Below are 106,796 nucleotides of genomic sequence, written 5' to 3' on the forward strand. Positions count from 1 at the left end.
GGTGCAAACTATGCAGCAGGAGAGCTTAGGTAGGGTCAGGAAAGCCTGAAGGCGCTCAGCGCTGAGGGGCCATTAGAGGACAGAAGGCCCCTCTTCCCTCTCTCCTTTCTTCGCTCTTCCCTCTCCCCTTTCTCCCCCTCTTCCATTCTCCCATTCTCCCCACTTCTACTTCTGCTTTCATTCTCTTACTGTAAGATCTTTGCCTCCTTGGGAAGAGGATTTCTCTCTCCTGAGGAAGAATTCCCCCTGCACATGTAACCAAGACCCTGAATAAAGCCTAACCCTTGTTCGACACTGGAAAGTCTCTCATACGTTTATCCGGTTTGGCCAGCCAAAGACCTGCGATAGGTAAGGTAAGACTCGGGTAGCCCTCAGGCCTCTAGGCCTGGCAGTTGGCGCATTCCAAACAGGGACAAGCGCAAATATCCTAGGTGGTTGGGACACCCGGAAGGGGCTGTGAAAGACACGAGTCCCAAATCCTAGATTCGGAAGGAGAGAAAGAGTGAGTAGCTTCCCACACCCATGGGAAAAGGGCAGGGATGGGGAATCAATTGCCAGTAATAAAGCCAGAGGAACAGGAGGTCTGGGCTAAGATACTTTACAGGGAATGCAGGGAGGCGGGGGTCACTATAGATTAAACGACCTCCGAGAATTTTGTAAAAGGATTTGGAAGGTCTCTCCCTGGCTCGAGCACACAGGAATATCAAGAGAAAGATGGGGAGCGGTTGGAGAACAAATGACCGCTTATGAACAACAATGCCCCGGGGAGCTGGAGGATTTAGATTTCCTGATATTCGGTGTGATTAAAAGCCTTCTGGAAGGCCCGGAGAGACCAGGGCGGGATTGGAATGAGAGTGGAAGCAGAGAGAGGGGAGGGGAGAACCCTGGCAAGCAGAAAGTTAAGGAGTGTAGAGAAAAAATAGGTTCGGAGCTCCATCTAGCAGATGGGAAAGGTGAAGCCGGAGAGCATATACCGTGTCTTCCCTCTGCGCCTCCTTATAGCACGCTCCATACTGGAGCGGATAGGACCTGCCTTAGTGGTCGCTCAGTACCCCGGCACTGGAAGCTCAAAGAAAGCCAGAGACCAGTGTGGGGAACAGGAGGGTGCCAAAATACCTTAGAGACAATGCACCCAGTAAAGTGGGAGGCAGAGGATCGCCAAGGGACCGTATGGCCGTTGGTGATTCCAGGACTTAGTTTTAACATCTGGGGCAGAGACATCATGAGCCGCCTGGGGATGAGGCTATCAAATTTTTAGTAAGGGCCATTGCAGTTGCACTGGAGTCCCCACCCTTGAATTGGAAGTCGGACACCCCGATTTGGGTGGAGCAATGGCCCCTGACTCCAGAAAAACTCCAGGCACTACAAATACTGGTTAAGGAGCAATTAGCACCCTGGAATGCTCCTGTGTTTGTTATAAAGAAAAAATCCGTAAAATTCAGGTTCCTTAGAGATGTTAATCAAGCATTAGAGAGCCCTAGGCAGCAATACCAAAGTAAACAGCCAGTATGCATCCTTATCAACTTCACCATAAAGGCGATCCTCACTAAACAAAAAAGGGGAAGAGGTCGCCTAACACAATCAGAGCTTGATACAGCTGTATATACACACAATTTTTTGCATATCTCAAAAAACTCACATACTACTCCAGCTATGAGACATTTTGTGACTATTCCACGACAACCCCGCAAGGAAAGTAATACCCAGGCTGGAAATAAGGAAACATGGGCCATGATAAAGGATATGGCCTCAGGGAAATGGCAAGGTCCGTATAAGATACTAATATGGGGTCCAGGGTATGTTTGTGTCTCCACAGGAAAAGGAGACATGTGGATTCCCATTAGAAGGATCCGTAGGTGGAAACCGGTGTCGGAGACGACGGAGACGCCGGAAGCGAGAGCCCGGAGACCCCGGAGAAGGACCATGCACCACCTGAGTCTGCTGCTGACAGCTTTGACCCTGCTGCCCAGAGAGGAAGCAGCACTCATCCCAACCACTGACATTGCTGCCCACTCCATCTAGGCATCTCCTTTCAGAGGCTGAAGGAGGACTTTGGCATCACAAACCCAGGACACACGGGGGTGACCAACTTTTCGTCTGAATACCACAGGCTTGGCCGTTGAGATCCATTTGCATGACTGAGGGGGTGGTGAAGTGTAAGGCGCCAGCACTGAGCTACTTCTCTTAGAATATGCTTTGCAATTAGTGATTGCCCTTCCTCTTGCTGTAACTCAGCCATTTAGCTTCATCTTTGTTTTGTTGGATGCCTCTCTTTGTCAGTTGTGCTAGCTGCAGATTTCTGTGTAAATGAAGTTCTTGTTGTGGGGTACTCATATGCTAAAGGCCTCCCTGACCCACTCAGCCTCCAGCCGCTGTTTGCTCTAGAGCCATGTCCGCTCTGCGCAAAACAAAAAAGGGGAGATGTTGGGGGTGTAAGCTCAGTGCCATGTGGACAGTCTTGGGCGGGTAAAGGTGAGGACTTCTAAACCTTAGAGTTCTCATGAGGCCCCCCAGGGAACAGCAGGGAATTGAGGTGTGAGACCGAGCTATCTCATGCATTTCCGCCTCTTCCCGTGGGAAAAATGCTGGGAGAGAGCATCCCTGCCCTCGAGACTGGCCCGGGTCTGAGCACACCTATTGTTGTCTAACAGGCACGGTATTCAGGTGCAAACTATGCAGCAGGAGAGCTTAAGTAGGGTCAGGAAAGCCTGAAGGCGCTCTTAGCGCTGAGGGGCCATTAGAGGACAGAAGGCCCCTCTTCCCTCTCTCCTCTCTTCTCTCTTCCCTCTCCCCTCTCTCCTCTCTCCCCCTCTTCCATTCTCCCATTCTCCCATTCTCCCACTTCCAATCTCTTACTGTAAGATCTTTGCCTCCTTGGGAGATTTCTCTCTCTCCTAAGGAAGAATTCCCCCTGCACATGTAACCAAGACCCTGAATAAAGCCTAACCCTTGTTCGACTCTGGAAAGTCTTTTCTCTCATACGTTTATCCGGTTTGGCCAGCCGAAGACCTGCGATAGGTAAGGTAAGACTCGGGTAGCCCTCAGGCCTCTAGGCCTGGCAACCCAGATGGCCAGATCTTCATCAGAAAAATGGCTATCTCTTCCCTACCTTTGTGATGTTGAGGATCAAGGCTTGACATTCAATCAGATGGAATTTCGTCTTCCACTTGGCCTCACGCTCCAACTTGTCAAGATCTCCGTGTCCTGCCTTGTGAGCTTGTCCACCATCCCTCCAAACTCATACAGCAGATCTGGGGTCCTTTGGAGACTGGATGTCATTAACTTCTCACTATCAGTTTTCAAATCTGTAAAATGTGTCTGATGTTGTAGGCAAGCAGCCTGATGGAGCTGGGAGGGCACTGGACAGGAAGCTGATTATTTCTAAGCGCAAACAAGTGCTGTATGTCTTTGGAGATGCTGTATGGGGGCCCCTTTGTGGTCCCCACTTGTGAACAAGCACAGATGTCCTCTGTCTGCCATCAGGAGGACAAGCCTAGTTGGCTGCGGGCCGTCGACCCAGGGAGGTGCTAAAGGAGCAAGACTTGCCCCCAGGCTTCTCCTCCCTGATGCTCTTGAGGTGTAAGAATGATTTTCTGAACTCTGAGTGAGTTTGTGGGGAGGAGGGGCTTGCTCTTTCCCTACCAGGCTGCAAGCCAAAAGCTCATGGCCTCCTCAGCAAGTCCACTCCAAGGACGGAGCTGCAGCCTAAGTATAAGATGTTCCGTCCCTACCATATTCCAGATCAGCCGAGGGACCTTGGCTGTGAGGTGGGAAAACATCAGCTGAGTGTGGTTCTCCCCAGGCTCCTGTGCCACAGCTTCTCTTCTGTAAAGCGCGTGGAGCAGACTGGGGATGTGACCAGAAGGAACTGGCAGCTTCAGGTTCCCGTGGCTGACCCTGCTTCAACTACTGCCTGGATCACTGACCCCAAACCTCCCTTCTTGGAGAGGATTTCACCCAAAGTAGAGCACTGGTTGAGGAGCTGGAAGACGTGGATTCAAATCCTGGCTACCATTTACTGCCTAGGCCTGGGCTGCAGTTTCCTCATCTGTAATACAAGGGAACGGCTCTGATTCTAACTGACATTTGATATTCAGTAGCTTTCCAGTTGTGTCCGACTCTGTGTGACCCCATCTGGGTTTGTTCGTTTGTTTTTGCAAAGATACTAAACTAGTTGACCATTTCTTTCTCCAACTCATTTTATAGATGAGGAAACTGAGGCAGACAGGGTTAAGTGACTTGCCCAGAATCGCACAGCTGGTAAGTGTCTTTGGCCAGATCTGATCTCAGGAAGATGAGTCTTCCTGACTCCAGACCCAGTGCTCTGTTCACTTTGCCACAGCTGCCCCACTTATACACTGCTGTACTAGTAAAAGTCTACTGACTGTTCCTGAGTCAGGGGCTACTCCATCCAGGAAGCTGCCCCATTAGGGAAAGGCATCTTTTCAGGAGTATTTGGGCAGTCAAAAGGTAAGGGCTGGGTTGCTTTGGGACATGGATAGAGATAGCTTTTCCTCTGTGAGGTGGCTGACCACCCATGAAAACGTGTGTTCTCTACTGACCCAACAGCCCCTGGGGCACAGTTTGGGACAGTGGACCCCAGTCATACGTCCGGAGCCTCTGGTGCTCTAAAAATGGAGTCAGGTGACAGTGGTCTTCTGGTAGCCTCATGGTTCCTTGTGTGTGCAGTGATGGCTTGGCAGGAGAGCAGAGAAGTGACCTAAGGGCTCTGAGCTTCTGGCTTCCAGAAGGACCCTCTTTCTAAGGAAGCAGGTATTTCTGATCTTTGAGTCCTGCCCTCCCAGGGTGTCACTGATGGATGGGGCCCCATCGGGGCAGGGTAATCTGAAAGGCTGCCACCGTCTTCGAACACCTAGACCTGTCCCAGTGGCTGGACTTTCTACTTTAAATCTTGAGTGTGTATGATTGCATGTTCACACACACACACACACACACACACACACACACACACACACACACACACACTAAATCCCAGAGCACTTACCCAACTGCCTTGTTGGCTTCTGGTTTCCACTCAATTTGAGATACCAAAGGACTGTTTCATGTAAAAATGGCCATGATGAAAGGCAAAAATGGTAGGGACTTCACAGAAGCAGGAGAGATTAAGAAAAGGTGGCAAGAATACACAAAAGAACCATACCAGAAAGATCATGGGTATTTCACCAATAACCCAATGATGAGGTGACTGATCTACAGCCAGACATCCTGGAGAAGGAAGCCAAGTGGGCCTCAGGAAGCATGGCTAACAATAAGGCTGGGGGATCAAAGTCCAGCTGAGCTCTTTAAAACCCAAAAGGTTTTACGTTACAAGGCTGCACTTGGGGCAGCTGGGTGGCACAGTGAATAGAGTCCCAGCCCTGAAGTCAGGAGGACCTGAATCTGGCCTCAGACACTTGACACTTGCTAGCTGTGTGACCTTAGGCAAGTCACTTAATCCCAATTGCCTTGCCTTCCCTACTTCAAGATAAAATGCTGCAGATTTGGAAAACTCAACAGTAGCCACTGGATTGGAAAAGATCGGATCCTAGTCCTAAAGAAGGACAATGCCAAAGAATGCTCAAATTACTGAACAGTCTTGTTCATCTCCCAGGTCAGCAAGGTTCTGCTTAAGATTCTGCAAGCTAGGCTCCAGCAATGTGTGAACTGAGAATTACTCGAAGAGCAGAACGGTTTTCAAAGAAGCAGAGGAACTAGAGACCAAATTGCCAACATTCTCTGGATTATGGAGAAAGCAAAGGAGTTCTAGAAAAGAACATCTACTTCTGCTTCATTCACTACACTAAAGCCTTTTGTGGATCACAACAAAAATGTGGCAAGTCCTCACAGAGATGGGAGCACCAGATCGTTTTGTCTTCTGAGGATCCTGTATTTGGGTCAAGAAGCAACCGTTAGAACCAAACATGGAACACCTGATAGGTTTAAGATTGGAAAAAAGAGTATGACAAGGCTGTATATTGTCATGTTATTTATTTAACTTACATGCAAAGTACATCATGTGAAATGCCAGGCTGGAGAAGTCAAAAGTTAGAAGTAAGGTTGCTGGGAGAAATATCAGCAGTCTCAGATGTATAGTTGATACCACTGATGGTAGCAAGTCAAGAAGAATTAAGAAGCCTCTTGATAACAGTAAAAGAGGAGAGAGTAAAAGCTGACTTAAAGCTCTCCATAAAAATAAAACTAAGATCTTGGCATCTGGCCCCATCACTTCCTGGCAAATAGAGGGAGAAGGAATGGAAGCTGTGTCAGATTTTGTATCCTTGGCCTCAAAGATCATTGCAGGACGGTGACTGCAGCTGTGAGATTACAAGGTGCTTCCTTGGAAGGAAAGCTATGACAAACGTGGTCTGCAGACTAAGAAGCAGAGATGCCACCTTGCTGCCAGAGGTCCATAGAGTCAAAGCTGGGGGTTTTCCACTATCAACGTATGGCCGAGAGTTGGACTCTAAGGAAAGCTGGGCACCTCTGAATTGATGCTTTTGAATTGTGGTGCTGGAGATTTTGGAGAGTCCCTTGGACAACGGGGGTGAAATTAGTCAGTAGTTATAAAGAAATTAATACAGGCCATTCACTGGAGAATCAAACACTGAAGCTGAAGTTTAAATACTTTGTGCACATAACGAGAAGATGGAACTCACTGGAAAAGACTCTCATGTTGGGAAGTATTGAAGGCCAAAGGAAGAGGGGACAGCAGAGGTGGAGAGGTAGTGTTATGGAAACAAGGAACAACAACGATCCAATCAGAGCCCCTGGAGACCAGTATGCATGGGGAGGAATTCCTGGTTAGCACCTCCCTCAGAATTGCTCCTTGGTTCCCTAACTCAACCAAGTGGAGTCTTGCCCCACCCTCACCCCTTTCTCATTTTTGGGAGTCAGACTGTGGACATATCTTTGGAGACCCCTGGGAATGAGGAAGCCTGATTGAACTTGTGAGAGGGAGGCCATGAATCTGATACCAGGTAAATGTGGAATCTCCAGTGTTTTCACAAGTTTAGTGGGTGGACAGTGAGGTCAAGGGGTAGCTGGAGCTTGTCCCCTGAAAAGAGAAGACTTGTTGCTGCCTAGACCTCCCTCTCCATCCATCCTCTTGTCCTTTCCTGAACTTTGCCCTAGATGGGACCAGAGAGAGAAAAAGGTGGGGGTGGGGTGGGGAGAGAAAGTGAAGGAAGGGGGAAAGAGGAAGGGGAGGGGAGCAGAGGAACCTTTGAAATCACAGGATTGGTCATTAGTTCAGGTGATTGTCCATCAAGTTAGACTGGGCCCAAGTCCAGTCCTACTCTAACCTTGGACCATTAGCAGGGCTCTTGGGGTCCACTACCACCAGCTATTCACCTCATGCTATAAAGCAGGTCACCAGGTCCTTGCCTTGAACCTCTGCTTTGAGGACTCCCATTTCTACATTTCATATGCATGACCACAGTAGATCTTCATAACACCTAGCAAGATACTTGCAGTGGGTAGAGCATTGGGTTCAGTCAGGAAGACCTGGGTTCAAATTCCAGATCAGGCACTTAATAGCTGTGACCTTGTTTTCCTCATCTTACTGTTGTTTTATAACAGCCCTGTGAAGTAGGGAGTACAAAGGAGACCAATTATATTGAAATAGTTATCAAAATATGAAGAGAAAAAAGCCAAGTTGGAGGGCCCCAAATTAAGAGCCTCTGCTCCAGCCAAGCTCATGCCCCCAGGGTATAATCCCTTCCTCTTGCCTTCAGCTCTGGCTTTGCTACAAACCTACTGCACTCTCCTCCCTCCTCCCCAGATCTTTCCAACTCCTCCCCCAGGTAAATGTATCTACAACTCAGCTGGAAGGTCGTTTTTGTACCCAGATCTAGAGGATAGTGGATGGGCCAGAATGAGGCTTCCATAGGCCCAAAAACTAGACCAAGTGGCTTGAGCAGGACAGACAATCTAAGAAAGTTTCAGATGTGGGTGAGTCTTCGCAGGCAAGTGGGGCATCAGGCTTATGCTCAGCCACAGAGGAAGTGGAGGGCCCAGCATGTCAGTTAGGCACTAGGAGTCCCTAGGGTGGTGGGTAGGAAAGGAGGGGAATTAGACAAAAGTGGATCCAGTAAGGCTAGGCACAATCCAGGGTTATGGGAGGGAGCCCCAGTGCCTCTGGAAAGTCACCTTGATGGAGGGCCTCAGGGAGGTCTTGGTGGCTTTTTTCCCCCTGCATCCCCTAGGGAGTTTCTCCCAGGGAGTCACATCTTCGGCTTCCCTCCAGTCTGACTCTCCATTGTTGGAACTAGCTCTCCCTAGAATCCCTAGGCTCTCTTCTCTGCTGTCAGGGGCCATGCTCCTTGGAAACACTTTGCTGCTTCTCTCAGCCTGTCTCCAGATCTATCTCTGCCCTCCACTGGATATACAAAACTCCCTAGCTTTGGGGACCTGTAAAGCGAAAATCCCCTGGCCCAGGTGGCTGGGAGAGGGAGAAAGAAGAACTGAGAGGCAGCGTGGTAGCAGATCTGGATTCGAGGCTGTGGCTACTCCCAGCTGTGACCCTGGGCAAACCCTTTAATCACTGAGGTCTCTGGGCAGTCGGCCTACAGTCAGAGCCCAGCCCCATCCCGCCCCTCTTTCTCCTTTCTTTGATTAACGGCGAGAAAGGGAGACGGGGAGGCAAGGAGACCAACTGATCGAAGACCACCCCCGTCGCCCCCTTCCCCAGCCAACAAAGGAATCGGTAGGAAGGACGCTCAACGGCCCCACCCCCACCCGCCCTGGGTGCGCAGCAGGTATCAGTGCAGGTGCGGGTGAGGGTGGCACAGCTGCGGCAGACCCATCCCTGGGGCGGGCGTGGCCGGGAGGGCCCGGGGTCTGCCTTGGGCTCGGAGAGGCAGCTCCCTGGGTTCCAGTCTCTCGGACTCCGTCTTTTTGAAGCGTCTTTCAGCTTGACTTCGATTTTCCTCTATGAACCAATTTTCCCCTAACCCCGAGTTCTAGACCCAGGCCTGCTCCCCCGCCCTGCTTCCCGGCCCGGCTGCAGGGAGGGCGAGATCCGACCGCGGATCGCGAGGCTCGGAATTGCCGGACCGCGGTGATTCAGCGCGCGGGGCTTCGGCAGGGAGTAGTTCTCCTTGGTGGCGGATTCCTCTTAAGCCCGGGACGCTCTTCTGCAAGGCCTCTCCCCTCCCTCCTTTGCCCCAGGGTGATTGACAGCCAGGTGCTTGAAAAGACCCAGCTCCTCCCTAACCCTGTTGGTGGTAAGCAAAACAGGTCCTCCCTGTAAGAGAGTAAACGAAGCTTCCCGCACAATGGGTGGCATCTCCTAGTGCCCAGCACACACCCGTCTACATCTCCTAGCGCCCACCACACACCTGTCTATTAACACAGCCTTGTACCGCAGGCATCTATCGGAATTCACCCGGGGTGACAACCTGCCCAGCTAGGGCCTGATGGTTGGCAGCCTTAGGAATGTATCAGCTGTATTTGGGCTGTTGTTGAGGCCTGTCCAACCCTTTGTGACCCCATCTGGGGTTTTCTTGGCAGAGATACTGGAGTGCTTTGCCATTTCCTTCTCCAGCTCATTCTACGGATGAGGAAACTGAGGCAGACAAGGTTAAGCGACTTGCCCAGAGCCACCCAGCTAGTAAGTGCGAGTCCAGATTTGAATTCAGGAAGATGAGTCTTCCTGACTGCAGGCCTGGCACTGTGCCACATAGCTGTGACTTGGGTGTGAACAGAAAGGGAGGGAGGTAAGGCCAGGCTTCCTGCTCCTGCTTCACCCCAGAAAAGGATGTAACTGGCAGCTACCAACTTCCTTGGTTACCTCAGAGCCATTCGAGGGAGCCCAGTAGGGACCCTTTAAGAGTTCCTGCTCCTGAGGAGAGGGTCTGACTTGATCTGCCACCACCCCCACTATCACTTGGGCTCTTCTCTGCCCTTTCTGGCATCCTGGGAGCAGCTGGAGCCACTTGGAGAATGGGTGACTTCCATTGTTTGTCAGGCCTTCCACACTGACCATGTGCATTACTTATTTCCCAGCATGCTTGCCATTAGCTTGGGATGCTCAGGAGCTGAGAGGGGGAAAGTCACCCTAGGAAGGAGGGATTCCTATCAAGTCCCAAACAAGTCCCCCTGTGATTACGATTCCCTGGGGGTGACCTACAGGGCTGGAGCCCAAGGATCTGGGGACTGAGGGCTTGGCCACTAGGAGCTGGGAGTGGGGCTGACCAGGTTCAAGCCATTTTAAAGGTGAGTGCCAACCAATCATTAATCCCCTTCTCTGTGCCAGTCCTATGTTAAGTGCAAAGCTGTGCCTGCCCTCAGGAAGTTTCCATTCTTTGTCAGAGATAACATACACACAAACATATAAACACATGTATGTATGTATGTACACAGACAGGTACCAAACATCCCAAATGCACATCAGCTGCCTGTGTGACCCTGGACAAGCTGGACCACCTCTCCCCCACCTCGCCTAGTACCTTCCAGAGCAGATCCATGATCTCTGTCTCTCTGGTCTTACTGAACCAGTCTCTATAGCTAGAACTCCCCAAGCCCCATCTTCCTCAAACTTCCTCAAGGTAAAAGCTTCCCCAAGTGGAGTGAATGGGTGGCCTCTTCAGGGTGAGCTTTTCCTCCCCAGAGGGCTTCAAGGGGGGCACTACAGGACCCCTTCGAGGAGATTGGAGGAGTCCGTCCTAGATCTCAAATTCTGTGACTCAGTGTGAGTGGAGACAGCTTAGGCCTGCTCTCAAATATTTGAAAGGCTCTCACAAGGAAGAGGGGGTAGATCTGTTCTGCATGGCCCATGTGGCCAAGCAGTGATCCTAGTGCAGGGTTGGGCTGGACAGTCAACAGTCAATAGACCTTAATGAAGCACCTACTATGTGCCAGGAACAGGAAAGGTCAAACAGCTAGGAATACAAATAAGAAAATACAAAAATACAAATAAGACAGTCCCTGTCCTCAAGGAGCTTACCAGGTAGTGAGAGAAGATGGGACACAAAAGGAGGGTGAGAGGGAGAGGGGGACAGGGAGGGGCAGCGGCCAGTTTGCTCCATTCTGAGCCCAAAGAAAGGAAGGCTTTGGCTGCCAGGCAGAGGTAACTGAGCTCCCTTCTTCATCAGAAAAGCTGGGGCCTGGGATTCTGGGGGCCCTTGGGCTCCACCCCTGACACTCCCAGTTCCACGGTTTTATTACAATGTGCATGCTAAAGGAGCTAGCCTTCTTTTCCTCCAACTCTGGCCACATCCTCCCATTTCTTTCCTATTTGGAAATTTAGCCTGGTAGATTTAAACCTGAAGAGACTTTGGAGGACTTCTTGACTTCCCAGTCCCCCTCCATTAACAACTTTCTTTATTGGGGGGGAAGGGAGAGGCAATGACTTGCCTAGGGCCATGCAATGCAGCTAGTAAGTGTCTGAGACTGGATTTGAACTCAGATCCTCCTGACTCCAGGGTTGGTGCTGTACCCACTGCGGTATCACCTACCTATCCAGTCCTCTCAGTTTATAAATGAGGAAACAGAGCCCCACAGAGAAGAAAGACCTTGCCCAGGGTCCCAGGGACAGAACCAGGCTCAAACCCAGGTCCCATTTCCAAGTTCAGGACTCAGTCCATGCCTTACTGCAGTGGATTTAAATACCTTCCTTGAAATGAGCCACTTTACCATCCTGGTTGTCTGAATGGAAAGCAGGGCCATGGTGATAGTTCTCCTCCACTCCCCCCTTCAATAAAGCCACTGACTCCTGTAATGTAACAGAGCCTAGATGGAGAAAACCATGCACTAGGGAGACCAGTCAGGCTCCCAGAGCCAGGCGGGGGGGAGGGGGTGGGGGGGTGCAAGGGAGGGGGTAGAGGATGGCGGGCTCGGGACAGCACAGAGGACTTTTGGACCAGCTTTCCCGAACACATCATTATCCAGAATCTGTGGACATCCTCACTGAAGATGGGACTTTCCCACCAGCCCTCAAGGCTGCTCTGAACAGCTACTGACTGACCCTCAGCCTGGGGAGGCTCCCGGATTGGCCAGGCACATCTTCCGTCCCTGTATTTCTGAGTCTGTTATCCCAAAGGGGGCCAGTCACTTCATGCCATTGCCTTGGCTCCTCTAAAGCCAGCTCTCAGTTACGGCTCCCTCTTTCTGTGAAGATGAAGGGACTTTTCTGCCTAAGGCCATAGACCCAGCCACCCACAGTCCTGCCTTCACCAATTTTATAGACAGGTTCTGATTCCATTTATAGAGAGAGAACTGTAGCCTTAGGGGCCCACTACAGGGCTCTAATTATTCCTCCCAGTTATCCTGTTTACATATTAACCTGGGTCATATAAACTCTCCTGTGACTCAGTATCCTGACTTGTAAAAAGGTCTCCATGTAAGGTCAGTCATGTGAGTCTGGCAGCCCCTCCCTCCAGGTATTGGCTTGATGAGGAAGTCAGCTCCAGGAAGCAACTGGGAACCTATTGTCCCTCTCCTGGGATAATGGGTCTGGGGGTAGGGGAGGAGCAGAATCTGGGCTGAGATGGGCCATTCTTAGCCAAGTCCTGATCTGTGTAAGTGATGTGTGCCCTCATAGGAGAGACTCCATAAGGAGCCCCGGTCCTAACCTCCTCCCACTGCCTGCCCTCGGTGCCCCAGACCAACCCCTCCATAAGCCTTGGTAGTGACCAGGAGGTGCCATCCAGCCCCCTTGGAGGCTGGAGGCTCATTGCTCCTCCCAGGTCAGCGGACGCTGCTTTGGCAGGATTGGTGTGAGGTCAGGCTTTGAGTCTTTGGACCTGGAGGAGCGTGACTGAGCTGGGACCCTGTCTCTCTGGGCCTGCCTCAGTTTCTTCATCTAACCTCTCCTCCAGCTCCTTGAGTGCAGTCTCTGAATCACCTGCCCTCTGATCTTCGCAAGGATGTGGGCCTGTGAGGGTTAGGAAATGGCCACATCCGCTGTTAGGTTCATTTTACAGAGCAGGAAACTGAGGCCTGGAGAAGATCAACTGCTTGTCCAAGGTTGCACAGCTACTATCAGAGGCAGAGTCTGATGCCAAGAGCACTTCTCTTCCCCAAATGTTGCAATTCCTGATGGGCATGAGAGTCAGAAGGGGCAAGTAATGGGGTGGCAGGAGGGGGCAGGGGCGGCCTTCTCTCTGGCTGTCTCTTCTTGGGGCCTCGGAGGCCATGGACAGCATGGGACATTTGGCAGCTGGTCCTGGGATAGGAAAAGTCATTGGACCTGTACTTGGACGGGCCTGTGCTGGCAGGCACATGCCATAGCGGCCACTTGCTATGGTGGTCACACACTGTGGCACCCATGCAGCAGCTAAGCCTGCTCCTTGGTGAGCCTGGGCTCACCACCCATTTGGCTACTGTTCAGATGGCTCTCTGAGGTCTGTAAAGCACTTTACAAACATTACAGAATCTGGGCCTCCCAGTGACCCAAACGGCATTATTGTCCTCATTTTATAAGTAAGGAAGCTGAGGTGAAAGGGTCCGCAGGCAGGCCTTTTACTAGCTTTCCTGTTCACTGTACCAACCAACTGCCCCTTGTGAGTACTCCTGGGATAGAGGGGGGCCAAAGTGCAGAAATCCTTCTGTCTAAGGCAGTGGGGAGAGCCCTGGGCCTGGAGTCAGGAAGACCTGAGTTCAAATCTCACCACATACACCTACTAGTGGTGCGGCCCTGGGCACATCGCTTCCCCTCTATCTCAGCTTCCTTCTCTATACAATGGGGTGATAGCAGTGCCTGCCTGGCAGGGTGAAGAGCATAGTGCTGAAGCTTTTAGCAGAGGCTTGCACCTAGTAGGCACTTACCAAATGTTTCCCTCCTCCACACTGGGCTGAGCTCCCAAGGAAAGGCTCTGACCTGCAAGATTCCCCAAGTCACCCCAAGCTCCTGTCTGACTGCCCTGAGGCAGTGCCCCAGCCCGGCCCCAGTGACATTAGGACAGTCCTGAGGGGACTCTTCCAAGCACAGCGATGAGCATCCACTGCCCCCTCCTGCACTCAGCTTCCCCATTTAGGGGCGTGGCCTGGTCCCTCGCACAAGGGTTGGCCTGGGCTGCCTGGAGGACTCCAGCCCAAAGGCGGGTAGGATCTGGCTGATGTCCCTGCTCCTGCCCTCACCCCTGAACCTTCTCTCCAGCTTCCAAGTCAGCTCCTGCGCCCGCTGTCATTATTCCTCTCAGCCCCAACCACTCATGTCTTCCTGATGGACCTTCTGGGGGTTCTTTCTCCATGAGTTAGAGTTAGGGCCTGATCAGCCCTAAGACACGGGCGTTCTTCACCGAATCTCTTCTCGAGTCTCCTCCCACCTGGTCATCTCTGTGCTGAGACCCCATCCTTAGAGGCCCAAACACGTGGACAGAACCAGGCCTTGAGGGTGGAGAGATCCCAGCTTGACACTGCCACCACCTGGTTACCGACCCTCCATGAGCCTCAGTGATTTTATCTGTAACTGAGATCAGGTAGCCAAAGCACTATGTGCCCATGACGGGGATGAAGTTGTGACCTTTCCAGATGTGAGCAGAGCTCTCAAACTGTGTCCCTAGCAGCCTGCAGCCCAGGTCCCTTTTCCCACCCACTCCCAGCTCAGCTGCTCATGGAAAACCCTGAACTGGGAGAACCAGGGCTGGCTCATGAGGGCCTGCCCACCAGGTCTGCTGGTGGGGGTCCCAAGGCTGCCCAGGTTCTGTCTGAGATCTCAAGGGGCTGCAGATGGCAAGAGCTGAGGTGGAGGAGAGTCTTGGTGGCCTTGGTGGCCAGGACTGGAACTGCTCCCTTCTTCCTCCTCTCACTGTTCCCCACCCCATCACTCCTCTCCCCAGTGGCCATCTCCCTAACCCTGTACCCTCTTTTGTGGTCTCCCTCTCCCTACCCTTGCTCACCCCACTACCTCCCCCTTCATCTAACTGCATCAAGACCCAGCCTTGTTCTGGGTTGGTGCTAACCCTTTCCCCCCACACACACCCCTGCTCCAGCCCACCTCACCAGGATTCCTGCCCCGCCTTCCCGGTACAGCTGCCTCCACGTGAGCACTCTCTCCCAGGGACAAGGGCAGAGCCCTAGCGGGCAGAGACAGCCATTGGGGGCAAAGCCAGACTGGCAGGCCCCTACCCAAACTTTGCCTCTCACTCCAGGCTTAGGGCCCCAAGCTCTCTGTCTACTTCTGTCCCAACATTCAGCAGCTCCCTGTGCCCTCTTCTCGCCTGGATTTTCCATCCATCAGCCGGGGATTATCGAGTCCCATAAAAGGCTGGATGACTCAGAGCTCAGATGATTTGCAGTGAAGAATTACTGTTTGCAAATCCTAATTGCCATCCCGTGGCATCTTTCAGCAGAAGGATGTGGGCACCTGCCGGGCCAACTTTCCTACCAGGGAGTTCTTGGGAGGCAGAAGGTGTGCCCAACATTCTCTTCTCTGAGCCAGTCACAATAGACTGCCTGGAGGAGAAGTAAGTGCTTCCCACACTTCCCGTTATAGCTGCCTCCTTCCCTTGGTTCTGGCCTCTGTCTGCCTGCAAGCTTGGTCACTGAGGAGAATGGGTTAGGTGACTTGAGGGAAATCTCATGGACAAAGTGCTGGGTGATGGAGGAGAGAGTGGCGAGAGACCAACATCAGACAAGATTTGTGTGACCCTGGGCTAGTCACTTAACCTCTGCTGCTCTCCATCCATCTTCCTTCTTTTGCCAATTGAGTTAGGCTAGTTTTCAAGGTGTTAATTTCTTCAACATTTTTTTGGGTCTCCCTTAGCAGGGAGCTGATCTGCTGTTCATGCTTTGACTTCATATCTCTCATTTCTCTTCCCAGCTTTTCCTCCACCTCTCTAACTTGGTTTTCAAAATTCTTTTTGAGCTCTTCCATGGCCTGAGCCCATTGGGTGGGCTGGGACACAGAAGCCTTGACTTCTGTGTCTTTGCCTGATGGTAAGCATTGTTCTTCCTCATCAGAAAGGAAGGGAGGAAATGCCTGTTCGCCAAGAAAGTAACCTTCTATAGTCTTATTTCTTTTCCCTTTTCTGGGCATTTTCCCAGCCAGTGACTTGACCTCTGAATATTCTCCTCACACCCACCTCACCTCCTGATCCTCCCAGCCCGTGTTTGTGGTCTGAGATTCAAATGCTGCTTCCAGCCTCAGGGCTTTTGGCGGGGTCAGGGCTGCTATTCAGTATGAGATTATGTTCTGGTGCTGAGGTCGGGGCAGGGCCACCTCTCAGGCTCAGTTCCCTCAGGGGGTTTATGCACAGACCTTCCGCAATGGATTCAGGCTCCCGCCCGCTTGGGGAGCCCCTGTCTGCAGCCGCCTCTCAGCTTCTACCTCCCGGGGGGGCCTGAATTATGGGGGCACCCCACTCCCCTCTCGACCCGCCAAAGAGACTCTCTCACCCACCCCTGTCACCTGTGGGTGGAGGGACTTGTGCGGCCGCTGGAGATCCCGTCCCTGAAGCCTGCTCGGATCTGTTTCTCTCGGTGCCGCAGCCGTGGCCGCAGCAGGTCTGGGCTGGGCTTTGTGTCTGCAGCGCGACGGACCTTTTGCGAGAGGTTTGCAGATCCCTCTGGGGGTGGAGGGACCCACGTGGCCGCTGGAGATCCTGTCTGTGAAGCCTGCTCGGATCTTTTCCTCTCGGTGCCGCGGCCGCGGCAGGGCTGCACTCAGCTCCTAGTCCCGGCGCCCAGTCCGCAGCGCGAAGGACCCCCCCCCCGCGAGAGGTTTGCAGGTCTCTCTGGAACAGAAATCTCCCTCGCTCCAATGTTCCGTGGCCTCTGGGTGCGGAATTCGCCGTGAGTTACTTCCCTGTAGCCATTCTATGGGTTGTGGGTTCAGAGCTATGTGTATGTGCGTCTTTCTACTCCGCCATCTTGGCTCCGCCCCCGGGACAACTTCTTATGGACAGCTGAGACTACAGGATGATGGCCATGGTCACTTGTATGGGAAGGCCAAAGAAGCCAGGCTGGAAGTCAGCTTCTGCCCTAGCTCCTTAGGTTGGCCAGGCCCAGTTCCTTGGCATGGCCTGTGGCTGATGCCAGACTTAGGCTGATGGCTAAGTCATCAGTCAGCACAGAGCCCAGCCTGCTCACGGGTCATGATGCAGCCTGCCAGGGGTGGAGAGTAGCTGCAGAGTCCAGAAGACCTGCAGACCCATCTTCCCTCTGGCACCCTCAGGCTTTGCCTGGCTTTGCTCACCTGTAAAATGAGACCAGGACACCTGAGCTCCCATCCCTCAAGAGCTGTGAGGATCAAGTTCACAAAACTGGGGACCAGAGATGTCCCTCAGAGCTCCCAGAGTGTGACAGGACCTTCCCCAAGTGAACTGCCCTCCTCCCAGTTCCCAGAAAAGCCCTTGCAGAAGACTTGGGCCCTGGTGGGGCAGCGAAGGGGGCCAGGCTGTCCCAGGACTAAATCAGCCCATGAATTCAGCAGACTCGTCTGTACCTTGAGATGTCCTCTCACAGAAGAAGAGCAAAGTCTCATCTGAGCATCCTTCTGGCACCTCTGGATAGAGGAAAGCCATGAGCCTAATGAGTTATTTCAGATTCTCCAGGAATCAGCATTTAAACCTCTGCTGTGTGTTTGTGCTCAGCCTCTTGAGATTGAGTGAGGCCCCTTCCCGGGGGACCTTGTGGCCATCCTTCCCCAAGTCAGAGACCCAGCAGGGAGAGGCAGAAGCCTCAAACAGGAACTCTGTCACCTGCTGGGTGCCACCTGGTCCCAGGTCACTGATGGGCTTAGAGGTGCCTGGGAGGTTGGGTTGACAGGCACATGGGGTAATGACAGCTCAGGCCATGGCTGGGAGCCATGTCAGGGACTGATGAGTAAACAGGTTTGTGGAAAGGACTAGAGTGGGGCTTTTGCCTCACCAGTTCCATGATGGCCCCGTTGACCAGCACAGCAGGGGAGCAGGGGACATGGCTCCAGGGCCTCATTCACTAGTACCTCAGACTCTACTGGAAAAGCCTCAGGAGCAGAGTATGGTCTTCTCTCTGCCTCCTCCAGCAGGGAGTGATGTGAGGGACCACAGGCCCAGGCAAGAAGGCCACTAGGTATTAGACCCAGCTCATAGAGGTGTTGACCACCATGGGCAGAAGTGAGAAAGGACAAGAAAAACAGCTTTAGTAGCAAGATGTCAGGGTGAGTCTGCTTTCAACCATGTGGAGATCAGGGCACCAATGAAGAGGCATCAGGAGGAAAGATCCTGCTAGCCCCTGAGAGTATAGGCTTGGAGCATGAGAGAGGGAGACCAGGAATCACCTGCAGCTGAAAGAGGCAGTCAAGGGAGACAAGAACGGAGCCCAGGCTGAAGGTTATCCCTCATGGAGACCCCTCCGTGTGCAGGAGAGGGAGAGAGGGCCAGACCAGGAGACAGAGTGCCAGGCTGTCCCCTGCAACCCCAGAGCCCTGGCCTCTGGCCCTTTCTGCACACAGGGGACCCTGCCCACCTCCCCACTTCTTCCTCTCCTTCTTCAAAGATGTTTTCCTCAAATTTCAGTGGATCCAATCAGACCAAAAGTGCTGGCTAAATTAAGTTGATGACTAAGTGTTTTCAATTGCCAGTGTTCAGCAGGGTGGAGCACACACAGCCTCTGGAGTCAAATCAATTCATGAAACTACAATGAACCCAGTTATAATTATACGTCCTATTGAAATGTGAACAATTCTGCATATAGTTACAGTTATCAGGGGCTAGGATGAGAAGCAGTGTGACACAGGGGCATGGTGTTTTTATTTTCAAAGTTTTCATTTTCGTTTATTTATTTTTAATTATTTTTTTAGAGTTCTAAGTTCTCTCCCTCCAGCCTCTCTCCTACTCACTGAGAAAGCAAGCTCTGTGATATCAATTACACATGTGAATTCACGCCAAATATTTCCACGTTGGCCATGCTGCAAAAACAAACCAAAAGCAAGAAAAACAGAGGCAGCAGAAAAAGTAGGCTTCCATCGGCTCTCTCCCTGCCTGTGGAGAACTTGCATGGGTCCCTCAGAATGTTCTCCTCATGGTACTCTTTAGAGCACCTGGGGTTCTCCCAGGTGGTCATCACACAACACGGCTCTTCCAATGTACAATGTTCTCCCGATTCTGTTCACTTCGCTCATCATCTGTTCGTTTAAGTCTTTCCAGGTGTTTCTGAAATCATCCTGCCCTTCATTTCTTACAGCGCAAGAGCATTCCATCACAATCATGCAGTGCAGCTTGTTCAGCCATTCCCACACTACTGCGCATCCCCTCAATGTCCAGTTCTTTGCCACCAAAAAAAGAGCTGCTATGAATATTTTTGTACAAATAAATTTCCTCTTTTCTTTAATTTCTGTGGGATACAGACCTAGCAGTGTTGTTGCTGGGTCAAAGGAGTATGTACAGTTTCATGACTCCTTGGGCATAGTTTCAAATTGTTCTCCAGAATGGTTGGAACCGTTCACAACTCCACCAACAATGCAGTGTCCCTATTTTTTCCACATCTCCTTCAGCATTTGTCACTTTTCTTTTCTGTCACACTAAACAATTTGATAGACTTGCGGGAATACCTCACAGTTGTTTTAATTTGTATTTCTCTAATCAATAATGATTTAGAGCATTTTTTTCATGTGATGGTTGATGGAATTGAGTTCTTCTGAAAACTGCTGGTTCATACCTTTGACCATTTATCAACTGGGGAGTGGCTCTTATTTTTTATATATTTGACTCAATTCTCTGTATGTTTTAGAAATGAGGTCTTTATTAGAGAAAATCGCTATAAAAAGTTTCCTCAATTTTTGTGCTTTCCTTCTAATTTTGGCTGCATTGGTTTTGTTTGTGCAAAACCTTTTAAATTTCATGTAATCAAAATTGTTCATTACGCTTAGCATAATTCTCTTTATCTCTTGTTTGGTCACAAACTCTTCCTTTATCCATAGGTAAATTTTTCCATGGTCCCCTAATTTGCTTATGATATCACTGTTTATGTCCAAATTATGTATCCGTTTTGACCTTACCTTGATATATAGTGTGAGATGTTGTTCTATGCCTGATTTCTGCCAAATGACTTTCCAATTTTCCTAGCCATTTTTTTTCAAAGGGTGAGTTCTTGCCCCAAAAGATTGGATCTTTGGGTTTATCAAACACTAGAATGCTATGGTCATTACTACCTGTATCGTGCACCTGACATATTCCACTGATCCACCACTCTGTTTCTCAGCCAGTGTCAGATTGTTCTGATGATTTTTGCTTTGTAACAGTTTGAAATCTGCTTCTCTTTGGCCGCCTTCCTTCACATTTTCCCCCATTGATTTCCTTGGTATTCTTGCATTCCTGTTCTTCCAGATGAATTTTGTTTTTATTTTTTTCTAGTTCTATAAAGTAATTCTTTGGTCCTTTAACTGTTATGACACTGCATAAGTCAATTAAATTAGGTAGAATTGTCATTTTTATTATATTAGCCATGAGCAATTAATATTTATCTAATTGTTAGATCTGTGTTTATTTATGTGAAAAACGATAATTTTGCTCATACAATCCCTGAGTTTGGGCAAATAGATTCAAATATCGAATGTGGTCTGCAGTTATTTTAAATGGAATTTCTCTTTCTATCTCTTCCTGCTGGGTTTTGTTGGTAATATGTGAAAATGTTGATGACTTGGGTGGGTTTATTTTAGATCCTGCAACTTTGCTAAAGTTACTAAGGTTGTTGCATTGTTTCAACTGTAATCTCTTTCTGATCAGTTTTTCAATCCAACTGTCTCTGGGCAGAGGCTACAGTCATCTCTGGGCAGAGGCTATGGTCATCTCTGCCACCTCCAAGCCCCATCATGGGTGTGGCTGCTATGTGTGCTTCAGGCAGGCACCACCTTAGCATCAAGGATCTCTTCTGCTAAGGTGTCTTAGGCTGGAAGGATTTGAAGGCTAATTTTAAAGTTGTTTGGAGAGAAATGGGGAGAGTTGAGCTATAAAACTTCCTCTATCCTGCCATCTTGGGCACAGTCAGGAAAGCATGGATTCAATTGCCCAGTGGTGCTGGGTAAGTCAGGTAACTCTCTAAGACCATGACTTGGGTGGAGTGATCCGGGTTTTGCTGCAGGGCAATTGTCTTTGGAAGAGTTTTCCTCTTTTTCTGGTAACCCACTGACTCTCCACCAAGTTTTCATTATAACCAGGTATTGGGAATGTAACTTCCAACTGGCAATCTTCCTCCATTGTGCCCCTCCCTAGAAACCACCCCATTCTTCCTTTACTCCAGGGTCACAAGATCAAGCCAGAAGGGGAGGCAGAACTTTCCCTCAGGCATCACTGTGTCTAGTCTCCTTTCCATGAAAGTTAGCCATGGGAGATGGTTGTCCTGGAGCCAGGATCCCTGGGCCTTCCCTCCCTTGGAGGGATTCCTCCCCTGGACCAGCTACATCCTGCCCATGCTTCTTCTCTCAGAGGTAGCTTCTACCCTTGCCCTCCTCTTCCCAGCCATTGTAACACTTGAACCTCTGCTTATCTAAGCTAGCCTTCTCCACATAAGTGAGCCAGGCCCCTCAGGAAAGGTATAATAAGGTGGAGTTTTGACTGCAGAATGGGTGAAATGACCTCCAGGCTCACTCAGATGTAATCCAACTGCTCTGACTGGCTTCAGGTGAAGGTTTTGGGGGGAAAGGCAGGAGGAGGAGGACCCAGAGAACAGAGTGTGTGAAAGGCAGGGTTCTTCACCTGGGATAGAGTCATATAGTGTGCTGCTGAAGTCATTAGAAATGATCTGCTATGGAATGTGGAAGGGTTTGGGGAGGGGAGAGCTATGGGGAGTGAGAGCTCTACTGGTGAGGGAGGGTCTTTGGGGGAAGGGAGACCCCTTGGAGGAAGGGGAGCTCCGTTGGGGAAAGAGAACACACTGGGGGCTTGGGTGGAGGAGGGTGGGGCCTTTGCCCTCTAGAGACTCTCCAGGCTGCTTGCCAAGGTGGGGAAGGCTCCTATCTCCTCCAGGCAGAGTGTCCCCTGGACACAACTGGAGTCTCCCCCAGCCTTGGAGCCCTCCCCTCAGTAGCTGTGATTTGTGGGAGCTAAATAAAAGTCACAGTGGCCATGGTTGGTGGTGGACTGGGGCTCCCCTGCTCTTCATTTATCGTCCCCCGGAGGACACAGCACACAGGTTATAAAGTGCTGAACCCTACGGACATCAACCTGTGGTGTCATTGTTCAGTCATTCAATCATGTCTGACTTGGTGCCCCTGTGGAACAAAGCATACCAATGCTCTCCGTGGAAACGGTTGTCTTGGCAAAGATTCTGGAATGGTTTGCCATTTCCTTTTCCAGCTCATTTTACTGATGAGGACATCGAGACAGGCAGGGCTGAAGTGACTTGCCCAGGGTCACCCAGCTAGTAAGTGTCTGAGGCTGGATTTGTATTCAGGTCTTCCTGACTCCAGGCCCAGCGCTCTGTGCACTATGGTGCCTCTAGCTGCCCCGGACATCAGAGGCTGTTGTTCTTATCAATTAGCCACAGGGTGGCTTTGAGATCTGGCCTGGGACCTCACACACCCACCCCCTTCCAAACTAACTTCCCAGCCACAGCGCTCCCTGCAAGGGACCCAGTGGTCGCGTCCAGCGCTGTGCTCAGCCTTCCCTCTACCTGGCCTCCCGTGGCTTTCAGCACCACGGCGCTGTCTCTTTCCTGAAGTTTTTGTTCGCACCTAGGGTCCTGCGCTGAACAACAGACAGGGCTCCCTTCCACCCGTCTGTCTGCTCCTTTTCCGGGCTTTGCCGTCTCATCGTCCACAGCACTCCCCCTCCCTGTGCCTACCTCCGGCCTAGGAATCCCTGCCCTCCCCTCCCCTCCCCCCCCGCCTCCCCTCCCTTCCCCTTGCCTTCCCCTCCTCTTCCCCTATCTCCCCTCCCTTCCCCTTGCCTTCCCCTCCCCTCCTCTCAAAGTGTGTTATTTCTCCATGTAAGCCGGTCAATTCTCGCTCGCTTTTTTTCTGAAGCCACTGAGAATTATTCTCCCTGAATAACGACTTGTTCAGTGACTTCTAAGGACCGTGATTGTCCAAACTGCTGATCGCTGTCGTTGGAGCGTGCAGCCATTTGCTAGACATTAGTTCACATTCCGAAGAGCACATGATGCTCTCAGCCCTTGGGCTGAGACAGATTTTTCTCTAGGAAAAGAGAGCCAGGGGGCATGACGGGGCCCTTGTTTCAGGCACCCTGGGGAGTGCTGGCCAAAAGGATCTTGGGAATTCCCATCTGAGCCAGGGGAGCAGATGTCAGCAAGCCCTGGAAACCAACAGTCCCTGCCCCGCTCGACCCAGCCTTTTCTGTCTCCCCAGAGCGGTGAATGCTTCTCTGTGGGCATAGGAGCACAAAGCCTGGCATTGCACTGAGATGGGACGGGTAGCTGACTGGAGGCTGCCCAGGTGATCATGGGTGGGGGAGATGGTGCAGGTCTGGGTTGCCATGCAGGCAGCCTTGGGAGGGAGTCACTGCCAAGATCAGACTACAGAGCCTAAGAAAACACAGTCATGGTCTCAGAGAACGAAGGTAACAGTGAGAAAAGCACAGGCACGGGGATCCCAAGGCCTCACTCTACAACCAGCTCAGCCACTTGCACCTGGGGGAAATTGGCAGAGCCTCTGGAGCTCTGACAGTGGCCCTGGCTAAGAAATCAGGGACTGCAACTGAGCCCAACAGTGAAAGCCTCCCATTGCCAGGAGGAAGCCTGATCTGGCCAGCTGTGGACTCTGGCTCCATCATCACTTTCTGGGTCCCCTGCTTCTGCCATGACTTTGCTATTCCCCCCTCCCCCCCACCCTCAGATGTCCACCACCTCCCCATGGTAGCATCACTAATGTTATAATGATCAGTAGTAGTAGCCAGTACTTATATAATATGATTTGCATAATATAATAATTCATATAATTATATAATGCTAATTCAGTAGTGCTCCTACAGTGACCTGTCCCAGTTCCTATAGCCTGAAGTGTCTGGGGCAGCACTGGAACTCGGGTCCTCTTGAATCCAAGTCCTGCATTCTAGGTGCCGTGGTGCCACCTTGCTGCCAAGGTAGAGGCAGGGGATGGATGACCACTAATGATGTTCACACCACAGTCCTGGTCTCTGACTTCCTTGTTTTCCCTCTGACTCATGTACAAAGGGCTGCAATTGCCATCAGTGGAATGAGCATCCCTAGTGAGGACATCCACAGTCATCAAAGGTTCATGAAGTGGATTTGCATTAAATACAAACTGCTGACATTTGAGGGCTGACATTGTTTTCTGTGGGTGGCTCCCTTTCTGGGCCTCAGTTTCCTGACCTATAAAATTAGAGTGTCTGGACAAGGCTTGCTGCAAGATCCCTTTCTGAGCCAGCTGGCTGTAAGTCTGTGGATTTCTGCCTCTTTCCCCACAAAAGACTGTACAGTGTTCAGTGTTGAGCTCCCCTCCCTCCATGACAGTTGGCCAGTCTACTTCCAAGAAGGAGCTCCAAACCCCCGGTTCCAAGGTCCTGTAACCAATGCTCTGCCGACACACTTGAATATGTGTGCAGACCCTCTGACCCCCAAGTGCCGACACACTTGAATATGTGTGCAGACCCTCTGACCCCCAAGACAGATTGGGACCCATCCCTCCAGGCCCTCTCAGACAAGCAGTTCTGGTCCAGGGTCCACCATTGATCTTTCAAGGAGAAGCCATCCCATGGGTACATTCTGTGGGCACCCATACTATACTTGAGTGTGTCAATTCCCTGAGCATTAATTAAACCCTACTGAATGCTCTGTGCTGTGCTAGGCTATGGGAACACAATGACAAGAAGGGAGTTCATAAGTGCTGGCATTAGTCATGGCCAAGGAATATGTATTTAATGTTCACACACAGGAGTCCACAGCAGGTGCTGAAGCAAAGGAGACCTTTAGGAGCATGGCCAGTGGGAATCTGTCATCCTGGTTAGTGAAAATCTTGCACGAATTAAATTGGGGCTTGTTGGTCTGAGGAATGCTCCTCCCCCAAAAAATGTCTGCCCTCGATTTTAGGGAAGGACGTGTCTGCTCCAGGCGCTGGCAGCGTACTATGCCCGTCCCTGCTTTCTCCAGAGCCAGGGGCCCTGGTTCAGGTACTCGGGTGAAGTCTCCCCTGAATTCAGAGCCAGAAGATGAGTTTGGGAGAGATGGGGTGACATCTTGGGACCATGCTCACTGACAGAGTTCAGGCTCCCTCCCTCTCCACCCCACCTCCATCTAAATGCCAAAGGGAGAGAGAACCAAGTGTGTCTTTTTCCCCCTGCATCTGTCTTCCCAACCCAATGGTCCAATTCAGAGTATGTTGGTCTTTCAGAATTACACCTCATCCAGTTTTATGTAACCTTCAACAACGTCCCCACAGGCGACGCCATGATGGGTACACACACACACACACACACACACACACACACACACACACACACACTCACAGAGCTTGGTTTCTTTCTTGTCAAAATAAGACAGAGTCTGGTCCAAGTGAATCTTTCTTTGGCCAAGGCTAATCTTCTTTGACCCCACAGCCATCTGTGGCTGCCTGCTGTCTCTGCTTGGCCACATTCTGACTATTAACAATCCCTCCTCTCTAAACAGAGAGAGACTCCTGGCTGGAGTGAGAAGTGGAATGGGGAGGGGGAGGAATCAGGACAGGGTTCCTGGGACCCTCAATTTGTGCCGTTAGACAGGATTTCGAAGAGCTTGTACCCACATGCCAAGAGAGGCATTCATCAGCTCAGCATGCGGGTGATATGGACGAAGCAAGCAGGCAGATGTGCAGGAAGGAGAAATACAGTGTTCTCTGGTGTGTATGGGGGGGGTGGGGGTGGCGCGGGATGACCCATCTCCTCTACGTCCTCATCACAAGCCTCCTCACCACTCCTAAGAAGCCTTCTCTGGCAGAGCGCTGGAAAGAAAGAAGGGTTCAAACACTTGTCAAGTGCCGCCAGGTGCCAGGCCCTGGGGCTAAGAGCTGTTAATGGCTCTTATCTCATTTGAACTCACAACACTCCTGGGAGAGAGAGGCTATTATTATCCCCACTTTACATTTGAGGAAACTGAGGAAGGAAGAAGTTAAGGGATTGGCAGAGGGTCACACAAGCTGATAAGAGTCTGGGGTTCGATCTGAACAAACTGAATCCAAGTCTGGAGGACTGGGCTACATACAGAGAGATCACAGGGGAAGTTCAGTTATCAATGTGGGGAGGAGGAGGGATGGAGGAGGAGGAGGGGAGATCCCATTTCCAGAATGCTCCCATGGCACTTTGGGCATCCAGCGCCCATGTAATGTGGGCTTCTTTCTGTCTCCCACCTGAGGGACTGGGCACCAGTGATTGGGCACCCTGGGGTGGGGTCCAGAGAAACAAGAGTCAGGGATGGGCAGAGTCCAGAATCCTCTTGACCAAACAAGACCATCCTGGTTATGAGTGGGCCAAGGGCTCCAGGCTCCCTGCCAGGGTTGTCTGTTTCCCAGGCTGGAGCAGAGTGGGCAGAGACCCAGGGATACTCACCATTCATCCCTGGACGCAGGCTTTGCGACACTCCTGTTCACTGTTGAACCGGTTACTGGTGCCACCACAGCCGCTGTACCAGAAGCGGGCACACGCATCCACCTCCTTATCATAGTACCACCGGACCACATACACTCCACAGTCTCCAGGTCTCAGGGCCTCCAGACATCGAGGAGCTAGGAGGGCCCAAAAATGCAGCGAGTTAATTTGAGTTTCCTCTATAGACCAGGGAATGGAGGCAGGTCATGGTCCGTGTTCTCAGGAAGACTATGAGAGGAAGCAACCCGGCCCTTATAAGGTGTTTGAAGGGTTGAACACAGAGATGGGACACTTGGTAAGTGCACAATAAGCCCCAAGTGGGTCAATTCCTTTGTTAGCTTAGCATGGGCCAGGAGGGCTTCACACACACACGAAGGGCATGGGAACATGCCCTGGGTTTGAGTCTGGTCCCAGTGTTTGTTTGCTAGCTGTGTGACCTGGGTAAGTCACCCCACTTCTCCATGGCTCTGTAAGGAATGCCAATTAATTATACTATTTGCACTCTCTGCCTCACAGGTGTGAATAAGGAAAGCCCTTACTTAGATCACTAGAGAGGTAGAGAAAACACTGAGTAAGCTCTTCCCAAGGGCCAAGGCATTATCTTGGGACTGGGGTCCAGGAGGTTGTTAAGAAATGAGGGGGCAAGGAAACAACCATTTATCAAGCACCTACTATGGGCCACAGTGCTGTGCACTTTGCAATATCATCTCATGGGAACCCTACCACATCCCTGGGAAGGTGTGTCCTTATTACTCCTATGGACAGTTGAAGAAACAGAGTCAGATAGAGATGACATGACTTGCTCAGAGTCATGCAGCTGTTGAGTATCTGAAGCAAGATTTGAACTCAGGTCTTCTTAATTCCAGGCCCAGTGCTCCCATTGTGTCATCTAGCTGGGGCCAGAGTTAAGAGTCTGGGAGGGTTAAGGATCCAATAGGGTCCAACAGAGATAGCTTTCTTCAGTTGAGTACAAAGGGTGGGATGTCTGGGAAAGACACTTTGGCACAATGCCAGCAGTGCCCAGGCGGGCAGGCTCCTCACCCTGCTCTCACCTGGCTCTGACTTCTGCTGAGTCTCTATACCTGGGAGGGCTTTTCCTTTCACATAAATGGGAGTCAGTATTGAGTCAATGTTCTGCAGAGGGAAATCTGTCAAAGAGAGTTCTTAATGCATTAGGGTCTAGTGAAGTGACAAGCATCTGTGGGCCATTGGTGATTGTGGTGGGGCTGCTGTCCTCCCACTACAATTTATTCATGTGTTAGAATCAAGGGTTCAATTTTGTAGTGCAGGGATTTGTCACCTATTAGTGAGGAGCCAGCCTCCAATGCCCCCAGACCTCCCCTCTGCATTGTTCTCACTCCTCCAACCTGAAGACCAACACAATCTTCTAACAATGGGAGCTGTCCCAAGGGGACAGAGGGGCTGCCTGAGGACTCCTGGGGGGCCCTCCCCAGGGACTCTCAGAGAGGCTGGATACCCTTCTGATGGGAATGATGTTCACACGGGGGCTGGACTAGGTGGGCTCTGAGAGATTCTGGGGTTCCAGGAACCAGTTGGCAAGTCTCTTAATCTCTTGGGCCCAACCCAAGCTCCAGCCCATGACATTTAGAAGCCAGAAGATGGCTGCCTGCTCATCCCACCAAAGAAGAGAGATGAATGTGCTACTTCTCCTTCCAATCTTGTTCTGAATCAGAGGACTTAAAAGGATAGCAGGTCTAGACCACTATTGTTGGTTTTACAGATGAGAAAAGGGAGCATCCCAAGATCATCCAGTCCCTCACCTCGGTGTACAGTCTCAGTGGTAGGCGTGACAAGAACATGTTGAAGGGAGCTAGTGTCCTCATCCCATGTGCCGCTGCCAGTCAAGGGGCTGAGGGGCTGTCTGTGACTCACAGGCACATTGCTCGTTGTTATAGTGAAGACTCCACTCCTGGGAGATGGGGAAAGTCCAGGTCCTTCATCCTGGGCTCCTAGAGTACTGAGCTACAGGAAAACTGAATCAGTCCCGGATGCTCCTCGATGCTTCTGTCCTCGGCACCTCCCTGTGCCCCCATTAATCAATGACCACTTATAGGCATCTACTTTGGGCCAGCCCAATGCTATGGCAGCTAGCAGGGTAGAGATGGCAAAGGAGGGCCTCCTCTTAAGAGGTGCACCCAAAGACCCTGAGGCGCCAGCTCTCCAAGCCCCACCTCCAGTCACAAACACTTCCCCAGGAGACAGGATTACAAGAATACAAGACAGAAAGAAGGCAGAGGGTCTTTTTTACTCAGGAGTCATCCTTTGCTCAGCATCCTCCCCTGAACCCCATTTTCAAAGAGTCGTTGTGACTGGCCAATCCTACTTCCACAACAGCCTTCACCAGCCCTACTGCAGACCTGGCCTCCACAGACCTCCTCCAGAGATGTCGAGGGGGGCCTCCCTCCCACTAACAGCAACATGAGCTGCCACCCAGCAGGCAGGTAGACCCAAGAGCCCAGGCTATAGCGGGGCTCGTCTAGACCACCAGCCTAACCCCCACAATCATCATCTAGGGCCGTGATCCATCCAGCTGAGGCAGTAAAGGCCCTGAACGAGAGGCAGGAGGCAGCAAGTTCCAGGCAAGGAAGCACTGGATGTAGTATAGGCGTCTGGCTGAGCTGGTCCAGCCTCTATTGACCTTTGCACTGGGGAGAATGTGGGCCATGGCTGTTCCATGCTATCTCTTCCTATAGGCAGCACTATCATGGGGCCTGGCACACAGCTGGTGCTGAATTAATGCTTCCCATCATCTGTCATCTCAAGGTCTGCCAGCAGACACCCCTCAGTCCTGAGGATAACCTCAGGAGAGCTCATCTTTCAGGCAGAGAGTCAATCAGGAGACAAACCAGCATTTCTTAAGCTCTTGCTGTTTACTAGGCACTATGCTAAGCCTTAGGGATACAAAGAAAGGCAAATCCACAGTCTCTGCTCTCAAGGAACTCCCATTTTCACGGAGAAGACACAGACAGACAGACGGTAACTTTGGAAGAGAAGTCAGGAGGGAGCAGGGAGCGGCCAGCCTTTGAAGAAGGTGAGATTAGGAAACGCCACCACCTGGGAGCTACACAGATCTAGCAACAGCACCTCCCATTCATTTCTCCCAGAGGGGGACATTGAGACCAGGAAGTTAAATGACTTGCCTGGGGTCACCCAGCAGCAACAGAGCAGCATCTGGCTTCCCTTAGCCTGGAAGGCTGGCTCCGCTCTCCAGGGGGAAAGGGACTGACTTACCGACTTGGCGCTGTCCAGCTCCACCTCAGCAGTGGGGGTGTTCACAGTCCCCCTTAGCTTAGTCCCAAATCCAGGGTGGAGAACCGAGGAGCCAAGAATTTGGTCAAGGTAAGAGTTAAAGTCCTCACAGATTTTTTGGAACAGTTTATTCTCCAGGGCTGCCAAGAGAAACAGGAGACCTGAGACGCAGGCTGACCCACCCATCTTCCTCCTCAGTCTTCCAGGCCAAGTGTCTCAGATGAGTGAAGAAGCAGGGAGTGGAAGTTCCTCCCAAATGGCCCCACCGATCAAGAAGTCTCCTCCCCACGCAGCAGCGTCTCTTGGTCCAGGAGGGTTTTCGGAATGCCTGTTCTGGTGGCTGAGGGCTCTAACTGGCCACACCCTGTGTCTCCTAGGCCCTGAGCATCCACAGTCCCCACCATCCCTGACCTTTGTTCAGGATGAAATCTTGAGGACCCTTGTCCTTAGGGATGTGAGATATTCTGTTCTCTGTGTTTTAGTATAACAAGTGCCCTTTGTAACCTAATGTTGTTTATTCTAGGCATTTAAAAATGGGATTTTATTTATAGCAGCTCTTTTCTGGGGGCAAAGAATTAGAAATTGAGGGGATGCCCATCCATTGAGGAATGGCTGACCAAGTTGTGATATGTGATTATGAAGGAATACCATGGTACTATAAGAAATGACGAGCAAGATGCTGTCCAAAAAACCTGAAAAGACTTGTATGAGCTGATGCAAAGTGAAATGTACTGTGTAAGAAGTAACAGCAGTATCATGTGAAGGTCAGTTGGGAATCACAACTATTCTCATCAATACAGTGATCCAAGACAATGCTGAAGGATTTAGGATAAACTGCTGCCCATCCCCAGACAAAGAACGAATGGATTCTGAATGCAGGTTGAAGCAGACTTTCTTTTTTTACTTTCTTTGTTTTTCTTGGGGTTTGTTGGGTTTTTTTTGTCTATGTTTTCTTTCACAACATGACTGCTATGGAAGTGTTTTGCATGACTACACATGTATAACCTATATCAAATTGCTTGCCTTCTCAATGGGAGGGTGGGGAGGGAGATAGGGAGAGAATTTGGCACTCAAAGTTTTAAAAAATGAATGTTAAATGTTGTTCTTACATGTAATTGGGAGAAAATAAAATACTAAATAGGAAAAAAAAGAGATTTTGAGAAGGGGTTGTCCATAGGCATAACCAGACTGCCCAATGGACCAATGACATAGAAAACATGAGGAACCCATGGCTTTGGTTAGGCTGGGACAAATCAGTAAGGCTTGGGAGGAAATGGTCATGGCAGGGGGGTTGATGTGTGTGTGGCAGAGGGGAGGGGAGGGTGCCAAGGGAAAAGGGAGGGTTCAAGCCTTGGACCACTGCTGAGGGAAGACAGCACAGAGCAGGATCACAGCATGGGCCCCATGGGGGTGAGGAATAGAGCCGAAAACAGCCTCACCTGAATAGATTATTGAATAAAACACACTTGATGTTCAGCCTACAAGGGGGCCCCCTACCCAGCTGGCAGCTCAGTGGATGGAGCGCCAACCCTGGAGTCAGGAAGGCCTGAGTTCAAATCTAGTCTCAGACATGTCCTGGCTGTATGACCCTCTGTTTACCTCCATTTTCTCAACTGTAAAATGGAGATATAATAGTACCAACCTCCCAGGGTTGTTGTGAGGACCAGACTCTGAGGCTAGAGAAGGCCTTCGATGCCCAGGCAGGAGAAGGAACTTTCTTACCCAAGGTCACATCCCCAGCTAGGAGCAAAGCTGGCCCCAGAACCACCATGAACTTTCTTTGTGGCTTCACTCCAGCCCTGGCCTCAAGAAGCATCCATCATCCCAGGACCTTTCCAGGTCATCAGCAGCAGACTATGACTGTGGATTCTTCTTGGTTCCCTCCTCTTAGAGTATGGGTGGTATGGGTAACATATGCCTCATAAAGACCAGAGCTGGCCCAAAGGCAACTCCTCTAGTACCACCTGACCTCACCTGACCTCACTGGCCTCACCTGACCTCACCAGGACTCACCTCATAGGCAGACATCCAGGAGAGAGCCTCCTGTCTGATTCTAGGATGGGAAGACAGCTAGGAAGTATGGCTTTTGTCTTCCAGAGTGGGTGGCTCAGTCTGCCATCTGGGCATGGTCGGTGGGGAGGGCACACTTTGAGGTGAGTGGCTGGTGTGGGTGGGTGAGTCGAGCCTCAGATCTTTGTCCCTGTGGTTTCCCCAGAGATCACTGTGGCTTTGGGATCTTTTGTGGTCTTCCACACTTCCTGTCTCCCAGGTGTACAGGGAGTCTGTGTGCTGCAGTGGAAGTCAGGAGACCTGACCCCGAGGCGGATGCTGGCTGTGTGACCTTGGCTGAGACCCTGCCCCTCAGTGCTGCCTCAGAGAGGTCCCTCCTGCCCCCAGCTCTGATGCTCTGTAACTCTAGCAGGGTTTGCCAGCTCACTGGCCGAAACAGTCCTTGCCCTTTGGAAGCACTGCCTGCTTCCTACTGGGCACGCATGGCCAGCTTGCTCCAGGGTGGCACTGGCATCATGTTTCCCCTGCTGGTTCAACAGGCCCCAGGAATGAGGGAAGAAGAACCTTGTCAGCTCTCCCAGGGGTTGGCAACAGCCCAAGCTAAGCTAGCTAGAGGTGCCTCTAATGTGCCTACACTGATGACAGGTTGGCAAAGGGGCTGCAGAGTTTAATTACACCCTTGAGCTATGTGGCCAAAGATAGGGAAAGGCTTCAAGTCTGGCAGCCTTGAGCATGGATCTTGCACAGGCTGGGGGAGGGCCCTGGTTCTGCTTGGCACCAGAGGCCAGGGCTAGGAGCTGAGAAGCATGGTACAAGGTGGCAGCATCAGCTCCTTTCAAAGCAAAGTGGAATTGGCTGTGCTTGAAGGTAATGAGTTCCCCATCTCTGGGAGTCTTTTGAAAATGGTTCCATGGCAAGCACTTAGTAGGTGCCTACCGTATACCAGGCCTTGTGCTGGATACTGGGGACCCAAAGGCAAGAGCTAAGCAGTGTTTACCCCAGCTTTCCTAACTCCCTCCCAGGGAGGGAGCTCTTTGGGATCCTGGGAGCCTCCCTGGTGACACAGGTTTGGGTTCCCCCTTACCTGGGAGGGTCAGGAAGTCATCAATCTGGTAGACGTGCTCACTGTCAGGGTCTGTAGCGATCAGGTCCATTTCTAGCCGGAAGACCTCAAAGTTGGGGTCACTCTCCTTCCCTACACCAATTACAAAGACTTCCACGCCAGAGGCGTTGGCTGTCTTCACCACCTGCTCCAGGTTCATCTCGTCTCGAGTATCTGCCTGCCCGTCAGTGATGACCAAGGCCACCTTCCTCACTGCGGACCTGGTAGACTGGAACATGGCATTGGCAGCGTGCAGCGCCGAGGCCGTGTAGGTGCCTTCACCCAGGTACTGCATGGTGTCCACAGTGCTCTGTAGGCGGTCCTTGCCCGAGAAGTGCCTGAGCTCGGCCACTACCTCCACTTTGTGGCTGTAGTTGATGAGGCCCATGCGGGCGCTGGCGTGCTCCACAGCCACACGGTCAACTAGCTTCTTGACAAAGTCTTTGATGATTTGGAAGTTCTCAGGCCCCACGCTCTCAGAGCTGTCAATCACGAACACCAGCTCCAGGGGGCTCTCTTTGCACTTGGCCCCACAGCCTGAAAGACCAGAACGGCACAGGTGAGTCTCCTGGGTGACTGGGAGAGAGAACCTTCAGGACCCCAAGACCTGGGAGTCCTGAGCCCCTCCTTGCCCTCCCCTGGATGCTGCCTGACCCGTGCTTCTCTGAGAGGCCGTGGATGAGGACCGCAGGGCAGGAGAGTGAAAGGGGGGTGCCACAACAAAGGATGTGGGGCAAGTCCCAGGCTGCTCCCTGTCCACCCCCCAACACTGGCCAGGCTCAGCCTCGAGCTGGTCTGTCCCTGAGATGTCTGGGTGTCCCAAGCTCAGGGCCCAGCCCGAAGGCAGTCTTCTGGGCCAGGGAGGCTTCTAGCCACACTGTTGTTAATAATAAGAACAGCCTGATTATATGATGCTCCAGGCATGTGCTGAGCCCTTCTGCAATTCTGATCCTCGCAGCCTGGGAGGGAAGGGTTATTATCTCCATTTTATGAGAAGGAAATGGAAGCAGACAAGGGTTAAGTGCCTTGCTCAGGGTCACACAGCTAGTAACTGTCTGAGGCTGGATTTGAACTCAGGTCTTCCTGAGGCCAGGCCTAGTCGCTATTTCACCAGCAGCTGCTCCTGTGAACGTTTAAAGGTGAGTTCTCTCTTATTCCCCAGTTCGAATCTTACCACATATTTCAATAATCAGTTTGATAATTTCTTCTCTCTGGAAGAAAAGAAAAAGAAAGAGTGCATTTGTTCAAATGTAGACCCAGCTCAGCTAGCAGCTGTTACTACCAACACGGAACTGAGTGACTTGTACACGGATGTGCAGGCACATGTATGTTGTGTGCTGTGTATGCCTGCACACATGTATTGCATTGCAAGTACACAGGCGCCCTGGCAATCACACCACATCCTGAACCCTCCACAGCCCTGCCCCCTAGTCCCGGGGGCTGTTCTCACACAACTTCATCTGACAGCCCCTTGCCTCTGTGGACTTTGACGCCCTCCCCAGGCTTCCACAGCTCCCAGGCTGCTGTGCGAGGGTGGGGGGCCCTGTGTTGTTCTCTGGGCCAGGCTTGGCCCCTCAAGTCCCCCTGCTTAGTCATACCTGGGAATGTCTTAGCTGTTGACTGCCCCCCCACCAGGATCCTTGGAAGGTGGGGAGAACAGTCCTCTACCTTGTTCCAGCCAGAGCACTAGGCCCCAGTCATGCCTGGAACCAGGAAGCTGTTCCCCAGGGATAACGATGTCAGACCTCCTTAGAAAGGGGGATACCCTGGAGACAAATCGCAGTCACTGGTGCAGAGAGGGCAGCCAGGCTGGGATGGGCACAGGAGAATGCATGTGGGGTGCAGCTGGGGAATTGGAAACCCAGCTCAGGGCTTTATTATTTCTCCTCATGGTAACTGCTCAACAGCTTTTCTAGGTGGCTGAAGGCCTTCAAGCAACATCAGCGCCCAGAGGACCCATCGTCCTGTCAAAGCTCATTGTGTTAAGGGGGTTCAGGGTGGAGCTGTGTAAGAGCAGGTCCACAGGCTGGTGAAGAGAATGACCACAGATACTCACACTGAGCCCAAGGTCCCCTTTGGGTCCTGGCAGCCCCTGCAGAGCAGGAAGAGAGTGGCCATGAGCACATACACACTGCGCTTTTTCCTTAGGAAGCAGGAATGAGAGGTCGCCCAAACCGACTTGCCTGTCCTCCTGGGGCTCCAGGCTCGCCAATCTCTCCCTTGTCTCCTTTCTTTCCCATGTCCCCTGGGCTGCCAGGCTCACCCTGATAAACACAGCAGAGACCCAACATTCAGGGTAGGACAAGGACCTGCCAATCCTGACAAAAGCAACCCTAACACCAGAGTCCCAGCAGGCAGCCTCTCGAGCCGAGGTCCTCGTTCATGTGGGCAAGGCAACACCACACTGGGATGGCTTGTTTCCCCTTCTCAGGTGCCCACATCAGCTTTCAGGATGAATCCTAGATATGGCAGCTGGGGCACCCATGCATGAAACAGTATCTCTGAGGTGCCCTGGCCCAGGGCCTGACCTGTGGTCAGGAGACTTGATCTCATGGTACCAGGAAGGTCCTGTCTCCTGTCCAGACAGGAACGTGGGCCTCTCTGTCTGTGTGTGTCTCTCTCTATGTCTGTCTCTATCTCTCCCTGCTACCCCATCTCTGTCTGTCTGTCTTCCTCTCTGTCTCCCTAACCCCCATCTTCTCTGTCTCTCTGTCTCCCTCTCTCTGTCTCTCTGACCCCCCATCTCTCTGTGTCTCTGGCTCCCTCCCTCCCTCCTCCCATTCCCCTCTTTCCCTGCTTCTGACATGGAAGGGCAGAATGGAGTTTAGAAGGAGCTTTGACAGGGAGGCATCTCTGGGCCTGAGAGCTTTTCTAAAATGTGAAGAAAAAAAGAGGAGGAAAAGAAATCTGGATCCAGTGACTGGCACTTACCTTTCGGCCGGGCAGGCCGAGGCCCAAGCTGCCCTTCTGCCCCTGAGGGCCTTGGGGGCCCTGCTCCCCCTGCAACAGGAAGAAGGAGTGTTCTTACATTCTCTGAAGAGGTGAGCAGATCTTCCTGGGCATCTCCGCATCTCTCCATGTGTAATTCAGTAGATCCCCCATGTGATCCAGCAAATCTCCATGTGCGCTAGCAGACCCACCTGTGGATCCCAGCAGTTTCCCCCCTGTCTCCAACAGATCCTCCCTCTGCGCCCCAGCAGGTCCCCATGTGCCTGACAGACTCACCTGCGCCCATCCCTCCCTAAGGCTCAGGAAGACTCACTCCCACCCCTTACCGTATCCCCAAGGGCCCAGCCCTCCAAACCTGGGCCCAGGCAACCCTGGCCTCAGTTCCCTCATCTGTGAGATGGAGGGCCTGGGCAGATACACAGCTGGAAGGGACCTCAGAGGCCACAAAGGCCAATTGCTCATTTTACCAGTGAGAAAATTGAGACAGCTGGCCCAGAGTCACAAACTGAGTAGGCTTCTGAGGTAGGATTTGGCCCCTGCGCTCCCACCTCCCAGTCTGGGACACCAGCCACTCCACTCTGTCTCTAAAGCCCAGACCCTGGGAGCTCATGACAGTATAAGGAGGGGGGCCAGCAGGCCAGGACCTGCCATCCCCAGGAATGGCAGGTGGTTGTGTCTTGAGGAGCGTGGTCATCTTTCTCATGGGGAGAGGATGCCAGGGAAGCTTCAGGAAGGACGGGGGCCTTGGGAGATACACGGAGGAAGAGCTTTCAGTCTACACATATGGCCTGACCCCCAGAGCTGGGAGCTGGTCGCCATTTTGGAAGCCAGTGTGTCCGGACCAAGGGGCTCAAGCAGAGAAGATGAGGGAGAAGGCCAGGGCAGGACCAGGGACCGGCCAAGGAGTCTTGACTTTGCCTTAGGAACAATGGGCAGGGGAGGCCAGTGAAGGTTCCTGAGTATGAGGTGTGTGGCAGCCACGACTGAGGGGCTTCATTTCATGGGGGCCCGGGAATCAAGGAATGAGGAGGTCGAAAGTCAGGGAAGAACCTGAGGGAGGTGAGAGCCAGCCCTGCCACCACTTAAGGTGAGGCCAAGGGCAGAGGAAGCTCTGCCAGTAGGTGACAGAGAGGGCAGGGAGAGGGCTGACCTGTGGGAAAGCCAGGTCTGAGGAAGGAGGGAGGGGCTAAGGAGCCAATGAGATAACCACTAGTCACTTAGCAGTCAGTACAGTATAAATGTTAGTGAGGATGAGAGTGTGAAGGGGGGAAGGATGATGTCAGCCCTAGAGGCTAAGGAAGAACCAAGACTGTAGAGTCACAGAAAGGTTTGTGAGCATCAGGGAGAGCTCAGCATGAGGACCACCGACTGGGCGTATGGAGAAAGTGGGGGCAGGTCAGAAAGGAGACCACAAGGTCCAAGGGAAAAGAAAGCCCGAACCATCAACAAGGCAGTCAATCAACAAGCATTTATAGATCTGGTATAGATCTGCCTGGATACCACGCACTGTGCCAAGTAAGCCCTGAGAGCAAAGGAAAGCCCAAACGGAACCACTACCTACATGCAACAGAAGAGCTCTGGAGCCACGCATGACCACAGCCATGCTTGTCCCACTGGGTAGCTCCCTGAATCAGAGTGTGATCCTCTGTCTGTCTTTCCATCTGTCTGTCTCTCCATCTCTCTCTCCTTCTATCTGGTTCTCCATCTCTCTGTCTGTGTGGCTCTCCATCTGTCTCGCCGTCTGTCTCTCTGTCTGGCTTGCACATAGTAGGTGCTTAATAAATACTCGTTGACTATATTATCCATTGAATAATTCATGATGTTCTAGTCTGTGCCATGGAACTTTGCATTTTTACTTAAAGGTTTTTTTGTTTGTCTTTCCCTGGTTTTAACCCTTCTTCACTCTGATAAATCTGAATTCTCCAAAGACCTGGGTGTTTTGCATACCTTTGCCCTGTGAGACCTTCACTGGGTCTTGCTTATGGTAATTTCTCTGTCAGTATTTGCTAAACTGACTTAGACTTTTAAAAAGTCAGGTCGTTCAGCCTGGGGGCCGTTAGAAGCATTTCTCTCATTAAACATTTCATTTAAATGTTTCCAGGCTAGGTATGTGATCATCAGGACACGAACAACTGCCTTCAGATGCTCCCCATAAAACGGGAGCCACTGTGTGGTCTGTCACCACTGCTGGGGTTCTAGAGGCCTCAGTGACTGAAAAGGCCCCAGACACTGAGATCAGCGGGTGGGAGGAGACGTGAGGAGGCCATCTGAGGCTGATTCCAAGGCAGGCCTCCTTAGCATGAGCTCAGACGGCCAGGACACACATGGGGCAGCAACCTGGAACCACTGACAAGCTTTGGATTGGGCCTTTTCCTAAGCAGCTTGTATCCCACCCAAAGCTGGTGCTTCCTTTACAAGCCAGGTTGCTGCTAAGGGCCCTGCAGCCCCCCACCCCTTTGAGGCCTGGGAAAGTACCCAGGCAAGAGGCATGCCCAGCTCACTCACCTTTACACCTTGTGTGCCATAGCCTGGGGGGCCTGGAGGCCCTGGCAGACCTTTCTGCCCAAGGGCACCCTGTTAGAGAGAAAGAGTAAGAGATCAACAAACAACTGGCTTCTGACCCCCTCCCCCCAACACTATCCTTGGCTCTGATCAGGACAAGTCAAGGAACGCTGGGAAGGAAGCAGTCTCACCCTTTGCAGAGTGAGACACTGGAATCAGGACTCTCCCATTCTCCCCTTCCCCAAAAGGGCCAGCTCTCAGGAAAGAGTTATTCACGCTAAAGTACAATGGACTGATAAGGCTGAACTGGGCAGGGGGTGGGATTTCTATTTTAACAGGAGACTCACCCTCCATATCCCTTCCCCCACAACACTCGCACACGGGAAGAGCCACCAGCCCATGCTATTGAACAATCTGGTGAAGGGGCTAGGGATGTTTAGCCTGGAAAAGGGAAGGCTGAGGTAGAGGCTTGGTGGCTGCCTTTAAGCACTTGAAGACCTGTCACGGGGAGGAGCAGGGGAGACCAGTCCTGAGGGCTGTGGATAGGCAGAGGGGCAGGCTTGACCTGAATGTCAGAGAAAATGCAGCCAGATCACTGAATCTCTGGGGGAGAAGGGACCTTCAAGGCCTCCTCAGGCCCTCAAGGCTTTCAACAACAGGCTGCACATCCATCCTCTCCTGGACGGGGAGCTCACCACCACCCCTAGAGGCAGCTGTGAGGGGTAGCCCTCACTGTGCACCAAGCTCCCCTTTGTCTGGATGGTCTTACCACAGTGTGTGTTCTTGACCTGTGAGGCTACTTGGATACACACACATGCACACACACATGCACACAGGCACACACATATCCTCACACCTTTTCTTGTTCTGCTTCTTTGGAATAAGAACACCCCCCACGCCCTGCAGCTATTTGGCTTTGAGGGTAGTGGGGTGGGGGAAGGAGGGAAGTCTCTGTGGATATCTGGCTAACTGAAGTCCCCCAGCGTGGCTGCGCTGGACTCAGGAACTGTTTCCTACAACAAGCTGAATAAAGCCTGATCCTGTTGGGCTTCAGTTTGGTGAATAAAGAGCTGAGGAAAGAGAAGAGAGCTCCTCTACCCTCTCCTGTGTCTCTATCCCCTTCCCCTGCTTTCCTCTCCTCTGTCTGTCTGTCTCTGTCTCTCTCTGTCTCTGTCTCTCTCTGTCTCTGTCTCTCTCTGCTTCTCTTTCCTCTCCTGTGTCTCTCTGTCTCTGTCTCTCTCTGTCTCTGTCTCTCTCTGCTTCTCTTTCCTCTCCTGTGTCTCTCTGTCTCTGTCTCTCTCTATCTCTCTTACCTCTTTCTCTGCCCTCATTTCTCTTTGTGTCTCTTTCTCCATCTGTCTCTTGTCTCTTTCTAGGTCTCTGTTTCTTTCTCTGTATCTCTGTCTCCCCCTTCACCCCCATCTGTCTGTCTGTCCCCTCCCCTTATCCCTGGTTGGCTGGGGGTGGGGACTGGAAAACTGACCAGCTCTGGGGCCAGTGGGATAGGCTCACTACCCTGGCCTTTCCCAGGAGCCAGCTGGGCTGAGTGTCTCTGGCCCCTCCCCAGGAGAGGCCAACGCTGGGCATGTCTGGCAGCCCACAAGGCCCTTTCCTCCTTCTGCTTCTTCCAGGGGCCCTCAGGGGTTGCCTTAGAAACCAAATCCAGCCAATGAAGGCGGCATTTTGAGGCTTCTTCGCCACTGCAACCAATTTACTCAAAGGGGCCTGGACTCACTGGGGTCTCTGTATCAATTCACTAAATCTCCTGGGGTGGGGGTGGGGGGCAGTCAGGGGGAGGATCTCCAAGTCCACTTTCTCCAAGAATTAACAAAGACCCAAGGCTGGAGTCAAGTGTTCTGGGGAATGTCCAAACTACTCTTCCTTGGTCAGGGTCAGGACCCACTGATTTGCAGACAGTGCCTAGATGGCCCAGAGGCTGACCTTCGGTCCTTGACTTCCTATGCCCCGAGGTCCAGCGGGTCCAGGAGGGCCTCTCACACCAGGTTCTCCCTGAAAAGACACCCAGTACAGAGAGATGTTTGGGTCTCTCTTGACAAAGTCACCGAGTTTATATCATAACACTTCAGGCCAAAAGACATTTTTAAGCCCTCAGGCTGAGATTGGGTCCAGCTTTGAGGCCCACCCCAGGCCAGTGACCCGAACCCTGGGCTTGATTACATCTCTGTACATTACATTATACATCTCTGTCTCCATGACCGATCCAAGCAGCCACCCCTAATACGGTTGCACAACATCCTTGTCACTTTGACACCATCCAAACAAAGCAGGGCCTGAGCTGGGCCAAGGTAAACAAGTCTGTTGTGGTTGCTGTTGTTACAGGTTCATGCCATATTTGGGGAAAGAAAGCACTTTTTAGATCCCATCTTAGATGCACTCTCTGCATCCCCTTCCTCAGCCTCCCCCAAGGACTGCCCTGCAGCACTAGGTGGACAGCCTCCCTGGGATGAGGGGTGGTCAGGGGGGGGAGGCAATGTGGAAGACATCAGGCTGGGAGGCAAGCCTCCTTCTGTGTTTTCTCAGAGGAGTGTTGCAGGTTGGACCATGGGCAACAGGCAGTAGGAAGGAGGGGTAAGTGGAGGCAGGCTGCTCCATCATACACCCTCCCCTCTGATCCTAGCCTGAAATGAGGATGAGCTGGAGCATCAGATGGACATTTTTCTTGGGCTCTTTACCTTCTCTAACTGCCTCCCCCTTGACCAGCCCCATCATGTTTGACAGACTCCTGGGCTTGTTCAGAAAGCGCTCTGGCATGACAAGATTGTGGAGCCACCATTGCCCAATGGAAGCATGGACCAGAGCAACCATGACATCATAGGACTCAAATCTTGTCCCCAGCACACCAGACAGGTGAGGCTGGGCATTGGCTGACCAGGAATCACAAATGGAGAGCTAGGAGGGAACTGACTCACTTCACAGATGAGGAGGCTGAAACCCAGACTGGTGGATGGAGGTGTCCAAGATTACACAGATAGTCAGCAGCAAATAAAAGATTGGAACCCATGGCCTTGGACTCCAAAGCCAGGACTCTCTCCTGTAGCAGAGCACCAGGTTTGTCCCTTACTAGTCAAGCCAAGGTCATGCAATGATCAGGTTCCTTCTGGGTGTCAGGCATCGCACTAAGTACAAGGGCTCAAAGAAAGGCAAAAGTGGTGCCAGCTCTCAGAAAGCTTCCAGTCTAGTGGAGGAGGCAGCAAGCAAAAGACCATACCAACTTGCTGCCAGCAAGTCAGCCCAGAGACCATCCCAGGGGGAAAGCACCAGGATTGGAGGCTCTGGGAAGCTAGGAAGGGGACAGGAGAAGGGAGGTCCCATGTTGGCAGACATCTTGCTGTCAGCTAGTCACTTCTTCTCAAACTGTTTTCCAGGTCAGTTGTCTTTTATAAGAAGCCCCTTTCATTTTTTCTTCATTTTTTTTTTGTCAATCTTTTGACTTCCATGGGGGCTGGTGGTGTCACCTTGAAGAGAGCGCCAGCCCTGGATTCAGGAAGACCTGAGTTCAAATGTGGCCTCAGATGCTCACTAACTCTGTGTCCCTGAGTAAGGCCCTCACTTGTGTTTGTCTCAGTTTCCTCAGCTGTAACAATTGTAAAGAATTTGGCATAGTGCTGGGAACTGCATAAAAGTCATTCTTATTACTGTTATCTTGATTCAATTTTCATATTTCCTGAGGTCCGATGGAGCCATTCTCCATCTGGTCCATTGCTAAGGTTTAGAGTGTCTGCCAAGCTGTCAATTCTCATTTCCTGTTCTCATTTCGTTGATAACACTGTTTAGACTCTTAAAAAATCTGCTGCATCATTTCTTCTAGAAATCTAAATTCATCTCATCAGTTAACTCTTTTTCTTTGAGGCTTTGCGATCACCATCTTAGAGGTATTGTCTTCTTCAGGTTTGTGCCTTGGGCATCTCTGACACCATAATAACAACTTCGTTTGTCAGATCGGGACTTTGTGCCAGGGCCAGGCTCTACACACTTCCGCTGGGATTTTCACAGCCCTGGCTCATCTTTCAGGAATCATTTCCTGTGCTCTTCTGGGCTTCTGAGGGCTGGTATGGGCAAGGCGGCTGCAAACTTTCAACACCCCCTCAGCAGTCTGACCAAGAGCAGTCTGATTCTGCCCTCTTGGACTTTTCAGGCCCCAGGCCTTCATTTGGGAACAACCAAAACAACTGTGCAGAGATGCCCCAGGTTCAGCTCCAGCCGCCTCAGCTTCTGTCTGAGAACTGGGAGGATTTGTAGGTCTAGAGTGTCTGAGCAACCTGCTCACCCCTAGTATACACCCAGGAACTGAGTCTTGGGACCATTATGGAGTCAGAGAAATGGTATCTCCCCTGTTGGTCTACCCTGGTTCTGAGCCAAGCCTGAAACTGGAGCTCCACCCTGGGGCAAGGATGTGAGCATCACAGCCCTGTCCTGGAGCTGGAGGCTAAATCCTGGATGCCCACTTGGGGTCACAGTGGCATCACCATGGCCCTGAGCCAGCTGCACCAAGAGAATGTAGGTCCTTGAAGGCAGGAACTGGTTCATTTTCATCTTCATATTTCCAATGGTGTCTCAAAAGTGGTTTTTCTGGCTTGAATTGACTTGAATCAGCAGTAAGGTCCAATCACAGGCAATATCCAGAGATGAAAGAGGTCTCATCCTACTGAGCAGGCTCCCTTTGGGTCCTCTGAATGGGTTGCACCCTGCTCCAGTGGATGGAGCACCTATCTACTGCATTTGATGCCCCCAGACCAGGAACATTACCTCTCTCTGCCGGATGGACAGATGGGCAGCATCACTTCAAACAGAGGAGTGGACATCCCTCTTGCAACTTACTGTTGGAATCCACGTAGAATTCCTGCCATGTTTCTTGTGTGAATCAGGCCTCTGTTTTTCCACTCCTGTTAGTTTGTGCACATATAGACAGCCTTGAAAACAGCGGAGCCCGTTCACAAGCTGAAGCATGTTCAGAATAATGGTGCTCGAAGTCACATCCCACTGGCTTGCATTCTAGTGGATGACTATGGGCCATACTGCTAAACAAATAAACCATGCATCTCTACACTGGTCAAATGTTTGAGCCATCTGGGTTTTCTCTTCATTCTCTTTCCTTTGGAATTTATAATTTTTGCTGAAATTTTAATTTTTTTGAAGTGTAAAATAGTAACTGGAAAGGAAGACCCCGACCAGAGGTTTGATGGACCTAAACCTAGCAGACATTGTGGAAAGGCAGTGTGTGGCCACACCATCGGGCGCAGGGTTCACTCTCATTGCCTGTTCCCCAGGCTGGGCCTGTATCTGCTTCGGTGTCTGTTCCTGCGTCTGTATCTGGGTTTCTCTTGAGTAACTCTGGCCGTATCTTTTGAAATCTCAAACAGAGGCATCTGGGTTAAAAAAAGAGACTCCTTTTTCCAAGCCTGGTTAAAAGTGTGTCCTTTTCTTGAAGCCAGGACTGTCCTAAAGAATCTGGGGTGAAAGCCTCCTTCTCCCATAGTTGTATCCATTGGTTCTGCTAAATTGGTTGTCTTTCTTATGAGAGGGTTCATTCACTGGGAAAAGGCATGCTGGGAATGATTGGTGTTTAAAAAGAGGAATCAATAAAAAATATTTTAAAAGTTCTTTGCTAGAATGAAAGGTTGAATAAGTGACTCATCTTTCAGGCTCAGTTTCTCCATCTGCAAAGTTGAGGGAATTGAATAGATGATGCCACAGGTCCTTTCAGGTCCAGACGTGGATGACAGATAATCAAAGGCAGTTTAGATACCTAGGGGTGGGGCGGGGGAGGGGAGAGGTGCCAGAACTGGACACCTACTGAACAACAAGCAGCTCTTCCTCCAGCCCCCAGCACCCGCAAAGAAGTTGTCCGGACAGATAAGTGCCCAAGTGACCCGAATGGCTGAAGGCAAAAAGCACGCCCTGGGGCACCAGTAGCTCAGCTCCCCTTCCAGACCCGCGTCAGGACCAACCCCATCCTGCGCCCGCTACCAACTCTGCCCACGGATCTACAGCTATGCCGGAGGGTGCGCGCCAATGGGGGATGCGCAGCAGTTTTCACAGCCCAGGAATTTCTAGCCTGGAAACTAAACAGGGATTAATCCGTATTTGACGCGTTTTAATTGGAAGGCAATTTGCAGCTCTCCCCCAGGGTCTCGCTGTTTGGGTACAAAAAGAAACCCAACAAAAACTGATCCCTGGAACTGAGCCTAGTGCTTGGCTGAGGGGCAGGCAAGGTGCCTGCCTTCTCAGCTACGAAGGGCTCTGGACTTGTACAGCTGCTGCTACTGGACTATTTGCAATCAGCCCTGGAGAGCTCCACTTCTTTGGCCACCTTGCCCCAGGCCTGAGGCTTGGCCCCACACAAACTGAGTAACCTTGAAGGAGTTCAAAAAGAATGTGATAGCTGATGGCAAGGTGCCAGTATGCTATGAGGTAGGGCCCTTGTCCCTGCAGAAGATGGCTGCAGAACTTTACTCTACCAGTACTAATACCAACATCACCAACAGTAATTCCACTACCACTTTCACCACAGTCACTGCAGCCAGTACCAAGAATTGCTCTCTTCACCTCCATCAAACAGCCCAATCACCACCACCAGCACAAGTGCAAAATCTTAACAACAACTTCGAGAGTACCAACTGGCAGTCATTCTACCCCACTCTCCAAGAGAGGAATGCAATGATGTTCAATAATGAACTCATGGCTGATGTACACTTTATCATTGGCCCTCTGGAGGCATCAAAGCGAGTTCCTGCTCATAAGTATGTGCTGGCAGTTGGCAGCTCTGTCTTCTATGCCATGTTTTATGGTGATCTTGCAGAAGTCAAATCTGAAATCCATATACCTGATGTGGAGCCCGCAGCTTTTCTCATCCTGTTAAAGGTGAAGAGCCAGACACTTTGCTGAATGCAGTTACATTATGGCAAATCATGCTAAACTAGCTGTTTCTTCAAAATTCCATATTTCTGTAAGTATATCATCTTCTCAGTCACCCAAGTTCATAATATCTAAGCATTTTCTGACCCTTTCTTATCTCTTATTCCTTATATTTAACTGGTTGCCAATTCTTGTCACTTCTACCTCCACAACATCTCTCCCTTCCCTCCTCTCTCTCCAAAATAACTCATTTTCCTGCTTCAGGCCCTCATCATCATTTGACAAAAGTATTAAAACATCTTTCTAAATTGGCAGCCTCTCCCTTTAACAATCAATCTGCTCTATAATCTAGCCTCTACAAAGCTGCCAAAATAATCTTCCAACAACTTGATCCGGTTGTAGCATTCCTCTACCCAAAAATCTTCAGTTACTCCATAGTGTTTCTAGAATAAATTAACTTCTCAGCCTGGAAAAAAAAAAAAAAAGATACCTAGGGGTGCTATCCCGCTGTCCTGTGCTCTGAAAGAGCTTCATCCTGGGGGTTTTTGAGAGGGTGACAGTGTATTTTAATGTCACCAAAGCAGTGAACAGCAGTAGGAAGCTTTGGACCCTGGTGGGCAAGTGAGACTAGGGGTGTACCTGGATTAGGTGCACCTATGAGGAGGATACCCCAGAGGAAAAGAAGCCTCCTTCCCAAAAGACGTCTGGGTCACAGATTAACCAGGAGTGTGCCAGTGGCTGCTCAGCCACCCAGTTAATGGCTTCCTCCATCAGAACATTCATGGGGATAAGCTGTGCTCCGTGGCAGCTGAGACAAGAAAATGAAGGGGGGGAGGAACTGAATGTGTCACAATTGGGATCTGAAATCGCTACAGGGCAAACTTGGGAGGTGAGCCACCAAGAGTCTGTGGGAGAGCAGGTGGCCATTCTTCACGATGGCTGTCAAGTAAGGGGAAACAGAGAGACTGGCCTTGGGGAGAAGGTGGTGGGACAGTCCCGTACAAGGGCAAGGTTCAGCAGAGGCAGAGACCACGTGCCACATGGGCACCTAGACCATCTGACCTTCTAGGACCCGAGACCCAGCCCATGGTGCGGAGCCCCTGAGGGGCGATTAGGAACAGGACCCCGGAGGGCAGACGTATGGAAACCCTGGGAATGTCATCCTACCCTGCCAGCCATGAAGCAAGAGACCTGTCAGGATCCCTGACATGGCTGGGCTGCTCCCTCCCTTACCTTTGCTCCAACATCTCCTATACCCCGTAAGCCCATGGGTCCGGGGGGTCCTGGGAGTCCTCGAGGCCCCTGATGTGAAACAAGGACAAAAAGAGTGATGTCCCCTCACACCCCATTCCTGCCTCATCTCAAGGCACCTGCCATGTGCCAGGCCCTGTGCTAAGGATTGGGGACACAGAGACAGGATCAAACTGTCCTCAGAGCAGGGTGGAGGGCATAGAGCGCTCCTCAAGAACCTAAAGAAAGGGTCAGGGGTCCCAGAAGCCTGAGAAATTCCAAGAGCTGGGCTGTTGCAGCCTGTCAATTGAATCCCAACACGAGAGACAATGATCCAGGTAACACAAGGGGTGTCCTGGGGATTCTGGAGGGCGAGCAGCAGGGGTCCTTGCGGATTCACTGACACACCCTCAGAGAGCTGGTAGGGGCCAGCCTGGGAGGGTTCCGTCCACAGTTACTGGGCCATGTCTTCTCCTTGGCTACCATGATTTCACCTCAAATGGGATTAATACGTTGACGATATTTTCCCTTTCTTCTTAGGAAAATATTTTTTATCATCTCCATTTTAATTTTTTTTAGAAAGTTGGCTACAAGCATTAAAGGGCGACCCCTAGCATGTGGGATAGATTTAATTTGGAGGATTTAAAGAGAGACATGGGCCAGAATCTCATGGCATGAGTGGCAGGGGGGCAGATGCTCCCCCAGCAGGGCTAGGACAGAGGCAGGGCTCCCTCAAGGAGCCATCCAAGGATTTAGATCCCTTTGGGCTCAGTCCATTCAGAAAGATGTGTTACCACACTTGCTCCGTTGCTTCTGCCCTGTTCCTGCTTTGCTAGGCATAAGGTCCTGTAGATCTTGAGTCACCAAGAACCCACTTCACTTCCCTCTAACCCTTCAGCTAGAGGTCCCCCCTCACCTCTCAGAATGAAAGGAAAAGGAGCATGCCAACTTACAGCCACTCCAGGATAGCCATCGCCTTTGGGGCCGGGAGCCCCCTCGGGGCCTTGAGGACCTTGGGCACCCTGGGGAGAACCCGACAGGAGACACCCAATCAGGGACAGCATCATCAATGTGACTTTAGGACAATCCTGATCTCAGAGAGTTTTGTTACATCCCACCCCCAAGAACAATGTGCAAGGAAAGGCTCTCAAGGGTCAGTCAGTGGGCCTGCTGGAGGTGACGCCAGGTCACAGATCAGCTCCTTTGGAGTCTGTGGGGCAGGAACCAGGACAAAAATGCTGCCCCAAGAGTGAAGGAGAGCAAAGGGAGTGGGCCACCAGCCCCCCAGACTTTTAATATAGTCTGGAATGGAGATATGAGAAATTCTGAGCCACTGAAGGTAGATCTTAGAAATTCTAAAATCTAGGGACTTTCAAGGGAGAGGAAAGCATGAGAAAAAGCTCTGAGGTGCTGAGCTACAGGTGGCCAGGTATTAGGCCCCTTCCAGAATTGGCCGTGCTCTGAGCTCCTACCTGGGCGCAAACGGACTCTGCCAGCTGTGCTGATACAAAAGTGTGATGGGAGGTGGGATACTGGGACAGAAGAGTCTCCAGTAAAGGGGGGACAGGGAAGTGCTGTGGCCAGACTTACCCCAAGACTCCAGTTGGGAGCCAGGCACAGAGGGGGCCAGGGAGCCCTCCTCCAATGTCTGACCAGCTGGCCCCTTTGCATTAGACATTAGGAAAGGCAGAGGAGAGGGACATTGCTGGAATGGGAGCTGGGGGAAAGGGAAGGCAAAGGGAAGCCTTTGACCATTTCATATTCTCCTTATGCAACCCTGCACACCTCACTCACCCTCTCTCAGCTTCAGCATCCCCATCTATAAAATGAGACTAATAATGGAGCCCACCTCATCAGAGGGGGCAGCTGAGGGTACCATGGGGCACAGAGCTCCAGGCCTGGAGTCAGGAGGACTCCTCTTCCTGAGTTCAAATCCAACCTCAGACACTTCCTAGCTAGGTGACCCTGGGCAAGTCACTTCACCCTGTGTGCCTCAGTTTCCTCTTCTGTAAAATGAGCTGGAGAAGGACATGGCGAAAATCCCTCCAGTATCTTTGCTGAGAACAACAGCCTCATAGAGCTGTGGAGGACCACTTAGACAACCTTAAAGTGCTCTGGGAAAGCTAATTATCATGATCAAGTGCCACCAAAGGCTCCAAGGACTGGACATTCTACTCTCTCTGTCAGCCTTGGGAGCAACAGCCGCAGCAGTGCCAGTAAAAGCAGGGAGAGCGTTGCTATACAATGCCACAATGAGTGTCCCCTCTAATTCTCACAACTCTGGGGGCATATGTTGTGCTGATGAGGCAGAGATAAGTGACTTAGCCAGGGTCACAGAGCAAGCATCTGGGGAAGCATTTGAACTCAGGCCTTCCTAACTCCTCTCTCCATTGTCCCCCCAGCACAGCATGGGGGTGAGGATGAATTTTCCTTTCATCTGACTGTCTAGACAGAAGAACCCTTCTGCACAGAACAGTGAGTCAGAAGGAGGAGGAGGGAACAGGGATGAATGGTACCTTGGGGCCTCGGATGGAAAGTCCGGGTTCTCCTTTGAAGCCTGGCCTCCCAATCTCTCCTCTGTCTCCCTGCACACACAAATACACCCCGTTATTCACCACCGGGGTATCTGGTCACCAGAGAAAATGGGCAGGGTCACATCCCCTGAGGCCATGAGCCCAGCAGGCCTGACAACAGCCTAGGAAGGCCAGGCACAAAGCAAGGGACATCTATTGATGGCCTTAGGAAAGACCAAATGGGGCTGTGGAGCAAGGCCTGAGCCAGGGACCAGGGCCTTAATGGGTGAAGTGACCAAAGCAAGCACAAGCCCTTTCTGGGCCTATTTCTCCCTGGGCAGATGGAGCTGCCCTCCCAGGCCTGACAAGCTGCCAGAGAACTGGGGCCCCTCCCTCCCACATCTGTCTTCTGTGGGCTCATAAAGATCCAGCAGACAAGCTTGGAGCATCACCTCCTGCCCCAGGGAGTAGGGAGAAAAAAATCTCCCATTTTCACAGTCTAAAATGGCCATAGCGAACTCCCAATTCCCTGACTGTCATCCCAGGGGAAGGCCGTGATACAGGTGCGATCTGGCTCATCTCTGGGTCTCCTCAGGCCAGCTGGAACCTGTGGTTGGGGGCAGCCCTTACCCAACCTCTGCCTCCCCAGTGGCTCAGACCTTCCTTCACCTCAGACAGCCAAGAGAACATCTGTACCTTTGGCCCAGGAGGTCCTTGGATTGATGCCCCAGGCATGCCGAAAGGTCCCATGGTGCCAGGTTCACCCTATGAGTGAAAAAACCAAAAGACCCTCCTTAACCCAAGTCTGAAAGGTACACCAAGGCAGAGAACACTTGAGGGTTTGAACAGGGGTAGGGAACTTATGACCTCCAGGCCACCTGTGGCTATCTAGGTCCTTGGATGCAGCCTTTTGACCTAGCCCAAGTTTTATAGAACAAACCCTTTAATGAAGGGGATTTGTTCTGTGAGGTTTGGGCTCAGTTAGAGAGCCTCCTTTGAGGACCTAGAAAGCCCCACCCTTGGTCTAGATCTAGGAAGGACCTTGAAGGACCCTCCTGATTCACTGTGCTGGGGACAAAGGAGGACTCAGTCTGTGCTGTATCAGGCTAAAGTAGCCAACTGACCGCCAGGGACACCTGAGGTGCTCCCCTCACACCCTCCCCCCTCACCTCTGCCTCCTGGAATCCACCCCTCCCCCAGGCTCAGCTCAGGATCCCCCAGCCCAGACCATAGTTTACCCCATGAAATGAAGGTCCCTGAGTGCAGGATGGTCAGCTTCTCAGTGGCCTTTGTGTCCTTCAGCGCCCAGCAGAGAGCAGTAAGCACTTCACCAGAGGGCTAGTGACCAACTGCAGATTATGTCTCCCCCTGTGCCCTGCCCAAGCCCACTGCCCTCAGCCAGGTTAGAGACTCAGGAGCTGCCACCCAGGGCTGGGCCCTCAGGGTGCTATGTGGCCGGAGGTGAGCTGCTTGGAGGCCTAGTCTCAGTTTTTTTTTCTGTCCAATAGGGCAAGCCATGTCGCTGCTATCTCCCTGGCAGGGTGTTGGGAGGGGATGCACCAGACACGCACCTTCGGACCCTGGGCACCTGCCATGCCTTTCTGTCCGGCATTGCCCTTGCTCCCTTTCTTCCCCTCGTCACCCTGAAAAACACAAGGATGAAAACTGTAAATGTCCGATGACCTAGGACACCCACGGAGAAGGGGCCTCTGCTCCAAGTCTCTCCCCCTCCACGCAGTTGTCGAAGGGCAGCGAGGTGCCGCAGTACACAGAGCCCTGCACCTAGAGTCAAGCAGACCTGAGTTCAAATCCAGCTCCAGACCCTTCCTAGCTGCATGACCCTGTGCAAGTCACTTTATCATGTTTGTCTCAGTTTTTCTTCTGTAAAGTGAGCTGAAGAAAGAAATGGCAAACACTCCAGTATCTTTGTCAAGAAAACCCCAAAGAGATCACAGAGAGTCAGACAGGACTGAGATGGCTGAATAACAACGACCATGTGACCTCCCTAATCAATGAATTACAAAGCATCCTCATCTCCAGGATTCATATACACCATCCTCTGGCATTCAAAGCCTTTCTCTACCCCCTACCTGCTACCTTTACAATCTTTTTAGTCCTTACGAGAAAAAGACAAAAAGAGAACAGAGAAAGGTAGAGAGATGGTAGATAGATAGACAGACAGACAGTCAGATAGATAGATGATAGATACATAGACAGACAACAGAGAGAGTGAGAGAGAGAAAACGGATAGATAGCTAGATGGATGGATGGATAGACATATAGATACATGGGTGGATGATATATAGACAATTGATAAAGATGCGTAGGTGGATAGATGGTGCAGACATAACCGAGATCTGCAGCGATCCTCCATCCTGGATGGTTGGAGATAAGCAGATATCTCAGGCAGGAGCTGCTGACACGGCAGTGAATGGGGACCACACCTGAGCAGGAGCAGGAGAGGTTCTGGATCGCTCTGGGACTCAGGCAGCACTTTTAACAATCCCGTTATTCCCTGGGCCCAAGGCCCATTCTTTACACCACTACCCTCGAGCAATGCTCAGGGCTGGGCAGCCCCTGCAGGACTGGGGGGCAAGTGAAGGGTGATGGCCAGGGGCATGGGAAGGTGTGATCTGTTACCTATGAAGATCCACACGTGAAGCAGGGTGAAAGCAGGGCAAGATGTCAGCAGGAAAGGTCACCCAGCCATGTCGAGAGGCAGCCCCCAGCACACTGGGAGCATTCCTGAGAAGACACTAAGGCCAGGAGAAGCAGGCCCTGGTGGGGGCGATCTGCACCAGCGAAAGGAAGGGACACAGAGGAGGTAACTGGGGCTCTTTCTGACTCCTTCTTCATCACTCCCTGTGGCTAACAAGAGGACCCTCAAATTAGCACTGAGTAGCATGCATGGCTGGGGAGGCATACCTTTGGGCCAGGCAGTCCTTTACCAGGGGCTCCTTCCGGGCCTCTCGCCCCTGGAAGTCCGGCTTCCCCCTAGAGGTAGAGAAATTGGTGTTAGTGGCTGACTCTGCTGAGTGGGGGTCCCATCACAGCCCCTACTGATGGGCAGCCTGGGCCAAGCCTTCACCCCCGGACTGAGTAGAACTGGGGAAAGTTCCCAAGTCTGGCCAAAGCGAAGTGACCAATGGCCAAGGACCAGGCAGGGTCAGGAGATCCCAGACAGCAGAGGAAGCTGTGCTGAGACCAAGGAAATGAGGACATTGGGAAATAGTCTAGGAAATCCTGAGCTTGCCCAGTGATGGCTTCCTTTACCCTCCCCCACAGGGAGGGGCCGGATCCTGGACCCTTCTTCCTTCTGCCTGTCACCCCTCCTCCTTTCACTACATTACTTCTTCCTTCCTTCCTTCCTTCCTTCCTTCCTTCCTTCCTTCCTTCCTTCCTTCCTTCCTTCCTTCCTTCCTTTCTCTCTCTCCCTCTCTCTCTCTTTCTTTCTTTCTTTCCTTATTTCCTTCCTTCCTCCTCCTCTACCTACTCCTTCCCCCATGCTACTTGAAGTCAGAGGACCTCAGTTCATGTCCCAGCTTTGCCACTTACAAATGTGACATTGGCAGAGACATTTAACCTCTTTAGGGTTCAGCCTCGTCATCTGCCAATGAGTTGAACTAAAGGCCTGTGAGGTCCCCATCAACCATAGATTTCTGAACTCCTGGGGTCACCTCCTCCACCGATCACACAACCAGGGACCCCTGCCAGACAGCACAAAAGCTCTGGCCCTTCCAGAGTGAGTCCCTATGTCATGGTCAGAGGCATGTGCATCCTCTGGTAGAGGCTCTCAGGCCTTGGCTCCCTCATGTGTCTGACACTGCAGTGTTGCCTCTTTGGAAAGTTGGGGGCACACCCCTACTCCTCGCATAGACCCTGCTGGTGCTCGCAGCTGGGCTCAGCTCATGGGGCCACCATGGTTCCAGAGCCAGAAGGGCCCTCTCTTTGGGCCTTTGGCTGGCTAATTGAGAGCCCCTGCTGGAGTTGGGGCTCCAGAGCTACTTCCCACAAACTAAGAAGAGAGTGTTACCTTCTTGCCCCCAGCTCCATCTTCTCCTGGGGATCCTGGCTGCCCTGGCAGCCCCACAGACCCTGGCTCTCCCTAGTGGACAAGAAAAGAGTTGCACCTTTAGGTCCCCAATGCCAGAGGAGACCCACTTAGCCTGGGATCCAGGGCACCCAGCATCTGCACCTCTCTCCTCCCTCAAAACCAGCCCCACCCCCCAGATCTTCAATCAAGTGCTGTCTGCCCGCTTGGAACATGGGAGAAGGAAACTTTAGGCACGAGGTGGACGAGAAGACCTCTGGGATGCCTGCCACTTTCTTGGTTCTAGATTTTGTGACCTTTGAGAAGTCTCTTGATCCCCCTTATCCTCATCTGTAAAATGGGCAGGAGCGGGGAAATGGATGTGTGGGATGATGACTATGTGTTTTCTGGTTCTAAATGTCTTCCTCATTAATAGGCAATGGAATGAAGCGGCTGGGTGGGGCAGTAGGCAGAGGGCTAGAGGCAGGGTGGAATCAAGAAAACCTGCCTTTAAATCCTGCCCTAGACACTTCTTAGCTCTGTGAACCTGGGCCTGGGAAAGTCCCTTAATCTTCTCAGGTTCAGTTTCCTCATCTATAAAGTGGAGAGATAACATCTCCTTCCTAGGACTGTTGGGAGGATTGAATGCGCTTCCATGGAAAGTGCTTTCCAAATCTGAAAGTGCTATAGAAATGTATGCTGGTATGGTAAGGCCTAGGACTCAATCCCCAATCCCAGGGGCATGAGGGACGCTCCCCTTTGGCTCCCTTTTGGTTCAGTGCCCTGCATCTGGGGGAGTGAAGGGTGACCCTTTAGGCTCTCAGTTTGGTTTAATGGGTTCATGGTCTGGCTGTGACACTCTTTAGTTGTGGGACCATGGGCACAGGATTCACCTTCTCTGAGCTGTTTCTACACCTAGAAGATGGGCTCCAGAATCTTTGCTCTGCCTCCCTCATGGTTTGGGAAGATCAGAGAAGACCAACCGAGCCCACTCTCAGTTTTCAATCAGATCCTGTCTTCCTTTTGGCCTAGGCTCAGCACCTTCCTTTCTACAAAGGTGAATCCAAATCAGCATCCTGCCATGAGATCAGCTCTATGTGCCTGGCCTGTCTCTGCCCATCAGGTTCCCATCTCCTTCCTCCCTGCCATTAGAATGGAGCAAGGTAGTTTAATGGAGGATTGAGAGGCAGAAGACCTAGACTCAGATCTCCACAGCTGTCTACTAGCTGTGTGACCTGGAGAAAGTCCCTTTCCCTACTCCAGGCCTCAGTTTCCTCCTCTGCAAAATGGGGATACTGGATTAGAAGGTCTCTAAGGTCCTCTCCATCTCAATCCTTTGAAAACGGTTATTTTCTCCTACTGTACTTTGACCTAAATCTGCATAAGTCTTATAATGCTTAAGCCAGTCAGTACCAGACTTTTGGTGACAAATAAGGCCATCTCCAGGGCCTAGTATACCTTTGGACACATTCCAGATCAAAGGAGAGAAGCTGACAGTAAGGCCATCAAGAAAGAGTGGAAACCTCTGACACTGAAGCTCTGGGATAGATCCTTGGATATTCAAATGCTGGAGGAGATGCTTTAACAGAAGTACTGGGATAGCCCCTCTGACTCAAAAGTCTTAGGATAGGCCCTTCAGACTTGAATATGAGGTTAGGCACTGACCCCAAAGTCCTGGCAGAGTCCCTGGGACACTGAAATTCCAGGATAGGCCTTGGATACTGAAATCCTGGGGAAAAGCCCAAGGCACAAAGTCTGCTTCTTCCCAGAAATATGACCAGAGCTGAGCTGGGGGACAGACCATATCACCATATCAGATCAGATTTGCTTTGAACACATAGGCAAATAGGAGTGGACTCCACTGGCACCATAAATAAATATGATGCTAGGAAGGGCTGTTGCACCTGGAGCCATGAATTGACCCCATACCAACCACACCAAGTACTCCAGTGACCACTTTGGAAGCAGGGAAGTCCACTACATACTCACCTTTGGACCCGGGACTCCAGTTCCTACTGGTCCCCGAAGCCCAGTGGGTCCAGGCTGACCCACTTCTCCCTGCAAAAGAAAGAGCAGATATATACTGAGCACTGGGAGTAAGAAATCAGACATCCCTGGGAGCTCCAGACTGCTCTGAGCATCATCTTTGTGTGTTGTCTTCATGCCTGTCATACACCTGAGACAACATTCCTGTCCCTGATCTTCTGAGGAAAGGGAAGGGGCCCCAGTGAAGGCACTCACATGTTGTAAACAAAAGGACAGTTGTGATTCCCCAGCACACAGAAGAAGAAAAGCTCTTATGTTTCTTTGCCTGTAGTCCTGGCAACAGACACTGGAGGGGACTCACTCACACCTCTCTGACAGGCTCTGTGTCTATATTACTGATCTCAGCCTGAGCTATCAGATGGCTCAGTCAGGAGGATCCCAGAGCAGAAGACAAGGAATCTTCAAGGATCCAATAAAGGCAAAGCTTCTGTGGCCCAAAGAACATTGATCACAAAGGCCAGTCTTTGGGTAGATGCCACAAGAGCTGTGTGCCTGGTTGGAGGAAGCTGCTGGTTTTAAATGGTTATTTCCTGTCTTCCCATTTGAGTGCTCATGGGCATTGGCAGCTGACCCACATTAATGACTTCAGCTAAAATCTTCTCTTGTTTTGGACCTTACCTTAGGACCAGGAGAGCCCTGGCCTGGGGGTCCTTGGGGGCCAGGTGGGCCGCTTGGACCTTGGATTCCCTTTCAAAGAAAAAGAAAAGTCTTTATATTAAGAAGAAATGAATAGGCCAGTTTTCCCTCCTGGGATGAGTGAACAAATGATCTCACAAACTTGGCTCCATCCTCCTCCTGAGGGGTCTTGGACAGTGAAGCACCTGTGAGCAGTAAGTCTGCTCCACTGTAAACAGGATGTGAGGCCAGTCAGATCTGGAAGGACAGCTGGAAGTCAGGGGCTCATACGTCTTTTCAGTCTGAAAGATTTTCTGTACAGAATCCAAAAGGGAATGAAAGTACCTGGGGCAGAGACCAAAAGATGCCAAGTGGGGCTGGCCATGTGCAGGCTACTCAAGCCAATTCAACAAGTGTTTATTGAACATTTGCTGGGTGCCAGGCTCTGTGCTACATGGTGGGGATGCAGAAACAAAACCCTGTGGGAGTGGTAAGAAGGGGACACATTGTGGGGGACACTGACATGCACTGGGCTAAGGGCTCAGCTACAGGAAAGTGAAGAGGCAGGAAAGATTCCTCAGTTGCAAAGGTGATGACTGTAACAGTATCCTCCCAGAAACAGGCAGCCTAGGAGGAGGGCTGAGGTTAGGGAGTTTAGGTGCCTGGGGGAGGGATTTGGAGATGGAGCTGTCCAGCAGGCACCTGGAGATGCAGAACCGAGCTACAGCTCAAGAGAGAGAATCATCTATAGAGAGTTCCTAACCAAACGTGTGGGAGCTTATGGAGAGATGGATAGAGACAAAGAGAGGAAGGGATGGAGAGAAAGAGGGAGGGAGGGAGGGAGAGGGAGAAGATGAGGGAAATGGAGGGAGAGAATGTCTATGTACAAGACTAGAGGGTCCAGGGAGCAAAGTGTCTATGGCCTTGGGGGCACCCCAAGTTAGGGTGCTTTATATGAATGATTGTCTTGCAAAGGAGACTGAGTTCAAAAGGCAGGAACAAAACCAAGGGAGAGCAGGGTCATGAAATCCCAGAGGAGAGAGCATGCAGAAATAAAGGGTGGTCAACAGGAAGAAGTGCCACAGAGACATCCAGATAAGTGAGGACTGAAAGAAGGCCAGTGGATTCAGCAGCCTCGGAGAGGGCAGGCTTGGTGGGGGCAGGAGCCAGACTCCAAGAGTGTGAGAAGTGGGAAAGAGGTGAGACAGTGGAGGTGATGAATGGAGGTAAGACCATGCAGAAAGCTTCTAGGAAAGGGATGAGAGGTTGTGAAAGGATGGCAGGATTCAGGGGAGATTGTTCAGTATAGAGGAGATGTGGATATGTTTGGAAGCAGCTGGGAAGGAGCCAGTGAGAAGAGGAAGCTGAAAGCTGGGGAGGAAAGGGCTGTGGTCCAGGACAAGCTGCTGGAGGGGGTGGCATTCAGGGCACAAGCAGCAGGGTTGGCATGGGCAAGGATGAGCTTCAGCCTCAGAGACTAGAATGAAGGGAGAGAAAGTCAAGCTGGGGCCGAGGTGACTGAGGAGGAGGAGGGGCTCAGGAGGGATGGCCTCAGTTTCTTCAGTGAGCTATAAGAGGAAGCTGTCTGCTGCCAGAGAGGGAGAGGAAGTGGTGAGGAGACTGATGAAAGAGGAGTGCTTTGGGAGGCGGCTGCAGGGAGCGCCATTGAGAGTCAAACAGGGAAGCGCAAAGGGATGCTTGTCATACAGTAATGACAAAAGACAGAAAGAGAATAGTGCCTACCTTCAGGGGACACCCTTTCTACAGGGTCAAGAAACCTGAGCAAAGGGCAGGGGTCACATAGTGGGGCCACTTCTACAGAAAAAAAGAGCATTGTCTAAAAGGAACAAAGCAGGACATAAAAATAAGCCTCTGAGCAGGGAAAACTCCTCAGGAAACGACCTGACAAGCGGCTCCTCTTCCCAAGAGGCCCGTCCACTGGCTGCCCAAGAGAATGGCATCCCCGGGAGGAGTCAGCACCAGTCTGTACTGAGCAGGAGGAGGGATGCTGGGGCTCAGATCAGAGGAGGCTCAGCAGTGGCCACCAGAACTCAGGCTCAAGGAGGGGACAATGGGAGTGGGAGGTCTGGGACCCAGAGGCCCCTTGAGCACAGCGTGGTGCCAGCATCTGGTCACAGAGCCACATGGGGACCCAGCTCAAACCTAGGAAGGAAGTCCAGGACTAGGGACTGCCCCAGAGTGGATGGTGTGGTCAGTGGGGAAACCTGGATGGTCCCCAGCTCTAGAGAGTCTGGGCAGCAGTCCAGGCAGACCTGATTTATCCCATCCAAGGCCTAGAAGTTTCTTGATGACTGGCCAGGTCACTTTGAGTTTTCGTAAGTCCTATAATAACAGATCATTAGTGACCCAAGAATAAGTCTCCTGAAGGGCAGGACGGGGAGGGGAGCAATTCTGCCCCCCCCCCCCATGGAGCTTAAGAGTTCAAGGTAAGAAAACCAAGGGGGAAGGGGAGAGGCCAGCAAAGCTTCTGTAAAAAGATGAAAATGTGGTCCAGGACTATAGGCTACTTTCATACCACTCCCACTGCCTCTGCCCTTCCATCTCTGCCAATAACCCCAGCTAGGCCCTTGGCAGTGGGTCAGCAGACACCTGAACAAAATTGCTGCTTTGAGCACACCACAATGCAGACAAAGCCTATGTCTTCAGGTTTTCTGGAAGTCGTGGTGGAAGTAGCATATTACTCTCTCTCTTTTCCTCTCTCTCTTTCTCTCTCTCTGTCTCTCTCTCTCCCTCTCTCTCTTTCTTTTTCTCTCTCATTCTTCCTCTCCTCTCTGGCTCTCCCACATTTAAGGGAAATTTCCCACTCCCCAATCAATGTGAACATATCTCTGCCCCCACAGAGCATGGACTTGAGTGTTGCCACCTCATTTAGAGGACAGACAACCCGGGACTGGTGCTCAGTGAAGGGAAGTGCCTCTGAGATCACTGACTGACAGGAAGTTAAGGAGTCTACCCCTTTCCACAGTCTGTCCACCTGAGCTAGCAGATGGGCTTAGGCCTTCCTGGACTCATCTCCACTGTCTTATTCTAAGGGGTGCTCAGTGCACTTCAGTGAGGTAGTCACTGCCTAGATACAGCCGTACCCCAAGAACTCATTGGTAACGATTGCCTTAGGGCTGAAGCAACTGGGAGTTGCAGGGATTTTCCCACAAGTCAGAGAAGAGATCCTGAGGGCACATTTGCAGGGCAGGAGACGACAGCAGCCCTGGGAACAGAGATTTCCTGCTGCATCACATGACAGAAGCAACAATGTACTGGGTGCAATTCGAGAGGGGGATTCATGGCCCACATTCCTACATCCCATCCCCATGCCTGTATGTTGGGGTGAGAGAGGGAGGGAGAATATTTCAACACCCAGGGCAGTGCAATTCCAGAATCTAGCCTCCAGGAGGGACCTTCCGGGGAAGAGGATTTGTGTTCTCTACTGAACTTGAAAAGAAAGATGGAATGTACCTGGTCCCCTTGAGTCCCAAGTCCAGGTGCACCCCTTGGCCCTTGAGGTCCCATAGGTCCCAAATCCCCCTGTGGGGAAAGGAAGACAATGTGTGCATCAGAATAAGGAAGCCATGGTTGTGCCATTGTACACTTCTAGAGTGTACACTCACCACCCTGAGAGGGAAGTGCTCCAACACGCTCCCAGCTCCCAACACCACACCTGAGGTGACAGATATGAAGTGACTTCTCCAAGTGTACACAGCTAGGAAAGGCCCGAGCTGGCATTAGAACCCACATCTTCTGTCCTGGAGACATCATGATATGGGGAGAGAATGGTGCCTGAAGTTGGAGCCCAAAGACCAGGACTCAGAGTACCTCATTAATCTCCCTAAACCAAAACCAAAATATTGTTGTCCCTGCTAGGAAGGAAGGACCAATGGACAAAATTACCCAAACTGGCGTACACAAAAATGAGAAACCCTGTTTCCTATATCACCGTCCCCCTGCTCCCCATTAAACAGAGGACAGTGGACATCATTTGATGACTTGGGACAGCAGCTACATCTGGTGCTGCTGAAGTCTGGATGTTGGTTAGGGGCTTGGGTGGAGTTGGAGGTGTTGGGGGAAGAACAGCTTGTTTACATTCTAAACAGCTCAGAATGATTTGCTTCTTTATTTTTCACCATGATCTACACAGTTCTCTTGTGCCCCCCTCCCCTCAGCTCCCAACAATTTGTCTACTGCCCCCAGCTCCTCCCTGGAGCACCAGCCCCTGGCCCCATTCAGCCCTTAGGGGAAATCAGACACCCAGCCTGTTCAACCAAGAGTCTGATTTTATACAGTCCTGGCCAGTTACCTAGGTGAGGGCCCTAGGGCCTAGCTGCCCTGAGGGGCGAGTTCCTCCCCGACTAGAGGCGGTTTCTTGCTCCTTCTGGCCTCAAAGCTGTGCTCTGGATGGTTTAAGTTATTGGGTGTCTGAAGATCCAGTGAGAGCCAACGTGGGTATGCACAGGGACACTTTTTCTGGCTTGACTGAAATTCATTCTGGACACCAACATTCCCCGCCTATGACCTCCCCTCCCAGTGATTCAACCCATTTCTCACTTGACTTGGTGTCTGGCTTGTGTCTGTCACATTTCTGATAATGTGACACCATCAGCTCACTCACTCACTCATTTGTTCAGAGCAGCTTTCTCAGATGGGCTACCTGAGTAGGCACATACCTTGTCCCCTTTGATTGACAGACCTTGGAGTCCTTGGGGGCCAATGGGCCCGTCAGAACCTTTTTCACCCTGGAAACAACATGGCAGTGTATCAGTGAATTCAGGCTAGGATTTGGAACAGTTAAGTGTCACACTGAGCAAATGACTGATGAGGCAGCAGGCTGACCCCTGAGATGAAGCTATCAAGTGCTCCCCACCCAGTGCTGATCCATGGGTGCTACCCTGAGCAACTCCCATTTGTGAAGGCTGAGCCAGAAATTCTGTCATTGACCCAGAGGCACCAACTGGGAGCCAAGCAAGGCCTGCACCCAAAGTCCAAGAACTCTTCCTCTGGTATCTGGGCTGGGCCCTGTCACGAGGACTTGTACGTGGTGTATCTGTGTCTGAATGTATGTGTATGTATGTCTATGTCTCTATGTTTGTGTCTATGCATGTCTATGTATGCATATGTGTGTCTGTATCTATGTGTGTCTATATGTGTCTGTGTCTATGGGTGTGTGTGTATATGTATATGTGGGTATAACGCTCTCTTTTTGCCGGTGAAGTCTTATGTGTCCCCAGCCCTATCTTTGACCAGCTCAGGGCTTTGGGGCTCAGAGATACCTGAATACTGATACATATGTCTGCTAGAGGCAGAAAGCTTGGCATCTCTGATACTTTGTCCTAGCCATGCCCTTCCCTCTTGGGTGTTTGCAGGGGCTCCAGATGTCAGGATGCTGACATCCTCTCCAAACTGTACCCCGCAGAACTGAGCACCGGGCTCCAGCTGAGGGGCATCTGATCAGAGCTGAGACCAGAGAACCCTCCCCTCCCTCACCCTAGGCTCAAGGCCCCTCAGGGCAGCCTCTGACTACATTGAATAATGAATGTGGCTGCTGAATCAGTACAGCAAGGTTGTCCTGAGTCCCCAGGCCAGCTTCAGCCACATCTCCCTCAGCAGAAGGGAGTCCTTAAAAGCAAGGACTGTTGGGGCAGGGAGGGGATGCTGCCTCCACTAAGCGACCCCTTCTCAGCCAGCCTTCTGCACCCTTCATTCCCTTGTGCCCCCCACCCTAGGGCACTCACTATATCAGAAAGTTAAGTCCTCTCAATGGGGCTATCCCCCTGGCCCATAGCCACTCCAGAGTGCAGCATCTCTGATTTCCTTGCCAAGGCAACCTGACTTTCCCCAAATGCAGACCTCTTGTTAATCAGAGCTGTCCCTGCAGCAGAATTGAGCCCATCCCCTCCTTGGCAGGGAGAGGCCCTTTACAGCTACCACCTTCAGGATGATGGGATGCTCCAGGAGGATTTCTGACTTGGGGCAGAAGAAACTAGGGTTAGGAAGCCTCCCTGAGCCTGGCCTGCATACAGATATCACCCAGCTGGGGCCAAGTGTCCTGACCACTCAGCTGACGCTGGTGAGATGGGCAGGTACCCACTGTACGTCTGAAATGTTGTTGGAGACCCTTGTTTTCATTTCTTACATCTGTCAAATGTTCAGCTGAGGTGTTACCTTGGGGCCTGGAAGTCCTTCTCCGGGTACACCTCTTTCTCCTGGGACTCCTTCAGGACCCCGGGGACCCTGGTTACAGGCAGGAGGAGAAGAAGAGGGTGAGGAAGGAGAGAGGAAGGGAAAAGAGAAAGGGAGAGATGAGAACCTCTCTGGTATTCATCAGAGGAGCTGTGCTCTTTGGGGTCCCCTCCATTTGGGGTTTGCCTGTAGAAAGAGCCTGCCATTCACCAGTCTCTGTGGCCAGACTCCTGGGATGCCAGCTCTAGTCCTGGGGGCCTCTGTGGAGGCTGGGGCTGAGGACCTCAGAATGTCTCCCCCAGCAGGCAGCCCACAAGGAGGCTGAAATAACTGGAGAGAGCTCAGGTAACAAGGAGGACCTTGGACCATGCCTCCAAGATCTTCAGACCCTTTGAAGTCATCTCCCTGCTCAATGGAATGACCTTTGCTATCATGTGTTTCAGAGATGGGCAATCAGTCACTTAACTTGAATTTCCCAGAGCAGGTGAACCAGAGGTGAGTAGACAGGAAGGGTGGGGGGCCTCCTGGGGAGCTGCAAAGCTGAGAGACACCCCATGGTTCCTAGAGACCAGCCCCCAGCCTCAGCCCCCACCACAGTCAAGCTGCAGGGGGAAGGGACGGTGAAAGCCATGTTGGAGCCCTGGTGAGCCCATCTGGGCCCTCAGGACAACCCCATCCATTTGCTTTCCAGGTAACTTGTTTGGGGTCCTTTCTTTCCTTCTCAGATTACAGTAAGCTGACAGATGCAGCTGTTCACCCTCCATCCCAGGGCAAGGTGATCAGCCCCTTCCACAAGAGTAAACCAAGAAGGCCAGAGTAACTGAGCCATGCGTCACACACACACCGGGGGCAGGGAGGTAAGGGTGTTAGGTCAGAAGTGGGGTCCCATCTCAGACGCCCCCACCCATGTTGAGAAGCAGCAGCTGAAGCTCTGACAGATCCTCTGGCACATGCCAGGAAGAGCCTGGCATCTGTTCAGGTCAGGGTCCCAAGTTGACTCCCTGTTGGCTGGTGGCACAGCAACTCAACCCCCATCTACATTCCCACAATTCCCTCTGCTGTGGCTCCCACCTTCTCATGGCCCCTCTCTCATTGTCCAAGTTCCATTCTGCTCCTGCCCTTGCCAGGGGCATCCCAAGAGGGCTGAGGCTTATCCTTTTCCTTCAGTCATTCCCCTAAGTCATGAGGACAGCTCACAGTACTTACGGTTTGTCCTGGCTCACCAATTCCAACGGGTCCTGGAGCCCCAGGCCGGCCCTCCTGCCCTCTTTCTCCCTAACAAGAAATGGAGGACACTGAGTCACTGCTGTCATTCTGGACTGTTAAAATCCCCAAAGCATGTCCAGGGATTCTGAAGAAAGATACCCTGGGGATGCAGGGCAGCCAGGACATGGCAGGTGCTCAGCCAGGTGAGCAAAGGTGTTAGAGTCCCAGCAGAGGGCCCACCTTAGCCTCTCCTGATCCATCCCTGGCCCAGCCTCTCCATGCCTTCTACATAAGTGGACTGGGCCAGGACTGGGTGGCCTCCCTGTCTGATAAAAACATCAAGCTCTGGGTGCAAGAGTTGAAATAGGCATATTGGTATATGGGTGACCAGCTCAGCATCAAACAGATCCCCATCTTTTACTGCCCAGCTCACGGGAAGGCTGGAAGGGCCATGTGCCCAGCTCATGGACACTTATGTCACTCCCACTAGCTTTCTGGAGATAATTACAACCCAGACCACTGTGGGAGATTGAGAAGGGCTTCCGGTCATATCACATGCCCCCAAAATGTGGGTACAGGCCTTCCCTGCCCACCTCAGGCCAGCCCAGCATCTTAGAACAGTGCCCAAGGGCCGGGCTGAAGTTCCCACTAGGGCTCCAATATGGCAGGAAGCCTTACCTTAAGCCCCTGCTGCCCAATGCCAGGGGGACCAGGAGGACCGTAAGGACCAGCAGGGCCTGGCTCACCCTAGAAGAAGAAAGTGTCACAGTAGGCCCATTACTCTGAGTATTATCACATCATGACAGTTTCCCAGGATTCCCTGGCTGAGGGGATACATCCACCCAAGGGCTCCATGTTCTCACTACAACCACCACAAAGCTGGGCATGGATTGGCAACAAGAGACGTCTCTGGAAACCGCAAACTAACATCCAGTCTTGGGGGAATTGGGTTCCAAAGAAAATATGAAGGTCCTAGGTAGAAATGCCCCCTTCCATCAGTTCTGGGTCATGGCACTGAAATTCCTTTTTAAAAATATTGATTTAGGATCTGCTGTGTTCAAGGCTTGTCATTAAGGTTGGAAATCATTGGCATGCTCTCATTTAGTGGCCAGCAGCAATGCTTCTGGGGCAGTACCTATCCAGGATGTGAGCCCCAGCCTCATTCAGTGTACTACTGACCAACAGAAGAAATATGAGGAGAGACCATGTAATTCAGAAAGAGGAAGGTGTCTGCATGCACCATCAATGCCCCAGCCCAATAAACTCAGAGCAGGAGAGACTGTAATGGGCCCCTGCTGAGGTCCTGCTGCCCAGTGCCCTAGCTCTACCTTGGTCAGTGCCCGCCTTGGCCAGCTCATTCTGCACACCCTCCCCTACCAGGCAGCCCCCTTCTGGATCACTTTGGGCAGACTCTAGGAGCTGCCCAAGTCCACAGGCACACTCCTGTGGGCTCTGGGCCACTGCAGATCTCCAGCTGGCCAGTGGCCTCTTGACTCTCCCTTCACCTCCTGGCAGAACAGAAATACATTGCCTCTCCAGTGCTGGGTGAGACAGAGAACAGGGAGGCAGCTTCTAGGATGGACCACACCTGAGTCTTCCTTCCCTCCCACACCCTCAAGGGGCTGAGGTCCAGGAGCCTGAGGAACATAGTGGAATTCCAAGGCTTGGCCATGCACTCCTGGGTACTGTCCACTAGGGCAGGCTGGATAGCGTTCCAGGGAAGTCCTAGTCTTTTGATTCTCCCTGGGACCCAGGAAAGCTGAAAGGACCAGTGGGTATGGACATGTGCCCTTGTGCCTGGGTCTCTGCTCACACAATGAAATAAAGGCAGTCACTCCCTAAGCTGGTCCAGCCCCCCTGGTGCCAGGCAAGACAAGCCAAGGTTCTGCTCCAAAGACCCTTTGTCTGGTGCCTCAGAGAAAGCTGCTTGACCAAGCAGGTGTCTAAATCTAAAGCACCATTGCTCAGACCTGGACTGGGCCAAAGACAGTAGGGTTGAACGAAACCAGGGACCCTCAAAGGAGAAGCAGAGTGAACTTTGACCCACAGGCCCACCGAAACAAGCTCATTGGGCCTCGGTGAGCTGAGAAGAACAGCTTAGAAGATCTCATGGCGGAAAGGGAGCTGGCCAAGAGGACCTGGCTCAGGGCTGCCCTGCCTAGGCTTGGGAACTCCCAGCAAGTAGGTGCTCCACATACACGTGGGTGTGACAATTGTGTCCAATTCTGGTCCCCCTAACCCCACCCCTTCTGTTCAGCGCAATAGTAAGTTTGTAAGAAACCACTATAAAGGGGCGATCACAGAAAATAAGATGGCAAAGGTGAACCTGCAAGTCATGTACACACCATCCCCAAGACCAAAGGAGCAGGATCTACCATCTTCTATGTTAACCAAAGTTGCTAGGAGTCGCCACAGACCATGGGGTGCCACACCTGGAGTCAGGAAGACTCATCTTCCCAAGTTCAAATCCAGCCTCAAATACTTACTAGCTGAGTGACCCTGGGCAAGTCACTTCACTCTGCTTGCCTCAGTTTCCTCATCTGTAAAATCATCTAGAGGAGGAAATGACAAACCATTCCAGTGTCTTTGCTGAGAAAACTCCAAATGGGGTTACGAAGAGTCAGGCATGACTGAAAGGACCCAACAACTTAACCAAAATTCACATCCTGGTAATATGTCCAGAATCTGCAGCAGCCACCTAGGGCTGCTGTCAGGACCCACAACGTGGAAATTCCAGCCCCATACAGACACCACCACCCCCATTGTGAAGGTGCAGACAACATGGAGATGTGCTGGCTATGTCCATGAACTAACCTCAGAGTGGCACAGATAGAGGCTGGTCTGTTGCCCCAAAACCCTGACCCCTGCCTCCCACACCCTTGGCCAGTCCATGCTGCCTTTTCCCGGCCTGTCTCTGCCTCTAATCTAATTCAAGTATGATTGCTGTTCTGCTTCTTCAGGCCAGCAGTGGTCTTTTTGGGGAGAATCCAAAGCACCAGGCATGCCTACCTCCATTCTTCTATTAATAAGCCAGTCAATCACCCATGTGCATGTTTATCCACAGAAAGGACACAGAGGAGGTTCTGAGGGGCACCTCCAGAACCTGCCAGGCTGCCCACATTTCTATCCATCCCATGGGGCAGCAAAATCATGTCTCCCCCTGGAAGGGGCTCCATCAGCAGTAGCATAATGCACAGCCATGTAGCCCTGGATCTGAACCTCTGAATTTCCAAAGTCTGAGGAGGAATGTTCTTTCTCTCAATATCCCAGCATTCTGTGGAGCTCCCATCACTTCAAGTAGAAGTATCACCAGTATAATGAAGTACACCAGAGACCCTTCTGTCATACACACACATACACATGCACATACACATGCACACACACATGCATACACACCTGTGTACCCAGCAAGGAGATCTCTCTTGCATACCAGGTCACACTTAGGGGCCCATTAACTGACGACCTACAGAGCCAACATCTGAAAGCAAACTGCATTTTGGTGGAATCCTTTTGTAAAGAGAAGGTCTTCTTTGCAACGTGACTTGCCCACTTTTCCCTTATTGTTTTTCAAGTTTCCATGTTCACATCCAGGTTTTTCCTCACAAAGAACACTCCCAGCACAGATCAGGAATGAGGTTGTCTGTCCTCCAGCATCTCGCTGCCCCATGGATGTTTTCAGGCTGAAGGACAGAGCTTGATTGATCTGATTACAACTGGTGATTTCTGCAACAGCCATGGCAAACGTCACTGCTCCCACGCTCCCCCAGAGTTCAGTTCTGGACTCCTAGGGGACTTGGATTCAAATTTTGCTTCTCACTCTGATTGTGTGACCTTGAGTAAACCACTTTATTGGTCTGGAAGCACCGATTCAGGGCTCAGCATGTGCCAAGTACTTCATCTGTGGAATGACCCAGAAGTGGGATTGGAAGTTCTCATGCCCCCTTTTCAAACAGCAGTCTTTCTGATTTGGCCATTTAGCCTGAGTCAGGGCAGCTATGTTCTCCAGAAACAACATCTTGAGCCTTCCCAAACTTTCTTAAACTTGAGAGAATGCACTCCTGGACAGTACCCGGTAAGAGCTAAATCTTCCTTCCTCTGAGAAAAAGGGGCCTCCAGTCCTTCCTGACCCTGAGAGCTTCAAGCCCACCATGCTTGCACTGACCTCTCTGCTTCTGCAAAGGACAGAACGACCACTTGTCCAACACATTGGAAAGCAAGAGGGTCATTGCCCCATCACTTGCATTTGGTGGGAGTGTCCAGGGTGTAACATGTGAAGCAAGTGCCTGAAAGACGCCTTGAATGATTCCGTAATCAAAGGACTTAGGACGAGAGCTCTGCATAGGCCCATGAGGTCATGGGACATGGGGAGGAGGAGGGGATGTTGATTTCTCGTTAGAGCCTTGTGAAATGGGAAGGAGAGACTGGGAACATTTTTTCTTTTTGGCCAAATGTCTCTTTCTGAGTGTCCCCAGGAAATCTGTAGGCCTTTAGAGGGGAGAGGTAGATGAAGGGAAAGAGGCATGATAAAGGGTCATTATAAAGTGCTTGCCTTTTTTGGCACCATACACTCCATGTGCGTATGAAGGTTACTGTTGGAAAACTAGGCCTGCCCCAAAGAAGTTAAACTCACAGCCCTGAGACGTTGTTTAGAAGGCATTTTAATGGTCAAAAAAGGAAATTGTTGCTGCTGGAGGGTTTGTGAAGTGAGGACTGCTGACAGTCTGTTGGGAGAGTTGGGGTTCAACCCAGTTATCCTGAAAAACAGCTTGGAATGATGGTCCCTGACCTGCTCTCCCCAGTGATCCCTGCAATGCGCATGCACTCCAAGAAGGTCACAGACAGAAGAAAGGTCCTGTGTGTGGCCTGGATCTGAAGGAGAACTTTTGGTGGCAGCTTGAAACCTCAAACAAAGTAGATGTCCTTTACTTGGGAAATGGCTGAATGCCTCAAGAATATAGTGGAATATTATAGTCCTGTGAGGAATTCTGAATATGAAGATCAGAAAAACACACACCCCACCAGGTCGATTCATACAGAGAAAGCAGTCCTAGAAGAACAGGGACAGAAATCACGAAAACAGGAACAACCCTGCTGTAAAGGTACTGGATTGTGGTGAGACGTGCTCACAAACACTGGCTTCAGAGCACATAGTACTGACTGTCTTCCTTCCTCTCAGAAAAGAGGCAGAGACCCATGGACATGGAATGGGGCATGCACTGTCAGATGAGAACACAGTGTCCCTTGATTTTGCCTAACTGGTTTTCCATGTTATAAGTGTGTGTCAGGGGCAGAAACAACCGGAATTTTCAAAATGGCATAAAGGAACTCTAAGGACAGTCTTCATTCCCAGACACAGAAATGCTTCACGCACACATGCCTAGGAATCATGACTGATCCTGGACCCCCAGGACCCCAGCCCTATCAGATCTCCTTGGAGACTTGAAGCAGGTGTGGAGAGAAGCATGGTCATAAGGGGAGGAGAGGTAGGCCTGGGACAGTGGTACATACCAGCTTGGCACAGAGAAGCTGGCATAGACCAACCTGGCACAGACCAGCTGGTACAGACCAGCCTTGCACAGAGCAAACATCTAATCAGTGCTGGCTCACTGGCCCTTGGAGCACATGCTCCATTCCACTTGGCCAAGAATTGTGAAGACCCTCATGTTTCCTCCATGAGAGTCTGCCTGTCACACACTAGCATCTCTCCAAAGATTGACTTTTCAGGTTTTCTGACCTGGGGTAACATTTTAAATTGTAGAGTAACTTTGGAGTGTTTTCTTTTCTTTGTGGCTGTCTCTGCTGTCCCAGCAGTCCCCACTGGGCTGGTGGCTCAGGGTAGTGGGGATGATACTGGACTCTGACAGGAAGCCCTTGGCTGAATTTGGCTCTGATCTTCAATCCAGACCACCAGCTCTTCTTTGAACTCCATGACTCAGAGTGGGAGCGTGAAGCTGAGTGCACACACATGCCCTAGGCATTTGAGGTGGACACTCCATTCCCTGGATCTCCTTTACTGCCCAAAGTGGTCCCAGGTGCAGACGACTCAGCCAAGGCTTCTTGGCTGTTTTCTTAGCTTTCCAGGAGTTGAGTTGAGTCATGGAGCTAAGTCCAAGGACCTTCTGACAGAGAGTGGGGGGTGGAGAGGACTCGGATCTGGGCTAGGGAAGAGGGGGATGCACTTAGAATAAAGATGAGAGGGAAACAGAAGAAACAAAGCGACATGTGGGAGGGCATCTTCAGAAAGGCCAAGCAGCCTGCATCCCTCGTGTTCTCCATGGCCATGGTTTAGACATTACTCTGAGTGTCTCATGGGGGGCAGAGGGATCTCCTGCATCCACCTGACCCAGCCCTTCACGTATACTCATGTACAAGGGTGGCCCAGCCCCGCTCACACAAAGAGAGCTCTTGAGGAAGGTGGGGCCTGCTGAACTTGAAGCAGAAATGGTGCCTGGAGTGTCCTCTTTATTTACAACACAAAAAGGCCCCAGTGTTTATAAAGAGTTGTAAGGGTTATAGCACACTCTACCAGCAGCCAGAGACAGACTGGTAGAGTGGATGCCAAGTGCTTGACCAGGAGACAGAAAGGCCTGGTTCACAATCCCACCAATGTCTTGGATGAGCTATATGGTCCTGGGTAAGTCATTGAACCTCTCTGAATCTCAAGCAGTCTGAAGCAAAGTTAGATGGATGCATCGAGTGGTGGTGGAAGGAGATCCCTCCCTCCCTTTAGATCCTCAAGGAGTAGAACTGGGATGAATGTCATAGAGGAATGGAGCTTGTTAGTATTAAGATCAACACATACCGCCCCTCATTTGACCCTCAACACAGGCAGGTGAGGGAGGCACCATGCCAGTAGGAGCATCTCCATTTTATAGGTGAGATCACTGAGGTTCCAATGTGACTTGTCCATGGTCACACAGCTAGCAAACGTCAGTGCAAGATTCAAGCTCTCCAACCTTTCCTGCCTTAGAGCCTCAGGCTCATTCTCAGCTGAGCCACCCATGACCCCCATGGGGTCCCCAGAGATGATCTGGTAAGTTTAAGCTAGAATGAAGAAGAAAAGAGTCCACCTTCTCAATGAACCCTTTCTGTGAGATCCAGTCACAAGACATCTCCTAAAGCAGTCAGTGGCCACACAATCCATGTCAGGCAGCTGTGACAGAGGAGCACCCAAGCCACTCCTCAGGAAGTCTGCAGCAGCCACCTCCAGACTGGGGGCCAGCTCCCTCAGGGAGTGTGACCCACCACCTAGGACTCATGCTCCCCTCTCATGATCATCCCAGATCGGGCATATCAGCACCAACCCTTGACCTATGACAGACAAACTCATCCCCACTCCACTAAAGGTCTTCTTTCTACACTAGAATTGAGTCCTAGGGCACTTATATCTCATGCCATCTAAGGCATCAATAGTTATACCTTCACAGGTACCACCAAAGCTGCATCCAGGATGACCCCGAGGGACAGTAGTCACTCTTCAGGGGTGTGATCATACAAATGTGGAGACAGCTGATTTCTGAAGCAAGGCCCCATCAGACAGGGTGGATCCCTTGCAGAATGACAGAGCTAGGGGCCCTTGGGATAGACAAACACAGGAGGGCTGGGAGATCCCATGTCAGATAACCAGCCAATCCCTACATCTCTTCTCCACATTCCAGGGGTCTTCCCTGCCCACACGTTCTTCAGGAGCCCCCTAGGATGGAAGAATCTGCTCATCAGGGAAGCCAGGCCCTGTTAGAAGGAACATCCATGTTTGGTTTCTCAGGCAACCAGATCATTTGGGGCCAAAAAAGATCCATTCCACATGTGGAAAATATTTCTGATAGAAAAGACTTGGAAATGTGGGCCAGAATCACATTTTCCCAGACTTGACTCATTCTCCTTTTTGGCCACCTTTCATGCAAAACACTGGATGGAGAAAACCCACAGCCCAGAGCAGGCTGGAGAAAAGCAGCTGTGCCTCCTGAAAGGGGCTATTCATGACTCTGAAGAAAGGACGAGGAGGTGTCTCCCCTCTACACTGCTCCAAGGCTGATTCGGGCTTTGCAGATGTGGCTAGGTTTGGACCCTGGGGTCCCAGGGTCAGGAAGGCCCCAGCCCTGGGGAGCCTCTTCTCTCCACTGTATTCTCCTCATGCAAAACAAGGGAAGACCCTTATTTTCTTAGGTGTTTGGGCAAATACTCGAACCAGCAGAATGCGCCTTCCCAGAAAAGGCCCCAAAGCGAGAGGCCAGAAGCCAGCTCTATGAATCAAAGGTGAGGATTGGAGGCCATATCCGGAGGATGCTGTGTCTTTCCTAAGAACACTATGAATTCTCTGTGCACAAGGGATGCTGGGAGGGAAGGCAGAATGTCACAGGCCTCCAGGGCAATCACAGACATGTGCAGGTTTGTTTTCTGCGAGGAATCCCCTTACCTCTATCAGGGTGGTGCCATGGACACAAAGGTCCAAAGGTAAGGTATGCCTTCACTTGGGCCTGAAAGCCGGCCCTCTCCCTGTCTCTGGCCTTCTGGGTCTACAGCTTGTGCACCCCACCCCTGCCCCCAATGTGCAAGCAGAGCCTTGTCAGTTCTAGATCCCCCTCCACCATTTTACTGGTCCTCATCCCCCTTCAGGCCCTTCTCATACACATCCTAATACCTTGGTCCTCCTCCCCCATCTCTCCCCCTTGGGGTCTTCTACCACCCACATCTGCATTCATCTCCCTGCCTCCACCTCTCTCTTCTCCTCTCTGTCCTGCACGAAGCTGTCAAAGGCATTTCTGAAAACAGCTCTGGCAGCTTCTCAGTCGGGCCTTGGAAGACCTTTGCAGAGGGGTCTGGGCCAAGTGGGTCAGATGTTTCCTAGGTCTCCCCTTTGCACACACTGTCTCACTCTCCTGCCCTTAAGCCCATGAATCCATCTCCTTCCAGTGTGCCTAAGCAGGGGCCATCTCAGCAGTCAGGCCATCTCCTGGGGTAACTGTTACTCATCCTGTCTCATCCCAGACGTTATCTGGTGTGGCTGTGTCCTGGTGAGTGGGTCCCAACACCCTTCTCCTCTTCTCCCCTTGCTCCAAGGGGATAGGAGCTTCTTAAGGACTGTTGATAGTCTCATCTGCTCAGAAGATTCTTGGCTCTATTTGTCCAGCCCTAATCTCTCTCCTTTTTCCCTCACCATACGCCCACTGGGCAACTCAGAGTGGATTCCCAAAGAGGGCATCTTGAGCCCAGCAGGTCCCAACGGAAAGTCATTTTATTCCCCCCTCCCTCCCCCTCCCCCTCCCCATTCTCCCATCTTCCTAACTTCCCCAGCGCCCTCAGCCTCTGAGTCACACTCAAACAGTTCAGAGGGAGCAGATGTCCTCCCAGGAGCCCCATTCCCTCTGGTTACAAAGCAAGTTGTCCAATGGGAGGTTGCGTGACCAGGGGCAGAAGGAAGTGGGAGGAACAGGGAGATGAAACCATATGTGAGCAATTGTGCGTATGCACAGCCTTGAGGGCTTGTGTCGAGGGTGCAAGCTCCCCCACCCCTGTACCTCGCCCCCCATCCCATGGGCCGGGTCTTGGGTCACCAGGCACTCACACATCCCCAGAGCTCTTCTTTCAGTCTTCAAGGTCCCCAACTCATAGTCCAGGCATCTCAAAGCATTAACATTACCTTGTTGCCTTGAAAGCCTTTTGGTCCTGGTTCACCTGGTGGTCCCCTCACACCCTGCCCAACAGGAAAACCAAGGGTGAGTTAGATCCTGGAGGACACGAAGGTCAAGGGTGAACTCTGTGTGGTAAGGGTCAGGAGGTGGCCCCTGAGCTGACAGAATGGGGGAGCTGCCCACAAGGCCTTCCTGGGCCTTCACAAGCCTCTCTCCTGGAGGCTGGGGTCTCCTGGGATGCTGACCTGAGAGCTGGATGTGCTGCCCCCCCAGGGATGCTGAGCCCAGACACAGGTAGGGAAGGAAACATTTCTAAAGGGAATGACCACACAGGCCAAGAGGCTGGACTGAACAGCAACTGTCCACCATGGGATGATTTGGACAAAGGCAGGTTGCCTCCATCTTCTTCCCTGGGAATGACTGCCCAACTCTTTCTCTCAGGGCAGAGCTGGAGAGAGCACCCAGGCTCAGCTCTGCCCCAACCTGGATCCTATTTCAGTCTCTTACCTGGGGTCCTCGGGGGCCCTTGGGTCCATAGAGGCCTGGGGGGCCCTAGAGAATAAGGAGAGACCACAAGTTCAGGAGACAGCAGTGCACGAGACCCAATGTTGGGGCAGTTACAGAGCGAGCACTGGTGTGGGGGATGACTCTTGTCCCAGGACCAAGGAGTCATCTCTCCTCATGCCAGGGCTCTCTGGGGAGGACAGGGGAAGATCCAGCTGGCATTTGGTGGGTGGTCTGCTTTGTAACTGAATTGAGTTCATTGGCCATGGCGGTAACAGCTGCCTGGGAGTTTGTCTTCCTTTCCTGCCTGTGCGCAGAGCAGTTTGAGGGAAGGAGGGAAAAGAATAATAGTTTATCGAGCACCCACCATGTGTCGGGCCTTGTGCTGAGCCCTTCACAAACACTGCCTCATTTCATCCTCACCACAATCCTGTAAGGTAAGTGCTGCTACCGCCCCCATTTCACAGATGAGGAAACCGAGGCTGTCAGAGATTAAATGGCTTGCCCAGAATCATGAGGCTAGGAAGTATCTGCAGTTGAATTTGAACTCGGGTCTTTCTGACTTCAGGCTCCGTGGTCTAACCACTGTACCACCTAGCTGTCACTTAGCTTGGTCACTCTTCCATCATGATACTAAGTTGGATAAGCTGTGGCATGGAACTTTGGTCATCCGTTCCCCTAAGCCAAGAGGGCTTCGACTGTTTCCTATGCAGGACTGTAACATGGAGGAGCCTGGTCTTCCCCTTGTACCAAAGCCTGCCTGCCCTCCTAGCAGCTCCATCCCTGCCTGCATCTCTCAGAGAGACACACCCTTGTGTGGGACTTGCTCAGATTTCCTAGGTGGTGGGTGTGAGTTCTCCTTGGCCACAGTCATCCCCATCCCTGTGCTTCTGGACCTTTCTATCTGTATCAGCCCCTCCTACCCTGCCACTTATGGCATGTGAACATCTGGAGGGCAAGAGCTGTGTCTTGCCCATCCTTGGCTCCCCTAGGATCCAGCCCACTCATGCAAAACCCACACAGTGCTTGAGCCACGCTAACTGACGTGACCTGAAAATAGAATTTTCTCTCTAAGAAGATCAAACTCCCCTGAAATTGCTTCTATTTGACCTTGCCAGCTCCTGCAGCCACCACCAGAGGGTCCTGGAGGCTCATGTCAAAAGGCCAGGCTTCTTCCTCTCTCCCCAGTCTCCCATCAGAGAGCTCAGTGTGCAAGTCACAGTTTAGAAGTCAAGCTCAAGTTCACTATCAAGTATTCTTCACCATGCAGTGATCCTCTGAGAAGTGCTAATTAAGCACCCACTGTGTGCTGGGTACCAGTTCAGAATTGTCCTCCTTTCCGTCCCACACTGGGGGTTTTATTCCTCCTTCTGGAGACTTCTCTGGGTAACCTCTCCTAACTGGGTAAACATCTTCACTATTGGTGCTTCCCCGATTTTGTCTTCACCCCAAGATCAGGGATGGCTAGGCTCTCCCTGCAGCATCACTGCTTTTACGTAGTCCCCAACCAAGCCTCAGGTCCCACTGGTAACAGTTTTGCAGCTCTGGCCTCTTGCCAAAGCCTCCAACACCTAAGCCTTGGCTCCAGTCTGACTCGGCCGAGCTAGAACTCAGCTAGATCAGGATGGAAGTGAAATTTAAGGTTTACAAAGCTGACCACATTCAATGGAGTAAGGCCCACTTTGTAGGTGTCCTCAGGCCCCTGGCCCAGCTCACCCCCTAGGAGAGCCAGCAGCTCCCACTGGCAGAGGTCACTGCCCTCTCTAGCTCTTCTGGCCTCAGAGCAGCCCCTTCTCTCCTCTGGCTCTGGGTACAAGATGGACTCCCCACCAGATGGCTTTACGTATGGAAATCCCATGCCCAAGTATTCCCAATCTTGCAAGGTGTTACTCACTTTGTCACCTTTTATCCCTGGGGTGCCACATTCTCCTCGTTCTCCCTGGAGGAAGATGAACAGTAGAATATTGACCCTCACTCAGTATAGGCATTGTTGTAATCTGTGCTGCATTAGTCTGGAAGGCTGTGGAGAGCTCTTCCTCCCTCCCCAGTGCAGGGATCCCCACATTTCCCCACTTGGTGCCAAGGAGAAAAATGTTGCACTGCGTGACACAGGTCACCCAGAGCTTGGGAAGATGAGACAGACAGATCCAAGGGCTAGGAGAGAAGAGGGGACGCATGAGTGAATTCAAAGCTGGCTTGATAACCATCTCCAAAGGCCCCAAGGCACTAGAGAAGATTGTTCCTAGAGGCCTGCCCTGGGACTCTGTCCTGGCCTTCTGTGTTCTCATTAATGGCTTTGTGAAAGCTGAGATAACCCGGCTGTGAAATTTATGAGTGGAATATTAACCTAGCGGTGCTGGAAGCCGCTCATGTTACTGCCAAGGACCCTGATGCCCAGAGAGTCCGTGACTGACTACAGAATGAAAGTGGTGGGACCCTGAGATCTTTCCACTCACAAATCAGGATACAAAGGATGATCTCAGCAGCCTCAAAGTTGAGCCATATCTAATGATATAAAAGTGAACAGGAACATAGACATTAAGCTGAAAGAGATGAGGCTCAGAAACACTTTTGAGATGAGCTGCCCAGCTGGTATTGGTCAGAGGTGATGGGAGGCAGCATTGGACTTGGAATCAGGAAGGTGTGGGTTCACATCCTGCCTCAACACTTCTTAGGGTGTGGCCCTGTCCCTTTACTGAGTCTTTCCTTCTTTGTCTGTTAGAAGGCGATCATAAGTTGGAGTAGGAGTGTGGGAAGAAGCAGAGTCAGAAATTCATGGATTCAGAGCCTGTGTGACCCTGGATGAATCACTTGATTGCTCTAAGACTCAGTTTTCTTATCTGAAAAATAGTGCCTGCCTCCCAGGGTTCTGGTAGGCCCCAAGAGATGTGTCAGTCAATAACCATTTCTCAAATGCCTACTGTGTGCTAAGCACTGTGCCGAGTGCTGTAAGACACTGCCTTGTTGTTGCTACTGTTTTGTGGACAGAGTTGGAGTCTCAGAGCTATTAAGGGAGCTGTGCCCAGCATCTCTCTTCTGTTGGTGGTGGGGAAGGGGGGCACATATGGACCTAGAGAGGAGGGGGAAGAGCAGGCTGAGTGCCCAGAAGGGCCTGCTGTGAGACCCAGAGAGATGAAAGGAAAGGGTAAAGGACCTATTTTGTGCACAAATGTGTGTAGCAGCTCTCTTTGTGGTGGCAAAGTGAGGGGATGCCTGTTAGCCAAGGAATGGCTGAACCAGGTGGGGCATGTGACTATAATAGAATATTACTGTGCTGTAAGAAATGATGAGAAGGACACTCTCTGAAAAACCTGGGAAGACTTATGTGAACCGATGCATGGTAAAGCGAGCAGAACCAGGAGAACACTGTACCTGTTAATAGCTACATTGTAGCAACGATCAGCTATTCTCAGCAACTCTGATCAAGACAATGACACAAGACAATTCCAAAGGACCTATGATAAAAAGTCTCCCATCTCCAGAGAGTGAACTGATGAATTCTGAGTGAAGATTGAATCAGATTTTTTCACTTAGTTTTCTCAGCTTTTTGTTTGTTTTTGCAACATGGAAATGTGGAAATGTGCTGCATGATTTCACATGTATAATTGATAACACTGCTTGCCTTCTCAATGAGTGGGGAAGAAGCTGGAGGGAGGTAAAGAATTTGGAGCTCAAATTAAAAAAAAAAAAGAATGTTAAAAATAAAAAAGAGAAGGGAGCTGTCCCGAGCTTGAGAATGTGCCAGCTCTGCCCGGGCCGGATGGGGCCATCGGCACCATTTTCCTCCCACACCCCACAGGGAGTAGAATTGAGAGATGTTTGAATGGAGGATTCAGATGGAAAATGTCCATCAGAAGAGAGGGCCCCAAACTAAGCAACTGCATCATGGGGGCTGGGAACCAAATGAGTCAGTCTCCAAAAAGGGAAGCACCAAAAGGTCAGACCCCAAAGGGACTCCTAAATCATTGGCCCAGAATGCACATTCCTCTCAGCCCAGCAGATCTGGAAGTGCCTGCATCCCTGAAGAACAGCTTTTGTGTTAAAGGCTGACTTTGTGAAAGAAAAAATTGTCCTCACATCTTTCTTTCTGTCAGAAAAGGGCTACTCCTCTTTAAGGTGCCATCCATCTTGGTGGAATGCCCATGGTTGTGGAGGGTCAGTGAAAAGGCAGTGGGCTTGGATGCAGAGGACCCTGTGCAAGTCCCAGATGGGCCACTTGCTGTCTGTGTGACCCTGGGCAAGTCACTTGAATGCTTTGTGCCTTGATGTCTTCTTCTGCAAAATGAAGGCATTGGAAGAGACAGCCTCCAGGGTCCCTTCCAACTCTACCTAGGATCCCATGGCTTTCCCTGGGAGGATTATGATCATTTTTCTTTCCACACCCCAAGTTTACTGATCACATTAACATCTTACCTTGTCCCCTTTGTACCCAGGATCTCCCTGAGGAAGAAAGGGAAAGGGGAGATTGTAAGTGAAAGTCAACACCAATCTCCTTCCAAGCCTGTGTTTGTTAAAATGGACCAACAAGTAGCCTGGTGGGGCAGAGACCAGGCATCTGGCTCAAGTGTCCGAGGAGAAAAATAAGGGACTTTCCACCTCCCCTCTTTGCATTCCAGACTCATTTCCAGGCCCCCCCCCCCCGAATCACTGGACAGAGTGGCCCTGTGCATGCTGGGACTTACCCCCAGACCTTTCTCTCCTGGCTCTCCTTTCTGGGCATCACCCTGTCACATAGAAAGCAACCTGGTCAGAGGTGATGGTTCAGCATGCCTGCCTCCCTCTCAGCTCTCTTCTTCAGCAAGACAGGTTTCAGAGCCCACAGGGTATCCAGTCATTGCCCCCCCCCCCCCTCCACTGCCTGAAAAGGGCAGGAGTCATTCGCTAAGCGTAACCTTGACTTTTTGAGAAGAGCCATCCATGTTACCCTGGACAGTCACAGCCCAGGCAAAGCCTTTGGGCCTGGATGATCTCGAGTCCCATGTCAATTCTGCTCAAGGACCCAGGGACAGAAGGAGCCAAGCTGAATCTGCTCTGTGGAGCCAAGTCAGAATTCATGACCTGGGTCCATGGGCACACCCACACCCACATGTGTGTGTTCATACATGTACATGTATGCATGCATGCACATCCTAGTCATGTGTCCAGCCTCCCAAAAGAAGAGAGACCCTGAGCATTTCAAATATGCTGTGTAAGGCAAGAGCCCACATCAGAAAGTCTTGGAAAAACCAAGTCCAAGCTCTGTCTCAGTAGGAACAAGGAGAATTTGGAGCTCCAGTCTTAGCTGGCAGAAGATTTCCATGCCCCTTTCCTGACTCCCTCAAAAGGTCTGCTAAGGATAGGCAGGAGACAATTGTGAATCTGAGGCTCTCCCACAGTTCTGGGAGCATCTGCAGAGACCAACCCTTTCCCAGCAAGCTGCTTTGTTTCCAGTTACCGACCTCAGCAGCACCAGGAAGCTAGTCCCAAGGGCACTCAGGAGAGACCAAGGTGGGCAGCAGGTGGCAGGGCTCTCCCAAAAGTCAGCCAAGTTTTGACAACTCCAAGAGAATGTGGGCCTTTTCTGTCCTTGGCTTTTGTGTTTTAAATAAAACTGGAAAAGAGGAGGGTGGAGGCAGGGAGGACAGAATTTGAAGGAAAGACTCACCGGGTGGCCTTTTGCTCCTCGCTCACCTTTGCTCCCTGGATAGCCCTGTACGCCCTGCACAGCAAAGAAATGTCATTATGAACAGGGGCACTCCCCTTGTCTGGCTGAGTGCAAGACTAATTCTCCCCCAGAGCCAGAAGGGGTTTGGGACCCGTTTGTCCAATAGCCTGCCTGGAAGAGATGCCACCTCGGAGGTAGTGACCATCAGGATGCTCACCAGGGGTTAGGAAAGAATGCCTCTTCCGTCTGGACTCAGGCTTTGCCCAACTGAGCAGACCTGAAGTCACAAGCACAGCTATGTGAGTCCTTGAAAAGGAAGCCAGGTGGGCATGGCAGGGAAGGAACGGTTCTGCCAGTCTCCACTCCCTCCCCTTAGCCACACCTAATGGGGTAGGCAAACTCGCACAGGTCTGCCCTCCACAGCTCCCTAGTGCTCCTGTTGCTCCCCACTTCCACCCCAGACCAAGTCCTGGGTTCTCTGCTCACAGAGCCAAGGGGGACCATTAGGAATGGGACGATCAAGCCTGCCATTTTACAGAGGTGAGAACCGACACTCACACGGGGGAGGGGACCTGCCCAAGGTCACCCATGAGAATCCAAACCCAGGTACTGTGCCCTCTCCACCATCCCCAGCCTCTCTGGTCAGAAAGGTCAAACTAGAGAGGAACAAAGTTTACCTTGTTTTAAAGCTCCAGCAGGGGAAGGTGTGTGTGGTGGAGGAGGGGGAGGTGGCTAAGGTGCTGATGGCTAACCAACCCATTCAACTCGGTTTATCATTCCCTTCTGCCACGGTGAAGTTGGTGAAGCCCTCAGCCCTTCTGAGATGTGGTGCCCCATTTCCCCACATCTGCCCTGAGTCCAGTTCCGTGCAAATGCTCCAAGCTCTTCGACAGGCTTGAAACCTTTCCTGAGAGGAGCCTGGCAGCTTCTTCTGCCACTGAAAACCTGGTGCTGGGCACCAAACCTTGAGTTCCATCATTTCTGAACAGCCTCTGCCACCCTACCCCAGGGTCCAAGAGAGAGATACTCACAGGAAGTCCTGGCTCCCCGGGATCCCCCTTCTCACATTCACAGGTCTTCTGGACGCACTAAAACACAGAAGGACAGCATTGAAATGCCAAGAGTCGCTAACATTTATATAAAACCTTAAAGTTTGCAAAACTTTTCTAAATGTTGTATTTCTATTTGTCACAAGGGCACTGGATCTGAAGCCAGGAAGACCTGAGTTCAAATCCAGCTTCAGATCCTCATCAGCTGTGTGACCCTGGCCAAGTCATTTCATAACTGTTTCTCTTTTTCCCAGGAACCCTGAGGGTCTTCCCCTCCCAGTTTGATTTTATTTTTGGTTATTTTTTCTTTTATTAAAGGGGACCATCCCTTGATTAACTACTTAAAGAAGCCTGTTTATTGAATGGGTGTATCTCACTGAAAGTGAGAATCTGATAAGACCTAAGCTTAAAATGGCCAGGGTCTCCCATTGCTTCCTGGGCCATCTCCAGTCATCCTGATGAATATCAGGACACTAGACCCAGATGACTCTGGAGGAGAAAGTGAGGCTGTGACCTTGCACAGCCCTCCCTCACTCAAATCCAGGTCAACTGCAAGTCATGTCATCATCTCGGTGTCATGGTCCTCTTGGAGAAGGAAGAACAAACACCAGAGCCTGAGTTTCCTCAACTCTAAAATGCAGAAAATAACAGCTTCCACTTCCTGGGTCTGTTGCGAGGACAGAATACCTGTAAAGTGCCCTGCAGACTTTGAAGTTCTATGTAAATGCTAGCCATTGTTGTAATTATCATTAGTCTCATTTGATCCTCACATCAACCCTGGGGGACAGAAGTAATTGTTGTCATTTTACAGTTGAAGAAACTGAGGCAGGTGATGGTTAAGTGACTTGCTCAGGGTCACCCAGCAGTGTGAGGGCTTCACAGTGAGGTCATTCAGTGTGAAGGTCTTCTTGGCTCCAGGTCCAGAACTCTATCCACGACACCATCTAACTTTTCACACTCTGAACGTGACAAAGGACATGTTTTCTGCCTGGTGCATCATAACTGGTGGTCAACCTACAAATTCCTTCACATCTCCTCCCATCTTGGGTCAGTACAGAATGATGGATAATGGGTGGGGTGCAGAGGCTGGTGCCAGGAGTGTCCCAGGTGCTTTCTTTCCTTTCAGAGTAGTATTAGCTGGGCAGCACTGGGCTGCTCTGACTGGCCAGTCAGAGACCTTTGTGAGGAGAGAGAGGCATGTAGGACTCATGGATTGGGGGTCTGCAGAGCAGCTGCAGGGGTCTGGGATTCCTCACATGTGTGTGTGCATACATGTGTGTGCATGTGTACTTGTGCAGGTATGTGCATGTGTATGTGTGTGTACGTGGTTCCACTGTTCCCCAATATTCTGGCAGAGGTAGCCCAGAGAACAAGTGGGGTCTGGGTCTGCCTTCCTTGGTTGGTTCTGTGAGTCAGGAAATGTGTCTTTCTCTCCCTCTGCTCTTTGGGGCTTAGGAGAAATTTGGCCCAGGTCCAGTCCAGAGGGGATCCTGGCCACTCTCTCTGCCCTTGCCCTTTGCCCCCTTTCCTTCTCTATCCCATCAAGGGAGGCTGGAATCTGTCTGTGAAAACAGTGAACAGAAGGAAACTCTTCTGAGTCAAAGGAAGACCCCTCCCTTATAGAAAGCCCTTTCTGGGAGTTGCCTGATGGACAGTGCCAGGGGCAGTGTGATCATGTTAAGGGAAGGCAAAGGAAGGCAGGGTGGTTGTGCTCACCTTCTTATCAAAAAGGGTTTCCTGAAAAGACAAAGAAAAGTAAACCCATTAACCTGGTCAGTGGTGCTGCACATTCTCAAATTAGGATCTGCCCTGCCCCTGCCCATGCAGATGGAGGGTTGGTGCTCCAGACCCTCAGGACCCCCACTTTCTAGTCCTTGCTCTGGACCTGGCAGTCAGATCAATAGCACCCCAACAGGCTGTCCTGTCTCTCAGCTCACCATCTCTGTGACTCCCCAAAAGTAGCTCCCTTCCCAATCACCTTCCCCTATCTGAGCTGTCTTCTTCTGTAAAATTGTAAGCCCCGTGGGGAGGGGGAAAAGGCCATAGGGGCACCAGGAGCTTGGAGAGTCCCCTGGGTCACTCCCTGCATGGTCATCACCCAGCCTGCACTGTCCAGACTCCCCCAGCTGCTGGTCCCAATTGCTCAGGGACTGGGGGACATCCATGACAGGGGACTCACTTCTTACTGTCTGGTCACAAACAAGGGAATTTCTACATGTAGGCCGTGTTCAAGACCAGCCAACCTCATGCAGATCCCTTTGGGCCACAGAGGCAGGCAGAGATCTGCCCCCTCAGATTTGGAGAGAAGATGCTCCTTGTCTTCCTTTATCACATGGAGACTCCACAACACACTGACCAACCTGAGGCTTCTGTTTCTCCATCTGCTACAGTCAAGCCCTGTGCTGAGCACTGAGCCTTGGCTGGCTCCCCACTGGGGAATTCTGCTGAGCAAACTTGGTCTTCCCAGTGTCTCCCCATTGCCCACCTCACATAGGCCCCTCTATGGTACAGAGCAGAGCAAACCAAAGGACTCTTATTCTTTTAGATCAAATATCGAAAACAAAAGAGGACTCTAAACACGTGACAGTAGGCATTGTAAGGTCTATTTCTAAAACAACTGAACATCCCATTTTATCACTGTGGGTGAACTCAGAAGTGTCGTAGTTTCTGGTCCCACATCAGCTGTTTTTGGAAGCTTCCACTTTCAGAGGATCCCTTGTCTCATGCTGGAAGGGGCCCCCTCATCCAATCCCTGATTCTACAGTTGAGGAAACTGAGACCCAGAAAGTGACACCTCCATTCATCCACCTATCCATCCATCCATCCATCCATCCATCCATCCATCCATCCTTTCAGAGATCTATTGCAAATAAAGCCCCTATAAGAAGGCTTGGAAAGTTCTCCACTTGGCTTCACAGAGCCAACTTCTCAGGGACACCACAGACCAGGCTTTGATCGGGGAAGGGCAGAGAGACTCAACTGTGGCAGAGAAGGCCCCTGTGGGAAAGGGTAGGGGTAGGAGACCAGAGAATCAGCTTCAAGTCTTTGAAAACCTCCCACAGATTGGTCTTCTGGCCCTGGAGGACAGAACCAGGAACGGTGGGAGGGGACCGTCCAAGACACCAGGAGAAACTCCCTGTGACAGAAAGGAAAGGGCCCAGAAGCTGAGTGGGCTGCCTGGTGAGGGCAGGGTCCTGGCCCAAGGTCTCTTGGAGACAATTCCTTTTTGGCATCAGTGACCTCTGGGTCATTGCTAGGTCTGGGGGTCTGACTCTTGGTTTGGAAAGTTTGTGATTTTGCAGTTGAAACAATAATAGTGGTGACCAAATAAAGAGGAAAATACTGGGGTCTCCTATAGGACTGAATTTACCGTCTCCATGACAATACCATTGGCCTTGAGGTACACTAGGGACCAAGGAATTTCCAACAAAGCACTAAGTCCACCCTCTCCAGGTTCCCTGGGCAGTAGGAGTTGGGAGGATGGCTGTGGGGCCCAGTTGTCCTGTGTAGATGGCTCTGAACCAGCAGCGCGGAGGAGCCCAGCTCAGACTGAGAAACCACTTCCTGGGATGGGTAGGTCAGTGTCTAAGAAAGAAGACAGAGGCTAATGTGGGCCAGGAGACAAAGGGAGCAGTGAGGAGGAAACTGGAGAGGAGTCTTCCTACAGTGAGGACGACATGGAGAAGTTGTAGGTTAGATGGAAGTGGAAGGGAGGGTTCTGGAGGGAGACAGGGGGAGAGCCCTAGCTCATGGTTCATCCATTCAAGGCTAGAAGGGGTTTGTGAAGACAGTGAGTACAAACCCTTCATTTTTGTGGAGGGGGATACTGAGGTCCAGAGAGGTTGAATGGCTTGGCCAAAGATACACAAGCCTAAGAGGCCAAGCCAAGATTTGAACTTGGGTCTTCTGACTCCAGATTCATGCCATTTCTATTTGAATTAGGGTTAGAGGCATGGAATAGGGAATTAAATTGAATTATATTATCAATTAAGTGCCTGCTCTAGGTAAAGCCCTGGGTTCCAACAAAGAAACCCAGAGCCCCCAAGGAGTCGATGATTCAGCAGAGGGTCACAAGCTTCCTACATAGAGAAGCCCAGAGCTAGGGACAAGTTGGGGTCAGGGAGGCTGTGCATAGAGACTCCTGGCTCCCAGAGTCTTTGACAGGTGGTCAAGGGCAGTGGGGTGGGATGGGAGAGAACACAAACTTATCTGCTTTCCCTGTCCAAACCTGACCAGAAACCATGGAACCAAGTGAAGTGTGCAGAGTGAGCAGAACTCACCCTAGAATCTTTTTGGGTGAGATGTACTGAAAAGGTGGCTTCTTCCCAGAGGTCTTCAGGGAAGAGGGAGGGAGCCAGAGGCCCTAAAGGGGAGCCTGACTTCCCTGGGGATCCAGGGCTGGGGCTGGAGGCAACTCCCCCAAGCTCAGGAGAATGGACCATGAACATTTCAGTGAGGGCATTTATACTCCAGAAATCCGCAATGCCACACATCTGGGCTTGGGTCTTTGTTTTATTCATTGTCTAGACTTAAGAGAGTGATGGAGAAAATGTAAATGAAGATTACACTTTGTAATGTGTCACACACACATTTTAGGGGGAGCTAAGCATTTACCAGCACACCCTGGGTCTGGGTGCCGCAAAGGGGTCAGACAGGCACCCTTTTCTGCTCAGGAAATGGAGCCCAGAAGAGAGGGAGACATGGCTAATGGGATTTATCTCTACAGGTTCCATCTTAAGCAACACTTCAGAATGAAAGGTCTACCGCTGTTCAGCACTGCAGTGGTACAGAGCAGGTGACAGAAGGCCAAGGCCAGGCAAGTTGCTTAGTGAACACAAAAGGACAGACTTCAGGGACTACAGTTTGCCAGAGATACCAAATGAGGCAAAGCCTTTAACACTAAAGCAAAGAATGGACCATGAGGGGGAATTTAAAACTCTTGGGATCCATTAAGGGCAGGCTAGGTAGCTAGGCTTTGGGATGAAACATGCCCCAAAGTTTCCAAAGATGTGGTCAGGGCAAAGACTGATACCTCCAGGTAGAGCAGAGAAAGACTGGAAAACTACAGTGGAACACAAGTTGACTCCTACCTGAACAAAGGTCAATACAGTACTAGAATGTACTAAAGTGAATGAGGATCTTTATAAGCACTGACTAGGAGGTGGGATCTGGGACAAATTCTGAGGACAGACAATCCCTGCCCTGTCTAGGGTGGGGACATGGTCAGAAAAGGGAACTTTGGTCTGGGAAGTACTAGAGGATGCAGAAGGGGAGGAAGTGACCCTTCCACCACCTGATGGCACTGGTGATGTTCAGCTAGGAAAGCCACCCGGTAACATGGATCACCATCTAATGTGCTGTCATACTTCTGAAAAAGGCAAAGACCCTCTTCTTCCCTCTGCTTCCAAGAGAGATCAGGACCACTCCTGAGCTCACACAGGAGACACATCTGTCCATCTCTGACTCAGGGGGATCCCTCTCATGTGCACAGAAGACGAAAGTGTATGAATGAATGACTAACTTACCAGTTGGTGCTGTACGTTCTCAATAACATTAGGGTCACTCAACAGTGGAATGGGTTTGCCAGGAGAATCGCCTGAGATCAGCCGAAGTTTGGCTTCATTGGCCACCTGGGAAAGGCCAACAGTGACAAATGAGATACCCAGATTCCGGGCTGTGTCTGAAATGCCATGGACATCAGGATTCTTAGGATGGTCGATGCCATCAGTCATAAGCACAGCCACCTTCACACTGCCATCACGGGTCTGTTTCTGAAACAGGCGTGTGGCATTGGCGATGGCATAGTAGGAGAAGGTGCCTTGCCCAATGAAGTTCATTGACCGCACACTCTGCTGGAAGTTCTGCAAGCCTCTCCAAGATGCAAAGGGCTGGTCCACTTGGACAGAGCTGCTGAACTGTAGAGTCGCCAGCCTGACATTATATTCCCGGGAGGGGCCCAGAGGCAAGTGAGAAATCTTGTCACTGAGACCATGGACAAACTCTTTCTGTTTGTCAAAGAGGGCGATCTTGGAGCTCTCTGAACTGTCCACGATGAAAAGCAGATCGATTAGGCAGGTGGAGCCTGAAACAAAAGGAGTGGGTGAGGCCAGAAAACCCCATCTGGAAGAGTCTTCTGGGCTGTGTGAAGTGGGGAGCAGCTCTACATGCCCAGAGGGCACCAAGTGTGGAGGCTTGGAGGTGCTGTCCAGCCCTCCTTCCCCTGCCCATCCCCAAAGAAGGCAGGACACACCAAGCCATGGTCTATTGAGCCTCAGTCCGTGGTCAGTCCCACTAGAGTCCAGAAAGGTGGCCGCCTCCTAGGGAATGCCTGGCAAGATGTGCTCCAATAGCAAAATCCGATCTGTTCACTTCTCAGACCCCATGCTGCTGGGAGGTTCACTTTTGGAAGTCACTGACACAGGGTAAACCAGAGAAGGTCTATGGGGCAGTGGGGACTGGGCAGCCCAAGAATAGGATGTGAGCCAAGGCAAAGGATTACTCACCTTGAGACTTCTCAATACCTCATGGCATCCTTCTAACTAGATAAGAAAGTCATATGAAAACTCTCTCACCCTGTGGGTTACCTCTCCTGGAGGATGACAGCGGGTTTCCCTTTGGCCCCTTCTTCCGCTGGCCATGCACTTGGAGAGTCACCACAGCCACCCAAAGGAGCAGGCACAGAGTAGGGCAGCTGGTCCACATCATGGCGCCTCATGCAAAAGCATTTGCTCTATGGCACGGGGGATGGAGGCCAGGTGATGATCCTCCTGGGAATGAGGGAGCAAGATTTATCCGAAGCTGGTGGCTGACCAGAGAGAACTCCCCAGAAGAGGCTGCCACCCAGCAATCCTGGGCTGCAGTGGCATAGTGAACAGTGGGCAGCCCAGACCAACAGGGGTCACAGAGGAAGCTTTTTTGTCTTGTTCAGTAACCAGTAGCCAGGCCAGGGCTGAATCTGTGACCCCTGAAAATGAGACTCCACCCCACCCCGCTCTCTACTCTCATAGGCATCCTCCCCCCACATACACACATATCCCCCATATATACCAACACACACACACACACACACACACACACAATGCCTCCAATTTTGCAGAGCACTTACACATGTGATCTGTTTGAGTTTCACATAAACCCTGTGAGATGAGGGCCATGATTAATCCCATTTTACAGATAAACAAACAGAAAAGGAGACTAGACGGATATGCGAACAAATTCTTTCAAACCTTTACACAATGATTAATTCCAGCACTATACAAACCACTTGCAAAGGTAAGAAAAGAAAAAAACTGTACCAAATTTCTCATGATACAAATATGGTCCAGATGTCCAAAGCAGAAAGAACCAAAATAGAGAAGGAAAACCATAGCCTAACATCCCTAATGAACATTGATGCAAAATTTGTAAATAAAGCGTTAGCAAAGAACTGAAGGAATCGCGTCAAAAAGGTAACAAGCTGCGACCAGGGTGGATTTATAGGGAATTGCAGGACTGTTCAAAATTCAGAAAACTATGAACGTAATAGACTATATTATAGCAAGAACAGCAAAAATCATATGAGGATATCAACAGCTGCAGAAAGGAGCTTTTGACAAAATACAACACCCATTTCTGTTTTACATTAAAAACACACTAGAAAACACATGAATAGATAGACCTTTCTTCAGTATGGTAAGTGATATTTATCTAAAGCCAGTAGTATATGTTATATGAAATGGGGATAAAGTAGAGGCCTTTCCATTAAGATCAGGGACAAGGATGTTCTCACCACAATTTGACAGAAATGCTGGATATAGTGATAAGAATAAAGAAACTGAGGAGATAAGTAGAGGCAAATAAGTATTTTTTAGACTATATGATAGTTTACTGAGAGAACCATAGAGGGTTGATTAAAAAATAAATAAAAATAAGGTTACTAATAGCACCGGTGGGGGACGAGGAGGAACCAAGGTGGCAGACAGAAGGCAAAAACTCACCTGAGCTCTCCCAAATTCCTCTCCGAGTAACTTTAAAAACAATGTCTCCAAACAAATTCTGGAGCAGCAGAACCCACAGAAGAATGGGGTGAGAAAATTTTCCAGCTCAAGACAACTTAGAACATTGGTGGGGAAGGTCTGTCACACTGAGGTCAGAGTAGAGGGTCATCCAAGCAGGCAATGCCCAGGTAAGACAGCAGCAGATCTTTGGGGCCACTGAATCAGCGGCAACCCACAGATGGTAAGAGAGTCAGACATCTGAGGGAAGGAAATTACAGGGGTCCGTTTTCTGGCACTGGATGCAAGAGACTCTGTTGCATTGCTCGTACATGGATCTTAGTCACAGTCCCAGGGTGAGAAGGAGCACTAGAACACCAGAGCTTGTGACCACAGGGGAGTAGGGATCATGGTCACAGTTCCAGGGTGAAAAAGACTGCTTGTGATCACTCATAGAGATCAGGAGAGCAGTAAACATATCTCTCTTCAGACCATAACACCTTGAAAGAAATGAAAACTCCAACTCCCAGAACTAGCTCTGAAAGTAGTTGACAAAAACCCCAAAGCTTGCGACAGTGCCACCTCTAGCCTCTAGCCCCAGAGCGCAGCAACCCCTCCAGCCCTGGGGCACAATGCCCCCTCCAGCCCCCGAGCGCCATGCCCCCAACTTTAACATCAAGTTAAAAGTCAAGAAATAGGTTGGAAAACCGAGTAAACAACAACAAAAGAATCTGGAAATGGAAAGTTACTATAGTGACAGGGAAGATCAAAACAAAGACTCAGGAGAAGTTAACAAAGTCAAAACTGCCACATTCCAAACCTCAAAGAACAATGTGAATTGGTCACAGACCCTAAAACAATTCCTGGAAGCACTGAAAAAGGATTTTAAAAATCATATAAAAGAGGTAGAGGAAAGCTTGATAAAGAAAGGAGAGTGATGCAAGAAAATATGAAAAAAAGAATCCACACAAAAGAAGCACACAAAATACTGAAGAAAATAACACCGTAAACAAAAAGGATAGGCCAAAAGGTAAAAGAGGCACAAAAATCAGGTGAGGAGAAGAACTTCTCAGAAAGTCAAACTGGCCAAATGGAAAAGGAGGTACAAAAGCTCATGAAAAAACAATTCCTTAAAAAGCAGAATTGGGCATATGGAGACTAATGACTCCAGAAGGTACCAAGAAATAAAACAAAATCAAAAGAAGAAAATGTGAAATATCTCATTAGAAAACCACCTGACATGGAAAGTAGATCCAGGAAAGATAATTTAAGAATTCCTGGATTACCTGAAGGCCATGATCAAAAAAAGAGCCTGATATCATCTTTCTTTTTTTTTTCCAATAGTAATCAGCAAATATTTATTGATGCTTATTACATGGAAGGCAATACAGTATTATCTGTGTTTCTATGAATTACTGCACATCCCCTCAGCTACCTCCTTACTGAGCTCATGAAGCATTCTTTTTCTCATGGTAAGATCTTCTTTAAAACCCTATCTTAGGGAAGGGCCCAGAACAGCCATCCTTTACTGTCCAGACTTAGCCATCATAGCCCCTTGCAGTGACCTGGCACCATAGAAATATGTACAATTGACCAGGGAATAATAGTCAAATTTTTTAAAACAAGTCCAAGAAATATTTGTTTTTGTTTTTATATAGCCTGTGACAATTCTTGAAAATAAATTTCACTCTAGAGTTTTTACCATTAGAATGAAACATTAGACATCACCTTTCAAGAAATTATCAAGGAAAACTGCCTTGAAATAGAAGGTATTATAGAAACTGAAAGAATCTACTGATCACCTCCTGAAAGAAATGTCAAAATGCAAATCCCCTGGATATTATGGCTAAATGATAGAGCTCCCAATTCAAAGAGAAAGTGATTCAAAGAACCAGAAAGAAATAATTCACATATTATGGAGCCACAGTCAGGATCACAAAAGACTTAGCAGCTTCTACCTTAAAGGATTGGAGGGCTTGGAATATGATATACCAGAGGGCAAAGGAGAGAGTATTACAACCAAAAATCACCTACCCAGAAAAACTGAGTATAATCCTTTCGGGGAGGGGGGGGGAATTGATATTTAATGAAATTGAGGACTTTCAAGCACTCCTGATGAAAAGACCAGAACTGCACAGAAAATTTGACATTCAAATATAAGACTCAAAAGAAACATAAGTAGGCAAACAGGAAAGAGAACTCATAAGGGATTCAATAAGATTAAACTGTTTCGATTTCTACATGGGAAGATGATACTTGTAACTCCTAAAAACACTACTATTATTAGTGCAATTCGAAGAAGCATACCTAGACAGAATGCACGGGTGTGCATTAAATATGATGAGATGACATCTAAAACAATAAAATAAAGGGTCAGGAAAGAGGAATGTGTGGGGAGAAGGGGAAAGGGAAAGATAGAATGGGGTAAATTATTTCACATAAAAGAGCTTTTATAATGAAGGAGAAGATGGGGAAGGTGGGGGGGGCAGTGTGTTAACTTTCTCTCATTGAACATGATTCAAAGAGGGAATAACATACACTCATTTGGGTTTAGAAAGCTATCTTATACCACAAGGAAGCAGGAGGGGAAGGGGATAAAGAAAAGAGCAGGGATGATAGAAGGGAGAGAGGATTGGGGGAGTTGGAAGTCAGAAGCAAGACACTTTTGAGGATGGATGGAGTGAGAGAATAAGATGAAAGGGGAAAACTGGTAGAGGCAAATATATGGTAAGGACAACTGAAAAAAATTACAGCAAGTTTCCCTGATAAAGGCCTCATTTCTCAAATATATAAAAAACTAAGTCAAATTGATAAGAATACAATTCATTCCCCAGTTGATAAATTGTCAAAGTATATGAACAGGGAGTTTCCAGATGAAGAAATCAAGCTATATGAAAAGTGCTCAAAATCACAATTGATTAGAGAAATACAAATTAAAGCAACTCAGAGGTGCCACCCTACCCTATCAGATTGGCTAATATGACAGAAAGGAAAAGTGACAAATGCTGGAAGGAATATGGGAAAATTGTGACCCTAATGTATCGTTTGTTGAGTTGTGAATTGATTCAACCATTCTGGAGAGCAATTTGAAACTATACCCAAAGGACAATCAAGCTGTGCATATCATTTGACCCAGGCAAGCCAGTAATAGATCTGTTTCTCAAAGAGAAAAAAAAGGATCTATATGTACAAAAATATTTATAGCAGTTTTGTTTTTTGTTTTTTTTTCTGGCAGCAGAGAACTGGAAATTGAGGGGATGTTCATCCATTGGGGAATGGCTGAACAAGTCGTGGCATATGATTGTGATGGAATATTATTGTGCTTTGAGAAATGAAGAGCAGGATGCCTCCAGAAAAACCTGGGAAGATTTACATAAACTTAGGCAAAGTGATATGAGCAGCACCAGGAGAACACTGTATGCAGTAACAACAATATTATAGCGTGATCAGCTGTGAATGACTTGGCTGTTCTCACCAATGCAACAATCCAAGACAACTCCAAAGCACTTATGATGAAAAGTGCTATCCCACCAGGGAAAGAATGGATGGAGTCTGGGTGCAGACTGAAACATGCTTTTTAAAACTTTTGTTTATTTTCCTTGTTTGTTTGTTTGTTTTGGACTATTTTCTTTTACAACATGACTAATATTTCACGTGACTGCATATGCGTAATCTATATCAAATTGTTTGCTTTCCCAATAAGGGGGCGGGAAAGAAGTGAGAAAGAGAATGTGGAACTTGATTTTTTTAAAAAACTGTTAAAATTTGTTTTTTACATGTAATTGGGGGGAAATATATTAAATAAATAAATGGAAAGAAAAAAGAAAAAACAAACAGTAGGACCTGCCTCTCAGGCAGATCAAATCAGATAACGTCTAAGTGTTTCGTGAAATATTCTTTATGGTAATCAAGACAGAATTAAATAATTAGAGTACTAATTGCTCATGAGTGGGTCAAACCAAAGCAATAAAAATGATAGTGCTGTTAATTTACTTATTCAGTTCCAGGCCAATTAAACTACCAAAGGAACAGCCTTGTAAAGCTGGAAAAAATAACAATTACATTCATCTGGAGTAATTAATGGTTAGGGTTAGGGTTAGGGTTAGGGTTAGGGTTAGGGTTAGGGTTAGGGTTAGGGCATTTAGGGTTAGGATTAGGGTTAGGGTTAGGGTTAGGGTTAGGGTTAGGGCATTTAGGGTTAGGGTTAGGGTTAGGGTTAGGGTTAGGGTTAGGGTTAGGGCATTTTAGGGTTAGGGTTAGGGTTAGGGTTAGGGTTAGGGTTAGGGTTAGGGTTAATGGGGAGGAAGGAGCTTAGCAGGGTCAGTTCTCAAACTATGCTATAAAACAATAATCAACTAAATGATTTAGTATTAATTAAGATATAAGGAGAATGATCAGTAGAATAGATTAGGTCTTTATCATATAGCAGCCAACAAACCTAGTACCTAGTACTTGATAAGTCCAAAGACCCTGGCAAATGAGGCAAGGACTTGTCACTCAACCAAAAACTTCAGGAAAAATGGAAAGGAATTTGACGGATATAGGTTTACTAATACCTCATATCATGTACCAAGAAGAGCTCTGAATGGACACATGACTTAGATAGAAAAGGTCACACCATAAAAAACAAGAGGAACAAGGAAAAAATTACTTTTCACATGTATGGATAGAGGAAGAGTTCATGCCCAAAGAACAGAAAAAATAAAAGGGACAGTTTTGATTATATAAAATTTAAAGGGTTTTACACAAACAAAAACAATGTAGCAAAGATTAAAAAGGAAACAGCTTACTGGGAGAAAGATCTTTGCAGCAAGTTTCTTTGACATATATCCAAACTATATATGGAACTGATTCAAGTTTATAACAACCATTCCCCAAATAAAAAAACTGCCAACGTTTATGAACAGGCTTTTTCCAAGAATAGAAATCCAAGCTATCGATAGTCATGTGAAAAATATTTCAAAAGAATAACCCCATACCTATCAGATTAGTAAATGTGACAAAAGTGAAAAATGGCAAATATAGACAGGCTTCAAGAAAACAGGTATTTTAGTGCAACGTTAGTGGAACTATGATTTGGTCCGGCAATTTTGAACTAAACCTCTAAAGTTACAAAGCAAACCCAGCAACACCATTATTAGGTCTATCCCCCTAAGAGATCAGAGAGAGAAAAAGGTCCACTATGCACAAACATATTTAAGATAGCTCTTTTTGTAGTAGCAAAACCTGGAAACAAAGCGGGTGACCATCAATTGAGGAATAGCTAAACAAATTATGGTACAAGGGCATAATAGATAGTATTGTGCCATAAGAAATGATGAAAGGGACTCTTTCAAAGAAACCTGGGAAGACTTGCATGAGCTGATGCAGAATGAAATGAGAACCAGAAGAGTTCATACAAAGCAACAATGTTATAAAGACCAACCACTCTGAGAGACTTAAGAATTCTGTCAGTGCAATGGCCAGCACTGATTGCAGAAGACCCATGCTGAAAACCCCTTCACCTTCTGAAGGAAAGGGGACGAACTCATGGCGCAGAATGAGACCTGTGTTTGCAGATATGACCCATGGGGGAATGCTTTTCTTGATCCTGAATATTTGTTATGTTTTCCTTTTTTTTTCAGTGTTGGCAGGGGTGGTGGTGATGATGGACAGAGTTGAGAAAAAAATAAATGCTTGTTAATTTTTAAAAGGAGGGAAGGGGATGGGTGAATAAGATGTTCATGTGGAGGTAGAATCAACAAGACATTGTGAGTGTGGTGGATATGGTAGTGGGGCGGGTGGGACAGACCACAGAAGCATCAAGGATGGCTCTCAGATTGCAAATGTAGGTGACTAGTACCAGAGTGAACTCCTTCACAGAAAAAGGAAAGCTTGGGGAAAAGATAATGGGTTCTATGTTAGACATATTGAATTTGGGACTAGACATCCAGCCTGTCTAGCAGGTGGCCAGTGATTCCAGACAGACATTCACACAAGAGACCAGAGGTGGAGGTACTGCCCTAGGAGAGATCAGCATACAGATAACAAACCCCTGGGAGCTGGTGAGATCACTAGGAGAGAGAGTGTAGAGGGAGAAGAGAGGAAAGGTAAGGGAAGAGAGGAGGGGAGAGAAGAGAAAGAGAAGGGAAAAAGAGGAGAGCAGGGAAAGAGGAGAGAGAAAAGAAAAGAGAGAGAAAAGAGGAGAGAAGACAAGAGACGAGGAGAGGAGAGGAGAGGGGAAGGGAGGGGAGGGGAGAGGGGGAAGAGGAGAGGAGAAGAGAAGAGAAGAGAAGGGAAGGGAAGAGAAGGGAAGGGAAGGGAAGGGAAGGGAAGGGAACGGAAGGGAAGGGAAGGGAGGGGCGAGAAGAGGGACCAGGGCAAAGTCTTAAGGAGCAGATGATGGTGGGCTGGGATGTACCCAGCAGGAGAATCCAGGAGAGGAGACTGAGAAAGAGCAGTCAGACAGCAGTGGTGCCCAAACTCTCCAGGGTCCTATGATGAGGGAGGTATGAGCTGAGAGGAGTAAAGGACAGCACATCAGCCTACACAAAGCATTTGCTCTACAAAGCGGAGGTCCTGGGAATGAGGGTGGCTGGAGTTTGGGTCAGTGAGTACTAACATTAGGTCTCTGTGGCTCACTCTGATTCAGGCTGGATAACTCTCGACTTTCAGAATTATTGGGGTGGGGAGGAAGTAGAAGACTGGGCAGTGGTGGGGCATCCACACAGGCTCTGGCCCTCATCATCTTTCCTCAGGATGAACTGTCTCCCCCAGCTTCCCCAGCCAGACTTGCTGTTGTCCAGCTGGTGTGTTCTCACGAGGAGACGAGAGGAAGAGCTGGCAGAATGGAGGTGGGGGTGGGGGAGGCTCACTGGAAAAAACTGTTGGGGCTGAAAGAAGGGAGGCTGGAGGAGGGGCTGGCAGGAGGGTGGCTATGGGGGAAGGGTTGGTTAGAGGAGGTTATGGGGGAGGGGCTGGAAGGAGGGAGCCTGTGGGGGAGGCTGGCAATGGGGGGGGGGGAGGGGGAGAGAGCCTAGAGAAGATGGCAGAAGGAGGGTGAGGGACAGGTGGCTTGCAGGTCCCATTTCCCACCTGCTTGAACTAGGCTTCCCACTTCCATCTTCTGCCCCTTCCGTTCACCTTGTAAAGTCCTGCCATCTGCCTCGAACGCAGATCCAGTTCCCTCCTCTCCTCTCTAGTCATCAGTAGCTCCCTATTGCCCACTAAGAAAAGGTTCAACTCCTTCGGCTTAGGATTTAAGGCCCTAGGATCTCTGCCTTTCCTCCAAAGACCTGATGCTCCAAACATGTCATCCTTCCAAACTACTTCCCAAGAGGAGTAAATGGCCTCAGGAGGAAGTGAGCTTCCTTTCCCTGGAGGACTTTGAACCAAGGGTGAATAACCACACCATTCACATTCATTCACCCTCTCATCCATTCATTCAAAAAGCATTTGCAAACTCTGCTGTGTATTGAGTATTGGAAACAAAAACAAAACCCCACAGGGCCTGGTGTCTGGACCTTCCCCATCTCCCAGTCTTGAAGGGACCTCTTTTCTTCTGCTGCATTATGAGCTGCCTTCAAAACTGAGCTCTAACGTCCCCTTACTCCTCAGACTTCACACAAATCCTCTCACTCATCCATCAGGCAGGCACTTTCAGGAGGGCTTGGGGGGGGAGACCTGATGGTGAGTCACCACAGGGCCCTTTCTCTCAAGGGCTCACAGTCCAGGGGGATGGGAAGATGGTTCTGCAGGGGAGTCTCTAGTCTGATATCCTGAGGTCACAAAAGGTCTCACAATGTGGTCATCCTGGCAAATCTCCCTCCAGATTGTGTATCTGCCCCACTACCCCCACCCCTCCAGGCCAGGCCTCTTCTCTTCCCCATCCTTTGTAGCTCTTCATAAACAGAGGCTGGAGTGTGGCCAGCAGCTGGAAGGCGAGGCTGCCTCCCTTTAAGCTGTTCTGACTTGAGGAAAGGGCCAGACAGAAGGAGGGGATCCTGGCACCTAGAGAATCCAGAGCCCACCCCCTCTGCTGCTAGCAGGGGCCTGACTGGAGCCTTCTTGGCAGGTAGATCAGAGAACCTATGGCAGGCTACTGCTGACTACGTTCACCAGCTTATTATAGTGTATTTGGGGGCATTTATTACATTGCCCAAGGCCATTTCTGGTATTTGCAGTATCCAAATGGGACGACTTTGATATTTTAGTTGTCTGGCCATCCCAAGCAGCTCTGCCTGAGTGCAAGGGGTGCGATGCAGAGAACAGTGGATGGGAGGGAACCCTGGGATGGAAGACCAGCTCTGACTCCTGGGGAATCCCCTTGTGACCTGTGCAACCACTGGTACAACCATTCCTCCTCCCCTCCCTAACAATCTGTGTGACCTCCTATGCAACTGCCCGCATAAGCACCTGTGTAACTGTGCCCCCCACCAGTGTAATCCCGTGTGACCCCTTGTGTAACTCTCAGTGTGTAACCACCTGCGTACCATCCCCCTGTCCAGTGTAACCCGCTGTGTGAGTCCCTGTGTGACCTCCTCTGTAACTGCCAGTGTAATCACCTGTGTAACCACCCCTGCCCCCACCAGTGTAACTGCCTGTGTAACCTCAGGAAAGGACTTTCAATTCTCTGCCTTAGCACCCACAGGTGAAATGCGTGCTGGCTGGGTGGCTGCTCAGGTATCTTCCAGTCTTGTATCTTTCAGATATGACCCTCCTATCACCCCTGCTCTCCACTCTTTTCTTAGTTTTCCAAGACCTAAGTTTCCTGAGGGCTTTATTTCTTTTCTGGGGTGACATGAGCTCAGGCTAAGTGTCCCCCTGGGCTTTGGCTCACTGTCCTTTTCATTTTTTTTGTGAAGGTAACCTTCACACTCTAAAGTCTTCCTGCCGTTGGCGGAGCCATGGAAACCTGACTAGGTCACAAATCTCACTCCATCTCCCTCTGGACAAGTGTGACCAGGGGCTCTCAGGAAGCTTCTGTTTAAAGTCCACCCTTTGGTTTCTGGAGTGTGCCATCACCTGCGCAGGCAGCTCCCCAACCTGAAGAGGAGTAGTCCAAGGAATCCAGTTGGATGCCCCATGCCTGGGCAGGGTTCACTTGGCCAGGCTCCTGTCTTCAGCAAGAGGCTACAGCCTTCCCCTGCTTTTGAGCTCACCCACTGTACTGGGAAGAAACAGCTCCCAAAGGCAAGCCCCATTCCTTCTGGAGGTGTTGGGATGGCTGTGGGATCCATGCACTAACAATGCCCACGGTCAGGCAGTTAAAAAAAAAAGACCCAGAGTAGCCCTCCTTGACTGCTTCAGTCTATATCCAGCTAATGAGCTTGGGGGGAGGGAGCACTCCTAGAGACTCAAGAGGGAGCATCCCAGGAGCTGGAGAGGGGAGCACCCAGGGGTTGAGGGAAGGAGTACCCCAGAAGTTGGAGAGGAGGAACACTTCCAGATACTCAAGGGACAGCACCCTTGGAGTTTGGGAGAGGGAGAACCCCAGGAGCTGGAGAGGGGAAGCACTTCAGATACTCAAGGGGGAGCACTCCTGGGGCTAGAGGAAGGAGCATCACCAGAGGCTCTATCCTGGTGTCAAGCCACTTAGCTGTTCAGTTCAGACAGGTCCTAGGCAGGGCTTACCTAGCTTCAGCAGTCCTGTCTTAGGTAGTGCTGACCTCCAAGCAGATAGCAGCAGCCAAGAGGGGAGGAGGTCAATGCATGAAGAGAGAGCCCATTCACAGTCTGGTCTGTTGGAAATGAGAATGAGCTTTGATTCTAGAGCCTTGGTGCTCCTGGATCAGGCTCATTAGGCTTGGCTGGACGTTGAGTGGTCAGGCAGGGTGCCAGGGTGGAGAGCTGAGTGGGAGCACGAGGCCGCTTAAAGGCACAGGGCCCTCTAGAAGCCATGTTGGGCTCCCAAGTTCCTCTCTAGAGTGACCCGAGGAATCTCCACCTGAGCATTGGGCCGTGGTGGGTCAGTGGCTAAACCATCTTGTGGGGTTTCTGCTCAGATCATAACAATAACAATAGCGCCTTAAATTTGGAAACTGCTCTTACCTAGCTCTCATTTGATCCTTGCAGCAGCCTTGGGCATTGGTGCTATTAACCCTGTTTTACAGATGAGACAACTGAGAAAGGCAGAGATGGACACCTAGTCAGGGTCACACAGCTAGGAATTATCCGAGGGAGAGTATTCAAACTCAGGTCTTTCCCCTTCTAGTTCAGTGCTTTATCAGCTATCCCATCTCTCTGCTAGTACTATGCTAGGGAAGAACACAGGTTCACTGTATCTAATGCTTGTCAGAGTTTTTCTTCTGTAATGAACACACTAGGCACCAATTTGTGGGGATTCTTATTCTTTAGCTAAGGGTGTCAAACATGCAGCTGGAATGTGGCCCACAACACTCTTGAGCGTGACCCAAACCAGATCAAAATATAGTTCTTTTCTGGTTTTAATGTGGTGATGTATTGATTTTTTAAAAAAAGAAATCTATAAACGTGGTTTTCTAAGTCAATATCCATCTCTCAGAGATCCTTATGTGTAGCTTGATGGTCCCCAATTCTATTTGAGTTTGAGACAAATGCTCTAGTTCCTTGTTCCCACCCAGACCTCCTGAAAATTATTTGTATGACACCAGCTGGGATGTTGCCACCAAGTCCCCTTACAAGCATCCAGCTCACAAAGCTCAAAAAAGAAACCTATGAACTGACAGGTTGAAGAACTTGTTCATAAGATTCATTCATAGCAATGCTCACCAATGAGCAAAGCCTCCCCCAGAGACTGGTAAACTGATGGCTTCTGTCTCCCATATATCCTCTCTCAGGGTGGGGGGGGGGGTTTCTTCCCCTTTCATATCTCCTCCTTACATATCTCCTCAGGACTCAACCTGGGGTACAAGTCCATCTGAGTTGTCTCCTCTAGAAGTCCTTTTGTACTCTCCTGTGCTCCCACTTTCCCAGTGCCCAGGGCAGGCAGTCACCTCTCACTGAGCTATCCCTCAAAGGAATGGAAGGGGCTTCCAGGGTCTCTTGGTCCCAGCCAGGGACTGCCCCCCCCCCCCCACTCCCCTTGTATCATCTCTCCTGCTCTGGGTAATGTCTCTGGGCTTCTCTTCATGGATTCTAATTCTGTCACCTTTTTACCTCATCAGGGGCAGGGGAGCCAGTCCAACCTTCAGAAAAGCCCACCCTCCCCACAGCCTCTTCCAACCTTGCTTCTAGAATGTGGAGCTCGCTGGAAGAAATTGTAGCAGAATCCCATTTCATTTTCTGTGATCCCACCCAGCTTTCCATGATCCTGCCACATCTGGAATGGGAGAGATCAGAGGGGAAAGCTGCCCACAGCATCTCAGGATGGGGTCTCGTGGTTCCTACTTTCCCCCACATGTTTGTTTTAGCATAAAGGAGGATCACAATGATCTCATTTTCTCATCCTTGTGATAGAGTTCAGCTATAAACCACCTGGGGACAAGTTGCTATTCTGCTATTGCTTCTTGGACGTAATGTTCACAAGACTGTTGTGGAGTTGGATAAGATGGCTGCTATGTTGTGGGGCTGTAAGCTCATTATTTTCTGGATCCTGACAGCCCCTTCAACTCTCCTCCCAAAGCATGCTGGATAATACGCTCATCATCCTGCTTCAAGTGGTTTTTATGTCGTCTGCTAAGTCTCTGTGTTTAGTAGTTCTGACAACATGGAGCAGTTTACAGAGCTCTGGGCTTGGAGTCAGGAAAATCTGAGTTCAAATCCATCCTCAGACTTTACTAGCTTCGAGGGCTATAACTGTATACAATATTTGTAAAATGCTTTGCTAGACCTTAAAGGATTATATACATGCTAGCTATCATTATAGCAACATCTGTTTAAATTGTTGTTTCAAGTGTTGTATCCAGGGGATGTTTGGCAACAATTTAGTTGGTGATAATCGTCTCAGTCATATAGGAAACTGAGCCAAATTTGTAAAAATAACAGAATTGAGAATGGGTCAAAAGATATGAACAGTTTTCAGTAGAAGAAATCAAAGCTATCAATAGTCATGTGAAAAACTCTAAATCATGAATGACTAGAAAAATGCAATTTAAAACAGCTTTGAGGTACCACCTCATACCTATCAGCTTGGCTAATGTGATAGAATGAAAAAATGACAAACTCTGGAGGGGATGAGGGAAAATAGGTATACTGATGCACTATTGGTGGAGTTGTGAACTGATTCAACCATTCTGGAGAGCAATTTAGCACCATGTCCAAAGAGCTATACAAATGTGCATACCCTTTGATCCAGCAGTACGTACCACTGCTAGGTTTTGTATCCCAAAGAGATGATCAAAAAGAGAAAAGGGTCTATTTGTACAAAAATATTTATAGCAACTCTTTGTGGTGCTAAGAATTGAACATTAAGGGGATGCCCATCAACTGGGGAATGGTGGAACAAGTTGTGGTAAGTGATTGTGATGGAACCCTGCTGTGCTACATAAGAAATGATGAACGTAAAAGTTTCAGAAGAACCTGGGAAAACGTATGTGAACTGACACAAAGTGATGTGAGAAGAACCAAGGGAACAATTTCTACAATAACAATATTAAAAAGATTCAAAGCTCTAAAAAAACCAAACTTAGGAATTCTGATCAACGCAATGGAATCAACAATTCCAGAGGACTCAGAGATGCAGTATACTGCCGCCTCCATCCAGAGACTGGAGACCCAGAGGACAGAAGCATGCATGCACACACGCTCACACACATACACGCACACACATGCACGCACGCGCACACACACGCACGTGCACACATGCACACGCGCACACGCACACGTGCACACACACGCACACACACGCACGCGCACACACACATGCACACACACGAGTTGGACATGATCAATGTGGCCACTATAAATACTTGTAACAGGTTTGGTTTTTCTTGCTTTCTCAGTAGATGAGGGTAAGGAAGGGAGGGAGAGAATTCGGAACTGAAAAGAAAAGAAAATTGAATTAAAAATAAAAAAATAAAATTTTTGAGCCACAGTCAAGGTTAATTAGTTCATTTTTCCAAAGCTAACCTTGATCGTAGCTCCACCCCTCCTCTCCCTTCCCTGCCCCTCCCTTCCCCCTCCCTTTTCCCCGGCCCCCCCATCCTCCTCCATTTACACTCCATAGGGCTTCTGCTGACAAAGTTCTTTCTTAACCTTTCTCCCCCATTAGACCAGATTGTGAGTCTCTTGCACTTGGTACAATGCCTGCACATAGAGCCTGCTTAACAAATATTGGAGTATTTGGCCTCACCTCACCGGGTAAGCCCCCTACCGGGAGGTGAAGGAAAGGAAAGCAGCTGGATGGACTGCCCTACTGGCAGCGGGCTGGGGATTCTGCACTCAGTTCTGGGTATTTAGCCAAGAGAAGAGGAAGAGGAAGGGGGAAGGAAGAGAAAACAATGGGACTGTTGTCTTCATATATTTGAAGGCTAGAATAAGAATCATGAACATTCATGCAGAACTTTAAGATGGAGAATGAAGCCCTTTACAAATTGACCATTTGAGCCTCACAAAAGGATAGTGGGTACTATTGTCAAACCCATTTAACAGATGAGGAAACTAAGGCAGAAGGTAGGTGATTTGCCTAGGGTCACCCAGCTGGTAAGTGAATCCTGAGATAAGATCCACACTCACTGTGTCATCTTCCTGAGGAAAGGAGTTCCCACTGGCAGAGACTGGGCCACCAGCTTGTGGAGAATGTGACAGGGAAGTCAGACAGACTATCTCAGAGGTCCTTTCTAGCCCTTTGGTGACTCTCCGAAAGAGTCCGCCATCACTGGGAGCCAGGGGAGGCTTCATGGAGGGAGTTGGACCTCTGGGGTCATCCTCTGGAAGCAGTAGCCCTGTGAAGTACAGAGTGCAAGGGTGGCTGTCCCCATTCTACAGATGAGGAACCGAGCCACATGCTTCACAGCTACACCTTGTGCAAGTTCACCCAGGGACCTTTTTGCTCCTCTTGTATCACTAGTGTCTGGCACCTAGAAGGTGATTAATTAATTACAGTACTAACTAAACTCCTTGGCAGATGGCAGAGCCGAGATTTGAACCCAGGTCTTCAAAACACCAAGTCCCACATTCTGGTTGCTCAACCCCAGGCCACTCAGGATTATGGGGATAGTAATTTAAATGGAAAGCTCTTTCTCATTAATTAATAGGCCCATATGATCTGCTTAATTCGCCTGGAAGCCTAAGTCACATGTGGTGGGAGGAGCTTGCTGAAGAGGCAGAACAGGAAGGGTGGAGTGGATGGGAGTGGGGAAGTGAGTGAGTGGGAGCAGGTCAGAGGGGAAAGAAAGCTGACCCACTGACACATTGTGACAGTTGATAGTGACAAGGCCCTGGACAAGGGAGAGGAGGTTTGAGACTGACACATTGTGACAGTTGATAGTGACAAGGCCCTGGACAAGGGAGAGGAGGTTTGAGACTGACACATTGTGACAGTTGATAGTGACAAGGCCCTGGACAAGGGAGGGGAGGCTTGGGAATGACTCTGCCCTCTGCTGTGATCATGTTTATTAACTTTTTGGTCACCATGACGGATTTGGCTTTCTGGTGTTTAAGTAAATGTTTTTCTTCTGCCTTCTATGTGGAGAGTCTATACTTGGTGATTGAGAACTATGCTGATATGTTCATGGTCACCACCAGTGCTGTGAATATTGCCTTGGTGATACACAGGGTGGGACAGTGACTGTTCTGGGGGAGACAAGGTCCAGATTAGGGAGATGGTATACACAGAGCAGGAGAAGGCAGGAGAACAAGGAGTCACCCAATTTGACTGAAGCATAAAAAGAATATGTAGGGGGAAATTATAGGTTGGAGCTAGATTTTGAGGAGCCTTGAATGTCAAACCAAGGAGTTCCTATTTTGATAAGTAATAGGGAGCCAGGAAGGTTATTGAGCAAAAGGGTAACATCAGTTACTTAGTCAAGAAACATTCATTAAAACTCCCTCTGCCAAGTACTGAGGAGACAGTCCCCTTCCTCTAGGAATGTCATTATTATGGGGGAGTCATAAATGGAGGTGAATAGAACCATAGACCTGGATATGGAGCAAGGAGAAGGCAGTCTCAGCACCTCCTGCAATACGTGTGTTTTTTGAGTTGGGTCTTGGAGGGAAATAGAGGCAGAGATGAAGAGGGAGATCACCTGTCACCAAGGTAGCTGGGCAATTAACAAGATAATCTTGGGATCTGAGCACAGGGTGGGCTGGGAGGAGGGAGGGGAGAGACCAGAGGTAGGGAGACTTAGTGGAAGGCTGCTCCTGTCCTGGAGGAAAGAGGTAGGGAAGCGGAGGGAAGCATCTTGGGAAAGGACAGAGTACCCCCACCCCCAACCTCCACTGGAAGTCCCTCTTCCTTCCATCCTCAAGGTCCCTCAGAGCCCAGGCTGGAAGGGTTTGCCGACAGGCAGCATCCCAGTGATTCTGGCCAGCCCAGAGGACCAGTGCAGGGGGGAGTGGGGGAGGGGAGTGAGGAAGGGGGGGCTGAAGACTGGCCACAGCATCTGCCACCAAGACCTGTCCAGCAGTAGGGGCACTTGAGAGGTGGGGCCAGCTTCCTCGAACACCTGTCTTACTGAAGAAGGGTCCCCCCGCCCCTTGTGCTGTTTCATTAAGGCCCACCTCTCATTGTTTGGCTGATGCATATCCTAGCCTTGGCCCCCTGGCTCTCCCTTCTCTGAACTGGGTCCTGAGCTCCGGCTGGCCAGCCTGAGCACGTCTCCAAAGGCCAAGAGCCTTCCCATTATTCCCACCAATTGCCCCTGACCAGGGCTAGGCTGGGCCATCTTGGAATGGATTGGGCACCACCTAGTGGGCATTGACTGAAGGGCCAAGTCTGAGTCTGATATGGTGGAGGGTTCTGGGTCGGGAGGCCCCCCACCCCAACCCCCACCCCCAGGGCTCAGAAGGCCCAAGAACAGGCAGGCAGCAAAAGGAGGCTGGAATGGAGGGAACCTCGCCTGGCTGCGCTGGTGAGGCCTCCTTCCATTCAGTCATTCTGCTCTTAGGGACATTTATGGAGCACCTGCTGTGTGCCTTGCATTGGGCTAGATTCCAGAGTGGAGTGGGTGGGGTATGAGTGTGAGTTTGTGTGTCTGTGTGAGTGTGTGTGAGTGTGAGTGTGTGTGAGTGTGAGTGTATCTGTGTGTGTCTGTGAGTGTGTGAGTGTGTGTGTCTGTGTGAGTGTGTCTGTGTGTGAGTGTGACTGTGTGTAGTGAGTGTGTGTGTGTTTGTGTGTTAGTGTGTGTGTGTGTGTGTGTCTGTGTATGTGAATGTGTGTCTGTGTGTGTGACTGTGTTTGTAGTGAGTGTATGTATGTGTGAGTGTGTGAGTGTGTGTGTGAGTTTGTGTGTTAGTGTGTGTGTGTGAGTCTGTGTGTGTGACTGTGTGAGTGTGTTTGTGTGTATGTGTGTGACTGTGTGTGTGTGACTGTGTGTGTGTGTTTGTGTGTGTGTGTGTGACTGTGTGTGAGTGTGTGTCGTGTGTGTCTGTGACTGTGTGTGAGTGTGTGTGTCTGTGTGTGAGTGTGTGTGACTGTGTGTGAGTGTGTGTGTCTGTGTGAGTCTGTGTGTGTGTGTGACTGTGTGTGAGTGTGTGTGACTGTGTGTGAGTGTGTGTCGTGTGTGTGTCTGTGTCTGTGTGTGAGTGTGTGTCGTGTGTGTGTCTGTGTCTGTGTGTGAGTGTGTGTGTCTGTGTGTGACTGTGTGTGACTGTGTGTGTGTCTGTGTCTCTGTGTGAGTGTGTGTGAGTGTGTGTGAGTGTGTGTGACTGTGTGTGAGTGTGTGTCGTGTGTGTGTCTGTGTCTGTGTGTGAGTGTGTGTGTCTGTGTGTGACTGTGTGTGACTGTGTGGGTGTCTGTGTCTGTGTGTGAGTGTGTGTGACTGTGTGTGTGTGTCTGTGTGTGTCTGTGTCTGTGTGTGTCTGTGTCTGTGTGTGAGTGTGTGTGACTGTGTGTGAGTGTGTGTGACTGTGTGTCGTGTCTGTGTCTGTGTGTGAGTGTGTGTGACTGTGAGTGAGTGTGTGTGACTGTGTGTGAGTGTGTGTGACTGTGTGTGAGTGTGTGTCGTGTGTGTCTGTGTCTGTGTCTGTGTGTGAGTGTGTGTGACTGTGTGTGAGTGTGTGACTGTGTGTGAGTGTGTGTCGTGTGTGTGTCTGTGTCTGTGTGTGAGTGTGTGTGTCTGTGTGTGACTGTGTGTGACTGTGTGTGTCTGTGTCTGTGTGTGAGTGTGTGTCGTGTCTGTGTCTGTGTGTGAGTGTGTGTGAGTGTGTGTCTGTGTGTGACTGTGTGTGAGTGTGTGTCGTGTGTGTCTGCGTCTGTGTCTGTGTGTGTGTGTGTGACTGTGTGTGAGTGTGTGTTGTGTGTGTCTGTGTGTGTCTGTGTCTGTGTGTGAGTGTGTGTGACTGTGAGTGTGTGTGACTGTGTGTGAGTGTGTGTGACTGTGTGTGAGTGTGTGTCGTGTGTGTCTGTGTGTCTGTGTGTGTCTGTGTCTGTGTCTGTGTGTGAGTGTGTGTGACTGTGAGTGAGTGTGTGTGACTGTGTGTGAGTGTGTGTGACTGTGTGTGAGTGTGTGTCGTGTGTGTCTGTGTCTGTGTCTGTATGTGAGTGTGTGTGTCTGTGTGAGTCTGAGTGTGAGTGTGTGTGACTGTGAGTGAGTGTGTGTGACTGTGTGTGAGTGTGTGTGACTGTGTGTGAGTGTGTGTCGTGTGTGTGTCTGTGTCTGTGTGTGTGTGACTGTGTGTGAGTGTGTGTGACTGTGTGTGAGTGTGTGTCGTGTGTGTGTCTGTGTCTGTGTGTGAGTGTGTGTGTCTGTGTGTGACTGTGTGTGTGTCTGTGTCTGTGTGTGAGTGTGTGTGACTGTGTGTGAGTGTGTGTGACTGTGAGTGAGTGTGTGTGTCTGTGTCAGTGAGTCTGTGTGTGTGTGACTGTGTGTGACTGTGTGTGTGTCTGTGTGTGAGTGTGTGTGACTGTGTGTGTGTGTCGTGTGTGTGTCTGTGTCTGTGTGTGTGTGTGTGTGAGTGTGTGTCGTGTGTGTGTCTGTGTCTGTGTGTGAGTGTGTGTGACTGTGTGTGAGTGTGTGTCGTGTCTGTGTCTGTGTGTGAGTGTGTGTGTCTGTGTGTGTGTGTCTGTCTGTGTGTGTGTGTGAGTGTGTGTGAGTGTGTGTGACTGTGTGTGAGTGTGTGTCGTGTGTGTGTCTGTGTCTGTGTGTGAGTGTGTGTCGTGTGTGTGTCTGTGTCTGTGTGTGAGTGTGTGTGTCTGTGTGTGAGTGTGTGTGTCTGTGTGTGACTGTGTGTGACTGTGTGTGTGTCTGTGTCTCTGTGTGAGTGTGTGTGACTGTGTGTGAGTGTGTGACTGTGTGTGAGTGTGTGTGACTGTGTGTGAGTGTGTGTCGTGTGTGTCTGTGTCTGTGTGTGTGTGTCTGTGTCTGTGTGTGAGTGTGTGTGTCTGTGTGTGACTGTGTGTGTGTCTGTGTCTGTGTGTGAGTGTGTGTGACTGTGTGTGAGTGTGTGTGACTGTGTGTGAGTGTGTGTCGTGTGTGTCTGTGTGTCTGTGTGTGTCTGTGTCTGTGTCTGTGTGTGAGTGTGTGTGACTGTGTGTGTGTCTGTGTCTGTGTGTGAGTGTGTGTGACTGTGTGTGTGTGTCGTGTGTGTGTCTGTGTCTGTGTGTGTCTGTGTCTGTGTGTGAGTGTGTGTGACTGTGAGTGAGTGTGTGTGACTGTGTGTGAGTGTGTGTCGTGTCTGTGTCTGTGTGTGAGTGTGTGTGACTGTGAGTGAGTGTGTGTGACTGTGAGTGAGTGTGTGTCGTGTCTGTGTCTGTGTGTGAGTGTGTGTGACTGTGAGTGAGTGTGTGTGACTGTGTGTGAGTGTGTGTGACTGTGAGTGAGTGTGTGTGACTGTGTGTGAGTGTGTGTGACTGTGTGTGAGTGTGTGTCGTGTGTGTCTGTGTCTGTGTCTGTGTGTGTCGTGGGGAGGAGGCCACTCTGGCTGGAGGCAGGGGAAGGAG

At 50.4% G+C, this 106,796-nt stretch overlaps 1 protein-coding gene across 3 annotated transcripts; it reads right to left on the reverse strand.

Moving 5' to 3' along the window:
• Positions 1 to 24,734: 24,734 nt before the first annotated feature.
• COL28A1 (collagen type XXVIII alpha 1 chain) lies at positions 24,735 to 98,241 on the reverse strand. 3 transcript variants are annotated; one of them, XM_072650763.1, is made up of 36 exons: positions 97,412 to 98,239; positions 86,411 to 86,593; positions 85,352 to 85,908; positions 81,543 to 81,563; positions 79,809 to 79,865; positions 78,778 to 78,831; positions 77,816 to 77,857; positions 77,547 to 77,573; positions 75,028 to 75,072; positions 73,137 to 73,181; positions 72,638 to 72,691; positions 63,676 to 63,744; positions 62,998 to 63,066; positions 61,774 to 61,842; positions 60,279 to 60,347; positions 59,074 to 59,142; positions 55,603 to 55,671; positions 54,928 to 54,996; positions 52,942 to 53,013; positions 51,834 to 51,902; positions 50,480 to 50,551; positions 49,605 to 49,673; positions 48,912 to 48,980; positions 47,349 to 47,417; positions 46,399 to 46,467; positions 40,231 to 40,299; positions 38,293 to 38,361; positions 35,770 to 35,838; positions 35,022 to 35,102; positions 34,895 to 34,930; positions 34,013 to 34,049; positions 32,821 to 33,375; positions 29,709 to 29,866; positions 28,238 to 28,439; positions 26,418 to 26,593; positions 24,735 to 25,813 (listed from the first exon to the last, which is right to left on the reverse strand). In XM_072650763.1, exons 2-35 carry the CDS (start codon positions 86,529 to 86,531, stop codon positions 26,421 to 26,423), a joined length of 3,444 nt encoding a protein of 1,147 aa, XP_072506864.1. In that variant the 5' UTR covers positions 86,532 to 86,593; positions 97,412 to 98,239; the 3' UTR covers positions 24,735 to 25,813; positions 26,418 to 26,420. The 3 variants fall into 3 exon arrangements, with proteins under 3 accessions (XP_072506864.1, XP_072506863.1, XP_072506865.1); XM_072650762.1 differs by having other exon boundaries at positions 86,399 to 86,593; positions 97,412 to 98,238; XM_072650764.1 differs by lacking the exons at positions 28,238 to 28,439; positions 29,709 to 29,866 and having other exon boundaries at positions 86,399 to 86,593; positions 97,412 to 98,241.
• Between the last annotated feature and the right edge of the window lie 8,555 nt (positions 98,242 to 106,796).

The sequence above is a fragment of the Notamacropus eugenii genome, chromosome 3 (assembly GCF_028372415.1).
Source record: "Notamacropus eugenii isolate mMacEug1 chromosome 3, mMacEug1.pri_v2, whole genome shotgun sequence".
Taxonomy (NCBI): Eukaryota; Metazoa; Chordata; class Mammalia; order Diprotodontia; family Macropodidae; genus Notamacropus; species Notamacropus eugenii.

What these genes read in the sequence shown, in the direction of transcription:
- COL28A1 (XM_072650762.1), bottom strand. Translation starts at nt 86,531, where the DNA reads ATGATGTGGACCAGCTGCCCTACTCTGTGCCTGCTCCTTTGGGTGGCT. An exon ending in AAGGACTGCCTGGCCCAAAG is followed by an intron (nt 50,552 to 51,833) that starts GTATGCCTCCCC and finishes TGTGTTTTTCAG; the next exon opens with GGTGACGAGGGGAAGAAAGG. An exon ending in AAGGGGACCTTGGGCTCAGT is followed by an intron (nt 34,050 to 34,894) that starts GTGAGTATCTGT and finishes CTTTTCTTCCAG; the next exon opens with AGAGAAGAAATTATCAAACT.